The sequence below is a fragment of the Vipera berus genome (genome assembly GCF_964194415.1).
Source record: "Vipera berus genome assembly, chromosome: 2".
Lineage (NCBI taxonomy): Eukaryota > Metazoa > Chordata > Lepidosauria > Squamata > Viperidae > Vipera > Vipera berus.
Window position 1 is genome coordinate 22,395,868 of NC_138203.1, and position 144,179 is coordinate 22,540,046.

At 38.6% G+C, this 144,179-nt stretch overlaps 1 protein-coding gene across 1 annotated transcript; it reads right to left on the reverse strand.

Moving 5' to 3' along the window:
* Nucleotides 1-29,897: 29,897 nt before the first annotated feature.
* FGF10 (fibroblast growth factor 10) lies at nt 29,898-120,215 on the reverse strand (the record flags this gene model as incomplete). The annotated part of the gene is made up of 3 exons (XM_081315480.1): nt 29,898-30,915; nt 37,204-37,307; nt 119,807-120,215. 3 exons carry the CDS (start codon nt 120,213-120,215, stop codon nt 30,697-30,699), a joined length of 732 nt encoding a protein of 243 aa, XP_081171606.1. The 3' UTR covers nt 29,898-30,696.
* Nucleotides 120,216-144,179: the final 23,964 nt, after the last annotated feature.

Here is a 144,179-nt window from a genome sequence, read left to right on the forward strand (position 1 = left end):
AGGTAACACTAAAATGCTGATGATACCCAGTTATATATCTCCATCCCAGGTGAAGTGAGTGATGCAGTGGATACTTTTTCGAGGTGCCTGGAGGCTCTAGGACTCTGGATGGGGACTTCAACTGAATCATAGTAAGACAGAGTGGCTTGGCCTTCTGTGTCCAACTGTTTATTGTCTTTGGTCCTGGATAGGGTTTCACTATTATAAGCAGGATGGGGTTTTTGTTTTTGTAAAATGAAGGTGTTCAATCTCATAAATTCATTATTTCCAAATATCAAGGAAGTCCTTTAGGTATCACTCCAATGGCTCCAATCACAATTTGAATAATGATGGATTCCCCCTCCCTCCATAAATATTCAATTTTGATCTGCAGGTCCCATTATTTCATAATTTTTCCAATTGGTTTTCCTTAGTCCTGGCATCAGCTGATGTAGCAACATCAATTCAGCAGACTTACTTCTTTACAATAACTCTTCTTCAGATCATGTTATGAACAAGATACTTTCTGTTTGGATCTTAAGGTCCCATAAGAGCTTAACCTGCTCATTTCCCAAAACCTTTTCAATTTGATGGTCCCAGTAGTTTTTGCTACATTTAAATTAATACTTAAAATATTATCATTATGAGCTGGACTGTACAGGCACTGATTTAGACCAAGTAAGCTCTTCTTTGCTTAATTGAGGTCAAACTATGCTTGAAAAAAACTGAAGGGGATTTTTCTAAGAATTCCAATTTTCCAAGAATCCTGAATGTTATGCAATGTGTGTGCACTGGTTCTGACTCTATGGAAACAATGGGATACATGAGCATCCAAGAAATGATGTCATTGATAGTGACCTTTCAACATATTTCAAAAAGGTTGATACATGCCACATACATCAGTACACAAACTGAGGGACCCCCATGCCTATTGTTGTGCCAATTAGAATTAAGCCAGTAGCTTGTAGTGCAATTACAAAGGAGTAGGTTCTATTGAATTTGCTGTGGCCTCTGTCTGAGCAAACAAAGTTTGGCTCATGTTTCAAAGGCACAACTGTCCTAAAGTTTCCCATGCTGCTTTAATTCTGATAACAGGGGACAGGGGGTTCATTCTGATTTTGTTTTAATTAAGAAACCTTAAGCACTGGAAAATGATGGGGGAAAAAACAAAAGCGGAAGAAGAGACCATTGCAAACACGCCATTCCTTGGTTGTTCTTTTTTGAATGATCAGTTCTCATAAAAGATTTAGCAATATGTGTAGCAGAAGAAGCTTTTGCTCAAAGTGCAGATGTGATCTGTCCTGAACAGCAAGGTACAGAGAGACACTGGGAACTAAACAGAAGCTCTAAGGGAACTTGATCCCTTGTTCCTGAAGGCCGAGAAGGAAAGCCTAAATACGCATTTCTCATTATCTAATGTAAAAAAACAGGATGAAGACAGATCTATGGCTTCCTAGGGTAGCACCTCCTTAATGTCTGTTTAGAAGTTTATGACTTAGACATGCTAATGTCCCAGCACGTGGAAGCAATGGTGCCATTAAGGATGGAGTTTTTGTCTCAGATCTAGAGCTGTTGGATTTAGACGTAGGCTGAAATTCAAGCTCTTCTCCACATCTCCTCCTTCCCTTACAGGCTGGCTGGAAAAAAGAAGGAAAAAAAACTGCAGCTTTGCTTTAGAGGCATCTTAATTATTTTCTTAAGAAAAAGAAAAAGCACATTTTTTAAAAAAAAATAGTAGGTACAACTAGCTGCTTGCCAATGGAGATTCTTAGTCATCCAAGTCATGGTTGTCCCAAAGGTGCTTTTTTCAAGAGGCAATTAAACTTTCTTTGTTTTTCCTTGAAGACATTTCACTTCTTATCCAAGAAGGTTCTGGATGAGAAGAGAAATGTCTTCAAGGAAAAACAAAGGAAGTCAAATTGCCTCTTGAAAACAGCACATTTGGGACAACTAGCTGCTTCTCATAAACCAGGGGTAGGCAACCTCGGCTCTTTTATGACTCATGGACTTCAACTCCCAAAATTCCTGAGTCAGCTATGCTATGCTGACTCAGGAATTCTGGGAGTTGAAGTCCATGAGTCATAAAAGAGCCGAGGTTGCCTACCCCTGTCATAAACCACGGAGTCAACCATGGCGCAGCCATTTTAATAAGTTTTCCAAGCTACAGCAAAGGAGAGTGGGAAGTTATTATTTGCTGATTCCCCTCTGTTTTTCATTGGATTAATTCTTTAATAGTCACAACTGGAAAGGGAAACTTATCTTCTGCCACATTTTTTGGTTTGCATTTTAGCCCTCCATAAGTCTTATACTATCATTTACTTAGATAGAGAAAAGGAGAGTTAAAATCCATGTTATATTAGTGGAAAATATACACGCGTATTCCTGAGAGGAATTTCACTGAGGTGGTAAGATCAAGTATTGCTTTATCTAAGTAGGAATCATCAACCCAGCATGTGAGGAATTTTTGACTTGGCCAGTCAGGAAAAATGAGCCCAATCCTGAACATTAATCATCTTTCAGAAAAATCATTATTTTTATGTTCACATTTAGCTATCACAATGGTTTGGCCATTTCTCTTTAGCAGTCTTTCTCTTGTTGGAATAACTGACTAATTCAAATCATTAATGAACCTTCTACTTCCCATTTTATCCTGATCAATTCAGAAAATATGATTCATACTGATTGCCTGATTCATTGCTCCTATCAGCCCAACACTTTTCTGATAGTCATGTTGGTACAGTGGTTAAAATGCAGTACTGAAGGCTAACTCTGCCCACAGCCAAGAGTTTGATCCTCACCAGCTCAAGCTTGACTCAGCGTTCCATCCTTCCGAGGTTGGTAAAATGAGGACCCAGATTGTTGGGGGCAATATGCTGACTCTGTAAACTGCTCAGAGAGGGCTGTAAAGCACTGTGAAGCGGTACATAAGTCTAAGTGCTATTGTTATTAAATATATTTTTAATTAAAAATGCTTGAAAGAAAGATGATGATGTGTTAAGCATTCAATTATTTTATGGAGTGCATTCCTTAAAGAAAGCGCGGAAGCCTGAAAAAAGGCTAGTGAAGCCTGAAAAAAGTCTACTAGTGATTAGTAGACAAGTAGTATACTTATAATTATAGAAGATCACGAATACCTCTGCTAAATCACTCACAGACCATACACAGCTACAGTACATGGAGTTTTTGCATTGTTTATTGATGCATATTTGAATGGTGACTAACTCTCTTGTGATTTGGCACTCAGGGACAAAGTAAAACAATATGTTAGTTAACTTTTTATAATTTGTGATAAAGTGTCTAGATAAACAGCGAATAAATTCTTCAAGTGTTCAAGAAACCAGAATTGTTAAATACAATGAGTAGTCTAGCATTATTTATCCTAATCTTTATGGAATGAATAGAATTCTTGGAAGATTGAGAAGATCAGAAAAACTTCTGTATTAAAAGTGGAAACAGCTATTTTTCAACATTTTCCTTCAAAGGAATTTAAGGGAAAACAATCATAATTAATAAGCTTTTAGGTTCTGATTGTTTTATTGATATTCACATTACCTGCTTCCCTTTAGTCTGAACTGTATTTGTGGGTTATTATTAGCACTGACCTGTGATTGAAGTAACCTAATTAAATATTTCCAGCCATTTTATTTGCAATATTTGTTCTCTGAGACTTTCTCATATCATCATATAATATCATATATCACCGTATCATATCATATCTAAAATTTTATAAATAAAGCAGATAGAGATAGATAGATGATAGATAGATAGATAGATAGATAGATAGATAGATAGATAGATAGATAGATAGATAGATAGAGATATTTGAAAACACAACCAAGAAAAAGGTCAGAAAAAGGAATTAAAAAAAATAACAACAGAAAATAGAGATTTATAAGCTATATCCAATTGAATAAGGATCTTTGGAGTAACATTAAATTAATACTATATATAAGGTGATTATATCAATTTGGCATCACAAGGCCATTGTTAAAATCAGATTAATATTCAATAACTAACAAATACAGACAATAGAATAACAATAACTGATCAGAATAAACAATAAACAAGAGTTTGTTATCTAATTTAAAAAGGCAAGCAAAGTCTAGTATTTAAAATCCTTATGTTAAAAGAACCCCAACTTTACATGTGATAAAACTCTATACAGATTATAATCTATAAATTATCTCCACTTTAAATTCAGTTCAGTTAAGACCTGTTTTTGAAATATGAAGTTATTTTTGTCATTGATGTATACTGTCGGTTTGGTCTGCCATTTTCTAGAGAAGGAATTATGTATGATTTCAAATAAGGTACATAAAGTATATTTGCAGCTGTTATCATATACAAAGTCAATTCCACATCCTGCTGTAGGGATACAAAAGTTTTTTCTTAATCACCACACTCAGATATCTGCCTGAGGGGAGGGGAGTTCAAAAAGTCAAAAAGGCAGCTGTAATGTCACATATATGTACAAAGGACAGGATTTTGATCATGTGCTCATGGCTACCATGTTGACATTTGACCTACTCACTTCAACGCATAAATACCAGGGTTGAGAATGGGTTGTTGTTAGAAGCTTAAGCAGCATATTAATTGCAGTTTGGAGTGGTGGTTTATTGAGGGTCCCATAGATCTCTTCAATCAAATAGTTCAGGATAAAGAAAACTGAAGTGGAGTGTGAAGATCTTCAAAAGATTTTTTTTCAGATTAGGTGAATGGTAACAACATAGTGTGTAATTCCTCCCCATACTTAGAGATGTATGTGATGGTGAGACCAAAACTAAAAGGAGAGTGAATGAAGTGAGAGAAGGGACAGATCCAAAATAAGTGAAGCCCATATTGTTTTCAGGAAGTTACTTTTGGGCACACTACAAACGTGTGGACTTCAACTCATTAAATGCTTAGCAATGGAGTTAGATATTTGGAGGATATCAGTGTTGAGAATTGTGGCCCAATTGTGCCCCAATCCTATTTATGGGGGAATAGAATGCCTGACAAAAAATGGGATCTAAGTTACAGGAAAACTTCCTAACAATAAGAACAATATTAAAGCTAATTACCTGGAAAGGTGGAAACCTGAATCTGTTCTAGTAGAGGCTCAATTTACTGCAGATATTTTAATTTGGATTCCTCACTTGACCCAGGAGTTGGATACAATAGCCTCTGGTCCTGGAGGAAATTCTACGCTGAAGTTTGTTTTGCAATTTCTCAAATATTTTCTTTTCCTGGCAATGAGATTTCTGTTTTTATATCTACTTCTCAGCATTACTGAGAATTTCTTTCTATTTTTTTCTGATGTTGTTTTGAACTTTTTTTATGGTCCAAGGTCGCAGAGGATGTTACCTCTGGATTTTTCTTATTTTCTATTACAACCATTTCCATTCTTCTGAGACCTCCCCATTTACCCTTTTGAAGTAGGGGCTTTCATTCCCCCAAAGTCCAGGAATGGCCATGCAGACGGTGGAATTCTGGAGGCTGGCCACTTATCTGGAACGCCTATAGGTCAAAGTCAGCTGGGTTGTGTTCACTTTCTGTAATTATATTTTAGACAAGGAAATTTTCTGATATGGTTAGACCTGGGGCCTCTTGTCAGATGTGGATTATGTCCTTTGGTTGCAGGAAAATTGTAGTGTAACCTTTACATATGATCCATGAGTTCAATACTTTGCACATAAAACATGTAAAATTTCTTTCCTGGATGCCCATGTTTAGATAAAGAAAATTCATGCTTTTGATTTTTGTTAGCAATTGTGCTCTGTCTACCTGACTATTTTCTATCTGTTTATCTACTGTCTACTGTCTACTGTCTGTCTGTCTGTCTGTCTGTCTGTCTGTCTATCTGTCTATCTATCTATCTATCTATCTATCTATCTATCTATCTATCTATCTATCTATCATCTATCTATCATCTATCTATCTATCTATCTATCTATCTATCTATCTATCTATCTATCTATCACCTGTCATCTGTCTATCTATCTATCTATCTATCTATCTATCTATCTATCTATCTATCTATCTATCTATCTATCTATCTATCTATCTATCCATCCATCCATCCATCCATCCATCCATCCATCCATCCATCCATCCATCCATCTATCTATCTATCTATCTATCTATCTATCTATCTATCTATCTATCTATCTATCTATCTATCTATCTATCTATCTATCTATCTATCTATCTATCTATCTTTATATATCATCTGTATCATGCTATAACTATCTTCCCTCTAAATGGTCCCAGCTGACATGTTCTCCAAAGTGATATCTTAACTCTCATTCTTTTTTCCCTTTAATCAGGGGTCTTTAAAAATTAATATCTCCTAATCTTCCCTTTAAATTAATGTGAATTTGCCTTGCCTGACAGGTTTCCAAAGGACTCAGTATGGGTTCCTTCCAGATGTTGGAATGTAACTCATAATCCCAACTATGTTGGCTGGGGATTATGTGAAGTGTAGTCTGCCATTTCTAGTGTGTGTGGAGTTCTGCAAAGCTGCTTTCTGCTGTTATGAAGACTTGACGGAGGGCGGAGGAAAGTTGTATCTCATTCAATTCTACCTAGGTGGCAAGAAATCTGTTATGTATTTTATGCTCAATAAAAAAAAGCAAACCTCACAAGATTTCTATTTATTACACAAGGACTGCCATCTGTCCTCTATTTAATTAGGGCTGCACTAGTTGTATGATGGAGTATTAAATGTGATCTGGCTCAGCTTAAAAAATTCTTTGTATTTACACAAAGCAGAGCAATGTTGCTGAAGAAATGTTAACAACATAGAGAAACTGGGAAGGCCTCAAACAAACAAAGACAACATCAATAATTAAAACCAAATAGTTTGATGCATGTTGCGGAGAGGAGAAGCAGTGTAGATAGCACAGAATTTTGACCCAAACTTTGTGAACTTTAACAAGAATAGCAGGGTATATGGAAGTATTGGAAATGTTAACTCTTAACTCCTTCTCGTCTCATAATTCTGAGTTTTAGCCAACAGGTAAGAAAACAGTGTACCAATTATGCTTCATACACTTTAATGATCTACAGGTTTTCTGATCAAAATCTCTAGTAAACGCTACCCCTAGTTTGTCTTTTTTTTTAACTTTTGAAGTTATAACTTCAGAATTCATGCATTGACTTTGTTTTTTTCTTACTTTTCAGACCTTTATTTTCTCTCAAAGAAAGGAGGAGATAGTTTTTCGGGGTTGGAAAGCAGTGATGAGCAATATGCAGGCAATTAAATGCAGTTAGGCTGAGCTGATCTCTTCTTGGCACTCCTGCCCAAATAGAAATTATAGCTGTTGTTCGTTTGGCTAATGGAGAAAGCCAGAATTAATGATGTGCTGAAAATCTGCTTTACAGTTCCTTAAATATTTCTTTTCCTATGAAAGACACTTCTGTTTTTCTATCTTAGTCTTAGGATATTTAAGATTTTTTTTCTTAAAATCTACCTTGGTGGTGTCTTGATCTTTTTACTTGGAAGTGTTAGAAGCTACAACTGCAAGTGATTTCTGTATTATCACTTTCCTTCACCCTGTAAATTTATTCAGCCCAATCCGAAAAGAGAATGAAAAGAAGTCCTTCACAATTTCTCCCTTTATGGAGACTATATGACTTGTGGAGGAGGTCAGGCTAGATTGCCCTTCAGCTCTCCAGGATGATGTTTTATTTATTACTATTATTTATTAAGAAAATTTTTATGGCTGCCTAACTTATTCTCAGTGATTCTAAGCAAGAATAAAACCCCACTACAAAAACCAATAACCCCTCACTCCCTGGTAACAAAAATCAGATGAGCCACTTGATGGGCTCCATATCACTGTGGGGTCACCAGACCCATTGACAGAACCACATTTATAGGGCCTTGTACTGGGGGCCAATCTTATCTTAGACTGATGATGTTCCACAGGAAGGGAGCCACTACAGAAAAGCCCTTTCTTCTTGGTCCACTAGAATCTAGAATCTAGTGGGACTAGATGGCCCCCTTAGGAAAAGGGACTCATAGCATTCCCTACCTCTCCACTTTGGTTTTTTGGGTAGATATGACTGGGAAAAGATGTTTCAAGCCATGTAGGGCTTTGAAAAATTAACACCTTGAATTGTACACAGAAACAAATTGGCAGCCAATACAGCTTTTGCAAGATGGCTGATACATGTGAAAATCTAGGCTTGCACAAAACCAAGCAGGTTGATACTTTCTGAACCAAATTCTTTATAGATTCCTTTTTGTACAACTGAAGGGGCCATGTGATGGAAATTGAATATTCTGTCTATGTGTATGTGTGTATTCCTAAGAGAATCTAACATGAAAAAAGATGAGTGAATCATGCTTTACAAATGTAGCAGAAAAAAATATTTGTTTGCAGAAATGAATATATAATCCTAGCTAGTTTTGTCATACTGGGGCAGGGGTGGGGGTGGGGTTAATCCAAGATTATGTGGTTTGTGCATATTTTCCAGGGAAGAAAGTCAGCAAGAAGTTACCTTAGATAAGTAATTTGTTGGATACAGAGTCAGAAGAGTAATAAACAAAGAAGGGACACAGAATAAATTTTTACCTCTCTATCCATAGCACACTTCCTTGTGGGATTCTAATGAGAACAGGTAGACCTGTTGTATTTGTATTTCCAAGTTCATACAGTTTGCCACACTCTTTCAAGGACTCTTGATCTTAGGACCTTTGATTAAGATATTAGTAATAGAAACTACCCTTATAATGCTTTTCAGAGTTCAGCTACTTCTAAGGAGTCTTCAGAAATAAAGTAATAAATCCCAAGGATAGGAATTGAATCCAATTTCCTGCTTTTGTAGGAGTGTATTCTTGACAGATAACTCTCTAGCCTTTCTTTAATAGTAAAGGAAACCTACTACCTTTGATAATTAGGGTAGACTCTGTGAGATAGTTCTACTCATGAGTTGTGGGTTATATGTCCAGTAGAAAATCTGTATCTGCTGAATGAGAGACTCAGAGTAATGCAACCAAAGAAAAGCAATGGAACAGTTTTCCTTTTCTTTTAATAGCATGCATGCTATTTCATAAAGCAGTTTCAAAGAGATGCTTTTTATACCTCTTCAAACAAATTGGCTCTTGAAGATCTGCATAGGCATAGCAATTGTTTCCATTATTTGTACCCACCATTCGGGTGTTTTTCACAATATTCAACTGAAATGTATCTTTCTTTAATGGAATCCACAATTCAATGCTTTGGTCTAGAAGGGAATAGACGTTGGACTTTGGGTATGTGAGCAGTGAACAGAGATCACTCTTCTCTTATCTGTCTTGGTGCAGAGTATGGGACCGGACTAAAAATATCTAGAACAGGGGTCTTCAAACTTGGCAACTTTAAGACTTGTGGACTTCAACTCCCAGAATTCTTCAGCCAGCCACTTGCCAAGTTTGAAGACCCCTGATCAAGAATCCATTCCCCAGTCAGCCATGATGCTTACTTTGGCCAATTACTATTCTTCTAACCATTTTATATTAATTTTTTGGTGAGGCAGGAAGAAAACCTTTGAACACTGAATGGAAAGGTAATAAGGAAATGCTCTCATAATTGTTGACAGTGTATTTTATTTTGGAAGTGTAGACTTCGTTAGGATGGCACTCTAGCTTAATAGCAATAGAAGGTCTTGGGTTCACTCTTTCAAGGTATTTTTTTTTCTGAATTCCAGAAGCAACCCATCCCCAACCTCCCCATCCCCAAACACCGCTGTAAGTTCCCTTGAACATAACTGGTTGTGAATTGCATTCATTCCTTTTAAGTTTCTAAAACCATAGCTGCTTAAGTTTCCCAAGCTTTCGGTTCTCTAAGCACTTTTGTACACTTAATTCTGGGAGACTGGAAGGCTCAAGAGATTTGTAATGGGATATAGCACACTTCCTCTCTGAAGTAGCTGCCTTCTATTTGACCCCATGTTGGTAATGATAAAAACTATTATCAATACTGTGTAGCAGTTTTTACATAGGTCTACATGCTTGGTGGTCTCAGTCTTATTCCCTGTAGACAGGTAGCCTTTTTCATATCATATCATCGTATCATATCATATCATATCATATCATATCATATCATATCATATCATATCATATCATATCATATCATATCATATCATATCATATCATATCATATCATATCAATCATATCATATCATATCATATCATATCATATCATATCATATCATATCATAAAATAGACACAACTATTGAATTTGACTAGTAGTCTCAATAGATGTTGACGGCTACATAGGCATAGAACCTAAATTTTCTTCTTTGCCATCCATCCAACAGGTAATAAACTGTCAATCGCTTTATTTTTCGAGAAGCATAATGGAAAAGCTGCTGTCAGTCACTGAAAATCATTCTTTGATGTGAATGATAACTATGTTGTGCTGAAATCTACCTGGAGGTTTCACAAAACAAAACAAAACAAAACAAAACCTTCATCTGTGAAAAAAAGTCTTTTTTGGGGGGGAGAACTTTAATTTTATATTTAAGCCATTTAAGAGTTTCTTTTGAAGTTCGTTTGGTGGTATCTAAGCTTGGTGGATGGTATATTACATTCATCTTGATGATACCTCCTAGTTGCTGTACTTCTCAACTGAAGAAGCCAAAAGGCAAGGATTTGCTATCACACCTTGACTCACATTGCAAAAGAACAAAAAGAACAAGACATCTGATGATTCTACAAATATATAGCAGACTAGGTCATTTTTTAAAAATAGAAGAAATTCTGCAGCCTATTTGGTGAATATAATATGTGAGTAGCAAGAAGAAAGATCAGAACTCTATTAGAATTTTACCAAATTATTTGAGGAACAGATCTTAGAGATTATACTTCCTGAATAATCCATGACAGATGAATGGCCCATGTTTCCTTAAAAATATGTATAAATTAGGTGAAACATCTCTTCTAACATTATTTATCTTTCAAAACAAGTCTTAGCTTGCAGTTCCTCGAGTACTCAAATTCTATGCCACCTGATGGTTCCACTATATATTAGGAAAGACAGACAGATAATTGACAAACAGAAAATTGACTAAAGTTTGACAAGATGGATCAGAAAATACAATCTTCAAATTGACCCAATTGAGTTTGGTGATATTTGTTCAGATTTTTTTTGTCTCTAAATAAGAAACACAGACAGGGAACTTTCCTACTAAAATGAGCACTACAAAAGAAAAAGAAAAAGAACGAAATGTCACAATTGAAATGGAGGTTAATGAAGAGAACTGCAGAAGAATTACCCCCTTCTGAGAAACTATTGCCAAAACTATCATATCTTCCATTTTTGATCAAACATTCTAATGTCAAGGCAAGAGATGTCAAACAAGTCAAAATCAAACCAGTACAAAAAACTGAATAAGTAGACAACAAAAATCACATTTGCTAACTGGAACAGTTAGAAAATAATAAAGTGGTCTTTGTCTTAGTGATTGCGTTTCACCTTGAGCGTCTTTTCAAGATAACTGTCAGATATGAGTCATACTTAATAAGCATGCCAAAGATCTTGTCTCAGTGGAGAAATAAAGCACCGTGAAAGATTTAACATCCTACCTTCTACTGCATGAGCTCTTTCTTACAAACATCTGGTTCTTTTATTATTTCATAGCCTCTTAACCCAGTGCATGATATATTAAAATGTAACATTTTGCCCCTTTTCCTACTTGTGGGATTCAGATTTAACAAGAATCCATTTATAATGTAATACTAAAGACTTAAGTTAAATTCCTTGGAAATAAGTTTATTGAGAGAAAGAATCCTCTAAGTAGTTTGTGGGGAAATAAAACTGCATTTTTATCATCTGGGGAGCAACAGTTTGTATGTGAATGTAGGGTTTCTAACAGTAAATTGGGACAGTATAGTAAGCAATCCATATTTAAATCTTCAAAATCATGTGACAAAGCTATATATTATCATTGGTATTCATTACATTGGGTGGAGAACCAATAGCTAATGTCAGGATTTTGGCCTGCCTCTTGTTTGAAATTAATGAACTCAATAATACAATATGATAGGCATTTAGCCAGCTCATTAAACCCTAACTTTTGGCCAAAGGAAACCACAGAAGGAATCCCATCCACAAGAACCAATGAAGTCTCATTTCACCAAGAATAAATAAGGATGGATAAGATAATGCTCTCAAGATTAGGCTGATTTACTAATCAATCAGGGCCACCAGAAGGCCTGTTCTTGATGAACTCAGTTGACTTTTGAGGAAAAGTCAACCAGTTACTGAAAGATCACATAGTTTGGATGAATGAACCAGTTAAAAAGATAGAGGAACACCTGACTAAATCCAGTTGACTCAGTCTCATATAGTGTGGATTAGAGCTCATCTATTTGTTGTTCTCTATGTTTTATGAATGACAATTTCCAATAGCCTCTTTCAAAATGCTACTAATTGTGGTTTATCAGCAGCTGGAAAACCATGGATTCTCTGGCATAGAACTTATGAGCCCATTTTATTAGCAAATCTTTTATGGATTGCATTTATTGAAGTTATTGCAGTGATCTGGGGCTAGGACCCATTGGAACAGTTCCTGGGCTATACGGACATGCACATACACACATGAACCCAATTACTATCTCTCTGCTTCATTTCTCACATCCAGTTGAACCACATTTATCCTGCTCTTTCTTACAAGCAGCACTAATGTGATCATCAGAGGCAAAGTGAGCTGGTTTATATACTATTTGATATCATCTGTATAGGAAGGAAGCAAGGGCAGATGTCCAAGTAGTGTCCTATTGAACATTTTTCAAGGTTCTCTGTCTGTGCAAAGACTTTCCAGGATATTAAATTGTAGCACTTTTATGGATGGAAGAAAGAGTTCTATTGTCAGGTGGGAAAATGTTCTTTTCATTCCTATGTTTCTTAATGCAGACCATTATTTGGTTGATTCACAGTGAATCTTGGTTCTAAAGGAACCAAGAAATATCTTTCTTTTGCACTGCAGCACATTATTTGTTTCTCATATATAGTTGCTGAATGGCTCTACAATTTAGAATCTTACAGTGTCATAATGTAATTGCACTACTGCATTGTGGAAAGATGGGTATTCGAATAGGTCTATAGATTTAATTGTATATATTCATAATGTTATGTATTTACTTGTTTAATCATACATTATATAGTTCAACGGGGCTGAGGTAAAGCCGCGGCAGCTTTTGACAGCTGTCAAAAGCTGCCGGAGACCAACCACGCAGGCGCAAGCCGGTTGACAGCTCTCGGCTGTCAAAGTCGCCGGCTACCGCGCACGCGCCACCAGTTTGACAGCTCCGAGCTGTCAAACCAGCCCAACACCGATTGGCTAGTACAAACTAAGCGGGAAACCGGCTCAGCCCCGATTGGTTAAACAGTTGACAGCTGTAAGTATAAATAGAAGCGCTGTTCAGTTGTTCTTTGCCTGGTTCAGAATAAAGTTAAGTTCTGTTTAAAACCTGCTGTCCTGCCTGCTCCTTCAAAGCACTGGTGACGAAGGTGGGATCTGCTGTTTCGCGTAGCTGAAGTCACCGTCTAAGGGGAGAAGAGACTTTTTCCCTTAAGACTCGAGCTAAGTCACTAGCTGAAGTCACTGACAGGAAGCACAGCTTCCACTATAACGTGAGCAGCACCCACGACCGGACAGCATGACGAACCACGGCCATATCCGCGAATTCAACACCCGCCACCCAGAATGCTGGGAATCACATTTAGGCCAGGTGGATAGGGTACCTGGTGGTAAAGAAGATAACTGACCACCGGGCCAAAGCAGCAGCACTTCTCTGGCTCAGCGGGCCCGCCGTATATGATGCCGCTGTAGGTCTATTCAGTCCGGAACCCATTGCGACCATATCATACGCAGAACTCACCGAGGGACTGAGCAAACATTTTATGCCAACAAAGTCAGAACTGTTTTGGAGAGTGAACTTCGCCTGGCGCGTACAACTCCCCGACGAACCTGCCAACGACTTCATAACTCGAGTCAGGCACGCTGCACGGCGATGCCGGTTCCCTGACCTGGAGGACCGGATCCATGACCAGATCGTTATCGGGTTGAAGGATGAGCGCCTGCGAAGAAAACTAATTGCCAAACCCACTCTAACGCTGGCAGAAGTAGCCATGGAAGTCATCGCCTACGAAGACAGTCACGGCGACAACCCCCGACCCCCTGATAGCGGACCCAGCGGGTCCGTGCACCAGGAGGACGGTGCCTACAGCGCCCCAGAGGACGATGACGTCTCCTTGGACATCGATGCCGTTCAACGCCGGTTCAAGAGGCTCAAGTCCCAGCGCAACAGCCGAGGGGGTTCCTTCAACAACAACAAGAGCCCCAGCTACCAGCCTAGCAAGGTCAAATGTGCCAGCTGCGGGGGAAACCACCCGAGGGCATCGTGCCGGTTCCGCAGTGCCAAATGCCACGGATGCGGAAAAACAGGTCACCTCAAAGCAGTGTGCCGTAGCCTAAGCCGAGAAAAAACTGGAGGTGACGTCTGCAGGTATGAACCGTCCCTCACCCAGGGAAAAACAAATTTGTAAACCCCTAGTACTAAATGTTAAGGGGAGTACAGGGAAAAATACGATCCACACCATCCTTAAGCCCAAAGTTAAGGTGGACGTCCTAATCCACAGAGTTCCTTGCGAGATGGAGGTTGACTCGGGGTCCTCCGTCTCTCTTATCTCATGGCAAACTTACAAAAACATTTGCAGCCGTAGTCGGCAGCAACCTGTTTTGCGACCCACTAAACTCCGCCTGGCGGATTTTCAAAAAACCCCCATTAAGCTCAAGGGAAAAGCCTCAGTCCCGACGGAATTTAGACAATTTAAGGGACCCCTCACTATATTAATCACACAAGAAAATAGGACCAGCCTGCTGGGGTTAGATTGGTTTGAAGCATTAGGAATAGCACTAACAGGCGTCAATGCCATTCAGCTGTCAAACTTAGACACCGTCTGCCATCAGTTTGCGGACGTTTTTGATGGCTCGTTAGGAAAGTACACAGGACCCCCGGTGTCACTAAAACTGAACCCTAACGTAATGCCCATAAGAATTAAGGCTAGGAGGGTCCCATTTGCTTTAAGAGAAAAAACAGAAAACGAACTTGACAGGCTAGTTAAACTGGGAGTTTTAGAACCAGTCGAAGGGGCCGAATGGGAAACACCTATAGTGACCCCGATCAAGCCCAATGGACAAATTAGACTCTGCGCGGATTATAAAGCCACCCTGAACCGCGCATTAAATGCCCACGCTTACCCGGTTCCGGCTGTCAAAGACATCCTCACAGCCATTAAGTCAGGCACCATTTTCGCTAAATTAGACTTGGCGCAGGCGTACTTACAACTGCCTGTCACCCCTGACACCGCCCTAGCACAGACAATTGTCACGCACAAGGGAGCCTTCAAAATTAACCGCCTACAATTCGGCATATCTGCAGCCCCAGGGATTTTTCAGGAAATCATGGAGAAAACACTCAAGGGAATCCCTGGGGTCTGCCCATATTTTGATGACGTCCTAATTGCAGGGGAATCCGAAAGGGACCTAGCGACCAAACTGACAAAGGTACTCCATAGGTTTAGAGCAGCAGGGCTTAAATTAAGGCGGGACAAATGCTCCATAGGGGTGCCTTCAGCGGAATTCCTAGGCTTCAAAATCGATGCAAAAGTGATACACCCCACTGAGTCTAAAATAAAAGCCATCAAAACAGCCCCAGTTCCAAAAAACAAACAGGAACTGTAAGCCTTCCTGGGGTTAGTTAATTTTTACCACACCTTCTTGCCACATAAGGCTACCATAGCAGAACCCCTCCATAGACTCTTAGACAAGGGCACCCTGTGGTCTTGGTCCCCACAGCACGATTCAAGCTTTAGACTCCTAAAAAACTTACTGTCCAGCAACGCCACCGTAGCACTGTTCAACGAACAGTTACCCCTTTGTTTGGCTTGTGATGCCTCCCCCTACGGCATCGGAGCAGTCCTAAGCCACCTGACAAGGGAAGGAACCCAAACTCCTATAGCGTTCTATTCCAGAACGCTGTCAAAACCTGAGCGCAATTACGCTCAAATCGATAAAGAGGCTTTAGCCATAGTGGCCAGCGTGAAGAAGTTTCACGACTACCTCTATGGGCGCCAATTCACCATCTTTACAGATCACAAGCCCCTGTTAGGGATTTTCACAGTCAATAAACAAACGCCCCAAATTTTGTCTCCCCGCATCCTCAGATGGTCTACCTTCTTGTCAGCCTATTCTTTCACATTAGAACACAAACCAGGGAAAAGCATGGGTCACGCAGACGGGCTTAGCAGGCTTCCCCTACCAGAGATAGACCCGGACCCCGCACCAGCTGGAAAAATACTAGCTATCTCTGAATTACCAGAATGCCCCTTATCAGTCAGGGACATTTCTTCCGCCACAGCTGCAGACAAAATCCTGGGCAGAGTCTTAGGCTACGTGACTTCAGGGTGGCAAACCACACCTCCAGGGCCAGAATTCCAACCCTACTTTCTAAAACAAAAAGAATTATCCTCCCACCAGGGATGCATATTATGGGGCAGCAGGGTAATAATACCTGAAAAACACAGAGCCAAAGTCCTAGCAAGCCTGCACGAGGGTCACCCGGGAACTGTCAAAATGAAAGCTTTAGCCAGAAGCTACGTCTGGTGGCCTGGCCTCGACAAGCAAATAGAAACACATGTGGCTGGGTGTTACCCCTGCCAACTTGTCAGAGCCGCCCAGCCCCAAGCTCCAGTACACAGATGGGAAACAACAAAAACACCCTGGTCCCGCGTCCATTTAGACTTTGCAGGTCCCTTCCAGGGACAAATGTTCCTAATCGTGGTAGACAGTTATTCCAAATGGTTGGAGGTGGCCCCAGTCACAAGCACGACCTCTGCAGCCACAATACAGGTGTTAAGGGGTTTGTTTGCCACACATGGGCTTCCGGATGTATTAGTCTCCGATAATGGCCCCCAATTTACTTCCAACGAATTCCAGAGTTTCACAACGGCGAACTCTATTAGACACACCACCACGGCTCCGTTTCATCCCTCGACGAACGGCTTGGCTGAGGTGATGGTAAAGTCAACCAAAGAGGCACTGCGGAAAATCATCAACGGCAATTGGCACCGCAGACTTGCACAATTTCTGTTAGCACAACACACCACCCCCTGCACGACCACCGGAAAATCCCCAGCCGAACTCCGCTGGGGCAAATGACTTACGACTAGATTAGATCGCTTACACCCAGATAGAACCCCCGCAGACCCAGAACTACCTATCCGGCACAGAACTCTCAATACCGGACAGGCCGTCTGGGCAAGGAACTACGGAGGTGGCAATAAGTGGATACAAGGGGTTATTATAGAACAGACTGGACCCTTGTCATACATCGTCGATACCGGGGACAACAACCACCTCCGTAGACACATCGATCAGCTGCAGCAACGCAGTCCACAAAACGTGGGGGGAAGGGGGAGCAACGAAATGCCAGCAACCCCCCCCGAGCAAATACCGTCACACCAAAGCCCCCCCGAACAAATGCCAGCACAACAAAACCCCGAGCATAATGACTTTTTCCAGCAACACGCATCCAACAAGAGGGACCCGGAAACAGAGGAACCAAACCCCCTGCTCCCCGAGCTGGAATCCAACAAAGACACAACACCAGGGGTTGAGGAACGAGCAGATAAAACACCCCGACGTTCTGGAAGAGCAAGGAAGCCCCCCACCTACCTGAAAGACTTTGAATGGGGAAAACCGCAAAGAAACAGCCGGGGTAACGTCCGACCCAATCAGAGGGAGGGGTAAGGGGTGTTATGTATTTACTTGTTTAATCATACATTATATAGTTCAACGGGGCTGAGGTAAAGCCGCGGCAGCTTTTGACAGCTGTCAAAAGCTGCCGGAGACCAACCACGCAGGCGCAAGCCGGTTGACAGCTCTCGGCTGTCAAAGTCGCCGGCTGCCGTGCACGCGCCACCAGTTTGACAGCTCCGAGCTGTCAAACCGGCCCAACACCGATTGGCTAGTACAAACTAAGCGGGAAACCGGCTCAGCCCCGATTGGTTAAACAGTTGACAGCTGTAAGTATAAATAGAAGCGCTGTTCAGTTGTTCTTTGCCTGGTTCAGAATAAAGTTAAGTTCTGTTTAAAACCTGCTGTCCTGCCTGCTCCTTCAAAGCACATAATGGAAATGCTTACCCATAGCATTGAGAAGAAAAATGCTATTGATCATTTCAATTCCTTTTAAAACTAGCAAATATATTTTCACCTGCAAAAGTTTATAGAAGTGTTTTGATATCAAAAAGTTGTTTAATTATATAGAATTATGCAGTTGTGTAAATATATATGAAAATTGGAGCTTACTCCAAATGGCTGAAAAATTATCCAGGCTTTTTAAATAAGAGAAACTGGAGAAAAAGGCAGAACAGATATAAATGTCCTGCACCCTTCCCCATGTCATCCTATGTTACAGGTGAAAATTGAAATGGAAAGAATTACTATAAAACTGATTCTACAATGGTAAGTATAGGACATACAGAGCTCAGTCATGGACTGATACATACAGACTCAATTATGGACTGATTATTCTAACCTCTGATGAAGAAATGAAGTATTGAAACTTTTGTTTTTCTTCCAAACAGAAGGCTTTGGGGAGAGAAGGCTGCCTGAGTGACTTTAGCTCAGGGGTTTTCAAACTTTTCCAGGACATTTTGTTAAAAAGGGGGGAAAAAATCCACAACCTCTGATCAAAAGGCAAAGTTATATTGATAGAATATGGTTGAACTTTTCCCCTCTTAGTTTCTCATGAAACCCTATCAAATTCTCAGTCTTGAAAACACTGCTTTGAACTGATGGTGTGTCTGTTTTATGATCATAACACAAAACTCTTCAGAAGAGAGCCTACATGCCCGTAACCCTAGTTGATTCAGGTGTAAGAGCTGAATTACATCATGTGCTACACAATTTGATTTGTTCTAGAGCAGGCATGTCAAACTGCCAGCCCACGGGCTGGATGTGTCACACTGAAACCGTGTGATACGCTGAAAGTCGTGATACATCGTGTGATGTCACGTGACATTGTGAGTTTGACATGCCTGTTCTAGAGTTTCTTAACCTGGGCAAGATGTGTGGGCTGCAACTTTTAGTATTTCATGCATGCTGCCAATATGCTGGCTTGGGAATTCTGAGAGTTGAAGTCCACACAACTTAAAATTGTTAAGATTGAGAACACTTTTCTAAGCTACAGGTAGTCCTCGACTTAGCACAATTTGTTTAGTGACTGTTCAAAGTTACAACAGCACTGAAAAAAGTGACTTATGACTATTTTTCACACTTATGACCATTGCAGCATCCTGTGGTCATATGATTTACATTTGAATACTTGATAATTGGTTCATCTTTCTGACAGTTGTATTGTCCCAGGGTCATGTGATGAACTTTTGTGACCTTCTGACAAGCAAAGTCAATGGGAAAGCCAGATTCACTTAACAACGAGGTTATTAATTTAACAACTGCAGTGATTCACATAACAAATGTGGGAAGAAAAGTTGTAAAATGGGGCAAAACTCATTTAACAAATTTCTCACTTAGCAACTTACTTAGCATCAATTGTGATTGTACGTCGAGGACTACCTGTATGGTGAAAAAAGGTGGCCTTATTTATGTCCATCTGCCAGGTCAAGTGTGGAAGAAAGATATAGATGGATACTATTTGTTAGTGCTAATAACACAGCCAGGTATTGTGATGAATTGATTTTTTAAAGTCACAAAAAAGGTAAAGGTAAAGGTTCCCCCGCACATGCGTGCTAGTCGTTTCTGACTCTAGGGGCCGGTGCTCATCTCTGTTTCAAAGCTGAAGAGCCAGTGCTTGTCCGAGGACATCTCCGTGGTCATGTGGCCGGCATGACTAGACGCCAAAGGCACACGGAACGCTGTTACCTTCCCACCGTAGTGGTCCCTATTTTTCTACTTGCATTTTTACATGCTTTCGAACTGCTAGGTTGGCAGAAGCTGGGACGAGTAACAGGTGCTCACTCTGTTATGCGGTACTCGGGATTCAACCCGCCAAACTGCTGACCTTCTGATTGACAAGCTCAGCGTCCTAACCCACTGAGCCACCGCATCCCTCTCAAAGTCACTGCGCATGCCCAAGATGGCGGATGTGCTCGGCTGAGCTCCGTGAGGAGTTCCAGCTATTGTTGCAGCCCTGGGAGCCCTACAGCGGTGTTTTTTGCTCTCCGTGTTAGGGCTAGGACAGATGAACGGATGGCTCCACGTCGCCGTTTTTTTTGCGGCGGCATAGCCCTCCGTACCAGGAAATGGGTCCTGTGTTCCTGTGAGTTCCTGCGACCGTCGAGGCCGGAAGAGCCGCGGCTTGTAAGGCTCCGACCAGCTGATTTTTGGAGCCGATAGAGCCGTGGCTTAAAATTGCTCAGCTTAGGATGGTGGAAGAACTGCAGGAACAGCAGGAATGGAAGAATGGCAGGAACAGCAGGAATGGCAGGAACGGCTGGCAGGGAGGTGAGTCGGAGTGCCGCGGCCATTCTGACCTGGGGACCTACGGCCCAGAGTTGGATTGTTAATGGTCTGTGTTGCTGGCTTTTGGGTGGCACAGGCCATCTTCGTGTTGCCCGCATTCTGTGAAGCCAGTCAGACCAAGTTTGTGGCCTGGCGGAAGATTCGTGGGGATTTTGATTTTAATTCCCCCCCCCACCTGCCCTAAGGTAACCGTGGATGTGTGGTCAGCTGGGCTGAGTGCTGGCCTGTTTAGGCTAACATTGGCCTGCCAACTGCGTTTTGGAGCTATGGTTTTCCATGGCTCCTCTTGGTGTGGCGTGTTGTGCTGGACTCAGGCCTGTTGCATTCTGTTGGCTGGTGTTGGACCCGCTTGTTGCCTGACCCTTTCCTGCTACGGAGAAGGACTTTTTTTGCAGCCGGGACATCTTTTCTATTATGTTATCAGAAGGCTTTTATGCCATTGGACAATTGCTGCTTAGTGCCTTTGTCTTCCGTGACCCCAAAGGACTCAGAAGGACCCGGGAGTTGAGTCACTGTGAGAGGGTGGCTCAGATGTACCACCACTACCCTCCCTGGAGGTGAGAGATCTATGGGGGGTATGCCTTCCCCTGGACGTTCATTCCATTCCGCTTCCCCAATCAGGCCTGTTACGGTCGTGAGAGGACGGTGGCCGACCTGCTTTGGAGATTATCCAGCTCGAGTGAGAGTGGAGCTGGTTTGGCGGACTGGATGTCTATCTACCTTCTGATTTTGGACCATCTTTATCGATCATGGGACTGCCTTTGCTGGACTCACATGGACAATTATGGCTCACCTATCTTACTCTAGCACGGATTTATTCGCTCTCAGGGGTGCCCCCCCTTCCTGGGTGCGACCCGCCTTCTTTTTTACCTCCCCTCTTGATGACGGGCCCAATTGTTGGGACCCTGAGAGATGGTTGGGCAGGGATAGGAGTCTCCGGTATAAATTTAGGAAGAGACCCCTGGTTTGTTTGTTATCTATATATTTTAAAGGGTTAGGGAGGAATGAGAGATCGCGGCCTTGGTTGGAATTTGGGGGGTGTCCACCAACTGCTGTTCAGTCCAGGTTCGGGACAGATCACGGCAGGATGGGGCCTAGGTCGGGCGCTTCTGGAGCTCTGGAGCGGGGTGGGGGATTGCAGATCCCCACGATGTTTGGGAATGGCAGCAGGCAATTCTATGGAGGGCCGTATCGACATCCGGGAGCGCATCCCCGCTATCTCCAAGCGGTGATGCACTCTGACTCTCCGGTTTCGACCCGTGGTTCCTGGAGTGAGGGTAAGCAGTCACCTGAGCTTAGGCTTGTGCATTTTAATGCTAGGTCCGTAGTTAATAAGGCTCCTCTCATCCAAGATTTGGTTGAGGAGGAGCGTGCAGACGTGGCTTGCATTACGGACACCTGGTTGGGCCTAGAGGGTGGTGTCCCTCTGACTGAACTCTGCCCACCAGGTTTCCGGGTGCTCCACTGGCTTCAGGCTCAGGGTAGGGGTGGGGGTATGGCGGTGATTGTGAGGGAGGCCTTATGTCTGCGGGAGGGTACCGTTGTCCAGATACCCGGGTGTGAGTCACTCCTCCTGAGATGTGGCCCTAGGGCTTAGTTGGGCTTGCTGCTGGTGTACCTTTTGCCTAGTCACGTAGCAGCAGACCTGCCTGAACTTCTCGACATCCTCTCAGGGTTGGTGATTGAGTTCCCCAAACTTATGATTTTGGGGGACTTTAATCTACCATCCCTGGGGGGATCATCAGAGTTGGCTCGGGAGTTCATGGCTTCCATGATGGCCATGGACCTGATGCAAGTAATTCAGGCCTGACTCATGGGGAGGTCACACGCTCAATTTTGTTGTTTTATCTGGACAGTGGTTAGATGATCTGGGTGGGGGATTTCCAACTATTATGCCCCTGTCATGGACCGATCATCATCTCCTGCGGCTGGCCTTCCGTTTTGCCACCCCCATCGTTGGGCTACAGAACTGATCAGATGGTTCTGCCCTAGGCGTCTAATGGACCCTGAGCGGTTTCAGGTGGCGCTTGGGTCTCTGCCTGCCGCCTTCACTCACAGCCTGGCCGATGCCTTGGTGGAAGCCTGGGAAAGGGCAGCTACGGAGGCACTTGACTGCGTTGTGCCCATGCGGCCCCTGACCCGGTGCAGATCCCAGTGGGCTCTGTGGTTTTCTGCGGAGCTCCGGGAGATGAAGCGTCGGAGACGGGGCCTAGAGAGCTGTTGGAGATCCAGCCGGTCTGAATCTGACCAATCGTGATTAAGAACCTTCACCAGGTCTTACCTTGCAGTGATGAGGACGGTAAAGTCTAACCACTTCACTGCCCTCATCGCGTCCGCAGATAATCGCCCGGCCGCCCTGTTTAGGGTGACCCGCTCCCTCCTCAATCAGGAGGTGAGGGGGGAGCTCTTGCAGGGTCGTGCTGAGGAGTTTAGCCTACATTTGGTGGACAAAGTCGCTCGGATTCGGGCCGGTCTGGACTCCGACTGGGCAGAGTCTGATGGAGGAGACACGAGCGGTCTTGGTGATGTTATCTGGGAAGAGTTCGACCCTGTGACTCCAGAAGATGTGGACAGGATCATGGGGAGGCTGAGCTCCACCACATGTTTATTGGACCTGTGCCCCTCCTGGCTGGTGTATGCGGCTCGGGAGGGGACACGAGGCTGGCTCCAGGCAGTAATAACTGCTTCTTTGAGGGAGGGTAGCTTTCCTGCCGCCTTGAAGGAGGCGGTGGTGAGGCCCATCCTCAAAAAGCCTGCCCTGGACCTGGCTATTTTGAACAACTATCGTCCGGTCTCCAACCTTTGCTTTCTTGCGAAGTTTGTTGAGAGTGTGGTGGCACATCAGCTCCCTCTGTTCCTGGAGGAAACTGATTACCTGGACCCGTACCAATCATGCTTTAGGCCCGGGTACAGCACGGAGACGGCATTGGTCGCGCTGGTGAATGATCTCTGGCGGGCTCGGGACAGGGGTTGTTCCTCTGTCCTAGTCCTATTAGATCTCTCAGCGGCTTTTGATACCATTGACCATGGTATCTTACTGCGGCCCCTCAGGGGGTTGGGAGTGGGTGGCACTGTTTTGCAGTGGTTCTCTTCCTACCTCCTGGGTCATTTGCAGTTGGTGCTTGCAGGAGGGCAGAGGTCGTCCTCGAGGCCTCTTGTTTGTGGAGTCCCTCAGAGGTTGGTCCTCTCACCTCTCCTGTTCAACATCTATATGAAGCCGCTGGGCGAGATCATGCGTGGTTTTGGAGTGGGGTATCATCAGTATGCTGAATGATACCCAGCTTTTTATCTCTTCCCCAAACCACCCCAGTGATGCCGTCGATGTGATGTCCCATTGCCTGGAGGCGGTCCGTGTCTGGATGGGGAGGAACAGGCTTCGGCTTAATCCCAACAAGATTGAGTGGTTGTATGTACCGGCATCTCGGGAAATTCAGTTCATTCCATCTTTAACTATGGGGGGTGAGGCGTTACCCCCCGTAGATAGGGCTCGTAACTTGGGTATCCTCCTTGACTCACAGCTCAGTTTAGAAGACCACGTAGGAGCTGTGGCCAGGTTCGCCTGGTGCGCCAGTTGTGGCCCTATCTGGACCGGGATGCCCTGCGTATAGTCACTCATGCTCTCGTGACCTCTCGGATAGACTACTGCAATGCTCTCTACATGGGGCTGCCCTTGAGGACCACTCGGAGGCTTCAACTGGTGTAGAATGCGGCCGCGCGAGTTGTGATGGGGGTCTCCCGCTACTCCCATGTAACACCTCTCCTCCGCAAGCTGCATTGGCTTCCAGTTGCCCTCCGGGTGAGATTCAAGGTGCTGGTGATGACCTATAAAGCCCTAAATGGCATGGGTCCGGATTACCTAGAGGAGCACCTGCTGCCGGCGTCAACTTCCCTTCATCCTGTGCGCTCCCACAGAGGAGGCCTCCTCAGGGTGCCGTCAGTCAGGGATTGCCAGCTGGTGGCCCCCAGGGGGAGAGCATTTTCTGTGGGCATGCCAGCCCTTTGGAATCAACTGCCTTTTGAGCTCTGGATGGCTCCCGACCTTCGCTCTTTCCGCCATGATCTGAAGACTTGGTTGTTTGAACAGGCCGGCCTGGACTAAGGGTTTGGGTTTATTTTTAACTATTTATTGTTGGGGCTAAATTAATTTAATTTTACTTTTAACTTTTGTATGTTGTATTTTATCGCCCTGTACACCGCCCTGAGTCCTTTGGGAGAAGGGAGGTATAGAAATTCCATAAATTATTTATTTATTTATTTATTTATTTATTTATTTATTTATTTATTTAATTCAATTTATATACCGCCCTTTTCCTGAAGGACTTAGGGCGGTTTACAGGGCAAAATTTAAAAAATACAATATAAAAATTAAAATAAAATTAAATAGCCCCAAAATTTAAAATTAGAATTTAAAAACCTTAAAACCCCTCAGTCCAGGCCAGCTAACTCAAAAAGCCAGGTTTTTAGGTCTCGGCGAAACGAACGAATGTCGGGGGCGATCCAGAGTTCCACCGGCAATTGATTCCATAGGGCAGGTTATCAAATTTGCCATTTTTCTACAAAATTTCAGTGTAATTTTTTTTTTTTAAAAATCATTTCTCACTTCATATTTTGAGGATAATTGAACAAAGAAATCAGTCTTTATTCTCAGAACTGTAGTTATTTTTTACTTTTATTAATTAAATATACTGTACATGTTCAACCTATTTTTTAAAAAAAAAAACAATAACCACAATAACACACATACGTGCACATCCTTTTTTAAAATTATGATCAGATTGTCTCAGGTTTATGATGGATACAGAAAGATAATTTACATCTACCCAAGAATTCTCTAGCAAAGTCCCTTTAAAATGGATGGGAGTCATATCAGTGCTTGGATTAATTTCAAACAATATTTCACATTGAAAAGTTCCTTGTACATGCACCATTTCTGGTAGAACAATATTACTCCTGAAAAACCCAGCTTCAGCAAAGAACTGCTACAGTGGGCACCAAAGCGCATTACCTCAGCAGGATTTTTAAAGTTTTGTTTTAAAGCTCAATGATCAGTGAAACAGCTGTGAACCTCTGCTGAGAGGTCTTTCAAAAACCTACCTAAGCAGACTCTGAATACATGTAGTCATTCCTTCTCAGTTTTTTTCCTTCAAATTACATTATTTTCAACCTTTTCAATTACTTTACCTGTTTGAAAGGATGACTCTGAATTCAAACTCCCAAGTTCTAAAAAATTGCTTTCATTAATGTACTGTATTTTCAGCACACATAATTCTCATTTCAGAGGCAGAGGTTACATTCTGCACAGTAAAAGCAAATTGAAACCAGGAAAAAAAATGATTATTTTTCCTTCTCTAATAAACATCAAAGACATTTGGAAAGAAAAGTATAGACGTTATTATAAGGAGAGCAACATTTCTAACCTCCCACTTTGTATATCTTTACATCTGTTCACCTTAACTTTTATGTTTTATTAATAAATAGTTTTATATCCAATCTTTTTTTTCCACAAGAAGCTTTTCTACAAAGTTTTGAAGTCCTGTAATTATGAATGTTTACACTTCTTCTTCCCTTCCCCAAGACCCCAAACCAATGCTAATCGTTCTGTGACATGAGAACCTCGTTTACACCGTATTGACTCTTCTGAAGAGTGGTCATCCAATCCTTTCTCTGTCAACCAAACATTTATTTTTTGTTGTGGGTGGTCCATCATGCCTTGTCAGTTGCAATTATCACTTTGAAAACAAAACAACAAAGGTAACACAAGGAAAGCTTTTCCCTAATAGGACAAGCCTTTCATTATGCATCATCTCCAAATCGAACTACGTATTGGTAGTTTTACATATAGCATTTTTGTTCAACCACAAGAAAAATAAAGAGATACTTTAGCTCAGCCTTTCCCAGTCTGGTGCAACTCTCAAGTCTTCTGAGAACTGCATTTCACTCTATCAGGCAAGGAAAGGTGCCTTGTGCCAAATACTGTTTTGCCCACGTGACTTGAAGCAGAAGTCAGTCAGCAACGTCTAGTGAAAAGCAGGGGGAGCTGTGCAAGACAATTATTCCACCATCTCATGTTTATTGGGGGGGCTTGCATGAGGGAACACCCAGGCAAAGCACATGCTGTTTTTAAGGCTAAGCAACTGCAGTCTGAACATTTTGCAAGGCCAAATACATCCGAGGGTAGGTGTTGTGTCTAAATAAGGATGATTGGTATAGGGCAATCTTCCCCCCCACCCCTCCCCCCACACAGTGATCTCTAGTCAGATTTGATTTTGAGATTTCCCAGACACAAACAGGCTGGTGGGATTTGAAATCTATTTTTCCAGAGTGCACTTAGGTTGGCGAAAGCTGGCAAATGGGCTCCACAGAACAATTAAAAAAACCCTTCAAATAATATTGTATAACAGATAAAAGATGAGGTTGAGATGAGAATAATATGATATAATACAGGCGCTATCATGCACATATGCCAGTATCACAGGAATTGTAGTTGGACTGTGTTTTATTATCTTTAGTATATTGTATTATATATTATATTTATTACGGATGAATTTTCCTTGTTCTACAAGTAGTCGACCATTTGTAGACTTAGTGACCATTTGAAGTTCTGATGGATCTAACTGGGGGTACTTATTGGATTTGAAGCTCTGACAGTGGTCTCTTCATCCCAAGTATGTGACCTCACTATGGGCATTTGGCAACCAGGCTGCATTTTTGTCTATTTGCAGTCACATCACTCCATTTTACAACTTTTTTGCATTTACTTCCAGTTTTTGGCAAAACCGTGCCCATAGCAACTGCAGTATTCACTTAACAACCACAGATTTACTTATCGACATCCACAAGAAAGGTAATAAAATCAGGTTGGTCACATTTTACAACCATCATGAGTTACCATCATGATGGGCAGGCAACATTATGGCCATAACTTAAGGACTACCTTTATAAATTTTATACCAATCTAAATTATACTTTGGAATAACTTCTCCATTCTGGAATAACTTTCCCATTGGACAGTTTTAGCTGATTTTCCAGGGAATTGGAGAACGGAAAAGAGCACAGTAAAGATCACCAACATGATCAACATTGTACAGCTATGATTATTTCAAAAAGGACCCTATTTGTAAAGCATCTGTACCAAACTACAATTTCCAAACAGTTTAAACCCATTCTTTTTGTGAGAAAAAAATACTAAAGAAAAAAAAACCTGCAGTATCAATACACTTAGTCCCTTAATGTATTTTGAATATTAATATTAATTAAACAACAAACTACATTTGCTCTTCACTATAGACACTGCAAAGAAGACATAAGCATTTCTTCATTTATTTAGTGGGATACACTGTGAAGAGAGTGCTACATGCTGGTTGGATGTACAGTTTCTACTTAACTTGCTCTAATAAAAATGAATCTTGTTATGGTTATATTGATCCATAGTTCTCTAATGTTAAAGAGAGAGAAAAATAAAACAAACAAACAAAACTCATACAGGTTTTTTCAGACTGAAAGAAGTTGATATTATGTTTAACTGAAGACTGCATTTTTCAGTGTAAGCTATGAAGAAAAAACGCCTCTCCATTAAAATTATGCCCAATATTACACTTTAGAGCCATTGCTTATATTTTGATAGACAAAGAAAGATGTTGCTTGTAGATTGGCTCTTAAGAGTTATATACACACAGAAGAAAAATAGTGGCTGCAATCCTCAAATAATTTATACCAGATCCATTTTCATCAATATAGTTATAGTAGACTATGCTAAAATGGACAGAAATGGCTGTATGATCACCACTGTCCATTTCAGAACTTAAATATTCACCCCAAGATGACAAGGCATTTCTTTCCCTCTGGGGCTCACATTGACAACATATCACATTGTGAAGCCTTTTCTAGATTGTACACCCTCAATACACAGGAGTTGGAACTAGGATTACTAATTTGAATATATAATGCAAAAAAACCAACCCCCCCAGCCTCTAAACATTAAAGTAGGAGTGATGAATTTCTCAGCTTAGGAAGCCATGCTTAATTATTTTTCTCTTAGTGGCCAAGGGATGTAGTGGGTAGGCCAAGATTGAAATGATGTCACAGAAGAGTTGGAGCAAGATTTGGACCTTCCTTTTGTTTTTGAACCCACTTTTATTGGTGGCCCATGGCTGAGAGTTTATGTAGCAGGATTGTGGTGGTAAGTACATTGCAATTGTTTGGTAGTTTTGCCCTAAAAGCTCCAGAAATTGTACAAAAGGAACATGGAGCATAGGAATATGTGATTCATGGATTATCCACCCCTGCATTAAAAATTAACAGCAAATAATGACCAAAGTAAAAAGTGATAATCACTTGTTTTGATCAATATGATCCCGATATTCTTCCATCAGTCTTTTACATTTTGCGTGGAAAGTTTTTCAGCATCATCAATTGAGCTACTACTTCTAAAACTTTTAAAATCAAGGTTCCCAGGAATACAGCTGACAATCAGCACACCTAAGTAAAGGTGAATGCTCATATCCAATTCTCAACCAATTCTTTATCTTCAATTAAGGTATTATTCCCATTTGTAACAGTAAGATTTTAACAGAACCAAGTACAGAGATCTTAAACTGATATGCTCAAGAACATTGAACCGCTACAGAGGAGCAGCATGGATAGCACATGGTTCCAGTCATTACAGGAAAGTGTACATTTTCCTGCAAAGAGATAACAGATTCTGAAAGAAAGACATCTCTTTAAGAGTTTATGGAATATGCTTTTGCATTGGATTTTATAGTATAAATTAAATGCAATTTCTTTTCTCTTCTGCAACTCCTATGTAATATTTGAAACTATCCTGAATTGGCTTTTATTTAGACTGAGGATGCAATTTTCAACACCAAGTATTTCAGGGCTATTTTCTGAAGTAGGCTGCAATCAAAGGAATGGCTTTTTCTTTTTACTTTTTTGGGTTTGGGTGATGTAAAGGAATATCTGCTCAGATGTTATCAGCTGAATAGACTTAATTCAATGTCTTTCTGAAAAGAAGTTGTATTAGTATAGACAGCCTTTCTCATCCTCAGCAAATTTAAGATGTGTGGACTTCAGCTTCCAGAGCTGAATTCTGGGAATTAAAGTCCACACATTTTAAAGTGGCTGAGGTTAAAAAACACTGGTATATATGGCCTATATATGGCCATATATAGTTATGCCTCACTTAAAAAAAGAGAATAATTATGATTCAATTTCAATACCTTTGAGGTCAGGCATTAAATGACATTTGAGTATCCAAATAAATTCTGCCCATTTCAAAACAGCAGCAAAACTCTTCAGATGTATAGGAAGTTTTGGATCTGTGAGGGAAGCAATAATCAAAGATACTGATAAAATACACACAGATCCTGTTGCCATTTCCATTCATTTCTGATCCTGTTGATTTTAAGTGCAAATCTTAAAAAAAATAAGTTTCAAGAGGGGGAAAAAAGGGAAAACACAACTGAACACAATTTACAATCCTATGTTTTTCTTTTGTGTTGTTTATGGAAATTTGGGCAAGGTTTCAAGGTTTGACTTTGTCAGTCTTGCAAAGAATATAGACAGCAGGAAAAGAACCATTATGCAAGAGGAAGCAACTAAGAAAATCCTTCAAACAATCAAAAAAAAAAAAGAAAAGAAAGATATTTAACATCCTATTAAATAAATAACTTAGGGAGAAATACAAAGGCATGGCATTAGCATACAAAGAGATGGGGAAAAATACTATTTATTTTGTTAGAACAATTTTAATATGTTTATATTTCTTAATCCTATTCATCTCTTCCATATGAAACCATTCCAAAATCTTTTCTTTTTTCTGCATATGACCCATGTGCTTTACAGTAAATGCTTAACTGTTCATTGGATCATTAGGCTTGAATGAAGTTCTTTGATTTGAGTTAGTATTCCATAAATAACTTTCCCCAACTTTCCCCATACATTGTCTCATATCCTTTCAGTTCTATCAGCAAGATAACAAATAATAATCATAATTTCCTTGCACTGGAAAAAGCTCTGTTCTCATTTGATCCAGCTTGTGTCTTGATTATAAGATATGACACGCAACTAATTAGAGGTACTCATAATTCAACAGAGTAGAGAACCTTCCCCTTTTCTGTCAAGCAGACATCTGCTCTGTTTTTGCCTTTGCCTTTTGAGAGGAGTACAAAGTCTTTGTGACAAAATCTTTGGTTCAGCTGCTATCAGTAGAAGAGGTCCTTCATCTGTGTGTCAACTACCATGGGAAGAAAATGAGCAGTGGTGTTTTTCCTCCTGGTCCTCTGTCCTTTCCTTGTCCCGCCTTTTCCATTCAAAGCCACAAACATTTGCTTTCCATTATTTTTCCAGGAGAATGAGGCATATGTATTGTATCCATTTTCTTCTATCCTCTCCTTTAGTTTGCAATCGTTGTTAAACTCTTTCTGTATGAAAAGAGGAAAAAAAAAACCACAGCAGACAAAAACACAGACAATATCAGAAGGTGAGGAGTGAAGACCACTAAGTACAATCAATCAATGCTAAGCATATTGATTTGTGCTTAGAGTGTAAGCCTCCCTGAGTCTTCGGAGAAGGGCGGGATATAAATGGGATTTTTTTTAAAAAAAGAAGTGGATAACTTTGGGGTATTTATAGAACAGAACAGAACAGAACAGAACAGAACAGAACAGAACAGAATAGAATAGAACCTTAGATGTCTTCTAATCCAGCCCCTGCTCAAGCAAGAGAACCAGTTTAGAACTGATTTTTATACATAGGGAGGCTATCCTTTCTGTAGGATTGTGTCCCTCCATGCACCATTAAGGCTTGAACCACAGTGTAGATGCAAAAAGCACAGTGAGCTAGAGATGGTCATAAAAGTATCCAAGAAAACATTTATTTTATGGCCTCAACTTGCTTCAGACCAAAAGGTCCATTTTAAAGGTCAAATATCCTGTTTGTCAGAGTGGCTATTGCCCATAAATGGTAAGTTTCTTTTGCCTCTGAAAAGGGATCTTCAGACCCAACTTTCAAAGCTCACAATAAACATTTCTTGGACATTTCCTCTTCTCCCTTGTTTGTATCATTCTTGCTCGATAAACAGATATGACAAATAAGCAGCGCACATGTTAGAATATGATAATTTGCCTAGCCACTTAATTTCAAACATTAGTGTACAGCCTCATTGTGCTGCAGAAACAGCAGCAGCAACAGTATCATCTATCTGTCAAAGAAGATCAAAGTAAAATGGATGCAAACTCATGGCGCATCTGCCTGGAATGTAGAGGCAGCGTTTCATAGATCTAGCTCTTCTAAGTGATGTGTTCAGTATATAGCTTGAATGTTTTGCTTGATTTAGAGCAAGATCAGGCAACCTTAAATATCTGTTGATCACAATGAACATCTCTCTAGATAGGTGGATTAAGACCTGCAGTCGATGAAAATGCAAAATGGATAGCATTCAGAGAGGGAGGGAGAGGGAGAGGGAGAGGGAGAGGGAGAGGGAGAGGGAGAGGGAGAGGGAGAGGGAGAGGGAGAGGGAGAGGGAGAGGGGGAGGGGGAGGGGGAGGGAGGGAGAAGAGAGAGAGAGAGAGAGAGAGAGAGAGAGAGAGAGAGAGAGAGAGAGAGAGAGAGAGAGAGAGAGAGAGAGAGAGAGAGAGAGAGAGAGAGAGATGCAAGGTTAATCCCAAACTCTGCCCCTTGAATAACAAATATGGATATGCTTTTATTTTTGTAATGAGAAACACCACTAATCTCTTTCTCTCTCTTCATGTATTTTATGCTTGCTTTTTAGCATGCACAATAAACATACTAAGCCCTTAAGCCACTTTTAAAAGTAGGCAAGTTAAAACTCTTCAAAAAACAATGAAAAAAGCACAGGTGTGATTGCTCTTCTCTAATCATTTCTCAGTCTGAACCTCACTTTTATCATAGGGTTTGATATCCATTTAGACCCTACATTTATTAAAGTTATACTTTATACTTTTTCAAATAATTGGAAGTTAGGAACAAAAGTGGCTGTTGATTATGGAAGCAATGTTTTGACATATTCTATTAAAAGATGGAAGAACTGAGAAGGAAAAAAGAAGGGTTCTAACGTCATTCAGATAAGTCTGTATTAGCAATTTTCCAAATAAGAGAAATAGTATATAGATTTAGTGAAGTGATTGACTTGTGAGATGACCTAGTGAAGGACATATCAAATACAATGTTTCTCTAAAACAGGGGTGTCAAACTGCCGGCCTGTGGGCCAGACGCGTCACGAGGAAACCGTGCCTATCCCATTGCTGGCATTGAGGATAAAGTTCTGATACATCGAGGGGAAGTCACGTGACTTCGCGCGTTTGATGTGTCTGCTCTAAAGCATTAAGCATTTTAGATTATGTTTAACAATATTATCTGATTTCCTACATTCCAGAATCCATAATCTGATTCACAACTATTTCTTACAGTTATGCATTAATATATGGGGGATGCATATCTGGTCAATTTCAACTAAAATTCCATCCCTTGCAATTCTAATTAAAATTTCCCCTTTATTTCTTATTACTTTTTTAAAAACAAACAAACAAACAAACAAACACAAGTGCTTTCTTTTGATTCATTTGGCATCATGTTTAGTTTAAAGCTTGGCTCTGAAATATATTTCAGAACTTTTGGTAATTGATTCAATTATCTTGGAAGCAAGTTGTACCATGGATTTAGAACAGATTTAATTTTATTTTTCTGAAGTAGTTTTGTTGTTTTTACTATTATTGCTTTCATCTCTAGAAATGGCATTGCTCTATCTCTATCTTCCTTGTCAAGAGAAAAGATGACAAATATCAGAAACACAACTTTGACTGTATTTATCGTGAATACTAGTGCATATACTCCTTTTTTTTTTGAAAAAGCTGTGTTGAAAAATAATTAAAGAAAAAAATTATTGATGCTATTTTGGGTATCTATCAGCTTGCAAAAGCCAGAGTCCTCTATTATATCACTCTGTAACCACTCTAGACAGTCTTAGTAGGAATCTTAACTTTTGCAGAAATCTTTCTGACATAATTATTGATTTTATAAGAATATTATGTAAGCCAAAGCCCTAAGTAGGAAAGTAGTTTACAAACTAAAGCTGTATTTCAGTTCTAGACAATCATAGCAGATGAGATCAGGGTGGATCTAAGCAATCATGATGACCTCTGGAAAAAAACAAATATTTTTAGCAGCATTTCCTTGTTTGGTTGTGGAAAAAGAATAATTAAATCCCTGGTAAGTTTACATGGATACTAGGGGAATGCAGTACCATTTCAACTATGATATTTTTGACTTCTATATTAAGGGGCTTTGACGGTTATGGGACACAGCCTTCCTTCTAGAATTTTGGTCTAGTCAAGTAATCAGATTAATCTATTACATTTATTGTTTCACTTATAAAAGTATTGTCACATTGCTTATCACTCCCAGAAAGACTTGCTCAAGAAGTTTAACTAAGGAACTTACTTTCAAAGAAAAAGCAAACCCATAAAACACTCTCTTTGTGTAGAAATTCTGTAACCGAGTTGCTGAATAAATGAATCACTATTTTTGTGATGGCACATAGGGAGTCTTTTTAAATGGCTCAAAACCATATAGTTACAATACTAAAAGTTATTTTAAATAAATATGAAACATTATTCATCTTTGAACGTAAATTAAAATTAAAGGAAGTAAATTATCTATTTTTTATTTAGAATATATGTGACATAACTACCCCATCCAAATGAAAGTGTTTTTCTTAGAATGTTTAATTTCTACAAATACTGTATATTCAGATTTATCTGTACAGATCCATCTCCTCCATACAAATTAAAATGGCCAAAATCCTATGGACAGTCAAATCTTAAGAAACTTGGTAATCTCACTTATAATATTTTATATGATGGAGTTTTTTTGGGGGGTGAGGTTAAGGAAAGTCAAGATGGTAAGCCTCATCCCCTTTTAATATATATCTCATGCATGCAAAACAATTTCACCATGAAATTTCTCCTGCCATTTTTATTTTTTTGCTCATTTCCCATAATATCTATATATTTTGATATCATATGAGAATTCAGAAATCTTGCAAGACTTCGTGCAATATCACTAGCATTTCTATATTATTGAATGATCTTGAGAGATTTCATTTTTTTTTAAAAAAAGTTTGGAGTTCCTTAGACTCACCAGGTAGATGTTGTTGACTACTGCAGCAACAAATCAATTAAATTAATCATGTGATACTTCCCATCTTTGGGACATTTTTAATTTTTATATCATAGATGAAATAAAATGCAAAAATAAAAGTCATTAGTCTAATCTGCTTTATAAATATATTGCTTCTGCCATAAATTTAGCAAGTAGCTTTAGAAACTTATCTCTTAGCCTTAAATCTGCTGTACCGAGTTTGGCAGATGAGCATAATAATGCAAATTAATTTATAAAGGCTACTAAGGACCATTAATATAATGAGTTATATAAATGCTAAACATAATTTATTGGACCATGTCATTGTGAAAGTTGTACATGTGCAACATCAGTTAAGACATTATTCATATTTGTAAAGTTGCACAAAAATCAGTGACTCTGGTTTTTATTAGAAGATCTAAACTAAATATGAACAAATATTTTATACATTGCATATTAGTCTTTTCCCCCACTCTGGCATTCTCTGGATTTATTGGATTTCAAAGCCTATAAAAATCAGATGATTTGACAAATTTCCCAGAAGAAAAATGTCTGATAAAATTGGAATGAAATGAATTCTGGGGTACTGTGGGTTCCAATGAAATATATTCTACTATAGGTAAAGGTAAAGGTTCCCCCGCACATGCGTGCTAGTCGTTTCCAACTCTAGGGGCCGGTGCTCATCTCCGTTTCAAAGCCGAAGAGCCAGCGTTTGTCCAAGGATGTCTCTGTGGTCATGTGGCTGGCATGACTATACGCCAAAGGCGCACGGAATGCTGTTACCTTCCCACCGTAGTGGTCCCTATTTTTCTACTTGCATTTTTACGTGCTTTTGAACTGCTAGGTTGGCAGAAGCTGGGATGAGTAACAGGCGCTCACTCTGTTACGCGGCACTCGGGATTCAACCCGCCAAACTGCCAACCTTCTGATCAACAAGCTCAGCGTCCTAACCCACTGAGCCACCATGTCCCCCATATTCTACTATAGAAGGGGATATTGATTGTATGATTGATGCAACATTTGGATTTGTAGACAGTTCATATAGCTTACAAATGTCTGTTATCCTGGGAAATGTTTAAAAAGGTAAACAAACAAATCAGATTCCCAGATCTATTATTTTATCCCGATAAAATAATAGATCTGGGAATCTGATTTGTTTGTTTACCTTTTTAAACATTTCCCAGGATAACAGACATTTGTAAGCTATATGAACTGTCTACAAATCCAAATGTTGCATCAATCATATAATCAATATCATTATCAATGTCAGGGTAAGCTTGGTAAAAGGATAAAAAATTATATAGATATAAGCTAAATATGTACTTGAATTTTCTTTTATGGGTTTTAACATTATTTTTATTATTAACCTAGACAACCTGTCATTCATTCTTGTGTCATCTTTTCAGAGATATTTCCTTATCACATTCCTCAATGTCTTCAACAATGACAATGTGCTGCTTTCCCTGGAAAAGTTGTGATACACTCAGAGATGTGGGTCTATGATAACTTGCCATGGACAATTCACCATGGACAATTCACCACTGCTAACTTGCTGTGGGACAATTCACACAGGACAAGAGTTACACTAATATATCAAAAAAATAGTCCAATAGAATCATTGAAGAAAGGATGCCAAAGAAGGGAAAAAATAAAATGTGAATGACAAAAATTAAAATATTTTTCAAATTATTTTAAATAATTAAACTGAATTGTTGAATTGTCCCACAGGGGGTTGTTCTGTGGTGAGTTGGCCATGGCAAATTGGCCGTGGAAAGTTGGCTATGGTGAGTTGTCCCATTCTCCAGAGATGTACCTGTCTTGAAAGTAGCCCATGTTGAACAGCATAGCACAAACATTAGCAGAGAAAATGTTTTATGACATTTTGTATTATGTTATAAACTGTTTTTGATAATTTGTATTCATAAAATGTTTTATAAAATTTGCCAAATTTCCATTTCATGACTCCTGGATTTTGGATACATTCTGTAAGTTAATCTACTTAAGGAACCTTGGTTCAAAAATCATTGCCCTGTTTCAACCAATTAAAGGTTACAGGTTTTAGTAGTATACAGATAGATAACGACATAGCTGCATATCCACATTATTTATAACTTTGAAACGTGCCTGTCAGGGCAGAATTTATTTTTACTGATAGAGTAATGTTAAAATACTGCTATTTGAGGCTATTTAATCCAAGAAAAAATGAAAAACATTTATTGGAGCTATAAACATTAGCTTAATGCTATCCCAGGTAAAAGCAACCTATAAAAAATGTTCCATGTTTCTGAGCTATAGAGGGTTATTCCCAGTCCATGAGGGAAAGGGGTAACAACAGCTTGAAATAATGGAGTATAAGTAATTGAAGAGCATTTTCTTTGGATGTGGAAGGTCTACGTTTCACTCGTGAGCTTCTTACAATCAGTCTGAAGAGCATTGCCTGACAATGGAACTATAGTAACATCATTAGTGGGGTTTGCTCCCTGTTTATATATAACAACTTGCCTTGCAAGTCCTGTAGGTACAGAATTTGAACTCAAGTGAAATATACTTACAGATCCATAGACTTTGCCATTCTTATTCATGGCAAGATAGTAATTGCTGTTAATGGATTTAACAGCCACCACTCCAATTTCCACAGATGTTATTTCCAATATGCCTATAACACAAGAACAGATAGAAAGTCAGACAAGCACAGATCAAGATCTAAGACTTTGGAGCTAACAAAGAAAAGATTGAGGGAAACCAAGATAAACTTTTTTTGTATAATAGGATCAAGAACTACTCAAATTCTTTTAACTTCCAAAACAACCAGGCAATGAGCCCCAGAAACTTTTATGGCATGGATTTGCATGAACATTGTTTTAATTATCATCTTTCCTTTCCTCTCTTTGCCTTTCAAACTCCTTAACTAGTGAAACAGCTCAACTCTTCTTAGCACAGATTTTCAATGAAATTTATCAAAAGAGACATCTAAACCACAATATTGAATTAAATTTATAGCATATGTCAATAGAATAGCAGATTCATTATGATAAGCAGAAACAGTGGCAAGCACTTTATTCCTTATAGGATATTTAGATAAAATTAAATATCTTGGCTGTACTTTATGTTTTTTGCAATTATATTTTAGAATATGGCTGAGCTAAATCTGATGGTTCACATTGTTCACATAAAATTCGATTTCGTTTTCAGTAAAATATGTTTTACCTTTTTTCTTTGAGAAAAGTAATCCATAGAGTTTCCTCTCTGTGGAGTGTGGATGTCTTTGCCTCTTTCTCTATCCCCCACCACATCTCCCCAAACTGGGTAAGCAATATTATGTTTATTTAATGATAATATTAACAACTTAACTTCAAATCTTGGCCAGGTGATATATTTCAAATTGCTTATATTCCATCCCATTTCTTCTAGCATGATAACATACTGCATATTTTAATTTGTCATGTAGTTTATGTAATTTTTGTTTTGTTGTATTAAACAGTCATTGCCTGCAATAAACGTTAAATTGAAAAGGCAGATTGATTCTGCTTCCCTGTCTATGGAATGCCTCATTATAAGCAGATTTCCTGGAAAATTATTGTCCCAGGAGTACATAAAATATATTTGTAGGTTGAGGTTTATACTCAGTATTTCACTGGCACCTGCCATTCATATTTCAAAAAGTAGGTGGACAGAGGTCAAAGAAATGGATTTTCAATTAATTTTAATTGAACATAAATCACATTAATTTTATTTACCGTAGTTAAATGTATTACTCTCTATTCATACTGAAAACTGCAATTCAGTGCTAACTTTTGGAGAGATTCTTGAGGCCCCATCCAAAGTTACTGGGAGCCAAATATAGCTTTGAAACATCAGATTAACTGTCCAATCTAAACACCTATTTACAGATATATCATTTATTTGGCTCATAATGGCTGTGTCAAGCACCGGAGAAATCAGGAGATTCAAGCAGTTCAAATGAGTATAAGGATTTATTGCAAGCTTCGGGTTTCTCCAGAATCTGAACTACTAACAGTCAAGTGATATTAATGGGATTTAAGAAGAAATGCAAGGTAGACTGGACTTAGAGTCTTAGATCCCTTGTGGGCATGCAGGGAATCATGACTGATGATGTATTTGACCCCCTCCCATGGGCTCACCCTCTTCTACAGGCTGTTTGAATTGTTCTGTGTAATAGTTTAATATTCCAAACCAGGGCTTTAGCATTAATTAGGGTTAATCTACACTGGTGATACAAGTAAAAAAAAGGGATTTTGAGGACAGCTGTGTTACAGATTCGGATTGCTCTACCTTGGATTTTGTTTTCTTAAATTTTTTAGTTCTGGTGTCTGGTGTAAGAAGAGAAAGAAAATGGAGAAGAAAGAGATATTAGAAATTAGAAAGACAAGCAGTTGGAGGAAAAATGCCAAAAATGACCATTGCCATTCAAACTCTTCTCTCTCCATCTGTGCACTTTTAATGCATGATGGGAAATGTAGTGATGAAAGAGAATATACAATATGTAATGAGAACATGTGCCTTTCACTTAGTAGCATTTGAGTAAAGTCATACTAAAACAGTTATAATTGATGATTTCTAGAAAAATCCTGAGGTTCAGGGTTGTCTGCATCTAACTGTATAAATCTGGAAATTTGTTGGGGCTATTATTATGTTACAGTATTAATTTTATACAATTCACTCATAGTAATTAGCATAGAAATTAATTCTAATATCACTTACTTCTCCAGTTGCATCCAGTCAGGGCCCAGTAATATATTACCCTAATATTGTAATACAATAAGATGAAAGGAAGTAAACAAAAATCAGAACTGATTTTTGTTTTTAGTAATATTTTGTGTAGTTTTCTTAATGACAACAGATATGGAACGCAGTTCTCTTCTCCAATAATAAATCATCCATTTTGTCAGACATCAGCAATTAATGCAATCCACATGAATGGGGCCAGGCAAAACAATTTTCTTCTCCTTTCTGCCACAAGATTTGTGAATTCTTTACCATGCCTAGCATCTGATTAGCCTACCATATTTAATAGGTTACAATATAAGTAATAAAACACTCATAAATAATGTTTTATTTGCTTCAAAACTTTATGGGTCATCTAATGTGACATTATCATTCCCAGTCAACATTGTGTTCCTTGTTCTCTATACTGTTAGAACCAGCTCTGAGTCTGGGGCAATTTGTTTTTCCTTTTTAAAAATAGGCTCATTAATGATATGGTACAAACTTCTCCTATAACAGTTGCTATACCATCTTCCAATTTGATAACGGCAACAGATGTATCAGGCTCCAGGTTTTTCTATTCCCATAGCTGCCTTTCAGATGGAAAGAACTGTTTATGCACAGGTTATCTTCTGCTGTTCTGTAGTAACTGATACTCAGTGACAGATTGCTAGCTCATTGTGTAGGTCCCATAATCCACATAAAGATCCATTGTTCATGACTTTTTCTTCTTTAAGTCTATTTAAGCTAATGATCATTTCCACATCTGGTGACAGTGAACTCCAGGAAGTAATCATGTGAAATATTTTCTTTTGTCCAATAATTGTTGACCATTAAATTCTTGGAGAAAGGGCAAGATACGGAAGTGAGAACAAAATAAATAGAATCTGCTCTGAGTTTCCTAGTTGGAATCAATCAAAACTATTTTTCCCCCCCAGAAAGAATCTCATGCAAAATCAACTATAAAGCTATTGCTTTCTTCTCCTGGAAACGCCACATTTATGGTGATACTTCAAGGTTCATGGATTGTAGAGTCCATCATATGTTAAATTTCTTACAGACAGTCTGGTGCCATTTGATTTCTGACACATAAGGATTGTAGTAACTGTCATTCCAGCTTTAAAAAAAAAGAGGAAAAATGGTCCTGTCCACCTTAATCTATCTTTGTTTAGCAAGAGGTATAAAATGGCCAGTTTGATGATTTGCATTGAAAACCTCTGTTGTAATCCAAGCAATACAGTTTTCTTTTCATCAAAAGAGTATTTATGTCTCACTGCAGCTTGAACTGGCTCATTTTCCTTTTTATGATCAATACTCTGCTGCTTGTCAGACAGCAATAGGGAACGTAGACAATTATTTCATAAGGATATGTTTGTTTGCTGTGGCCTCTGTAGTAATGCCAGACTGAATTAATTCCTTGTTGCATTAACATTTTCATGGAATTTTATTAGTTTATGTGCCAATTGTCTAATTTTTTTTATCTTATTTTGCTTATAAGGATTGCAACATTTTACAATAAACTGCATTTCTGTTAACTAATAAGCATAATTTTGCAGCACTAGACATCTGTTCAACTTTTGAGCTGGATAACATGTTCAGATATGAAGCTGGCAAGTAGAGCAGTTCAAATGGATCCAGCAACTTATTTTGCTTTGACCCAATATTTAACCAATGTAGAGCTTCCTAATACAGTGTAATTACAGAATAAAATAATGGCTAGTTGGACCATTTAATCAAATGAATCAATTATATTCATATTTAGGTAGTTCTGATCAGAATTTATGACCTTTGTGCCACATAGTGAAAGAATGAAATCTGGATTTTCCTCCCTTATGTTTGTCTAAATTAAGCTAGATTTAATAATAGGGAGAATTTTGATTGCACTTGGATGAATTCTGGATTTTGTGATGTAAAAGATGAATTGGAATTGATTTTCATATCCTCAGGTGGTCTCAACTCCAATTCTGGGGATCTGGTCTCCATTTATTAATTTGTAATCCTGCAAACCTGTTGTCCTGCAAGGGCAGTGGCAAACCCCCCCCAAAAACCCCCAAAACCAAACTATAGAAAAACTGGTGGTAGGTTGTAGTTGTAGTTCAGAGTTGCAAATTATACAAATCCCATTGCTAGACTAAATCTGATTTCTAGATGTACTGGTAAGAAAAGAATAAATCAGGAAAGTTTATTGACACCATGTTTTCTGAGATAATCTACTGTCAATTTTTAACAGACACAAAGCTGGGTGTCACATTAAACATGCATGTTAGTGCATAAACACACACACACACAGACACACACACACGGATGTATATATATATATATATATATATATATATATATATATATATATATATATATATATATATATATATATATATATGTGTGTGTGTATATATCCCACATAATGGCATGCTTTTATTTTGTAAACAAGCACAGTGGGTAGATTGGTGAAAATCTGATGTATTCCTTCCTATCTTGAAAATATTTATCGAAACCAAGAAAAATGCAGGGAATATTTAAAATATGTTCCCTCTCTTCATATGTAATAGCATAATCTAATATTCTACTATCATAATCTATCATCCCGTTTAGTGTAATTTTCCTTATGAATATTTCCAGATGTACAATGGAACAAACAGAGAAATTTGAAAGAATCCTCAACTTGCTTAATTCAAATGATGTGATGTCTGAAATATTTTATGCTGCTTCTAGAAGGCTCTCAACCAGAATGGCATGTGGGAAGACCATGAGTTTAGTTATTTCTGACTTCAAATCTCTTCTCAGTTTTGAGAAGAGTTTTTTGTGTATAAAATAGGTTTTCTCTTTGTACCCTGTTTTTGGGATTTATTATAGTTGTGATAAACAAACAAAATGTTCTGACGAATAGCTAAAAAGTGAAATAGCATATATTTCCATAGTGTGTCAATTTTACAAATGTGGACTAAATATAAACTTTACTGCTTACTCATGAATTTGCTGTTTGTCTTCTTGTTTGACTAAGTATGTAAATCAGCAAAAAGGAAACACTTCATATACGTTTCATAATGAACAAGCATGGTTTCATTAAGATGGTGTTTTCCCTTTATTTTGTGAAGGGACATTTCTATGGATAAAGACTTATAAGAGTGAATCAATTACAAAAAAACCCCAACCCTTTGCTCCTTCAAAGTATTTGTTTCTGAAAAATGTGTTACCAGATGACTGTTAACAGCAAACCCAAAAGTGCTTTTTCAAGGCAACTGGACTTTGTTTTTTTCCTTGAAGACATTTCACTTTCAATCCAAGAAGTTTCTGATGAAATGGTGGAGGTTGGAAGGATTTATATTTCTTGCAGTTATCTGCTTGTTACCATTCTTTCTGAAAAAGCACTTTTGGAACAACCATGACCTGGATGATTGAGAATCTCCATAGATGGTTAACAACAAAGAAAAGAAAGGAAGGAAAACAGCTTTGGTGTTTCTCAGTAGTACATGCACAATTCACCACTTCTGGAGGAAGGTTGTTCCACTGGTTAGTTATTCTAACTGTCAGGAAATTTCTCCTTAGTTCTAGGTTGCTTCTCTCCTTGACTAGTTTCCATCTGTTGCTTCTTGTCCTGCTTTCAGGTGCTTTGGAGAATAGCTTGACTCCCTCTTCTTTGTGGCAGCCCCTGAGATATTGGAACACTGCTATCATGTCACCCCTCACCCTTCTCTTCATTAAACTACACATACCCAATTCCAGCAACCGTTCCCTATATGTTTTAGCCTCCAGTCCCCCAATCATCTTTGTTGCTCTTCTCTGTACTCTTTCTAGCTTGTACTGTCTTGAAATACACATTTGCAGTCCTCATATTGTTTTCAGGCAAATATACTATTTTTCATCCTTTTTTAACATCAGAAAATGGCAACAATTATGGCTAATTCTACTTGCCTACATCCACTATAAAAGCAGTTTTCTCAATAATGGAACCATTTCCAACTCTATGTTAGTTAGAAACATTTTAAATATCAATATGAGATATCTCCTATAGACATTGCAAATGCTTGCTTTATAGATCTATCACTCAGGACAATACTTTCCAGAACAACCAAATATGCTAGCTAAAATCAACTGTCCCTTTGGAATTAAAACAAATTCTTTTTATCCAAAATGACAAGAAAACTGAAGAATGGTTGCCTTATGTTCTCTGTGATTTTTTACATTGTTTCCACACTTCTTTATATTCTTATTAAACAAGGTGAGAGAAACAAAAGACACTTACAGAAAATCACAGGCTATGGTAGAAGTCTAGTTAATTCTTATTAAGACAAATGACTAGTTAGATAATACTAGTTCTAAGGTTCAGCCACTTAGTACTCTTGATTGTAACACTATTCATCATCCTCCAGTCTCTAAATTTATCCTTAAAAGAAAAAAAAATTAAACACTTGGAATGGACACAAGATTATTGAGTTTTGTGCGTTTCACTAAATGTGCCTGGAATCTCACTGACTGACAGATACAAATGCCCAAATATCATATTAAATGCATATGAATAAACCTGGGGAATGGGAAGGAATGCTTTGCTTTGAATATTCACAGGTTGTTGACTTCTGATGAAGATCTGCAAGAGAGCTAGCTGTAGGCTTCAGATTTCCAAAAGTGCCCACGGAAAACCATAACCAGAATACTCTGTATGCACATTCTCAGCCTCTGTGATCCAACAAATGTTCAACTTCATACAATATTGGCTGTCTCTACATGGTGTGCACAATCCGTATAATATTCCTAACTGGCCATTAATTTAAGTCTAATCTTTAAGCATCAAATAATCTACCTTTGAAGTGGAATATATATATTTTTCAACATGTCTAAAGTCTACATAGTGTAGCATATTGTGCTTTTGTGCATTGAAATTGGAAACTTCTGCTTGCTTATGGAACCCAGCCATAACACATATGGATTTCCAAACAATTTCTCCCAAACTGATGCTCAGGGGAATGGGCCCTGTATCAGTAGTTTTCGTTTCTTGAAATCTCTTGATCATCTTCCTTGGCTTCCCCTACTTGGAATGTGTGAATCAGTGTAAATCTGATTCTTTTTACTTTTTGGCTTGAAGGATAATTTTTGCTTTAGAAGGAATATGTCCAGATTTTGACATATGTTTTCTGGTTTGTTTAGGGACAAAGATTTAAAAAAAATCTTTGAAAATAAATGAGATGGTCAGACCCTTGAGGTTTTTTTGTAACAAAAAGACCATATAGTATTTTCTAAGCACATAAGCTAACTTGAGCTGAGTTATATGCCAAAAACTTTCGTTGTAGAGTTCACATCTCACAATTTTATACAAAAGTTGTATTAAGATGAAGACAAATTTGCAGGTTCAGAAGGGATAGAATTTATGTGAGTTGCACCTGAGCTCCCTTGGCTGGGCTGCTGTGTTGGAGGAACAAGCTTTGGTAGACCAATCTGTGTTACCCTACAGTCATGTGCACTTGGATTAAAAAAGGAGTAAAAGCAGCATGGAGTTGGGGAGAAACTTTGTTATAAACAGGGACTCCATGAACGCCTGAATCTGCTTTAAGAAAACAGAATATGGTCTCAACTGAAGCCTAGTTATCAGGAGTGTGTGTGTGTGTGTGTGGTAAAAGTTTCCAGCAACAGGAAAAGCCCACAAGCTCTGCGGAGCTTTATACTTTTTTAACTTCAAACACAGATGACAGGATGGCAATTCTCAATTCTGGAACTGATTCTAGAGCAGTGCAAAGCACACATCTGGAAATGGCGTTATTCTCACCTGTTTGCCCATTTGAGTTTGCAAGGATGCTTGTCATTCTTCTGAAGATTTAGATTGAAGCCTGGAGGTGATACTCTTTGGAAAATATTGCATTTTTTCAGCTATCTCATTTATTGACTAAGGCTGAAAATTCAGATCTCTTTTAATTGTCAATGGCTTTGCTGTAGTATCTTTAAAATAAACTTAAATTTTCAGAATGAGGCAAGAGAAATAGGAGACATAATCAAACATAACTGGAGAATATATTCTTTTTTGTAGTAACCCCCCCCCCCCCCCCGAGAAGGATGTATTAAGGTTTAAAATGAAATGAGCAATGTATGAATTCTTCACAGTTGCTCTCATGGGTGGGTTCTTTGAATATATGAGTGAATATTTTCTAAGGGATTAGTTCATCCCAACTGGAATGACAGTTACAGGAAGAGATCTGAATGTTGTCTTTAGTTGGAACATTGTGACAGGTTGAAAAGGACTTATTTTTGAACCAATTTTCCATTCTGTGTGGATTTTTTTTTACTTTGCCTTGCTTTGTTTTCCTTTACTCAGCAGCAAAAATATTACTGTGGTGTAACCAACGAAGTCTGCTTTTGTTAAAAATAATAGTATATGCCAGTGACATCACCTGAAGAATTATATTCATCGCATGAATATAAGGACACATCTGTATTGCAAACACAAATCACTTTGAAGCCCGTTTCAAACTGATTGACGTTTCCTTATAAAACATCTGGAAATTACAGTTTGCTTATGATACTATGAATTGTCTGTTAAAGTCCTCTAACTCCCACAGAACTAGTTTCTCTGGTTTAGTCACCCTTTTTAGTTTTTTTTGCCACCAGTCTAGTCAAGAATATGAGAAAGTGCCACCTAGTGTACAACATTGTATATGCTCAAACCAGTAATGTCTTAATGTGCTTTTATTTCAATTCTTCTGAGTCAAGTGGCCACATCAATTGTACTAAAAAGCAAGATACAGCAATGCTGGCCTAATTCTGTCTAACTTCTACTATCTTTGGTTTAGTATTTGTAAAATAATGTAGCACTGCCCTTGGAAAGAGGGAAGAGAGCAATGAACCATTAAGGAAAGAGAAAATAGTAATTCAAGTCCTGAGGAAGTAGAACACATGGGGGAAAAACCCTCAAAATAATCCTATCTTCATTTTGCTTGGTATAAAATATGGCATATTGAAACTTGGAAAATTTTCAAGATTTTACCCTACAACAATAGGGTGCCCTACAACAATAAAGCACATTCCTGGAATTCTATTTCTTGATGTTACCTAACTCAAAGGGCTGATAGTAGTAAAACACAGACCAGAAGAGAAAAATGTCTAAAATTTTAGTCAGCTACTTCCAGTCAGAATCAATAAGTGTTAGGTAAAGGTAAAGGTTCCCCTGCACATGCGTGCTAGTCGTTTCCGACTCTAGGGGCCGGTGCTCATCTCCATTTCAAAGCCGAAGAGCCAGCGCTTATCCGAGGACGTCTCCGTGGTCATGTGGCCGGCATGACTAGATGCCAAAGGTGCACGGAACGCTGTTACCTTCCCACCGTAGTGGTCCCTATTTTTCTACTTGCATTTTTACGTGCTTTCGAACTGCTAGGTTGGCAGAAGCTGGGACAAGTAACAGGCGCTCACTCTGCTACGCGGCACTTGGGATTCGACCCACCAAACTGCTGACCTTCTGATCGACAAGCTCAGCATCCTAACCCACTGAGCCACCGTGTCCCTATCAATATGTGTTAGACATACTAATAATCTGATTGGGACTACTTGTGTTTCAGCTGCAACAGCTACTGGTGTTTCAGTTATCCCTTATCCCTTGGCTAAGCACAATTCAGCAGATTTGACATAGGTTTATGTATGTAGTAAAGACACCTCCCATCTCTATCCATCCATGGCTACTCCTAATCTTTCTAACTCTGACTTGTTTTTCTCCCTTCTCATCTTAATCCTGAAAGAATTGTAAACATAAGCAAGCTTAGCCAACCATTTATATTTTGTTCATTATACTGCACATAAATTCCTGAAATGCTCCTTATAAGTCATTCATTTGGTGGTTAATGTAGCTAAATAGTAATTCAGTTAAGAGTCTGACCAGAAACTTTCTTTTCCTCCCTTCTTTCAAAGCAACTGGGTGACAAGCACCACTGATAAAGCAGCTGTTGTATTAAGTCAAAAGACAGGCAAAGATTTGAGAAGATACAGGTTTCCCTGTAGCAGAGCTACTTCAGGGAGGCCTTGTTATCAGCTGTCTTAGATCACTACATAAAGTAGTTCGTCAAAACTCCTGTTATCTCTCCAGATGGTCACCTACTAGTTAAATATTTTAAGAACTCTGAAACATTGAGAATGGAGGCCATTTAGTTGGTTAAACTTGCATTAACAATGCTTTGACTGTTTCTCACTAAAATATTGGATGCTGCAAAAATCATTCTACACCTCTGGATGATCATTAAGACTTCTGCGGGATGGGACCACCTCTGTCATTTGTGGATTGCTGTAGCTAGAAAAATACCAGAATGTATACTCTCTCCCCAATTTTAATGCCTTACAAAGGCTAACAAAAGTACTTAAAAAACTCTGCTACCAAAACAATTATCAAAATTGCTATCTGTCACCAAAATGATGAATATCAGATTCTGGAAATCTTTAATCAGTTCTGGCTACTGTTATCATATGCTGCTTGTCTAACTAAGCATGTGAAGACACGGTAGGAAACTTTGAAATTTTCTATGATGATAACTTTGATAATAAGGTATAGAAATGATTGGAGTGAAATACTCCATATAGCCATGCAAATATATTTTGCATTATTGGTTACTGTATAATTGCAAACAATGCTGGGAAATGTTCTAAATCTAAATAGGGATGTGCAAAAATGAAGAATATCCTACATAAATTTAATAGATAAATAAGAAGCTTTCTCTAACTCCACAGCATGAGAGAAGGTACAATGACAAAACTGTACCTTCATAAAAATATCATTTGATTTTCAGCTCTGTTGTGTTATCTGTACCTTGGTACCCTGATGGCAACTTTGAATGGTTCATTTTTGACTTCCCTATGTAACACATTCAAAGCAACTCAACACTAGCTCTCCTGTGTACCTATGTAAATTCAGTTCAAAGTCCTCTTGTGGATGACAATAGCTCCTTAAAACGATCACTTGACTATGAGCCAGCAATGTGCAGCAGCAGCAGCCAAAAAAGCTAATACAAACCTTGGTTGCATAAACAGAGGCATAGAATCAAGATCACACGAAGTTTTAGTACTGCTTTATAAAGCCCTAGTATTCCACATCTAGAATTTTGGTCACCATACTACAAAAAAGATGTTGAGACCTTGGAAAAAGTTCAGAGAAGAGCAACTAAGATGATCAAAGGCCTGGAGACTAAAACATATGAAGAATGGCTGCAGGACTTGGATTTGGCTACTGTCTAAAGCAGACATGTCAAACACAAGGTCCGGGGGCCAGATCCGGCCCGCGAAGTGGTTTCATGTGGCCCCCGAAGCCATCCTGGAAACAGTGAGGGAACAGTCCCTACTGCCTTGGCCCTGGCCCAGAGACCCTCCTTCTGCCAGAGGCCCCCAGATCTGTCCCACTCCTGCCCAGGCCCCCATAGGCACCCTTGATGCCAATGATGTAGAGCTGGCCATGCCCACCCAGTAGGCCATACGCACTCTAGCCATGCCCACCCAGTAGGCCACGCCATACCCACCCGGCCCCCTGAGGGTAACCACAATGCTGATGTGGCCCTCAATGAAATTGAGTTTGACACCCCTGGTCTAAAGAAAAGAAGAAATAGACATGATAGCAGTATTCCAGTATTTGAGAGGCTGCCACAAAGAAGAGGCAACTTATTTTCCAAAGAACAAGATGGCAAGACAAGAAACAATGGTTGGAAACTGTTCAAAGAGAGAAGCAACCTGGAATTAAGGAGAAACTTCCAAACACTGAGGACAATTAACCAGTGGAAGAGCTTGCCTTCAGAAATCATGGAGGCTACATCACTGGAGGTTTTAAGAAGAGACTGGACTGAGATGGTATAGGTTCTCCTGCTTGAGTAGGGGGCTGGACTAGAAGACCTCCAAAGTCCTTTCCAGATTCTATTCTATTCTATTCTATTCTATTCTATTCTATTCTATTCTATTCTATTCTATTCTATTCTATTCTATTCTATTCTATTCTATTCTATTCTATTATGTAAAAAAAACTTTGCCATAAAACAATAAAAGGCAATTAATACATAAATATCACAGAAACAAATACACCAGATAAAGCTCATTATTTCAGCAAATAGCAGGAACGTAAAATGAAATTGAGAAGAAAGATAGAGAAAAATTGGGATGCACACCAAGGATCCCAAAGGCCCTCTCCCTTTTAGCCTTCTAGCTCCCTTTGCTTGATGGAGATATCTGAAACTGGCAGTCTAAAGATGACTAATGAGTTCAGGCAGACATAACACAGAAGAGGTATTCTCATGTTTTGATTATGCCTGTTATTTCTGTTCCCTCTGTTAAATGTACACTTTTCCCATATAGTCACAGATTTTTGGCACAGATCCCAAGAATTTAACACTGCCTAATTATTGCCTATTAAAGTCTGATACTTTTCTGACCTCTAGGCTGAAATGAAAATGCATCTACAATAATGAACAACCACAAAACAATTATTATTGTTAATGTAAATTTAACATGGGGATGTTTGAGCTAGTCAGCCATTTTCTTTTATTTCTTTTATTGCTTTAGATTAGGCCATGGCAAATTCATTTTGTAGATTTCAATCAGCTCTTCAAGGTAGACCAGCAAAGAAAACTAAAATCATGTAGGCGAATAGTACTTTTATTGTAAAGTTATAGTAACAGACTCTTGCAAGTCTGAATGCATTACTCCTTTGTCTTCATGAGAACTATGGGTTGTTTCCCCCCCCTCAGGTTACATTTCTGCCTTGGATTCAGGTTTATTTTACCTAAGCACTGTCTTAGCAGTGGCTCTTCCTCTTGTCTTCCTTTTCCAATTTCTAGTATGATGTGATGCATTGGATAATCCTAAAGCATCATTACCACATGATGTGATGTTGCACAATCACATCAATTAAAATTCTGCTTCAAACCAAGAGAAAATGAATGGATCAGCCCAGCTCAGATTCCTTACATCTCACAAAATTACGTTTGTTCATTGTAACTGACCTTCAAAAAAGAAAAGGCCCACGGAAATGGATTTTCCCCCCTATAATCTAGCTCAAAATATAAATGATCTCAGCACTGAACAGTATGGAGGTCACCTTTCTTTGACATCCATCAGGCTCTTTCCATAACCATTGCCTTTCTAAACATTGTTTAAATTAAAATATCACATGTATCATGCTAGGAAGCACAGTGCCAATCTCTCACATTACTGTTATTTCCAAGAATGCTTCTGTGCTCAGTGGGCATCCATGAGGGCCAAAAAATAGTCTTGATTTTTATCTACTTCTGCATAAAAATAAAAGGCAAAGTTAATCTTTGTCTGGATGATTATAGACCTACTGGAGACTGTCACCAGGAAGTAAGCATGAAAGCAAATTCTATGATGGCGCCCACAAAAATTATTTCTAAATTCCTATTGTATTCACCAATTCCAAAAGTTTGCCTACCCGAAGATAGTTTAAATGCCAACATTTGCCTGCCTCTGCACACCCTAAAACATATTTCAGGAATGATTTATTTTTTAACGCAGTAGTCATGGAGATCTTTAAGAATGATATTTTCTTTTAAAAGTTGGCAGTTGCCAATCTTAGTAACTGCCAACACAGTCAGTCTTTATAAAACATCTGCCAAATGGCAGGATCCCTTCATGTGTTTGTCCTTTGAGGTATAAGGTCATTGAAATTGATGGTAGTAGTAGCTGCAAATCTATAGGAGGGCAGCCGGGGTCATATCCAGGTATTTCTTGAAAGAAACTAAAATGACTATAATTCAGAATTCCACAGATCATGGCAAACCATCTGGGTTTGCAAGCCCTGTTTATGCAAAGAAGGAAAAGTTCTGGAATTGAGAAGATACAAGTACAACACATTTTTCCAAATTCATTTACTTTTGGCAGGAAAATGACTATGAGGTCTCCATAAACCAAGCAGGACCAACAACTAATTCTTAGGTTTCTTTTTTCCCCCACTGCCCAACATGTGGCTTATGTTACCAGTCATACAAGCTCCAGGAACCTTTCATCTGAAGCCATGCAAAGGTGAAAGCTTGTCAGACTCATTCTTTAATTAAGCCTGACTTAAAATTTACCTAAGTAAGACCAACGTAGATAGAAAGTCAGGTTCTGTTAGGCGTGCCACCTTTCACTTTTCCACACATCTGGGAAATATTCAGTTCAAGATCATAACCTTGAGGTTTGGCATTAACTGCCTAGAGAGAACAAAACACTAAGATATCGCCAACAACTTGCCTTTGACTGTGAAAATTGGAAGCATATTCCGGATGTAAACACCGGTGTGCCATTAATATTGCTGGTAATCATTAAAGGCTGTGATTTTTATTATAGGAGAATAAAGCAGAGTTGACATTCTTAGTTCATGTCTGGTTAAAGCAAGGTTTATTCTAAGGTCTATGCATGCATACAAAAGGGTGGGGACTGAAATATTACATTTTCAAATGGCAGGAGAATGCAACTGCTGGCATTTGGAAAACAAGGTCATTAAAAATGCAATCCTAAATATGAGAAAAGTGAAATGATATAAAAAAATGAGTGTTTACAGGAGAAAAAAAACCCAGAATGGATACAATGAAGTACAATGAAATGGAAAGCATTTTACTAGATCCTCATATTTAAAATTATATTATGGGATTAACAGGTTGCTCCAGTCACAATGGACTCTGAGCTGTGTACAATCCCCTCTTCACAGCAAAAACCACACAAATCAGATCAAAGCAGAACACATAAAATGGTGCAATGGTGCAACAGAACTCCAGCACATGTTGGTCCCTTGTGTTCAGCTCCAAAAATATGTCCTCTCCTCCTTATAGCTGTCTATGGGAAATTATCTCTCGATGCTGTAAAAGCTTTCTGGATGACAAATACCAATAATAAATGGCAGAGAGAAGCAGAACAAAGGCTGGACATGTCATAGAATACAGACCAATGCCTCTTTGAAGATCTGACGTTAGGTAGCCCAGCTGAAGAGTAAATCAGATCATAACATCTCACTTATATATGAAACAACAGCAATTCATTTTAGAGGGATCACCAAAACAGCCTCATGTTGGCAGGTCAAACATTTATTTATTGAAAGATGACTATCAATCAGCAACTTTCTAACTGAAAAAGTTCACAAGTTGGGTGGAAATACTGAAAAGTCTTTGCTAGAAACCCTTGCAGTTTCCTTAGCAAATTTTAAAAGAATGGTTTGCCTTTGTCTTCTTTTAAAAGTTAAAAGAGAATGACTGGTCCACAGTCACCCTGTTGGCTTCATGCCTCACGCAGGACTTTAATTTGTGATCTAGGTGTCTAGTCTAGAACCTTTAATCATCACAATCCTAAACACATGACCATTCATTTAAAGATGGTTCAAAGTTCTGATGGCCTTGGAAAAAAATAATTTATGATCTGTCCTCATACTTAAGACCAGACATGTCAAACTCATGATGTCACATGACATCGCGTGACGTATCGGGACTGTTTTGCCATTGCCGGCAATGGGGTGGGTGTGGCTTCCGTGTGATGCATCCGGCCCATGGGCTGGCAGGTTGACACCCCTGCTTGACCAGTGCATCATTCCCATGGTCACATGATGGCAATTTGCAACCAGCTTGTATTTATGACCAGTTGCAGCATTCTGTGGTGATTGCAATTTGGTGACTTTTCCAGCCAGTTTCCAACCAAAAAAAAACACCATTAACTGGGGAAGCTGTATTTGATTAACAATCATGTGATTCACGTAGAAACACATGATGATGCACTTTAAGATTGCCCCAACTTGTGACAGAAATTGCAGGCCTAATTCTGGTTATAAGTCGAAGTATCCAACATGTATACCAATCTGGATCTCATTTCTTTGCTTCAGAAAGTTCTGCTCTTTTTTCTCAGTGAAAAAGATTTTATGAAAAGAGGTTATCCTGTAGGTACATGAATACTCAGTCAAAAGGCTAACTCTGCACTGGAGGAAGGTTTTGCCTACTGGGCAAGGACCCTCCTGTTTTCAGGTCAGCTAGGAGATACAATTTATAGTTCTCACAAATATTCATGGTACCTAACACTCTTCTGAGATATTGTGAGAAATTAAAAAGATGTTTCGTAGTCCTGAAGAGCTGGGCTAATTGATTAGCTGTCGCTCCCCAAAAATGCCACATGCTAGCCAGTGGTGGGATTCAAATATGTGAACAAATGGTTCTCTGTGTCGATGCCGCTTCTAGAAGTCCATTCTGGGCCTGGGCAACAAAAAAATTAGCTACAAGTTCTACTGAACTGGTATGAACTGGCTGAATCCTGCCACTGATGCTAGCACCATGCTGCTATGCCATTTAAAAGCTACCAAGTTTGTGGTAGTTTGTATTGGGCTTGTAAATGAACAGGAAATCAATGCCTCAGTTGGAACAAGAGTCAAACATTCCCAAGAATATGGTACAGAGGGTGGGTTTAACTCAGATCAGAGGTCCACATAATGGCTGACACATGGTTATAATCTATGTGGCCATGAAACAGATTCGTTTTATAAGACTGGATGGTCTTAGGAATCCTGGTCTTGAAAATGGACTGATTTGGAATGGAGAATCTTTATTTTTGATTTTTAATTGAATCCACCAGCTCTGTCTTCACCCCAAGAACACAAGGATTTTGGACTATTTTCCACATAAAAATATTTATTTGGCAACATCTTTCTTCTCCATTAAGAGAGAGCAATCTAGGCCCCATTGTGGAAAATGAGAGATATTTGGAAGCTGCAATTTAAAAAGCAGTTATTTATGAACTGCTTGTGTATAGAACTGTGGCCAAGAAACAGAGCGGTATTACATTTTATGGATGAGCATTTCTGAAATAGAAGATTTTTCTGCCTCCTCATCCTCCCACAAACAAATACTTTTATTAGAATGGCAACTGGCTTTACCAGAACAGACAACGTAACATCAGAAGAAAAAGAAAAGACAAAGGGACTTTTGACTTGTAACTTTTGACATGTAACGTTTACATAATTTACAAAATAATTTGAAGCCTCAAAAGATCACAAAGTATAAGGAATATTTCAACCACTTTTAAAGTTATTTTAATTTGATCTTAGAGGTTTGAGAACTCAATTCTGGTGGTAACAGTTACCCTAGCATTTGTGATTGCCATTCTGCTGACCTCTAGACTACACAATTTAGAAAAAAAAGGCTTTAACTCAAGTAGAAATAGAAATTGTAGTGTAGAAAATTGTGACCAGGTGAGGTGTTCTGGATATTAAAGAATGAGGTAAATATACTTAAAGCAGAGTTTCTCAACCCTGACAACTTTAAGAGACACTCTCAATATTCCCCAGTCAGCATAAAACATGGCTTTAAAGAAACAAATAAATAGTCGACCTACCAATTCAAAGTTCCTTTTTTAACTTTAAATTTTTCTAAGCTGCCTTTATTATTTTTATAAAGAACTCAAGACAGAAAATATATCTAATATTTATTCCTCCTCCTATTTTCTCCACAAGAACCCTGTGAAGTGAGTCAGGCTGAGAGAGCGAGAGTAACTTGTCCAAAATCACCCAGCTGGCTTGCATGCCTAAAGGTAGGATTAGAACTCACAGCTCCTGTTGCTAGCCTGAGGTCTTAACCACTAGACTGAACTGGCTTTTTCCCCCAACTTACTTTTTTAAATAGTTACTTGGGTCAAGGAATTCTAGTTTCAAATAGGGTTTCATAAAAGTCATGCCAACTTCTAGAAGCAGAACACCTTAGATAATCACTTTCACTCTCTAAATTAAATCTCCTAAACCTTCATGCCTGCACAGCTAGCTGCAAAATCTCAAGCATGAAATGTTATTTGTTTGTGGTGGGGAGGATTATTTTACGCATGGCTCAGAAAAGTCACCATATCAAAAAGGGAAAAGAGCATCAAAACCAGGAGTACCAGGATTGTGGTGCTCCGGTAAAATAGCTTCTGTCTATCAGGCACAATTCTAGTTACAATTCTTATTTCTTCTGAAATAAACTGAGCCGTAGCCCATTGCATAAAGTTTATTTCTATTTTCCCAGTTCTTTTGTTTTGCTCTGGAATATGTGCAAGAAGGCCAAGACAGAAGACACTCGCACCTACAGGATAGTTCTACCAGAACATGCTGCTTCAACATAGTCTCACTAAGCACTGAATACATGGCATGACTTGAACTGCCAGATCCAGTGATTAGTCTTTGCCCAAATTCTCTGTTATCTTCATGCTGTATAAGTCATCCTCCTCCTGCTATGAGAAGGTAGGAAAAGGAAATATGTTTCAGGTTGACAAGCGCATCTGCACAAAGTGTTTAGTTTCTTAAATCTTTGATGTACTTAGCATTTCAGGAAAGCACTTTCTCTTGTCTTTCTCTGTCACTGAGGTAGAAGTTCAAAGAAGTATGAGGAGGCTAGTTGTAACCAACACTTCCTTATTGCTTTGAACTATTGCAATAGAAAGTGTCTGAAATACCTTCACATCAAAGCCAAAGCAGCCTAGTATATTACTTTTAGCAGGGTAATGATTAGACTGTTTTGTTTCATCTAGCACTCATTCCTCCATCCCTCAGGGTGGGATGAGATGGATAATTATAAAAGTCTGATGTGCACATCTATGAGGATGTCTACATCAATAATATATGTCCTTCTCCACCTAACTTTTGAATATGGGAAGAGGTTTTAAGACATTATAGCTGATATTATAAGAACAAAGGAAATGCAATTAAGGTTCTATGGCTTCTACAGATTTAAAATATTAGGGGAGGAAAAAAACCCTAGACACTATCATTATCAAAACAGTAGCATGTCTCTAGTGTTCAGGATTGATCAGAGATTGAGCTATAAAGTCCCAGTACTAATATAAAAAACTGATGTAAAAAACTGCTTGAACTATGAAGGAAACCACAGTCAGATTTTCATCGTTACAATTAACTCTAATTCTAGGCAATGTTCTTTGTTTCAATGAGAGTGGGCCCTTTTACAATAAGGCAGCAGTATTAATTTACAGAATGGATTTAAGGATTACTGATATAATGTCATATTTATGAGCAATTTTATTACTTGAAAGATCTAGAAAGTTTTATTTCACACCACACAATCATTTACCACTTGGTTCCAAATATTTCAAATGTACTGTCTTTATACATGCTGCCAAGAAGAAATTACAATGAAGATAAAAATAAAGCCACTAGATTTACATGGTATGATCCATAGAATTTATCACTTTTTACAAGCAAGAATGTAATAGAAAATAATCTATTAAGTTTTCTGAAAATAATATAATTTTCTCTACCAAACCCTAGGTTGAAGAAATCCATTATGTTATATCAAAAGGACATGATTTAAACCAGTATTTTAGTAGCTCTAAAATACTGTTAATGAATATATAGTACATGGCCCATGCAAAATGGAGGAAGAAGGATAATGTTACTTAATGTTATTATTGGAAGAATGAGACAAGGTGAAGGACTAGAAACTAAGTATTTGGGAATACATTTGGAATACATATTAGAGAGCCAAATAAGCTACATCTAAATGTTTCAGAAAGTTAATCCAAGAAGGGGATATAGTCATTAATGGAAGCACTGAGGGGAATGGTTTATTTATTTCCTCCTTCAACTTGTATGGCTGTCCAAGTCATGCTGACTCCAGACAGCTTACAAACAAAAACAATCATAACAAACAATGCATATCATGTCAAATAAAACAAACAGATGAACTCTTTCAACATGCTGGCCCAACACTCAAGAGTAGAGTCAAGCCTTCAGAGTCTTTTTGAAGACCAGTAGGATTGAGGTCATCTGATTTTTTGTTTTTTTTGGGGGGGACAAGCAATTCCACACCACCATTACAGAAACAAAAAAGGCTTATTTGCAAATGCTATTGCCCTCAACTTACAACGGTTCATTTAGTGAATGACACTGAAAAATGACTTATGACCATTTTTGACAGTTACAACCTTTGCAGAAACCCCATGATCATGTGATCAAAATTCAGATGCTTGGCAACTGGTTCATACTTATGACTGTTGTTGCGTCCCAAGGTCATGTGATCATCTTTTACAACCTTTTGACAAGCAAAGTCAATGGGGAAGCCAGATTAACTTAACAATTGAGTTACTAATTTATCAACTGTAGTGATTCACTTAACTGTGGCAAGAAAGATTGTAAAATGGGGCAAAACTCACTTAAATAAATGTCTCACTTAGCCAAAGAAATTTTGGGCTCAGTTTTGGTTATAAGTTGATGACTACTTGTAGTTGTTTCTATTGAATGCAATTATAAACTGAAACACATGGGAAAAGTAGTAGTAAAATCCAGAGAAGGTCCAACTGATATTTTTTTGTCTAAATGGAATCACATCCATGCACACACAATACTCCTATACTTTAGAAAGGTTGTTCTAAGCCAGGGGTTAGAGATAGGCATAGCTGGCTGAGGAATTCTGGGAACTGAAGTCCACAAGTGTTAAAGATGTCAAGGTTGCAGAACCCTGCTGTTAGCCCTGCTTAAAAGAAAAAAAAGTAAAATCTCCGAAGAGGAAAGAGGTTCAGCTGCTGCTTCCTTTTCTAAGCCCCAGCAATGGCAAAGTGGCTTGGAAGACTAAATATAAGCCAGAAGCTCAACTCAGCTCCAGTCATAACAAATCTTCCCACTTGCAATGAATAATTTTAGCTCCCAAGGGAAGGTTTCAGCAAAGTAACCACGACCAAAAATAAATAAATATTTTTTTTTAAAAAAAATCTCAGCTCCAAGTCCTGTACCTAGCCATAAGCCTTGGGTTGGATTAATTCAACAATATTTGATTTGCAACTCTGCAAGCAAATTATAAATAGCTGACTGCAGGCCAAGGAATCAGCTCTAAAGCAAGGGCTGTGATCACAAGTATGCCACACACCATAAGCCTAATGATTGCCCGCTGACAGATTAAAGTGCCCGTACTCTCAAGTGCTTTGGAGATTTTGACACCTTCTTTATCTTTCAGGGTTATGTGGCCTGCCAGGTACTACATCAACTCCAAAGGGTAACTCAGATGCAATGGACTTCTGGTGTCAAGAGACAAAATGAAGAAATGTATGATAATATGAGTCACAGTGCTTGTAGCTGCATTGCAAAGTACAGTTGTGCAGGTTATGAAGGACAATTTCTTCCTCAGCAAAGAGAGCCAGACAAAATAGCTTCTACAGTGTCACCCAATTCAGTAGGGATCCAGAAGATGGGGTTTGTTTTTTCCCCAGAAGATGTGTCTTCTTGACATCTAATGGCTTAATCTATTTCTAAACATTTTTTTAAAATTCCATTTATATCCTGCCCTTCTCCGAAGACTCAGGGCGGCTTACAAGCTTAGCAGTAGCCTTCATTCTATGTATATGCCTGCTTATTAGGGCTTTCACACACACCCCAGCGGCATTATTACAAAGTCAGCTTAATTGCCCCCAACAATCTGGGTCCTCATTTTACCTACCTCGGAAGGATGGAAGGCTGAGTCAACCTTGAGCCTGGTGGGACTCGAACCTGCACTAATTGCAGGCAGCTGGTGTTACTTAAGGAGGCATTAGCCCACTGCTCCACCAAGTCTCATCTTCATCATGCATTGAACTAGGTTCAGCTACAAGACCACCAAGATCCTTTCCATTTCTGTTGCTCTATATTCTGTATGCATATAAATCAGAGATCTGAAAGCTAAATTTAAAGAATGCATGATTTTTTTTAAAAAAAGAAATCCATGCATACTCTAATACCCGTAATGCATTTGCTTTTTTCAGTTTGTAATTCTCTATTCTTAAGAATTGATTTTTATCTACTTCCACAACAATTTGTGAGTACTTTTTAAAATGTTGTTTGTGTACCTATATATAAATGTGTATATATGCCTTTATAATTTTATCCTAATAGATACATTTTTGTAAGTGTTTTGGCTTAATGTTTGTACTTTACAATCCATACATGTTTTGACTACAAAACTGCATCACAAGATTTGGAGCAAAGTTCAAAGGATATCCAAGTTTCGCTTCATGCTTTGGTCTGAAATGGAAAAATTAGGAAAGTTCACACTGAAATGTAAACCAAATTTCTCATCTCTTTTGATTGAGCTTATTTGAACTCATAACCCCTCAATCAACTACTGAAATCTAAAAATGGTGTAAGAAGTTATTATAGTGCTATAACTGCTGATTATATGCAGGTCTCCGATTAGTCTCTGTCCCAAATAATTACAAGTTAGAGGAGTCAGAAAGCAACCCTGCTTATTAAAGCGTACAATATTATTTGAAAAGGATTAGTAATTGATCACCATAAAATGATGATACGTTTGTCTTCAAATTAATGGGAGAATAGATATTCAGTACTTTTCAATTACTAAGTTGCCAGGTAGGTACTGAATATTGTTGATAGGTTGCCAACTATCAAAGGAAGTGCAATTTCTAATATAAGCAAATCTAATTCTATTCCTAAAGAACAGGAGCAGACAACACTGTACTTTCCAGATGTTTTATTTTATGTAACAAGTCCCATAATCCCTTGTCACTGGCCAATTTGAATAGAAGAGCAGTGTATAAATTGAATAAATAAGTAAATAAGTAATGCCTGAACATTTGCAAACAATATGTTGCCTACCCCATTACACATGAAAAACAATAAAGTTCTTGTGTTTGCATTAAAATAGACATAGGTACCATAGTTCTGGTACAGTAAAGGTTTTGCTCATGTACAGACGAAAAGGAGATGATTACATATATAGTAAAAGAAAAAAAAAGTTAAATATGCTTCTCTAAAAAAACCATTCAGACTACTGTGTTGATGTAATATGTTGAAATAATTCGGCTTCCCTCAACAGTTGGCACATGGTTAAATAAAGCATGCTGTATGGTGTTTTCATGAACACCAAGAATATTCAGTTATGTTACCAGGAAAGATCATTTTCATTGTTTCTTATTTTCTGAAGACCAGCAGACACATTTTTTAGTCATTCAAGTTTGGGTAATTTTAAATGTGATTAATAGTTTTATTCTGGCTTTACATTGTCTTAGTGCTTTGATTAGTTTTATTGATGACTGCTGTTAAGTAAGCAATTTTGTGATGATATCACCTACATATAATATATAATTCTACACACACACACACACACACACACACAAACACACACACACAAGTTTATGCTTCAGCATTCTTCAGCTGAGTTACAGAAATGGAAATTATACCAGAGATTTTTCCCCCCCAAAACCATAAATTGATGTTATATCAGAATATCATCTTTCTTGGGTTTGAAAGCATGAATCAACAAAGAATCCCCACTATTTTTGGCAGATTTACAATTGAGACCTACGAGTTGTAGCATTTATCTTCATGGAATTAGTTTAAATAATGGAAAAATTGGCACCCAGATAGAGAGCCAAACTGGTCCAGTGTTAAGGAACAAGGCTAGAAGTTAGGAAGATGTGAGTTCTAGCCCTGTTTTAGGAAAGAAAGTGACTTTGGACTAATCATTGTCTCAGCCCACAATGCCTGGCTCAAGCAACAAGCTGGTCAGTTAATTCCAATTGCAACCAAATGGATCAATACTTGGTTGATCTAAATAAAAGTAGGCTCTGCACTTGCAAGAAAACACTAGGTAAAGGTAAAGGTTCCCCCGCACACGCGTGCTAGTCGTTTCCAAATCTAGGGGCCGGTGCTCATCTCTGTTTCAAAGCCGAAGAGCCAGCGCTTGTCCGAGGATGTCTCCATGGTCATGTGGCCGGCATGACTAGACGCCAAAGGCGCATGGAACGCTGTTACCTTCCCACCGTAGTGGCCCTTATTTTTCTACTTGCATTTTTACGTGCTTTCGAACTGCTAGGTGGGCAGAAGCTGGGACGAGTAACAGGCGCTCACTCTGCTACGCGGCACTTGGGATTCGACCCGCCAAACTGCCGACCTTCGGATCAACAAGCTCAGCGTCCTAACCTACTGAGCCACTGCGTCCCTACAAGAAAACACTAGGAAGGAAAAAAAAAGTCCCAGATAATCTACTCCATTCTATCATCTTCAGACACAATTCAGTACAGACTGAAAAAGAATTAAAAACTGTGGATGAAGGGGTTAAAGAAGGGTCATTTCAGTGACCTGACCTTAAATTATCAGTAAAACCTTAATAGCTAACACGATCCAAGAGGGCTTTTGTTGAGATAAAGATGTGCTCAAAGAAACAAACCTTCTGAATTGTCAGTGGCAAGTTCAGGGCCATGAGACAAAATGCTCAGTGTTTTGAATCTAAGAGTTACATTTTATAGGCCTTTATTATTTGTGACCCAGTAAACCAGGATGTATAAAACACAACATTTGGACCCAATACAGCCCCTAACTCCATTTCTGTAGCCTTCAGTGAACTCCCAGATTATTCTACTAGATTTTGGTGTTCAACACATCTGTTTTTGGCAACACCGTGGCATAATGGTTTTTCCCAATATTTTTTTAATGAAATAATATCCTAAAATTAAACAAAAGCTATTTTGCACCCTATCACTCTTGAATTCTGCAAAAACAAAACAAGGCAAAAACAAATAACTGGGCCAAATATTTTAAAAGTTATTCCACATCTCTTGTAGTCCTCACTGGCCCCACTATATATTTTTTAAACAAAGCGAGATCCGTGACTGCAAACAAGGATTCCTACACCTGCACTAAAAAACCATGAGATTGTTTTTTCTGCCTACAAAAGGCATGAATGACCATGAGCATGGCCCCTTGATCTAGGAAAAGGTACAGTTGACACACAATACAAAATTGTGCAAAGGATCTTCTAGCTATGCTTGCCACCTGCTCCTTGAGCAGGATTCATGAGTCCAGGAGGGCCTCCATTTTTTTCACAGAGTCTGTTAGGAGCAGTGCAATCCAATTCAGCACCAGATATGATACAGTCCTAGAATCAGTGGGCTCCAAAATCCAGTGTCATTTAGTCTTGTGCCATCTCCCCTGAGGTCAGAGTTGCCACAACTTGGCTGGCCTTTCAGAAAGCATTTAAAACTTGGTTTTGCCATCTAGCCAGGCGTGCTGACAGCATTGGTGAGCCTGTTTCATAGTTGATTTGAATGTGAGATGTTGAATGTTCTTGGCAAGTACTGTGAGTTATTGATGCAGTTTTTCAAAATGTTATTTGTATGTTTATCATGTCATTATGTGATTAGTCATATATTATTATTATTATAATTATTAAATTATTTGAGTAACTCATTAACAGAAAATGAAAAATAAAAATATGCAAGAATAAAGTGAAATTTCAGTCATCGCTTTACAGTGTTTCTGCATTATTAAGGTTTTATTAATAATTTTATAGTTCAAAGATATGAGGATTCCAGTCAGAGAACCGTGAAAAATAATGACTTCTTTTTACTTGAAAATCCCTGCCCACTGCTAAAAATGTGATTTTTATTTTGGCACATTCCTATGTGGGAACAACAGCTTATCAACAATTGTGTCATTCATTCATTCATTTGTTCATTCATTAGTTCGTTTGTTCATTCATTAATTCTATAAAAATGAAATCAGCACACTTAGCAATGACTGATTTAACTAATACAAATTCTACATCCCATGAAATTTTCCAATTAAATTTTTATGAGAACTCACCATGTACGGTAATAAGTGTACATATTTTGTCATCAAATTTTGCATATTTCTGCACTAATGTTGTCATCTGCTCTCGCCCTCCACACACCCACCTGCTAAGAGGCAAAAGAAACTAAAACTTTTCTTAACCTATATGGTTGGATGATCATCCATGACTCACATGCTATTTTCAACTTGATGGGTCGCATCCTGGACAAACTTAGCAGGATCAAAAAGCCAAAACAGCCTCATCCTAAGTGAATCCACGAATAAGTGAATACATAAAAATCAGCCTGTAACAATTAAAGACAGCTGCAGATGCTTTCGTGGATAAAAGGAATATACTTGAGAGGGAAAGTTGTTTGGTTATTGCTCTGGTGAGTGTGTGTGTGTGTGTGTGTGTGTGTGAGAGAGAGAGAGAGAGAGAGAGAGAGAGAGAGAGAGAGAGAGAGAGAGAGAGAGAGAGAGAGAGAGAGAGAGAGAGAGAGAGAGAGAGAGAGAGAGCTGCAGGCAAAAGTAAGATAAAACCAACTGTAAGTTGTTTTTTTTTTAAAAAGGGCTGAATTTTATAGATTCCTACATTCCTAGTTCTCAAATGCAAAACTGTGGCTTTTCCAAATCTAGGAAGTTGTATTTCCCTTATGCTAAGCTAGCAGTTCCCTTTTTCACCAAAGGATTGCCAATTTATGTACCTTTTCCTGAATATATGTACTCTGCTTTAATAAAATGAATTAGTGTTGTAATTCTGAGTATCTTTTAAGTTACTGCCTGAGACACATATTAATTCTTTACTCTGGAAATCAATTAGTTTGGTTGATTCTGAAGAATACAAGGCACACCAGAATATGTGCAAGTAATTTTCTTCAATGCCTCACCCCTTATACTTTGAGGTTGATGTGAAATATACTATTATTGTTTTGTTTTTTTAAAGTAACATGGTACATTCACATGTTACCTTTATGTGCCTCTGTCTCCCCCCCTTTTTTAAAAAAAACATTGCCATTATCACTGAGCAAACTGTTCAGACAAGGGTTCACAGCATTTTTTTTTGCTTCAGTTGTAAAAGCGAATGAATACCATACCATGGCATTCAGTTAAGCCAATTTTCCACTTAGCCAAATAGACTGATTAAAGTTGCACTACTCTGTCCCATACTAAACCTCTATTAAAGGTTTATTGCTTCCTGTGGTCCTGCAACATTAATTAATTTATGTTTTGAAAACTTTTATAAATGTAAAGTGTAAATGCTTAATATAATTAGCCTGATGAGTGGCTATGCCTTGCCAGAAAATCATACATTCTTAAAAGCTTATTAGATAAGTGTTACATGATGTTTAAATATCAATATATTTAAATGTGACATTCAGATGGGGTGAAAGGCTGTCTTAAAAGATGTTAAGTACTGCATTATAATAAAAATTTCTTGCACAGACAAATGTGATTCTTTGATTTTTGTTTCACTTTTATTACATGCTTAGATTTCTAATTCATATATTTTAAAGGAGAAAAATAATGATACCTTGTTTTACAAAAACTATACTTTATATATCTCATGTAAATATATTTTATTGTGGCTAAAAGTACTGACCTACCAACAGATTCAAAGAAAGAAGTAAGGAAGATACCTAGTGGTGGGATTCAGGTATGTGAACAACCGGTTCTCTGTGTGGATGCCGCTTCTGGAAATCCATTCTGGGCCTGGGCAACAAAAAATTAGCTACCGGTTCTGCTGGACTGATGCAAACCAGCTGAATCCCACCCCTGGAGATACCATAACTAAGTGGGATACACCCACAAATAAATAGTTTGCGTCCTTAGTAGACTGCAGAAAACAATATTTTTTCCCAGCCCAAGGTTATCTCCAAAACCCTCTTTGCTAAGAACATTTAGGAATAACAGAATCAAGTCCTCAAAATCATATTGTCATTTTATAGTCTTCTTAAGGTGACTCTGTTCCTCAAACTCCTTATCTAAAGGCATCATTAGCTGTATTATAGTTATGTTAGTTATGCCACAAAGAAGAGGGAGTCAAGCTATTCTCCAAAGCACCTCAAAGCAGGACAGGAAGCAACGGATGGAAACTAATCAAGGAAAGAAGCAACCTAGAACTAAGGAGAAATTTCCTGACAGTTAGAACAATTAATCAGGGGAACAACCTGCCTCCAGAAGTTGTGAATGCTCCAGTTTTTAAGAAGAGATTGGACAACCATTTGTCTGAAATGGTATAGGTTCTCCTGCTTGAGCAGGGGTTGGACTAGATGAATTGCAAGGTCCCTTCCAATTTTTATTAAATAATAATAATAATAATAATAAAATAATAATAATAATAATAATAATAATAATAATAATAATAATAATAATAATAATAATAATAATAATAATAATAAATAAAAATCATCGCATAGTCAGCCAGATGTTCAGACTGGATTTGGCATTTTTGTCTACCTATCGATAGGTACTTGGGATAGCCAGATGTGGATGTTTGATGGTATTATAGATATCGTCGTCGCAGGATGGAAGCAGTTCCTAGTAAGGCCACCTTTTGCAGTTGACTAATGGTGAATTTATCAATGCCAATGGTGTTCAAGTGGTGCTCCAGTTGTTTTGGGATTTCACCGAAGATGCCTATTACTATTGGTACTACCCTTGCTTGCATTTGCCACAGTCTTTCTATTTCTATTTGTAGGTCTTTGTATTTTGTTATTTTCTCCAGTTCTTTCTCATCTATTCTGCTGTCTCCAGGCACTGGCATGTCCACTATCGAGACTTTTTTGTCTTTCTTTTCGACAATTGTTAAGTCTGGGGTGTTATGTGGTAGGTGCTTGTCTGTTTGAATTCTGAAGTCCCAGAGCAGTTTAACTTTATCATTTTCTATGTCTTTCTCTATTTTATGATCCTACTAGTTCTTGCTTACAGGCAAATGATATTTTTTGCAGATCTTTCAATGCACCATTGTTACTACTTTGTCATGCCACTGCTTGTAGTCAGTCTGTGCAATCTTCTTGCAGCAGCTTACCAGGTAGTCCACTGTTTCTTCAGCTTCTTTGCATACTGTAGGTGGCACGTACTGTCTGTTGCTGTCTTCTCAATTTTGACTTTGTATGCATTTGTCCTTAAGGCTTGGTCTTGTGCAGCCAGAATTAGTCCCTCGGTCTCTTTCTTCAACTTTCCTGCTCTTAGCCATTGCCAGGTCTTGTTATTATCTGCTTTCCCAGCTGTTTTTTAATGCACTGGCCATGTAGTGCTTTGTCTTCCCATGCCTTCATTCTGTTATTCATTTGGTCTTTCTTGTAGGCCAGTTTGTTCTCTCCAGTAGTCAGTAAGTCTTCCTGATATATTAATTTCAGTGCATCTTCATCATTGTCCTTCAGATATTCTTCCAAGGCCATTTTTTTTCTTCAACCATCTGATGTACTTGCAACATTCCACGTCCACCTATTTGCCTTGATAGACAGAGTCTGACAATGTCACTGTGTGGATGATGGGCATGATTCATTGTCACCATTTTTTTGGTCTTTTTATCCATTGCTTTTAGTTCTGCTTGAGTCCAGTCCACTATTCCAGCTGTGTATCTAATGATTGGAATTGCCCAGGTGTTTATTGCCTTCACGGTATTTCCTCCACTGAGTTTGGACTTTAAGATCTTCTTCACTCTCTTGATGTATTCACCTCTAATCTTTTTCTTGACTTCATTAGACTTGATGTTGTCAGCTTGAAGGATACCCAAGTATTTGTAGTAATCTTCCTCATCCAGACTCTTAATGTTATTTTTGTGGGGCATCTTGATTCCTTCAGTTTTCACTAGTTTTCCTGGTTTGAGAGTAAGTGTGGCACATTTGTCCAAGCCAAACTCCATTGCAATATCTTGGCTATATACTGTATACAGACAGTGTTGAGCAGAAATTCTATTTCAGATGATGTTTTCCATACAGCTTCAGATCATCTATTATTATAAAGCTTTTATTCATAAAACATGAAACTCAGTCAACTGAATACTCAAATTGACTGGCACTAATGGCTGACACGGGTTGCTGCCAGCATCCTAGGTATCAACCAGGTATCTCCTTAAAATGTAAGATGTTCCAAGTAGCGCAGTTTTTTGTAGCTTTGCTGGAGTTATTGCAGGAAGCTGCAATTTCTTGATGTATTTTGCAAAGTTTTTGTACATAGTTCCCAGTGCCCTGATGACAATGGGTATCACTGTTACACGTTGCATCCATAATCACGCAGTTTCGATGGCCAGGTTGTGGTATTTCATAATTTTTCCAGTTCTTTTTCTTCGACTCTGGCATCTCCTGGTACAGCGATATCAATCAACTGTACGCTTCGGTTCTCTATGACTGCGATATCTGGCGTGTTGTGTTCCAAATGGCGATCTGTCTGTATTCAGAAGTTCCACAAGATCTTCACCCTCCCATTCTCAACAACTTTTTCCACCCTATGTTCCCATGACTTTTCAGACACAGGCAAGTTGTATTTTTTTACACAATGCCCAGTGGATTAGTTTAGCAACTTGGTCATGTCTAGCTTTGTAATCAGTTTGCGCGATTTTTCTGCACTCACATATTAAATGTGATACAGTTTCAACTTTGTCATTGCAAAGTCGGCAATTTGGATTGTCAGTAGATTTTTGTATCTTCGCTTTCATGGCATTAGTTTGTAGTGCTTGTTCTTGAGCAGCCAGTATTAAGCCTTCTGTTTCTTTCTTGATGGTTCCCATCTTAAGCCATGCCCATGTCAACTTTTTATCACATTTTCCTTTTATGTTTTTCAAATGCTGTCCATGCAAAGCTTTGGTTTTCCATCTATTTAATCTGTCATCCAGCCGTTTTTCCATATATTCTGCCTTTGTTTTTGTTATTTTTATATGCTCTCTGTTTTCACAGCCTGCAGCAATTTTTCTGTACTTTGATTTACATAGTCATTCAAACTTCATTTTTCTTCTTCTACAGTTTGGTGGATTTGCAGTAGCCCTCTGCCCCCTATTCTTCTTGGCAGGTCAATGTCACTTCGTGGATGTAGAACGTGGTGCATATTCAAGAGTTTTCGTGTTTTTCAGTCTAGGTGTTCCAATTCAGCCAAAGTCCAGTTGATAATTCCAGCTGGGTAGCGTATCACTGGGACTGCCCATGTATTAATAGCTTTAATTATATTTCCAGCATTCAGCTTTGATTTTAGTATTTTGCGGACTCTCCTGATGTATTCCTTTTGTGTTGACTCTTTGACTTTTACACTCAAGATGTTATCTGCTTCCAATATGCCTAGGTATTTGTAACCATCATCCTTTGCTAGTGCTTTCATAATACTTCCATTTCCCAGTTCTACTCCTATTTTCCCCATTTTTCCTCGCTGCATGGATAAAATAGCACATTTTCCAAGTCCAAAGTCCATTCTGATGTCGCTGATGAACTGTGTTGAGTATTGATTCAAGTTTAGTGTGGTTTTTCACATACAATTTTAAGTCATCCATGTATAGTAGATGGTTTATCTTGCCATGCTGGCTTGAGATGTGGTATCCCAATTTTGTGTTTTGTAATATTATTGTCAATGGAATTAATGCAATGTTGAATAGTAATGGTGAAAGTGAGTCCCCTTGGAAGATTCCTCGTCTGATGTTGATTTCACCAATGTCCTCCCCATTTGCTGTTATAACTGTTTTCCATTTTTGCATATTTGCTTTCAAAAATGTACAGATGTTTTTGCTGATTCCAAAGTTTTCCAAACACGCATTAATCCAACTGTGGGGTAATGAATCAAATGTTTTCTTATAATCAATCCACACATTTAAATTTGTTTTTCGTCGTTTTGCATTTTTAAGTACCATTTTGTCAATGAGCAACTGATCTTTTGTTCCTCTTGATTTTTTTATAATTTCCTTTTTGTTCTGAGGGATACAAATTGTTTTCCATCAGATGATTGAATACTGAATTTGCCAGTATTCTTGTAAAACGTTTGAACGTTGTTGGCAGACAAGTAATTGGGCGGTAGTTTCTTGGTTCTATGCTCTTTTCAGGGTCTTTCATTATCAAGTATGTTCGACCAGCTGTTAACCGTTCTTCACTTGTGGCATCTTCATCATCATTATCATTATCATCATCATCATCATTATTATTATTATTATTATTATTATTATTATTATTATTATTATTATTATTATTACAGTATAAAGTGGATATCTGGCAACAAGATATTTACATCTTAAGACAGTCCCTGGAAATACAGGTAGTTGACTTACAACCATTCATTTAGTGACCATTCAAAGTTACAATGTCACTGAGAAAAGTCAGTTATGACTGTATTTTCACACTTACAACTGTTGCACCATCTGCATGGTCACGTTCAAAATTCAGGCACTTGGCAACTGTCATATTTATGACAGTTGCAGTGTCTGGGGTCATGTGATCACCATTTGTAACCTCCCCAATTGGCTTTTGACAAGCAATGTTAATGGGGGAAACTGGTCATTAGATTTGGCATAAACTGAAATTTCAGAGCAAGCTAGGTAATTTGCTCTGAAAAGTTTTCAAGGCATTTTGAATGGCATAAAAAATATTTCTGACAAAATGTCTCAGGCAGCGGGAAAGTGACCTAAGATTTTAAAAAAGACTTTTATACAATTCATTAGACAATAAAGCACATGAAATCTTCAACAAATCCAACAAAGGCAATATTTAGTATTTAAATATTTAGTAATATTTAAGTAATATATAGTAATATTTAAGAAAATATTTAAGAAAACAGTGAGTTTATCTAAACTCACCAAAATGCTTAGATTGATGCCTAAGCATTTTTGATGATTCTGCAAACATGGAGCAAAAGGATAAATATGATGTTCACTTGATACAAATAGTTTTTTATAAGATGCAAAACAACTAAAATTCAGGTCTGAGTTTATAATAGATAAACAATGGATGTTCCATTGCTTTATCTTAGTTATGTTATACAATAGTATCCATTCGAAAGACACTAATCCATGGGTATCAAACTCACGATATCACGTGACGTGTCACGACGTATCACATTTTCCCCCTCATTGCCAGCAATGGGGTGGGTGCGGTTTTAGCATGGCACATCCGGCCCGTGGGCTGGCAGTTTGACACCCCTGCTCTAATCCAATAATTAGCTCACTTTTTATCTGCTGTTAAGAAGGCCACTTTCAGATACTACTTGGGTCTAATCTGGATTTCATTACCTTTCATGATGCATCAAGCTTTGTCATATCACATCTTTATAGCTATTCTTCATATTCTCTCATAGATTGTCATTAAGATAAAATTCCTTAATAATACTAGTTATTAGAAACACTAGTTCTCTGGCAACAGAAAAAGTCATACCCTATTCTGACCCTAAGATATATTATATACAGGTAATCCTCAATGTATGACTGTAATCAAGACTGGCAGTTACAATTGTAAGTCATGATGGTTGTAAAGCAGGTCACTATTTGATTGGACATGTTTTTGTGACCTTTTTTTGCAGTGGTTGTTAAGGGAATTGTTTAGCATGGGAGTTTTTTGCTGGTTTCCAAAATAATAATAATAATAATAATAATAATAATAATAATAATAATAATAATAATAATAATAATAATAATAATAATATAATAATAATAATAATAATAATAATAATAATAATAATAATAATAATAATAATAATAATAATAATAATAATAATAATAATAATATGCTGATTTCCATAAATCATGGTCAAGTGAATGTTGAATGCTGCAAGTGGCTGTAAAAGCAGCCCAAAATGTGGTCATGGGGATGCAGCTATCAGAACAAGGTTGTAAATATTTTTTGGGGGGAACACTTCATCATAACTTTGAATATACCATACAGTCTCAAAGATGTACTGCTGAAAGAGATCAGGCCGAAGCAAAAGCCACTCTACTGTCTAATTAACTGCCAGATTTGGTAAAAGGTCTGCCATTCAGGGGCTGAATTATATCATAGTTAAATTCTCTTCCAACTAAACTCACTACCTTGGTTGGATCTCCATATTTCATATCAATTCACAGGAAACTCTTTGTGCAAACATTGTGTATTTTTCAGTTTGAATATGTTGAACTCTGGTCCATGTTGGAGATGCATAGTGAATCAGAGGACAAAAACAGTCTTCATAATACAACTTTTATAATTGGAAAACTCGATATGCACACAACAAATGCACATTATAAATTACTATAATGTGCCACTTGAGGACTGCATGCAGATGTACACATGCATCTTGAACCTAGGAAACTAAGAAATAATATTTTGGAATTCTTTCTCCTGATAGAGTATGCAAAGCGGCTCAAGCTCCCCCACATACCCTGATTGTAAGGCATCAGAATTTGAATAGCATAATTGTAGTATTCAGAACTTTCCTCATTTAATAAAAAAGGTGAAATACAAATATAACAAAAATGTAATCTCAAATTACATTGTAAAATGAGATTCACTCTCCTCACTTCCAGTTGGGCTGAAGCTGCCATCCCCTTTTGAGACTGAATATTGGCATTATTTGTGAAGAGGCAGAGGGAGAAAGAAAAGTGTTTATATGTGCCATCCAGTTTCAGCCAGTAGAATTTAAAACAATACTAAGACTTTTATTTTTAAAATGGGAAAGGGCATTAACTAATTGGGGGAGGTTATCAGTGCTAAGAGTTATTATGTTGTTTTGTTAGTAAAATAATTTCTTAAAATGACCTTCGAAGTGCTTTTCATTTCATCAGTAGCCAAGACTGTTTGCTACTTTGACATTAAACCATTTCTACAAATAGTAGAAGATATAAACTGAACTTTACATGCCAAAATTAAAGATTAATCATTTGATTAGCTGAATTGCCCATCTCTCGTCTTACACATCACATTAAAATGTTGTATACAGTACATGATTTTTGGTGGAGATTTCAGTACAAGGACCAAGTAGCACAGCACAGCACAGCACAGCACAGCACAGCACAGCACATCCATGTTAGTTTTTGAATGCAGAATTAATATATAAACAAATATAAAACAATCACTAATCAGTCACAAGATTTGTACCTTCCTTTTAAATAACATACTTCTAGCATTTGTTGTACTTTCTAATTATATTTTGACATTGGGAGGTGTTGCATAGTCTTTTTAATATACTGTAATTATCACTGCCAGCTTTATTTTTAGTTTTTAACATACATATGTACTTGTATTAACAAAAGTTTTAAAAAAACATGTTCCTTTGCATGCCCTATTACTTAAAATGCCACTTTTTAAAGCATTAAGGCAGTACAATTGTATTCCAGGCTAAAAATTTAGCACTTCTGGGAAGATCCTAGAAAAGATAACCAAGCAACAGATCTACAAACATCTAGAATCAAGCATAGCTATTGGAAGAAGCCAACATGGGTTTGTCAAAAACAGATCATGCCAAACAAATCTTATTGCATTCTTTGACAAAGTGAATAAATCAGTGGACCCAGGAGATGTGTAGACATAATATATTAGGACTTTGGTAAGGCACTTGACAAAGTAGATTAGAACCTACTTCTTGGTAAGATAGAACAATGTGGGATACATAGCATCATCACCAGATAGATTAATAACTGACTGAAAAACATGCTACATCTACATGGAGAGAAAAAAGCAGTGGATACCCCAAGTCTCTATTTAGCCCCAGTACTCTTCAATATCTTCATAAATGATTTCTTTAAATTTAGATCATAAATTTTCAGAGGACACCAAGCTAGGAGGAATAGTTAACACTTTAGAAGATAGGCGCAATATCCAGAATTTAATTTAATTTAATTTATTAATATTTCTATACCGCCCTTCTCCCGAAGGACTCAGGGCGGTGTACAGGGCAAGAATAAAACACAGAAATTTACAAAAGATAAAAGGTAATTAAATACATGCCCAATTAAAAGGAAGGATCTAGATAGATTTGGGTCCTATCCTAAATTATAATAATACAGTTGGAAGGGACTTTGGAGGTCATCTATTCCAACCCCCTGTTCAGGCAGGAAACCCTATACCATTTCAGACAAATGGCTGTCCAGTCTCTTCTTAAAAACTTCCAGTGTTGGAGCATTCACTGCTTCTGGAGGCAGGTTGTTCCACTGGTTAATTGTTCTGTCAGGAAGTTTCTCCTTAGTTCTAGGTTGCTTCTCTCCTTGACTAGTTTCCATCCGTTGCTTCTTGTCCTGCTTTCAGGTGCTTTGGAGAATAGCTTTTCTCCCTCTTCTTTGTGGCAGCCCCTGAGATATTGGAACACTGCTATCCTGTCCCCCCTCGTCCTTGTCTACATTAAACTAGACAAACCCAATTCCAGCAACCGTTTCTTATATGTTTTAGCCTCCAACTAAATCCAATTCAGTTGTGAGAAAAGTAAGATTTATACTCATGCAAGAAAAAACTAATGCACAGGTATAGAATAGGTGGTGCCTGGCTCAAAAGCAGTAACTGTGAGAGGGATCTAGGAGTTCTAGTGGTCAATTGCTTAAGTATGAGCCAGCTGTGTGCTACAGCTGCCAAAGAAGCCAATGCTCCATTAACAGAGGAATAGTATCAAGATCATACTGTGTGAAGTTTAGTACCCCATATACTTCTTTAATAAGACTACACTTAGAATCTTGTATCCATTTTTGGTCACTGTGATATAAAATAGGTATTGACACTCTGGAAAGTCTCAAAATTTCACTTTTTTTCCACACAAAGTCCAGAAGTGGTTTCCAAGCACCTGTGGGTTTTTTTTCTTTAATCAAAGCAGTCAGTTTAGCCATCTCTGCTAACTCCATCAACATTTGCAGCCATTCATCAACTGTGGGAATTAAAGTGTCCTTCCCTTTTTGTGCATAAAATAATCTTGCTGCCATCAATATATATAACATCAAAGTTCCAAAAAAATTTCCAAGTCTTTTTCCATTAAACACAAAAGAAAAAATTCTGGTTTTATCTCTATATTCACTCTGAGAATCTTCTGTAGTAGGATGTGAATCCTATTCCAATATTTCTTTGCTTTGTCACTTGTCCACCATAAGTGATAAATGGTCCCATCTTTACTTTTGCATTTCCAATATTCATTTGAAATACCTTTATACATTTTTGACAACTTGTCTGGTGTTAAATATCAACAATACACCATCTTATAGAAGTTTTCTTTTAAATTATAATTTAGTGTAAATTTCAAACTTTTTGTCCACATATTCTCCCATTGTTCAAGTATTACATTATATCCAAAGTTCCTTGTCCACTGAATCATGCAATGCTTTACATATTCATTTACCATATTCAAATTCAATAACAGTTTATAAACCTTAGCAATAATATGTTCATCACTACGACAGGTAGTCCTTAATTTACAACCGTTTGTTTTAGTAAATGTTTTGTTTTAGTAAATGATGGGTAATCTTTTGTTAACTGCCCTCTGAGCAAAAAAATGGAAGAGTAAGAATAAGAATTTTGTACAAGAGCCAAGGTAGCCTTTATATTGTTTAGTACAGAGTCCAGAGCATCAGATATTTTGAGGTCTATGAAAAGTGGGCTATAAAATTACTTGGCTTTACAGAAACAAAGGACCATGAAATCTCACAGGAAAGCAGACACTTCTCTGTACTATATTACACAAATAATGTTTTTCTTCCCCCCCCCACAGAATCTATGTGAGTCTATGCTTTAAGAACCATTAGTGAAAAGACTAGGTTGAATCAGTGGCTGACTTGGATGCAGGCCTACATAAGAAGAACATTAGATTCATGCTGGATTAGACCAAGTGTTTTTCATCCTATTTCCTCTGATGGCTGGAAGAGATTTTTGGAATGTGTAATCTTAACACATCTGAGGACACTAATTTTTGGCAAGATCTATAAGGCATAGATCTGGTAAATGAGGGAGCATACAATGAATATAATGAACCTCTATAATAGGTAAGTGCCAAAGGCGGGAGAGTAAGATTTTATTAATTCAATGGCAGGGCAACTTCCCAACCATATTGCAGACTAGAGAAAAACAGCTAATTCCTTACAGTATAATAATGGTCACTAGGTTGTTTCTACAGCTTTCTGAGAGTGTCAGCTGAAGCAGATAGCCCTGGAAACCTTCAGACATAATTAACTTCTGTAGCCTGTTTATGCAGTGCACCTATAATCCACCGTTATATTCTACAGAAGAGTGTAATGGCTCTTCCAATTCAAGATTGCAACATTTCATGGATTAGTCAATGATTAAAGCCAGACACAAAGATGGAATTATGTCCATGTGGTGTACATTATCTGTATACATTGCTTGTAATGGTGAACACTCTACTCATGACATATTTTAAAAGCCAGTTTGCTGAGAATATTCCCTGTTGATATATCTGTCAGGAAAAGTGATGAACAGATAAAATTGCACAGACTGGCCCCAGGAAATATTATATTAGAAAGATCTGTCACAATAGGAAAACACATCTATCAACTTTACTTCTATAATAGAAGTTTAGGTGGCTATAGATAGAAGATGAAATGCCAGTGCAGTTTTTCTGCTGACAAATCTGTTTCCCTCAGCAGAACCAGACTGAGTGAAAGGTAATTCTCCCTCCCTTTGTAAACTCTTTCCCCCTTGTGCCTTCAAAACATGTTCTGGATTTTGGGAGGCCTTCAGGATCAGATTTTGTAAGTGAGGGAAAAAAGTCAATTTGCAGTTTCACCTTAATTGCTCGGGGAGTGGCCTGATTCCTTTTGCTTTAGAGCAGACATTTCAAACTCACAACCTCCTGTGATGCCACACAACGTATCAGAGCTTTTCCCCCATTGCTGGCAATGGGGTGGGTGCGGTTTCCTGGTGACATGTCCGGCCTGTGGGCCAGCAGTTTGACACCCCTGCTTTAGAGACTGCAAGAATTGCATAACATGGTAACACAAAGATGTAGTTTTGCTATGATGTATTATTGGTTTATTTATATACCATAATTTCAGCTTTAATCCAAATTAGATTATGTGTCATATATTTCAAATTATCCATAAAGTGTTATAATGGAAACAAGATACTAAGCAAGGGAATATTATATATCTTTCATATATATCCATTTGTAAAAGTGCAATTCTTCCCCTAGTGTTGGTAACTCAATATAATATATATCAAAAGATATAAATATGTAATTTATATTTTAATTGAATTGAATAGAGATTGCTAATTGAATACATTCCAGATATTGGTTAATACCAGCGTTTTTATACTTTATCTAGAGACAAGATGGTCTTTTAGGAATTGAAAGATAGACCCAGTGTCATTAAATAAAATGAGTAATTGCCTCAGCAGCTATAGGGGTTAATTATGGCAGCAAAGTTTCTTAGTCACTCCTCATTATCTTCTTAGATGTAATCATTGGTTTTCAAACTAATAAATATTCAGGAGATTGTTAAATAAACAATTGGTTGTGAACTTCTCCATTATTAATAAATTGCTGGGTCACAGAAGACTGTTAGAAAGAAAATCAGAAAGTATACAATGCTTTTAAGTTCAATTGCTGGAATTCGTGTAATCCTGTCTCTTTCATCCCAATAAATCTTTCTAATGAGAACTCTGAGTGTTATGTTTGGAAAAAAAATAACTTTTGGTAGTTGTCAAAGAGCCTGCTTTCTTCTAGAGACAAAACTTTGCTTATCCCAAATTATTTGCCTTTGGGCATAAAGTTTCTGTTAAGCAAACAGAAGAGGGGGGAATTATCTTTATTTTGGATTGTCAGTAAAATAGGTCAAGTGGTATATTTGCAAATTAAACATGCCATGTTAATAGTGGTCATTTTGTCAGGGCATTGTAATGGTATGTGGAAATGAGCTTGGGAGACAGGAGGAAGAGCTGCAAACTAGACAATGGTTAGAGTCCCCAGAAGGAATGGGGGCATGGCAGACTGCAGTGTTCATAAAAGGTGAAGGAGGCAGAGATGTACTTTCAGTCATGCAAGATTCTGTTAATGTAACTTTACAATAAAGTTAGAACTAGTACATCTGGGTGAACCTCTTGTCTAGACCACCTTGCAAGCTGGCAGGCATCAAGCTGAAATGGATGCTCAGAGACGCGTGTGATTTAAATGATCAAATTATGACGTGCTTAGAATATTCTGTATTGCCTGTTAGAATCTTTTAATTAATTTTTATTATGGCTAGAAACCTTAAAAACCCAGGTATCTCCGGATAAAAGGACTGAATTCCCTGAAGATTTTGGAATTTTGATATAAGATCTCACAAGAGGTTGTGAACAATTAGTTTTCTCAGGACTCTGATGGATGCCACATTGCTGAATTGAACATGTGCAAATATTTGATGTGTACAGGCACGTGAACAGGTGTTTGATGTTCCTAGATAGTGGTCATTAAGCAAATCACCAAGGCTGTTAAGTGAATCTGTGATCATTAAGCAAATCCATTGCTTGCTATAGGCAGTTTACTGATAACTAGAAGTAAATGCTGGTTTTCAGCAAAAACATTGTGACCATGGATGCCACAAACAGCTGTAAACGCAGCCCAATTGCCGAATGTCCAGGCCTGTGGGGTTGATCTGGCCATCAGAACTGTGGAACTGGTTCATAAGTACTCTTTGGGGGTGGGGGGTCTGTCATAACTCAGAACTGTCTCCAAGTGACTGGTCATACGTCAAGTGCTATCTTTATTAATCAGCTGGTGATAAATCCATTTTGGTCACCATCTATTAGCTTGGAAATGCACTTTCCTTGCAAATGGGGAATTTGGACTTTTAAGAAGAATTCAGAATGTACAGTATTTCCTTTAGTCAATGTAATTGCTTTATTAAGTTATCTGCATCTTCATTGACATAGAATAGATTACCCTGAAATTTATAGTACAAGTGGTCCTTGACTTACAAGAGTTCCTTTAATGACTGTTTAAAGTTACAACAGCATTGAAAAAGTGACTTATGATTGTTTTTAACATGACCGTTGCAGCATCCCCATGGTCACATGATCAAAATTCAGACACTTGGCAACTGACTCATATTGATGATGGTTGCAGTGTCCCAGGGTCAGGTTTTGCAACCTTCTGACAAGCAAAGTCAATGTGGAACCCAGATTCACTTAATAAGTGTGTTACTAACTGAATAACTGCAGTGATTTACTTAACAACTGTGGCAAGAAAATGGGGCAAAATTCACTTAACAAATGTTTCACTTAGCAACATAAATTTTGGGCTCAATTGTGGTCATAAGTTGAGGAACCCCTGTAGTGTACAAATTCTTAAGTCACTTACAAATGAGTAATATTTGGGGAGGTTTTGCATCTTGAATGCTATGACAGATTTTTTTTTCTTCCATTCTTGGAGAGAGTTCCTGCAGTTTTCTTAGCAAGATCTTTTTCAGAAGTGCCATTACCTCTTTCCTAGGGGTGAGAGTGGATGGAACTAGAACTCAAATTCTTCAGGTTTCTAGCCTAATGCTTTAACCATTACCATGGACTCTTCTGATAGCATAGATATTAGATTAGATTAGATTAGATTAGATTAGATTAATTATGGATAGATAGATAGATAGATAGATAGATAGATAGATAGATAGATAGATAGATAGATAGATAGATAGATAGATGTAACGTTAAATAATAAAGTATATGAAGAAATCTGAAGACTGACAATAACTGAGGCAATTGCCTGAGTTGGGAATCTATAGAAATTGAATAAATAAACAAACATGGAATCGTGCATAATCAGTATCTTTTAGAATTCTTTTTAAATGGCCTTTTAAAAAATGAATTTTGTTTTTATTTTTAAATTTTTGTGGACTTCTTTTAAAGCACTATGTGATTTTACTGATGATTGAAGATTACTTTTATTGTTCCCTTGTAAATTGCTCTGGGCTTCATTGGAAGGAATAATGATAATAATGAAGCAAACTGTATAGATGGACTATTCATACAGAAATCAAAACATTCTGAAGAGCCAACTAAATTATCTTGCAGCATACTTACATACCATATAAATTTCTTTTTACTATTTGTCATCCCCCCCTTTTCTTTAATGGACACAAAGCTAAAGAAACATGGTTGCAATACTTGGACTTTGAATGGAAACAGAATCATATTTCTAAACTCAGGGTTGCCCCCCCCCCTCGGGAGCATCTTACAGACTGTCTGGGAAGGAAAAGAGATAAAAGAGATAATTTTATAAACTCATCACTTTTGTAATTATTATAGAATATATACAGATGAATAATGCTTGGTGATGTTTCATTCAATCGGTCTTTTCCTGCCATAGATTCTGCACAGTACTTATGCTGTCTGGCTCATTTGGAAAGAGGTCATATACATACATTTCTCTCCCCCATCATCATCACTGTGGGATGTGCTAAAACTATTCTTCCCATCATACTGATATCCTGAACATATAGAATTGACTGTCAAAGCGATTACCCTAACAGATGGAAACAATGAAGCTAAAGGAATGGAAGAGCTAAATTCTTCAATAGGAACCTTAATGTGTGTCCTGCTTCTCATGCATAACTTAAAAACTTCATCTAGATATTACAACATGTCTATTATGTAACAGCGTTCACCCACCAGACCAGGCCAAAATATAAATCCAGCCATGTTTTTTGGCTTTAAGTGTGGTGTGAAATTAGCCATTTATACAATAAGAATGGTATGCGATGGAAATAAAGCATGTACAAGAATAAATGGAATGCTTACAATAGTTTCAACACTGAACAGGAAGTAAGACAAACATGTGTGGAGTTCTCTTGGTTGTTTAATGTATTTATGGATAAAGGCATATGGAATGCTTGTCGTATTGTTAGAGAAAGGTGGACTAGGGACCTTAATGTAGGAAGACTTTGTATGGAGATCACAGAATCCTACAGTTGAAAGAGACATTGGAGGTCTTTTTGTTCAATTCCCCGCTGTGGATAGGAATACTCAGATTAACCCAGACATATGAGACTATGTTTCTAATTGAGAATGAAATGAACCTTTATCATATTTTCTATGGAAGTACATTGGCTCATCTTAACCACATGTGTTCTATAATATAAAGTGAGATACTGTAAGAAGATGGAACATCCTAGAAGCTTTTCGAAGGACCTGGATTAGACAGATGTTATTATTTGATGGTGTTAAAGGTATTGTTGCAGGACATAAGCTGTTCCAAGTAAAGTTGCCTTTTACAATTGACGTGGTGATTTTGTCAATGTTGATGGCATTCAAGTGGTGCTTGAGATGTTCCAGAATTGCACCCAAGGTACCTATTACAGTAATTAGTATTATTATTTACAGATGGCTAGATCTGTAAGGGCTATCAGCAGTTCATGGATAAATTACATAAGAAGCAATAGAAGAAAATGTATAAAACTAAAAGGTCCACAAACTAATGAAAAATAGAGACTAAAATTAAATTAACCAAATGAAAGTATAACAAAAGCAAGGCCCAAATGCCTTCTGACAGCAGTATTTTGACCAGCTTCTGGAAAGCAGTTAGAATAGGAGCCAACTACTGAAAGACCATGCCAAAGAACTGGCATAGAATAGGAGCCAACTACTGAAAGACCATGCCAAAGAACTGGCATAGAATAGGAGCCAACTACTGAAAGACCATGCCAAAGAACTGGCATAGAATAGGAGCCAACTACTGAAAGACCATGCCAAAGAACTGGCATATCTATTGAAAATCAACCGTTTCACTTAAGAAGGGCACCGCTAATCATTTTTCCTGAATAGATCAAAGTGGCCTGGCTGATTCCCATGAAAATAAGTAGTTTTGGAAGAATTTCTTTCTTTCTAATAATTATTCCTATCTAGATGCCTTATATAATTCCATGCATTATCCATGCATTCTCATATTTATGCATCTAAAGTACCCCAGAACATTTGTAAAATCATGCAGTACAACTATGAGACAATCATTATGATCTGAAAGCCCCATGAGGTGCTTTTAAATCAGGATTTTACTTCTCATGCAGTTCCCCTGCCTGTCAATAGTATTTGGTCCACCAATAGTATTTTGGTCTGACTTTAATCGTATAAATATAAATCCATTGAGAGAAGAACAGGTAGAGCATTCCTTTTGATCAGCATCACCAGAAATTTTCCATGCAGAGATTCATTACCTCCTCTCCCAGTATTATTTTATCTGTAAAACTGCAGTGGCTTATTCATAAATGCTAGTGGGTATTTCAGAAATGATCAGACTTTATATCAGAATGAAGAAAATCATTTACCAAGATTTTTCCAGCTTCAAAAAATATTACCCAAACTGCAAAAATGCACACTCTTCATCTCTTACCTTTTGGCTTTTGTCACTCTACTTTCTATAATTTCTCCACCTTGTCTAGGTTATTTAAGTCTGTGACAGTGCTATATTTCCAATTGCCTAAAAACATGGAAATGGAGATGAGAAAAATATGGGGAAAAGTAATCTTACAAATTAATAAGAAGCCCTTTGGGCTCCTCTTCCTCCTCCTCCTCTTCCTCTAATTGAGTAGAAAGCAAAGAAAGGATTTTTTTAAACTTGGAGTTGGCATGCACGCTGCCAGATATTTTATTTATTTAATTATTTGATTTATATACCGACCTTTCCCGAAGGACTCAGGGCGGTTTACAGGGTATTTAAAACAAGAAATACAGAAGTTAAAAACAATTTTAAAAATTACATCAATCCCTGAAAAAAGTAAAAACCCCAATTAAATTAAAATTAAAATTCTCAGCCTGGGCCAGAGAGCTCAAAGAGCCAGGACTTCAGGTCCCGGCGGAATGAACGGAGGTCGGGGGCAGTCCTGAGCTCCACGGGGAGCTGGTTCCAGAGGGCAGGCGCACCCACTGAGAAGGACCTCCCCCTGGGTGTTATCCGCCGGCAATCTTTTACCGGCGGCACCCTGAGAAGACCCTCCCTGTGGGAGCGCACTGGACGAAGGAAACTTGATGCTGGCAGCAGGTGTTCCCTCAGATATCCCGGACCCAAGCCATTTAGGGCTTTATAGGTCATCACCAGCACCTTGAATCTCACCCGGAGGGCAACCGGGAGCCAATGCAGCTCGTGGAGGAGAGGTGTTACATGGGAGTATCGGGAAACCCCCATCACAACTTGCGCGGCTGCATTCTGCACCAGCTGAAGCCTCCGAGTGGTCCTGAAGGGCAGCCCCATGTAGAGAGCATTACAGTAGTCTAAACGGGAGGTCACGAGCGCATGAGTGACTGTGCGTAGGGCATCTTGGTCCAGGTAGGGTCGCAACTGACACACTAGGTGAACCTGGGCAAAAGCCCCCCTGGTCACGGCTCCTATATGGTCTTCAAAATTGAGCCAGGAGTCAAGGAGGATGCCCAAGTTGCGAGCCCTATCAATGGGGGGTAACACCTCACCCCCCATCGTTAAAGGCGGAATGGTCTGGTTAACCTGAGATGCCGATATGCACAGCCACTCAGTCTTGGCAGGATTGAGACAAAGCCTGTTTCTCCCCATCCAGACCTGGACCGCCTCCAGGCAATGGGACATCACGGCGAGGGCATCGCTGGGTTGGTTCGGGGTGGAAAGAAAAAGTTGGGTATCATCAGCGTACTGATGATACCCCACCCCGAAACCACAAATGATCTCACCCAGCAGCTTCATGTAGATGTTGAACAGGAGGGGCGAGAGAACCAAAACCTGAGGAACTCCACAAACGAGAGGCCTGGGGTGGACCTCTGCCCTCCCATCAACAATGACTGCGAGCGGCCCAGGAGATAGGAGGAGAACCACCGTAAAATGGTGCCTCCCACTCCCAACCCCCTGAGATGCCACAGTAGGATACCATGGTAGATGGTATCAAAAGCCGCTGAGAGATCTAATAGGACTAGGACAGAGGAACAACCCCTGTCCCAAGCCCGCCAGAGATCATTCACCAGTGTGACCAATGCCGTCTCCGTGCTGTGTCCGGGCCTGAAACCCGATTGGTATGGGTCCAGATAATCAGTTTCCTCCAGGAACAGAGGAAGCTGATGCACCACCACACTCTCAACAACCTTCGCCAAAAAGCGAAGGTTGGAGACTGGACGATAATTATTTAAAACAGCCAGGTCCAGGACAGGCTTTTTGAGGAGGGGTCTCACCACTGCCTCCTTCAAGGCAGTGGGGAAGACACCCTCCTTCAAAGAAGCAGTTATTACTGCCTGGAACCAGCCTCGTGTCTCCTCCTGGGCTGCATAAACCAGCCAGGAGGGGCACGGATCCAACAAACAGGTGGTGGAGCTCAGCCTCCCCATGATCCTGTCCACATCATCAGGGGAAACAGGATCAAACTCAGTCCAAATAACATGCTCAAGACCGTCCGATTCCTCCGCCCTGTCAGAGTCCAGACCGGCCCGGATCTGAGCGATTTTGTCTGTCAGATGGTGACTAAACTCCTCGGCCCGTCCCTGTAAGGGATTCTCCCTCACCTCCTGGTTAAGAAGGGAGCGAGTTACCCTAAACAGGGTGGCCGGGCGATTATCTGTGGACATGATGAGGGCAGCGAAGTAATTAGACTTCGCCATCCTCATCGCCGCAAGATAAGACCTTATAAAGGTTCTTAGCTGCAATCGGTCAGAATCGGATCGGCTGGACCTCCAACCGCTCTCTAGACCCCGTCTCCGACGCTTCATCTCCTGGAGCTCTGCAGAAAACCATGGAGCCCAGCGGGATCTGCGCTGGGTCAGAGGTCGCAAGGGTACAACACAGTCAAGTGCCCTTTCCCAGGCATCCACCAAGGCATCGACTGGGCTGTGGGTGAGGGCGATGGATATAGAACCAAGCGCCATCTGGAACCATTCCGGGTCCATTAGGCGCCTGGGGCAGAACCACCTGGTCGGTTCCACAGCCCAGCGGTGGGGGGTGGCATAATGGAAGACCAGCCGCAGGAGATGATGATCTGACCATGACAGGGGAACAATGGTTGGTGAACCCCCTCCTAGATCATTGACCATTCCTATGTATTTTTGGCAAATATACAGTGAATTCTGAATAACAATCTACTCCAAAACAGTGGATTCAAATTCCCTTTTATACTTTATCCCATGTAGTGCTGAAATAGCTTTTCCCAATTTGCTGCCTTCAGATTCAAATTACTATCCATATCAATATGCATGACCAACAGCTATGCTATTATCCAAAGAGTCTGGAAGGAATCAGATCTGGGAAGGACTCTTTTACAGTCTAGCTTCCCTTCCTGTAGCTAGCGATTTTACTTTTATATTGTAATATGCCATGCTCTCCCAATTTCTGTCAAATTGGCAAAATTTATCATTATTCTTCCCCCCCTTCCGATAAAAGTATGTGGGGTAGATACAAAACTCACAGCATGAACACTTTAATTCTTATGGTTTGCCAAGTTCAAAGTACAAAGGAAAAAAAAAAGATCAAGAATTTGGCTTGCAAGTTTAAAATCAAGGGCCAAGCCCACCCTCTCAGTTCAAAGCTGGAATACTACTTTGGATTTGTTAACCTGAGTATGCCACACAACACAGTTTTTTTTTCTAGCCCTGGGGTCCAATTTATACCTGTTTTATCCATTACTGGAGAAAAACAGGAAATGCCGAAAAGAATCATCAAACTACTTACTACAGCATTGGTACTAGTGTCAGTGTAATAGCCTAAGGAACTGTAATTCAGTGTCCATAACCAAATAAGTAGAAAGCTATGGAATGTCTGTATACATGGAAAATCCCCCCCAACCCTTTATTTTGGAGTCATTTTTGAGTCTCGGCATGCAAAGATTAATTCTTTCCAAATGTTTGATTTTAAAGTAACCCGAGCAATTGTATCTTGGAAAGTGCAGTATGTAATGAATGTGCCTCCCTTACTCATGAAACACCCGCACAAAATCTGCTGCTCTGAGATATCATGGTTGCTAATTTAAAGAGCTTTTAAAGAGCTCTGATCTCCAGCCTCAGAGTCAATTACTGATAGACATTGTTCATTCTAATAGTTGGTTTTTATAGAGAGATTTCTAATCCAACAAATTCTGGACTTTTATTCAATAAAAATCTAAGGAAATTTATCCAGTTTAATGTGAGAACAAATGAGGTGGCACTTTATAAAGTGGCTGAGATTTTTTAAAGGATTTAACCACTTTGCAAACTAAAGTAAGTGCAAATCCCCAAGATCATTTTTAATAGGATATACACATAATAAACATAATAATAAACATAATGATGATGATGATGATGATGATGATGATGATGACGACGACAACAAGTGCCTCTGGTGCAATCCCAAAGCAACTGGAGCACTACTTGAACATAATTGGCATTGACAAATTCACCATCAGTCAATTGCAAAAGGCAGCCTCACTGGGAACAGCTTCCATCCTGCGATGATATCTGTAACACCATCAAACATCCAGATCGGCTTATCCCAGGTCCTTGATAAGGACTCGATAAGTAGACAAAAATGCTAAACCCAGTCTGACTGTACGATGATTAATAATAATAATTTGTGTTTCTGTCCATCCCTCATAGAATTTGCTAGAAGTGAAATCCAGTATTCAGTATTCAGATTTGTTCCCAATTATAAACAGGAAGAACTATTCCTTGTGGCTTCTTCAGAGTCTGCAGTTGATCAACATAGGAAGCAGTATACAAAAAGTCCTTGGTTATGACTGCAATTGAGTCTGTAACATTTGATCTAGCCAAATACATTGGGACTAAAATACCCAGAACATGAACCTCACCAACATCTGTCTCACTACCTACTTTTCCTGTGATGAACAAACATACAAACAAATCAGAGGATCACCATCACCCATGGAATCACCACTCTCAGGACTCATAGGCAAGGCTATAATGTAGCATCTAGAAATTATAGCACTCTCACGTATACAAGCAAAAGTATGGATCCAGTAGGTAGATGACACCATCATAATAAAAAAGAACTAGACAAGACACATGAAACAATTAACAACATCTTTAAAGTAATAAAATTCATAAGTGGAAAAAGAAAAGAACAAACTTGGAATTCAGACACATCAGCCATGAATGGATGTATAGAGATGAACTACATTTACATACGATTTAAAAGAGGAAATAAAAAAAACTGAGAAGAAAACAATAAGATCAGAATAGGTCCTCTCCAACAACCAACATTCAGATTAATACCAAACAATCAAGCAGAAAACAATACCTACTCAAGGACTTACCAAGAGAAAATCACACCCCCACTGGCAGGGTAAGCTAATGTATATAAACAGCGAGCAAACCCCACACTCACTAGCAGTGATCATGTAACTTCCTTGGCTAATGAAATGTCTGCAAGCAAACATCAAAGTTAGGGAGTTAATTTTGAATATTGATTTGCCTATAAAGGTTGAATGTAAAAGTAATTAAGATATATATAAGCTAAAAATCTATTGATAAATGTAATAAATATGTTTTACTTAGCTGTTATAATAAAAACTACTAGCTTAAATATGAGATAGTAGACATCAAGAGAAAAAGAGGAAGTATTTAATGTTGAAATAAGAGAAATTTTGATTACTAAAGTTAAGGCATTTGGAAATTAATAGAAAATAAGAATGTTATACTGTATTATTAATTAGTTGATGTAAGATGGTGAGAAATAGAATATATTCAAAGTTAGGGAGTACCAAGAACAATTCAAACTTGAACTACATACATTTTTTTTATTGGAACTAACATAATCACTCTGGAGATATTATGGATTCCAAAGAATTTTGAAGTGATTTTTATTTTAGCTGCAAAATAGATACTGACAACTTAAGGGCAGGTATTGCCTGATGCTGTCATCAGCTAGCTATTTACCTTTCAAAAGTATCATCTAGTGATAAAGGGCTGACACATACAGTACTTGAAAACCAGATTTGCAGATGCTCTGTGAATCTGCATTTAGCTCCACAATACAACTTTAGCAAAGGTTTCTGTGGGTTTGTAAACATGCATCTCATTCAAACAATACTGAGTATTTGAGTGGTAAGGATTATTTTTTTCTTGCCCTGAAGACTGATCCTAAAAGACTCTCCATCTACCCCATGTAATTACTTCCAGTTGTGTGACTTGATATAGTACAAAAATTTATGAAGGCTGCAGATATGGCATATAGTGGTGTGGTGCTGGTGATAGAATTAAAGTGCTGCAAGTTTGTACTAAAGTTACAATGTTTTTACCACTATGAGAGATTAATAATCATATCAGTTGTTCACCTCAGGATAACTATTTTATTGCTATGTTCTGGGAAGTATTTGGATAGAAGGATTTAGGTATGAGGATGGCATCGGGCCATCTCTGTTTGTAAGCTTAATGGGCAATGGCTTTATTTTATATTCTGTAAAACCTGTCAGTCAAATTACTTATATAATTTTTGTCACTTATTTTTTTTCTTGCTGCTAAGTTGTTATTTGGGGTTGACTTAATGGAAGCTGAATCAAATACAAGGGCAAAAGGTTAGGAATACATCTGGTCTATCCATTTAACATTTAGACTGATCAATTTTACACTGTGCAGACAATCATTCTGAGGGAAAGAAGAGAACAATAACGGAGTGAAATGGAAAAAAAATCATAAATGTATATATTTTCCCCTGCTGCAATAACTGCAAATTATTCTTCTTCTTTTTTTTTTACATCTGTGACATCTGAGAGACCACAGACACAAAAACATCACAGTTCTTGTTTAAGGGCTAAAGCCAAAAAAGGAGGTGAAGAAAAAAGGCTGGGCTTGTTAAGGCTGACACGGTTTTGAGGCTTCACCCAAACGGGCATGGCTTTTATTACAGCTAAATGAATTAGGCTGCTTCCTTGACAGAGAAGATGTTAACAAGCCACCAAAGGCCCGCTGTGGGATTCTGACACTTTTAGTGGCTTCTGACATACGATTTGTGAGCAGCAACTCTTTTTCTTAGCACACCACAGAAAACAAATTATCATTTGTACATAGAAAGTGAAGGATTTCCACCCCCACCCCCCCACCAAACACCTTCTCTTATTTCCCCACAAGATAAACTGATATAGAGAAAGACTATTTGCTGGAGTAGGAAGGGCCTTACCAAGTCAAATTTAGGATTCTTTTAGATATTCTTTATGTCTTTCAAATATTAGTATCACCTCACATAATACACAAAATATATATTAGTACCAGCTCACATCATGAATGGTGTAATTTTACCAAGATGGAGGAAAACCTGGTGTCACACAAGTCTGTCAATGTTCCTCTTGTCCTAGAAGGCATTTGATTTAGTGTCATTTAGGGAGTTACCTTCTATGTCTGCTTAAAGCTTTACTAGTTTTATACCAGACCATATTTACAAAAGTGACGTGGAAACAATAAGCATGGGATTAAATACACTCTACAAGGCTAGTACCTAAATAGCTTTTTTTTCTGAGGGTGGGAAATGTTTGTCAGGTTTGAAACTGTTCCTGACCAGGCTTGAAATCCAGTGAAATGTTGGAGTCAGGCCCTGCCCTTGAGAGAGTGAGCTGTCTGCCTCCCACTACACAGGCTGACTAAAAATTATTTTTCCCCCACCTTTCTCCTTTACTTAAGCAAATTGGGTCTCAGCTCTAATCACCCTAGCCATCCGGCACAACTATGGGCCAGTATCCAGTTTGCTTAAGATATTGGATGAGGAGCAGAGAGACTCACTCATTCACAGGCATGGAAGTTCATTGAGTGACTTTAAGCTAGCTATTTTCTTTCAGTCTACACAATTCAAATAATAGTTGTTATGGGAAAAATAGAAAAAGAAACACTCTATACACTGCAATGACTTCCTGAAAGGTGGTATATAAATTAATAAGTGACAAAATCCAATCCATTTGAAGGATATCAAAGGCTGCTAAACGATAAGCAACAAATGAGAACAGCAAAAAAAAAACCTTCTAGATGCATGAATGTTGCCTTGCTTTTATCATTTTAGAGCTACCTGTTTAGACTGAAGTATGAGCAGAAATTTCACATCCCAGGGTTTTGCATACTCATGCAAATTGCCCTTGTGGGAAATGAATGGCTGCGGAGGGGAAAAATCCCATTTGTTTTAAATTGTGTAAACTGGATGTCAGAAGTAAAACAAAATGGCATCATAGAGAGGCACTAGGCCAATTATAGCATTAGATGTAACTTAGTAGGATATAACAAATCGTCTTCTCGAGCTCCATAACTCTCCCCAATAATCCTCCCAGAAAAAGAGAGAAGAGTTTATTCATGCATCAAGTCACATTTAGTTCATTAGTCTGATCAGCCCTCCACATCCCTTAATCGTCTACAGACTGTAGTTAATAGCAAGTGCGGTAAACAGCCAAGACCCTTAAGCACATCTGATGAATTCTGTTGCGCAACTGGAGCTGTACAAAATAATATTTGTTGGGGGAACAGGGAAAAGCACTTCCCCTAAAGCTGAAATGATACTGCATCCCTTTGTGAATTATATGTGCTATCATTGCCGTGACTTACTCGTCATGTTAAAATAAACAATGGAGAGAGTAATCAATCCAGACAGGAAAAATCGGGGAGGGGGAAGTTCAACCCTGCTTGATGACACCTCCATGTGACCTCAAATTATGTGAGTGTGCTTGCTATACAGAACAGACACAAAGAACCTATGGCTTTCCAGATGCTATTGAACTTCAATATACATCAGCCCACCACAGCAAGGGATAATGGTGGTTGGAATCACACAACTTCACTAGTGCCATAGTTTACGTAGACTCTCTCTCTCTCTCTCTCTCTCTCTCTCTCTCTCTCTCTCTCTCTCTCTCTCTCTCTCTCTCTCTCTCTCTCCTCCCTCCCTCCCTCCCTCCCTCCCTCCCTCCCTATCTATCTATCTATCTATCTATCTATCTATCTATCTATCTATCTATCTATCTATCTATCTAATTTATTAGTTATCCATCTTACTTTAAGATAGTGGCAATTAACATATACTTTAAAAAAAATCTGTGATAGGGGAAATTTTTTAATTTTATTTCCTCCTCTCTATTTCCTTTTCTTTTCTGACAAGTTGTATGAAAATGGCATAAACAACAATTCATTAAACCTATACTGTTTGCAGCCTCAGCCTCATAAATTCTAGGCAGATCACAACAACCAAACCAAGAAATTACAATAAATCCATAAAAAGTGTCACAAAATTGTCCCTTGCCAAGAAAATCATAAAATCTCAGAATGGCAGAGGTATTGAAGAAGAAAAAAACCATAGAGATTTGATATTTTTGCAAAATTTCAAGCCCAACACCACAACCACAGCAGTACCTTTAACACCATCAAACTACATCTGCCTATACCAGGTCCCTGGGAAGGATTCAATAAGTGGTTAAAAATGCCAAATCCAGTCTAAACATCTGGTTGTGTGATGAAATGTAATAATAATATTTTGACTTCCTCATTGTCATGTACTGTAGAATTGCACATCATGATGTCCATATCTGAAAAAACTGCTAACCTATTCTTTAATATATTTTTCTTCTGCAAGTTAGACTGGAAACTTGAAAAAACATATCAGAAAAAGCAATGCAAAACATTTGCATGTAAAAAACTAGATGGATCTATCTGTGGATCTACCAAGAGTTGAGCTTAACCAATTCTTAGATAGGGTAAATGGTAAATATGGCTTGAAATATGGCTTATATAGGGAAAAGAGAAGGAGAAGGGCATATTTTTAAAGCAAGGATGCAATTTTTATAAACTGCAGTCTCCACAAACCATTTTAAACTGCTCCTTGTGAAGAAAACTACTGAATACAGGAACAATCTAGCATTATCAAACAATATTATAATCCACCAACTATGGCTGGAGAACTCAAATTATTCACCATGACAACAAAGAGCTGTCAATCATAAATTATGCTTTCCTTCATCTCTCTCCTTTTCCCACTGTATTTTTCTAACATTATTATGAAAAGGTATCATTTTGAAAATCTAAAGGTAAAGGTAAAGGTTCCCCCGCACATGCATGCTAGTCGTTTCCAATTCTAGGGGCCGGTGCTCATCTCTGTTTCAAAGCCGAAGAGCCAGTGCTTGTCCGAGGACGTCTCCGTGGTCATGTGGCCGGCATGACTAGATGCCAAAGGCGCATGGAACGCTGTTACCTTCCCACCGTAGTGGTCCCTATTTTTCTACTTGCATTTTTACGTGCTTTTGAACTGCTAGGTTGGCAGAAGCTGGGATGAGTAACAGGTGCTCACTCTGCTACGCGGCACTCAGGATTTGACCCGCCAAACTGCCGATCTTCTGATCGACAAGCTCAGTGTCCTAACCCACTGAGCCACTGCTTCCCTTTGAAAATCTAAATCAGTAACTAAATTTCAGCATGCCTCAAATTTAGCATTGGACTTCTCAGACAGACTCCTTCACAATGGATAACCCTCATAAAGGCCTGAACTGGGTTCATTCAGAACTGATGCCACACCACAGTATTACAATCTTATGATTATAAGATTGAGCAAGACAGATAGTGAATACTGCTAACCGAAAGAATATTACAAATTGCAGGAATGAAAGACAATGAAAGCTGTATATGATGACTAAATAAAAGTGGCAGAGTTGGATGTCTGTTGTGTTTTTTCTCACTTTAAAGTATGCTTAAATGTGATATTTCTTTCATTGGGGGGAAAAATCTGACTTCTACTAAGTCTTTATCGAAGACCTAACTGAATAACAAATCACAAATCTCTAAAGATAAAAGTATGATAGAAGAAGTTAGAACATACCTTCAAGCTCCTGAGATCTTTCCTTCTGGACAACAAGTAAACATATCTTCTTATATTACACTGTACTTAGAATGTTATACCTTTCTTATAAGATCAAACATCTCTCCAAATGTTACGTAAGTCAAATTGGCGCATGTGGCATTAATGAAGAGAATATTTTCAGTTGTCTTCTACTTCTTTTGCAAAAAATTTTTAACTACAGTTCCCTTTATGAACCTTTCACCATTGCAAAACACTTCCTGCTCCATAAGCTGAATCAGCTGTAGACTCTGTCCACAAATATGTATGTGGCAGAAGCGAGAAGCAAAGCCAGCATGGTAAATTTTGTGCAAAATCTGGATGATACTCTCTGTGCTGTTCGGTGTGTGGTCTGAGGCATGAAGCCATATTTTTTTATTTGATTTTTTTGCTGGTTGAAATAGATTTTGCATATTCCCGTTTAGTCTGCAGACTAACCAAAGTCATGGAGAAGTGACTAAATAGGAGAAGAAAAAAGAGAGCAGTATAATTTTAATAGTAGTGTCCGTTAATCCCTTCCCCATTTTTGAATGTCTTTATCAACAGGTTTTCATCAACATGCAGACGTTCATGGAATAACCCAGCATCTTGAGAGTTGGAGAGAACCAAGCTGATAAATATATAACACGGAATACATAAAAATGTGACTTTGTTTTATTTCTGCATGAAAAAGTGGATCTATGTAATGCATAACAAAAATAGATAAAGAGAGCCAAAAATTATGCTTAGTCCATCAACTTGCATTGTGGTCTGCTGGGAATGTCATGAATATCTGTCACTTTTTTTTCCTAGAAAGGAATCTCTATTGATGTCTGTATTGTAAGGATCAAAATCTGAACTTTTTGGAAAGAACAGAGTAAGTGAGAGACAATCGGAAAAATATGTTTAACTCCCTTCAGAATGGATAAAAGTTTGGTAAACAATTATTATTCCTTCATATTTCAATAGATGGCAGCATTTCAAAGAAAGGGATGCTTCCTTTAGAGCAGACATGTCAAACTCAAGATCCGCAGGCCAGATCCAGGCCACCATATGTTTAGATCTGGCCTGTAAGCAGACTAGGAGGAGGAGGTGATTGAGTAGTTACTTCCTTGCTTCTTTGGGTGTCTTGTCAGTGGCAGAATGCTAGCAGAGGGTGGGCAGTGGAGCCTCTCCAACACAGGGAGCTGTACGGCAGAGGTAGCCACAGGGGCAGGCCGGCATGGTTCTATGACAACTCACAGTAGCCAGGTGGGCATGGATGGGTAGGTGTGGCCAGGTAGGTGCAGCTGGCCTGGCCTCACTGACTCAGGATGGCTGGGTTGGTACAGAACAAGTCATACCAGCTAATTTGAGATGGGGACAGCAGCCAAGCGCATGCACACACACACACACACACACACACACACACACACACACACACACACTGCATTTTAAGTTTGGGGACTTTTATCTACAGAGGAAGGAAAAGTCTTTCTCCCCAAGTCTAGGCATGATTGGCAGCTTGCCAACTCAGATGTGGATAAAAGTCTCCAGACTTGGAAAGGTGTGCGCGTCCAGATATGCGCACAGCATGCCAAAGGACATGTTCTTTTCTCAATCCCAGACATCTGAGCATTGGTGTTTCCCTGGCTGGTGCCCCCTCCTGGCAAAGCAGGAGTTGGAGGGTGATGCTGCTGTGCATGGAAGTATAGAGTCAAACTTTTGCCTTGAAAGGGAATCCTTTTGAGAAGGATGCTGGCTTGTTGGGGCAGCCATCCCTCAAGCAGCTGCCCGCCACCCCACCTTCTTCAGAGATATTTGTAATTCAAGCAAGAACTGTGGCATGCTGCACACACGCTGGAGACTTTTGTCCACATGTATAGTGTTGTACCACTACCGACAGAAATTGGGGCATTTTGAAACTGCCTGTACTGTTTGTAAGCATGTTCATTGAGACGTTGTTTAATCTCATAGTAGTCCTTACTGCATTGGCAAGCCGTTTAGCCATTGTTTAATCTTATTGTAGTCCCTACTACAATGGCACGTCTGTAAAGGTCACTTAATGTCATTCTAGCCACCTTGAATTTATAAGCATTATTATTTATTATTATTTTGCTATTATTTTATTATGGTTGTTGGGAGTGATTCATAAGTCTTGACTGTTGTCAAGCTTATTAAGGGGAATTATAGCCTGATCTTAGGAGGGAGGGGTGTTATGTATTGGGCTTGTGGTAAGTTTCCACGTGCGTTGCTGGAGAGCTAACGGTTCTCCAGCAACCCAGACAGGGCGTCTCCGGTCCTGCAATTGGTCAGCCCCAGGTGGCAAACGAGGGTTCAAACCTATTGGTTGCTACTTTAGGGCTAGGCTATATATTGTGGCCAGGTGCGGCCCAAGCTCAAGTACAGTTTCGGCAAGAATAAAAGAATGAGTTTCTGTGTACTCAGCCTTGTGTCTTCATTCCTGCTCACCAGAGCCCACGACTTAACAGGAACTCTGCTTTCTCTCTGGATAAAAGTCCCTAAACGTGGAATGTGTGTGTGTGTGTGTGTGTGTGTGTGTGTGTGTGTGTTTGTGTGCTTGGCTGCCAGCAGTTTGGGAAGGTGAGGAGCTTGTGGGGAACTGAGTTGTCCCCACTCAAGTTAGCCCATGCCAACCCAGCTATCCTGAATCATCAGAGCTGGGCCAGCTGCACCTACCCCACCACTCCTACCCAGCCACACCCACCTGGCCATACTGAGTCAGCAACACTGAGTGAGTGGCTCGATGTGGCCAGCTCAATGCCGCTTTCTCGGTGCAGCTGACTTAGTATGGGCGTGGGCTGGGTAGGTTTGGCTGGTTTAAAGCTCTAAAGCGTTGTTTCTCATCCTTGGCAGCTTTAAGATATGTAGACTTCAGCTCCCAGAATTCCCCAGCCAGCAAGACTGCCTGAGGAATTCTGGGAGCAGAAGTCCACACATCTTAAACTTGCCCAGGATGAGAAAGATTACCTTAAAGCCATGAGAAGGCTGACTGCTTATTCAGCTCAAACCATTACTTGATGCAGCAATATTTTAGAGCTGGCTAATGGAAGATCATGTGGATTTGTAAATTATAGGATCTCCCATAATATAATGGAGATGACTGCATGGAGACAATTGAAAAATAAGCATTTGTTGGTTTGGTCCATGCAAAATGGTCTTTTGCTCCCTTGCTATGTTTTATTGGATTAATTTACCTAAAATACTCTTATTATAGTGAGCAGTCTGTGGAATGACCAAAGTCAGTAGTAAACAAATATGGTACTATTTCTGGTTGCTTATTTAGCTTTCCCATCATTATTTTTGCTTTACTTTGAACATTTTCTATGGTCACAGAATGAACAATCCTGGTATATCTCTGTTTGGCACATAATTGATCTTCCAAAAAGTTCTATGACATTTGGTTCTTAAATTAATGAGGTTCTTTGGTTTTTTTCAAGGCTATTTCAAGCAAATGATTCCATTTTTATTTGGTTTCTAACTTAGATTTATTAATGAACCTTATTTAACCTTACTACAGGGCCTCTGTGCTGAGTGAAATTTCCCAACTATATTTTATTGTATTCCTTAAGGTAATTATCCAATCAAGATTACATCTCCACCCTTCACTCTGAGAGGTCTCTCGTTTTTCCATTCCTCTCTGCTGAACAATATTTAGTGCGTTCCTGGGATATTTTGCAGCAAAACCAAATTGCAGGACTAAGGGAAAAATTAAAACCAGATCTATTATTTCTCTTATTAATAACATGGGTCAACGTGATGTAGTATCTTATATTTCAGACTGGAATTGATGACATGTAGTTCAAATATTCAGTAAGACAATTACTATATTTAAGTTTAATTTAACTTACAGGTTTACAGTATTGCAACAGCAAAATTGGCACAAAGATTCTTAGTGATTTGAGTTCCTTGTAGAATAGGAAGGATAGAATTGTATATTATACTCTAAAAAATGCCGAGTGATAAAATGTTGGACAGGAGGAAGGAGAAAAATAAGCAAACAAAGGAGACATTGCATGATAACAAAAGGAGTTAGGAATTCGCCATTGTTCTGCCAGTATGGTATAGTTGGAATTTGGGCAAGATCTGATTCAGACTAGGTTCAAATCACGACTTTGCCATTAAATTTACTTTCAATGCTGAAGGGGGAAATTATTATGGTCCTTGCCTGGAGGGAAAATGGTTTCTAAATGAGCAAGCAAGCAAACGAACCAACAAATAAATAGCTGGTATTTATTTGGGCACACAAAAAAAAGAAAAAAGCAGTTTTTTAGCAAAAAATAAAATAACATAATGAAATCAATAAAATAGTAAAATAAAATAATAAAATAAAGATTTGGAAAAGGCACGAGAAAGTTTGTGGCAGCATGGGGAGATTTATTGGGATGACCATAGGCAGCTTCTACTGTGATGCAACGCCCCATAATTTTTATAGTTGCAAAGGGTACTAAATATGAAATGGCCCTGCCTCAAAACATAACAGGTAGCCAGGATCATAATCATAATCATAAGAGTAAAGTTGGAAGGGACCTTGGAGGTCTAGCCCAACCCCCTGCTCAGGTAGGAAACCCTATACCATTTCAGACAAATGGCTGTCCAGTCTCTTCTTAAAAACTTCCTGTGTTGGAGCATTCACAGCTTCTGGGGGCAGGTTGTTCCACTGGTTAATTGTTCTGTCCTAAGTTCTAGGTTGCTTCTCTCCTTGATTAGTTTCCATCCATTGCTTCTTGTTTTGCCTTCGGGCACTTTGGAGAATAGCTTAAGTCCCTCTTCTTTGTGGCAGCCCCTGAGATATTGGAACACTGCTATCATGTCACCCCTAGTCCTTCTCTTCATTAAACTAGACATACCCAATTCCAGCAGCCGTTCTTTATATGTTTTAGCGTTCAGTCCCCTAATCATCTTTGTTGCTCTTCTCTGTAATCTTTCCAGAGTCTCAACATCTTTTTTACATCATGGTGACCAAAACTGTATGCAGTATTCCAAGTGTGGCCTTGGAATATCTATTACCTTTGTTACCAAAACTCTGATTGCAATTTTGCCATAGTGTACCATTCTGGAAAATAAACTTCTAATTCAGAAAATATCTAAGAAGCCTAAATGTAAATAATCAGAGCTTCTAAGATTGTCTCATTGGTCAGTGATTGCATGATGTGACTCTTCGCCCTGGAACTCAAACAAGATTTTCTGTAAATAAATATTTAGGATTGAGGCAGCATTTCACAATCATTAAAATGATGCTTCCCAAAAGGTAAACAAAGGCAGACTTGAACTGCATTATTTCAGGCATGGATCAAGAATGGCAACTTACATGTCTATCACATACACTACTCTATCGTAAATTCAGAGGTTTATGACTTTGTACTTATATTGGTTTCCTTAAGCTTTAAGCAAACCAGTATTCTCTCCCTCTCTCCCTCCCATATCAGCACTAAAGGAATATTATAATTGAATAATATAATTTAGACTGTATATAAACTACTTGAATCATTCAAATGATTGAACACCTACATTATTTATAAATACTTATAAATAAATATTCTGATATCCCTGAACATATTTCACTAAAGATAACAATTCTGGCAAATCACACTTGATTTCTAACTATTTTATAGATATTTGAACAGTACAGAAGTGGTTTGTCATTACCTTCTGATCTTTTTTTAAACTTCTTAATATAATATATAGAATTAGGATTTCCTGGTGATCTATCATCAAAACATTAGACATCCTCAACCCTTCTTTGTTTTTCTAATATCAGACACGTTTGGCTTAGGGTTTCCACCTATCTAGGTTCAATGTAGAAACACAGTCATCCACTTCAGATTTGTGTACTTGAATTCTTTGTTATGAATATTGTAGAAGCAGAATAGAAAAACTGTTGATGCCTTTGAATTTGACTGAACATGGAACAACTCAAGCCAGTGTACTCACTTGAGACACAAATGACCAAACTCATATCACCATATATTGTACATATTATATGAAAACCCAGCTCTCTGGAGAAATGCTGGTTGATGAAGAAAAGAGACAAGGACAACCAGCAACAAGATGGATAGATTCATTTATACTGGTGATAGGTGCACTATTGGGAGACTTGAAAGGACACACTGGGAACAGGTTTTTGTTGAGAAAAATCTATCAATGTGGCCATTAAGAGTCAACATCAACTTGATAGCACATAAATCAATCAGTTCCAAATTAAGCAAAAGATTGGACTATGTGACTTTCAAAATCATTTCAGTCTATAATCCTACAATTATTCTATATATTTATAACAAAAATAATGAAGCTCATCATCAAACACTAATAATGAAACTCATCATGTTTACAATACCAGAGTAGTACTAATTTTCTTACACAAAAACATTATTAGCAAAGAACATCAAGGCAGTTTGTTGACAACAAAAGCACATCTATTTCAAGGCAACATTGTTTCAAGTTAATTTTTCATCCTGAGTTTTGATAACTATCTGATTGCTGTGTGATCCTATACTAATGGGACTTGATTTGAATGGAATATTTTCCCCAAGAATATAACTGAGCAGCTTTATCCAATCCACTGCCCTTTAAATGTGAGAATTCTAGGAGTCGTATAAATAAAGGTAAAGATTCCCCCGCACATGCGTGCTAGTCGTTTCCAACTCTAGGGGCCGGCGCTCATCTCCGTTTCAAAGCCAAAGAGCCAGCGCTTGTCCAAGGACGTCTCCGTGGTCATGTGGCCAGCATGACTAGACGCCAAAGGAGCATGGAACGCTGTTACCTTCCCACCGTAGTGGTCCCTATTTTTCTTCCTGCATTTTTACGTGCTTTCAAACTGCTAGGTTGGCAGAAGCTGGGACGAGTAACAGGCACTCACTCTGCTACGCGGCACTCGGGATTCGACCCACCAAACTGCCAACCTTCTGATCGACAAGCTCAGTGTCTTAACCCACTGAGCCACCGCGTGCGTCCCTGTTGTATAAATAGAGGGCACCAAATTGGAGAAAGCTGTTTTATGGGATTTTATTTGAAAGGAACTGATTTAGCATTTGGGTAATAGAATGAGACCTGTTCATATAAATACTTTAGCTACAAATTCATATAAATACAGTACATTAATTTATATAAATGAATCAGCACTTTTCTAGAATGCCATCAGATCATTTTACATGATATCAAGAATCATACATTATTTCCTCAGTTTTTTACACCTTGAGAATATTCCATCCCATCTCACTATAGTTAAAGTTATATCAACTCTAAAGCTAAGTACATTTAATGCCAAAGAATTTCCCTTTAAATCAGGACAAGACATCCATTTTAACCTAAGGTTTAATGTTAGAGTCTAACAAAATGGTGTGGGCATAGATAGAAGTACAGAAAATAAAATAAAAAATAATGGGAAAGGAAAGGTTTACAACTTCAAAATTATACTGCAATTGCCTTCCTTTCTCAGGCTCAAATTTTCTATGTAGAACTATGGTAAATTTCCCTATTGTTGATAGGGTGAGGTCCAATTACCTACTAGCTACATATACTGTAAGAATATAATAGATTGCTGGATCAAGGTATATTTTAATCCAGCATTTTGTTTCCTCACAGTTGTCAACCAGAGGCCTCTAGGGTGCTTGTAACATGGAGACAGAGGCCTACTCATCTTCTGGATACTTTTCCTCCAACTAGCATTGAATGCATATTGTTAAATCCAGCCAGGAGGAATCTTGAAAACACTTAACAGATCTAAACTGATCCCTAGTGTTTAGTCAATGGACTTTTCTTACTGTCTAGTGAAATTCCTTAAAGTCATGTGTTTGTGCCTAAAGGGGAGGTTCCAAATTATAACTAAACAAAGAATTGAGGTAAGCAAAACTACAGTGAAAATTTGCATTTTTCTGACAACACAGTTGCAACATTGTCTCTTAAAGCATAAAGAGAAGTCAATACTTGTTGCAAGACAGATAACCATTACACAAATCTTATTATTATTTGTTTCTTTCATAATATGTATGTATGAACCTTTACTTGTGAAAAAGTCATTTTTAAAGAGAGGAATTTAATTAGTTTGGACATGGTACAGAATGTACCATTGAAATATGGGGGGGGGGGGTTGGAGGTTAAAAGTAGAGAGAAGGGAAGGAAAAAATAGAATGGGACTATTGGAATGGCATTGATTTTAAATTATTCAGACAGTTAGTTACCAGGAGCTATGTCCATAGAACAGTTCTTCAGAGAAATCTGACAAAGATATGAGAATGTTATAATCCTAATTCAAATTTTGAGATACATATTTGCAATGGGGAGGGAGAAGAAGTAGGGGAAATCTTTCTGCAAGACCCACACTCCCCAACCTGGAATTCTTTAGACATGTTGTGAATGATCTCCCAGAATTTCCCAGTCAACATAGATCTTTTACCCATTCTACTACTTTTTCTGGGAAAAGGACCTTGGGAAACATTGAGGGGTCTTTAGTGCTGTCTGAGCTTGTTGTTTTCTTACAACATTTCATTACCCAAACTGGGTAACATCATCAGGGCAGAAACATTTGCTGAAGAACAAAAAGTGTCAAAAGAAGCTACTCTAAACTGCTTTATCCTAATATCTGCAACCTCCAGATTGGCTATGCTGTACCACACATGTATTATATTTAATTAGATCACACTTTTCTCAATTAATACAAATTCTAGATTTGTACAATGTGTTCCTCTATATTAAGCTAACAGTAGGGATGGGATTTGCACAACATGCTGAATCATAAAACAGATAATCACATTTTAGTGTAATGAATAGTGAGAAACCAGACACAATTTCAACATATAGCTTTAGGAATCTGTTTGTCTCAGATAAGAGAGGTTCAACATGTGGTTTTGGGTTAAGCTTTTTAAAAACAATGCAAAACCTATGATCAAAAATCATACTAGGCTGGAAAAGAGTTATTTTTTATGCTGTAAATTCTTACTTTACCAAGTCTGTTTGAGGTTTTTGGGTCTGGATAGGATTAGGATTAATACAAAACAAGTAATTAACTCCACCCTGGTACTGCAATTCAATTAAATAAATTTTAATGAGCCACTATTTGGGCTTTAGTATGTCAATAGATTCAATTACTAAATATGTGCATTGATAAAAGATTTATTGAGAAAGAAGCCTATTTTAATTGTTACTTTTTTCAATGTGATTCCTTCCAGATGAATTGGACTGAAATTCCAGCAGGCCATGTTTCCCAATAGAGCTCGTAGGCACCCAGTCAAGAAAACCTGTTCTTTATTTTCAGATAATGCACCCAATGTTTAAATGAAGTTTTTCCTCCTATTTTGGCACCTATTTTGGTGTACCCACATATTCATACTTGTAAATAGTCAGAAACATTTAAGTCAATTAAAAACCCATTTGATCAATTGTATCACTCACTGTTTAATTATTTAAATCCTATTATTAAGTTTAAGGGACTAACTCTCCTCCCCAAACCAAACCTGACCTCTGAGAATAATGAGTACTCTGGGGAAGTTTATTTATTTCATTGTTGGATTTACTGGCAATTCCAAACCAAATATATATTAGGATTACTTCTGGTAAAGTGCATTTTTTGACTGGTCACACCATGGTCAGATAGGTTACCAAAGATTAGGTGATTCCCTAGTTTATACTATGCTAAATATATTAATATTTAAGTCTTACCTAAAGATTGTGTATTGTCTACAGTACCCAAGTTACAAATTATCTAAAATATCTTGAATATCAATCTTGTCTTGGATTTAAGTTGTTGTAAAATGAGGTTGTATAGTACATTTCCCATAATAAACAATCTAAAGAAACATTTGAGGCTGTACGATGCCCAGTTTTCAAGCAATCCCAACCAGGCAATGGTAGAATTTCATTAGCTAGTTCCAGAACTGGATAGGACTATGTCAAACATAGTTACTTTGGCATCTTACAGGCTTCTGTGCTTGGCAGGATAAACTGTAATTTTCTCTTTCAACTTGCCTTTTTTTTTTAAAAAAAGCAACACAATTCAAAATAAACACAAAGAACTAGATGTAACCTTCTGATATTAATGAAAAGATATAGTATTTCATCTCAGTGTTTCAAATATATGAGTTTAATTACTGAAAGTCTCAAGCAAATTTTTAACTTGTTGAATTATTTATTTATTTATTTTGTTTCCTTTTTTTTCTTTCCTTAATTAAAGTCCAGTAAAATGGCTCCCTCTTCATTTGGAGTCACTTACAGTTTACAGTGTAAAACACGTTCTGGTTTTCCTTATTTTCAAATATTATGAATTACACAGTTCTTTATGCATTGTAATTTAAATATACACTTAACACTATATACATTTAATATACATTTAACACGAACAAAAATATGAATGAGTCAAGCTAGTACTGAAAAGGTGTCTTAATGCATACACATTTGAATCCAAGAATTATCTCTAGCTATTTTGCAGAGACCAAATGCACATTCCCTAATGGACATTGACTAATATTATTTATTTATTTATTTATTTATTTATTTATTTATTTATTTATTTATTTATTTGTTTATTTATTTATTTATTTATTTATTCCATGAACTGTCATGTAGAAAACAGCAATAATAAGTTGTGATCAAGAATATGCCAATTAGACATGAAATCCAGCTGAATGACTTGGGTTAGTCACTCTATCTCACAGAGTGGTCGTGGTGGGGAAAATAGAAGAAGGAAGGAATATTAGATATTTTTGCTACCTTGAGTTACTTATAAAAAATAATAAAGGTTATTATTTTATAAAAAAATAATAAACCCCAGAAACACAGAAAGCATTTTAGGGAACAATAAAATAGGGGTTCTTGCCTGTGATGCTATGTGTAGACATAGGATAAATTCTACAGACAGATCTGTTTGATTAATATTTCCCACTAGGAAATATTGACTGCTTCATTTTCGGAATGTATACATACATTCCATACAATCTTTTAAATGCCACTTCTCCCAGGAATCAATTTTTCCTTATTGCATTAATGATAGTTGTTTGGGATGCTTGTAATTTTTATGTACCAATAGGTACAATTTGTTCCAAAGCACTAGTTGTACTTGTAGAATACTACTAGAAAGAATTTGTGGATTTACTCATCTAAACAGGAAAAATTAAGCAATATACTTTTCCATCAGCATTGGGAAATTGGGCACATTCATAAACTGCAGAGATAGCCCAGCATCTATTACCTCTTTGTGAGAAGCAATCTCATGCAAAGCAGTGAAGATTGAGAAATAGTAAAGAGAAGAAACCAAAGGTAGAAGATAAGAGAAAAGGAAGGGAAATTTAATTAAATCTAGTTTACATCAACACCCTTCCATGTATCTCTCCATACTGTTCTATTTTTGTAAACTATCCTTGCTTTTATCTCATCTACACAGTTTTTCATACAGTGTTCTTTGTCATTTCATAGCATATGCCCCTACTTGTTGAAATGTGTCTTTAAATTTGAAATGCTAATAGGAGACCATGCCTAGTGTAAAATTGGGCCTTGGTTGTATTTTTGGCATGCTGGCCAAAAATGTGTCTGAACTGCCAGGCTTCTCCTTGGTATCAGCAGCAAATACTACACAGGATTTGGAGAGGACTGAGGCTGGTAACTTCTGGTAATTACTCCTCTTTTGTATTTTTTTAAATTTTGCAGCCGCTGACCATCATTGTCAAAATTTGTTGTTATGATTTCCATGTAGTTTATAGAACAAAACTTCTACAGTTGTGGGAAATTAAAGATTCCCCACATACCCTCTACAAAAACTCTTAAAAAGTCAGTAATCGTTGGCCACCACCACGTATATGAAGCACTCTGCCACTTAGCTTCAACAGTTTATTCTTAGCCCTAAAATGTTAAGCATAGTCCACAGCTATTGGAAATACCAATGGAACTAATGGAACAGGGGAAGAAAGAAACACCCACAATTCTTACTTTTCCACGTGCTAATTTACTGGTTTCTGTTCAAAATCAATTTCTGCTTATCACAGAAATTAAACTAAAATAAACACTGTAGCAACTAGACTTATCAATTGTAGTGTTACTGTCACCAAAAACATCTACTAGCAACTCTTATTTCGCCCATAATTATGTCTCCTCATGATCAAAATCCAGTGAATATTGCACTGTACTGGGCTCCTGAGCAAAACTTCCTTTTTGAAAAATTGCTCCTCAATAGTGCTTCATAATATTGGAAGAAGGAAGAATTACTGACTATAGAAGAGTGGACTTTAAAAGTTTCTAACTTGGCGGAAATGGAAAAGATTTCAGCGTATTTGAAAGACCAATCGCAACAGAGATACATTGTGGAATGGAGGAGATGGATTGAATATATTCAAAATAAATATGGGACTAAAAAGTTTCATTTAGCATTTGAATAAGTAGTGGATCTATATGATGTATAACTAGTTAGTAGTTATTTTATTAATATTTTGACAATGGAGAGTTAAAGTGCGACAGAATTTAATGTTTTATTGTTGTTAGCATATTTTAGATTATGCTTGTTTGTATTTTTATACCCTGTATTCAGCTCTGGGAAGTCGGGGAGGGGGGAGGGTAGGGTAGGGAGGGGTTGGGGAGAGGGGAGGGGGAGGAGGGGTTTTTTTGTATTCAAAAATGTATTGTAAAACTTTTCAATAAAAAAAAATAGTGCTTCATACCCAAAAAGAACTTCAGTGCTATCCAGCCACTATGAGAAAGAGAAAGATGCTCTGACTTTATTCTATTTCTGTGCAATAGGTTAATAACAGTTAAAATGCAGTGGCTTCTCACAAGAATTAGAATTGCAAAATTAGTAGCTATCATGGAGTGGTGTTGGAATCTACTTGTGTAAAATCCATATACTATGGATGTAGTATTATTTATCCTTTTAGTATCTCTTATTTCTCCCTAATACTAGTTGTATACTTTTAGTATATTATTATCTCAGTTGTTTTGCAAGTATGCTGAGTGTTTCTGTATTGGAGACAAATTCCTTTATTTATTGGGCAAATAAAGCTATTCTATTCTATTCTATTCTATTCTATTCTATTCTATTCTATTCTATTCTATTCTATTCTATTCTATTCTATTCTATTCTATTCTATTCTATTCTATTCTATTCTATTCCTTACACCAAGTGAAGAGTCTGTTTTGTTAGAATTAAAAAGCATAAATTAGAGATGCTGTAATAATGTACATCCTGCATTATGGATGAATTATATAGCTACAGTACATATCTATATGTATCTATGTCATCTACATATCCACTAGACTTGTGTAAGGCAGTTATACTTTGCCATGAGAAGACCCATCATTCCATAAAAGTGATACAACTTGCCTTGTCTAGGTTCTCTGTACTGAACTCAGGCCTTTGCTAGCAGTTCCAACCGCTGGTAGAAGCTCCTATGCATTGTGAGAAGCATTTTAGTCAAGGCCTGAAATGAAGCAATGCGGCCACTTTGCTTTACAAGGCAGTATGTGCTGCTTTAGGAAGCAGCTTCAAAGGAATGATTTGCGTGAAACAGTGTCAAAGCAAAACACCAAAGTTTGGTAAAAATCTTAAAATCTAGACTCTTCAGCTGGCAAATATAACCTGGTCACAGCATTAAGCAGGCTTAGCAGCTCTCATGAGAATGCCTGAGAGAAAATATAAAAGCACCTTCCACACTTCCACCACTAAAGGTGGCTTATCAGCCATGACCAGAACAGTTCATGGCTGATAAGATCATTTTTCCATGAATTATTCCCAGTTTATTTCCTCTTTTGCAACATAAGCATGACAAAATGGTATTGGGAAAATCCTATCTATCTGCCACTTAGATCTCTTTTGCAAATATGTCGCATTTTTACATCAGCACACACAAATATTGTCAGTACATAATAAAAACGGTCCACTATCAGCCAGTGAATTTACCATATTTCAATTCTCATTGGAATAATTTGATCTATTTCCATGTGTTCACATGTGCTAGAAATGTGTACATGTGACCTGTAAAATCAGCAGCAGCTAAATATGTCCAATGAGTTCTCAAAAACCTAGTAAGAACTATGCACTAAAATTTTAACATAAGTTATGCTAAAATATAGGTAGTCCTTGACCTACAACCACAATTGAGCCAAAACTTTATGTCACAAAGCAAGATAGTTATTAAGTGAGTTTTGCCCCATTTTATGACCTGTCTTGCCATGGCTAAGTGAATCACTCTTGATTAGTTAGTAACACAATTGTAAAGTGAATCTAGCTTCCCCAATGGCTTGATAGACAGAAGGTTGCAAAAGATGATCATAGGATCCTGATACAGTGCAACTATCATAAATGTGAGCCAGTTGCTTAGCTTTTGAATGTTGGTTTTAAGGGTGAAAACTGGTCATAAGCCACTTTTTCTCAACTGTGCCATTGTAACTTCAAATGTCACTAAACAAATGGTTGTAAAGTCAAGGACTACATGTATGCCATTGGTAGAAGCAATAGTTTACGTGATTTCCAGCTAGGGCATGCAACTGCAATAATCTGCCCATATTTAAGCAGTTTTAGAATTAGGTCATTTTATAAAGTGCTGCTTCTCCTGGTTATGGTCTAGATAGTAGTTGATGAGTACAAAATAAAACCTGACAAATGAACAGTTCAACTCAATGCATTATTTACTCAGGTGTATCTCAGATTAATTTCGGGGGATCTACTCTCACGTTAATGGGCATATGATTGGAACAAAGTCATGCAAAGGGCATTTGTATGATCTCATGAAATGGAGTAATAGGATGGGATAGGATGGACAATCATGCTGAAGAATGGAAGGAGAAATGACAGAAGAGGAAAGATCTGAAATGTCTAATTGACTAGACAGGAGACTGCTATTTTCCACTAATATAAGCTTGCAAAGCAAACATAGTTGTTGAATGCATTCAGCCTTGGCCTGAATCCAAGGCTCTGAGACACGTACATATCAGGCTTAGAGGTGTAAAATTTCTGGAAATCTGCCATGTATTGGGGTCAATTAAATAGAACCTTTTTCTTCTGTTGCGGACACCACTGGAGAATAAAATGCAGACATTATGGGAATCCCCATTTTATATACAGTACAATACACACTTATCAAATTATATTTCATTTAAAAAGCTAAGACCAAGTTCCTAATCCATTTAAAAGAAGGGGGGACTATTTATGTCTGGAGGCTGCATTCCCTTGAGGGCACTTGGTTGGTAATGAAAAGGATAGAAAAAAGTGGTTTGTTCTCTCTCTCTCTCTCTCTCTCTCTCTCTCTCTCTCTCTCTCTCTCTCTCTCTCTCTCTCTCTCTCTCTCTCTCTCTCTCTCTCTCCCTCCCTCTCTCTCTCTCTCTCTCTCTCTCTCTCTCTCTCCCTCCCTCCCTCCCTCCCTCCCCCTCTCCCTCTCCCTCTCCCTCTCCTTTTTTCTCTATCTCTTCTCTCATTCATCTCTCTTTCTCACGTTGCCAATTGGCTCTCGGATGAAGGAAGTCAAAAAAGCAAAATGATAGTTGCAGCATTGTTATCCGAGTGCTAGCTCTTGGTACATATTGTTTATTTTGAAGCGCTTACAAAAAAGGGGAAGGTCCTGAATCACAGTATGGTTGCCGTCTTGCCTATTTTGAACATTGATCCACCCCTTGGGAATGCTACTGAATAATGCTACATGTACACTGTTTTTTGTTGGTTGGACAAATTGCTCTTGCTAAAAATCTGAACTACAGTTGGATATGAACAATATTTCAAAATTATTCACTGGTTTATGGGCAAGAAATTGGGTGGAAAATTTCACTGAATTTCTCTAGGGAAAGAAAACATTTTCACCGTTACTAGACAGCATGACCCCCTTGGTGCTCACAATAGTGCCACTACTAGAAAAAAGCCAGAGAAGAAATTTCCTTCGGATTTTAATAGAAGTGTGAGAAGGAAGGAAGTCTACGAGAGAAATGTTTATGTAATGAAAGTGTAGACATTCTCAGCTGGATATCTACGCTACAATGAAATAAATGCAAGAATGCCACATCGTAAGAATCTATCTAAAGTTCTCCACTCTTTTGAAAGGAAATTATTTCTCACCAAAAGAAATGAAAACTTGTAGAAAGAAATTGCAAGAGCAGTTGTCCACCTGGCACTCATCTGAAATGATTGCTACAGGGTTTTTGAAATTAAGCTGAGGGTTAATTAATCAATCACTTGACCTTCCCAATAAAATTTACCTTTCATCCATGTATTGCTTGCACTATATGCTAGTATGAACAAATGCCCATTTAAAAAATTATATCAAGGTGTCAGTTAAAGTGTTATATTTTCAAGTCCTGTGGGCATTTTAAGACTTTTTTACTTCCCTCTCCATAGACACACTCTGGAATAACTAGTCACATATAAACATTCTTTTAAAGCTCCTTCAATTAGAGCAGAGTCTGATGGTTACATGAGACACTAAAGGGAAATTAAAAATAGTTTACTGCAATGCAGCCAATTTTTTATCAGTAAACTTTTTCATCTTGATCAGAGGTCCTAGGATTTTTTTTAAAATCTACTAGGTTCTAGGACTTGAATATGTTTGAAAACCCCTGAAATACATAATCCTTGACTTACATTATGTAATGCAAATTTGGGGCCTTGGCAACTTTCATGTATTTATGATGGTTGCAATGTCCTGGGGTCATGTGATTGCTATCTGCAACCTTCCACCAAGGAAAATCAGTGGAGGAAGTTGGATTCATTTAACAACCATGTGATTCACTTAACAACCATGGCAAAAAAGGTTGTAAACTTGAGTGCAACTCATCACATCACTTAGTGACAGAAATTCTGGTCTCATCTGTGATCATAAATTGAGGATTATCTGTAGAACCTCAATGATATTGTGACTAAAGCTATACTTCTGTAACTACAGGGACGGAGACTTTGATGGTCACTTCTATAGCATTACATAAAATACCTCTGTTCATCTAATTTAGTAAGAAATTGTAATATTTTAGTGTTACTATGAAAAGATACACTATAAATGATCTAAGATGTTCATTCTAACAGACCTAAATCCATCACTTTGTGGCACTTGTGAAGAGTTTTGAAAAAGCCAGAGAAAATTCTTTGGCTGGATAAGCAATCCTTCAAAAAAATAAATAAATTCTTAAAGTAGAATCAACCTAATTTTACTTTCTCTGTACAGCCTTCTCTTCCTCTCTCCATTTCATCTTTTTCCATTTTGGATTCTGGAAAAATAAAATCCTCCCCCTCTTTCCTAATTTGGAATGTTTCCAGACCTTCACTTCTCCATCCAGATAAGAAGCAGAAATCTGTGGGTACAGGACACAAAAGGAGAACATCAGAAATCAACTACATAAGGGGAATTCTTTGCAAGCATTTGTTGGATGAATGGGTCATGACCTACAAATGCATGAGGGAGACCATTATTTGTGGCTGTTAACTCTCTTCAATATAGGTTTTCTTGAAATGCTACCTGAATGTACATCGTATTTCCTCTCTGTCTAATTCAATCAACTTGTGCACATAAAGCTGTTATTGCACCAGAGTCTTTACATACAGCTATGCCTCTATTCATTTGTTATAAGACCATGAATGACAAAGATAACTTCTGAATGATGACCAAATAAAGAAAAGGCAATGCTTTCTTTCTGACACCATGTCTCTTAGCAGGCAGTAACAGAATTTGCAGCATATGTCCGGAGCAGCAAAAGGCAATGTCCAGTTGTCCACCTTACAAGGGAAACTATTCTGTATCTTCAGTGATTTATAGCTACAATTAGAACAGAATGTTCAAAGAAAGAATGCTGGTGACCCAACTGAAAATCAAAAAATGTCCATAAAAGCATTCTTTAAATATGTGACACATGTCACATTATAAATGTTCACACATTTCCTCAATCACATCTCAGTAAAAATCAGGACCATGTGGAATTAACTAAGCAATCCAATCACAGGAGAAGGATTTGATTTATGAGAAATTGTATCTTCCACCCACCTATTCTTCAAATTCCATGTAATATAGAATAGAGTTCTTCAAAAAAAGACTTGGGGTAGACTTAAATAGAAATGAAATGCACAAATAATTGTAGAATAACTACAAATATACTTGCTCTGGTAACAACCATTCTGACCTTATCAGAATAAAAAAAATTGGTCATACAAGGTTAGCTGTAACTTTGAATAGAGAATAGAAAGGTGGACAATATTTTTGCCACTAAATAGGAATCAAATTACTGAGAGTTGAGATCTATGCATCAAATTTTGGGGTAAACAGTACAGAACGTGATCCTATCTAGGCATGCTGAAGTGTGGAGATTAATACTAAGTATATACTGAGACTGTAGAATCATTTATGTTTCTCACCATGTCTTCATTATTTTGGGTAATTTAGTTATTTTGGGTAATATTTTTGTATACAGCTTATCACAAAAAACTGCAGCTTTCAGCATTTGACACAAATGCTGTATCAATAAAAACAATGTAAAAATGCAGCAAAGAATAGATAGGAGACCAACAAAGATATCAACAGACTGTATCAAATGACACCTTTAACAAATGCAGTATTGATTGAAGCATTTATTTGAACTCCATGAAATCTAACCCAATGTTAATTCTCATATTTCTAGGTAGCAGCTGAGAGCAATTCATTAAATTGATTGCTTCAAAGGTATTACTACTTATAGACAGTCCCCCAGCAAATAAACGTGAGGAATACCCAAAGGTTATTTTACATTACTGGTATAAAATATTTATTTGTAAGCTTAAAGAGCATATTAGGGCAGGCTCATACATGTATGGACCCTACATTTCTCAATCATCAATATTTACAGCTAATCAGGTGACTTAAAGCTAAAAAGAAACTTTTGTATTTGAAGTTCAATAAAGGGCATGGATGTTTTAATAATAGCAATAGCCCTTAGACTTATATCCCGCTTCACAGTGCTTTACCACCCTCTCTAAGTGGTTTACAGAGTCATCATATTTTTCCCAACAATCTGGGTCCTCATTTTACTGACCTCAGAAGGATGGAAGGCTGAGTCAACCTTGAGCCCATCAGGATTGAACTCCTGGCAATGGGCAGACTTAGCCTAAAATACAGTATTCTAACCATTGAACCACATAGTTGAACTGGTTCATGAACTATTGAGTTATGAAGATCATTATTAGGTTTAAGTAATCAATATGCTTGAGATAGCAACCTTCTTTGGATAGTCAAATAGCGTAGTCCTGGTCAAATTTGTATTTTGCAAAAAGCAGCCACAAAATTGGAAAGAGACCATAGGATTCAACCTTAAGTTAAACCATGCAAAGGGACAACTTTTAAATAGCATTTCTACATCTATTCAACTTCTACCACAGGACAAAGTTCCACATCATTGAAAGGCACTAACTTTTGAAAAAATGTATGAAAAAATGCTGTTTTTCTCTAGGCCAAGCATATATTTTGGAATTCCTTCCATCAAAGATGAATTTCTAAGGGGTCATAAGCTTAAATCTGTTGAAATACTGTAGGACAACTGAGCTTCTTTGGCTGTTGTGTCATATTCTTCTTAGGCTGTCAAGGTAATTTTTGCCAAATGTTTTCATAGCCATCTTTAGCAGATGGCTATAAAGAATCTATCCTATGGGAATGTAATAAAAAATAACAGGAGTGTCATGTAAATAGTAGAGAGTGCAATCCTTTCTGCATTCATAAATCCCAAATATCCACAAGCAAAAGTTGCTGATTATAAATCCAGAAACAATCTAGACTTAAACAAGAAAGCATTTGGTATAACAAAAAGCTTACAGCTTCAATACAGAGGAAACTAAATTTTAAGATCTATTTCTAAGTTGATGGATAGTATCCAGATTTAGTTTTAACAGACACTTATAGACGCCAGTGACTCTTTCACCATTGGTAATCTATTCCCTTAATTTCAGTGGATGTTCCTTAAATAAGAATTAGCCATTATCCAAACCATCAGGTTGCCTTTAAATATGATTAAACATGACTGAATATAAATCATTTAATCTGAAGGCGTACTGTAATAATAAGGTACTGTTTTGAAGAGATGTTGAGTTAAACAGTGCTTTTATTGCTCTTGGGTTACATTTAAAGTTATCCATCGGACAGTATTAACTTAGCCAACTCTAAGTGATATACTTTTGGGTCATTGAAATGTATAATACTGGCAGTGAACCCAAGGAATAGAACATTAACTCTGGTATAGAAAACTCAATTGGGCTTCTTACATCAGTGTTTTAAGCAAGCAAATTAACAGATCAATTTGTAATTCAATTCTTTAAATCCCCAAGAACCAGTATCTAATACAATCAATCAAAATCAGCCTTGCTAATTACTGTTTCTTAAAGATGATGCAATAAGGCAATGTTTCTCAACCTTGACAGCTTGAAGCTGTGTGGACTTCAATTCCCAGAATTCAAGCCACAGCTTCAAGCCACCAAGGTTGTAAAATACTGCAATAGGGAAAGCAAAGAATCAAGAGAAAATGTCTCACAACCAGATTCTATGATGGCAATAAACAGACACATCTTAGCTGTAAAGCATTATTTGATGGATTTCAACCCAGACACTGGAGATTCTATGAAATTTTATTGGTTTTTTCATAGCAGTGATCTCAGCTGTGTTAAAAAAGTTATTAAAAATTTCCAGTGAAATCAGCAAGAATTTGCTTGAAATATATCTTTATTGCTGATTTTCCTAAATTGTGCAGGAACAGGGAAGTATCTGTTTGAAGCAGTAGTAAAGGTAAAATGTAAAACAACATGCTATAAAATATCATACTAACTTATGATTCCTTGAATTAATCAAATTGTCTGGGTTTTTTCAACACACTGAATCATCACTACATTGGCTGGTTTCACTCCTTGTGCTATGCTACAAACTAACCAACCACATTTCAGCTCAGAGGATATTATCCAAATTCTTTGGAAATGCATGTGTCATGGTAAAACAGGAAGAGGCACTTCAACAAAGAAGTTGAAGAAGAAAGAATGGTATTCTGGGGGGGAAAACGGAAAAGTTTTGAACTATAACCATCATACCTCTGGCTAATAAGTTGCTTTCAGATGTGAAGAATTTAAGCTCACAAATTTGAACTCAATTTAAACAAATTAAAATATAAATTAAATATGACTAAATTAAATCTATCTATCTACCTATCTATCTATCTATCTATCTATCTATCTATCTATCTATCATCTACTGATGATGCAGAAAACATCAGGAAGGAATGATTTGAATCACTAAAGTACGAAGCAAACATTTGGCTTATATGCCACAGAAAAAGAGAGGACAAGAAAAAGATTAGGCACTTCACTCTTTATGCTTCTCTGTTCCAGATTGCTCTCCCCCCAATATGGTAGCTGTTAAGAATCAGAATAGAGCTGGCAGGGACCTTGGAAGTCTTTTAGTCCAGCCCTCTGCTCAAGCAGGAGATCATATACTACGGGTGTCAAACTCGATCACGTCACATGACATATCGTGACATATTGCAACATTTTCTGCCTTTGTGGAGCTGGGGTGGGTGTAGTCTACACGATGCATCTGGGCCACAGCCGGCCAGTTGGACACCCCTGTTGTATAGGATTTCAGACAAGTGACTGTCCAGTCTCTTCTTAAAAACCTCCAGTGATGAAGCACCCACAACTGACAGCAAGCTGTTCCACTGGTTAATTGTCCTCACTGTTGGAAGTTTCTCCTTAATTCCAGGTTGCTTTTCTCCCTGATTAGTTTCCATCCATTGTTTCTTGCATTCTGGTGCTTTGGAAAATAAATTGACCCCTTTCTCTTTGTAGCAACCTCTCAAACACTGGAATATTACTATCATGTCCCCCCTAGTCCTTCTTTTCTTTAGCCTAGTCAAACACAAATCTTGCAATCGTTCTTCTTTTCGTGTACATATATTCTATATTAATCTCTTTTCTTGACCATTTTTGTTAGTCAAAAATTGCAGTCTTTAATAATTGTGTTGAGACCAAGCTGGTCATTAACTTACAATAGCAGTTAGAAGGGGCTACAGGGGCAAAGGATGTTGCAAAGAGAGGGCTACTAAGCCCTCACCTGAAAGATCAGGATATAATCCCAATGGATCTCTATAAATTGATTTGAAAATACAGCCAGTAAGTTTATTTCAGAATAAGAATGAGTAGAAACATACTGAAAACTTCCCAGAATCTGAATATCTATGTTCCTTCTTCTTCTTCTCCTCCTCCTCCTCCTTCTCCCTCTCCTTCTCCTTCTAGGCAATCTTTAGTAGCTGTAGTGCTTACTCTCAACTATTTACTTTGCATATGTTAGCAGTTTTCAAGATAGAGCCTTACAGCTGCTTTATTCCCTAGAAATTCATTTCTCAAGAGCAGTTTCCCAGGAAGACTTCTGCAGCTGCACCACTGAGGTAAGAAGGAGAGCCAAGCGGTCAAGTTTCAGGATAAAGCTTCAGCAGTAAAGAAAATAAAACAAAACTCAAGTCATCCTACACATTTTAAGTGACAGATATACTCCAGCAATGCTAAATTATGCAAGCTGTCCCAGACTTTTGACAGAACCACCATAATTCATCCCACTTTCCCATTATCCTAAAGGTAGGAAAAAGGCTGATGTAAGCTTTGTGTAATCAAGTTGGGAAACATCTGCCAAAGTAAACCTTTATTAGGGGCTTCATATAAAGTATTTATACGTTAAACCTGTTTTGAAAATGAATCTTGTTGAAGCTGGGTTATATTTCCCATCAATCCTAAGTCTTTTATTCTCTTTCTCTGTTAGGCGTAAACTAGTCTTTCTCCCTCTTGTATCATGTTGGCTGGAAGTAATGAAAACTGTACCATTAAAGGAGATTATTTGTAGCTCAGGGTTGAAATGAATACCTTCAAGATATGTTGGACCACAGTTCTCACTGAGGGTACTCTCTGAGCTTGCTTGTTTTCTTGCAGATGTTTCATTACCAAACTAGGTAACATTATCAGTGCTCGTCCTGATCATCCTGATGCTAGCCCTGAACACTAACCCTGATGATGTTACCTAATTTGAATAATGAAACATCTGCAAGAAAACAACCAAACTCAGAGAGCACCCTCAGTGAGAACTGTGGTCCATTAACACAGTTGTCATAAGCCTGAGTGGTAGAAGCCTAATGGAACTGGGCCAATTTCTTTTGAGACACTAAAGAGAAACAATATGTCTACTAATCTGGCATTGAGTATTCCCTCTTCCCAACTTCAATTGTATTAGCATTTATATAGTCATTGCCTTTAAAGCTAACAATCTCTTAACCTACAGGGCTTAGAACTCTATGAAGTGTCCAGACCAGGGGGGTCTTCAAACTTGGCAACTTTAAGACTTATGGACTTCAACTCCCAGAATTCCTCATTCAGCATGGCTGGCTGAGGAATTCTGGGAATTGAAGTCCACAAGTCTTAAAGTTGCCAAATTTGAAGACCCCTGGTCCAGACTAATATAATCATTGATACAAAGTCACCCAGTGAGTTCAGTAGTTGAATAGGGACTTGAAGTGATTCAAATTGCACATCTTAATCACCACACACTGCGCCTCTGACAACCTGTTTTTTAGCCATTGTGCCTGTTGTTCCTGAGATTGATTAATCAACAGGGAAACATAATTTAAACATACACTAGACAATATGGATCCTTGCCATCAAAATTAACTTGCTTCTGGATAAATATGCCCAAGTTCATTAATCCGTAGCACTAGCTCAATATATTTACCTGCCTAGAGCAAGAACATAGAAGTAACTTTTTAATTCAAAATGTCTTGAGCAAGCAACTAAAAAGGGGTTTTTCTGTAACAATGTTCAGTATTTGCCTACAGGTGGTTCTTTGGCCTATGAATATTTGTTTAGCAACTGAAGCTAGTCACAGCACCCCTGTGGTCACATGATTGCAGTCTTAGTGCCTGGCATCTAGTTTGCACTTACAACCAGTTGAAGCGCTCTGCGATCACGTAATTGCCATTTGCAACCTTCCCTGATGACTTTCCCAGAAAGTCAATGCAGAAGCTGGCAGGGAAGGTTGCAAGTTGCTATGGTAAATCTCTCCTGGTTCCTTAATGCTCATCCTGCAGTAGCCAATCATGCACCCTCACCAAGCCTTGCTGTGCCTCCCTTGTCCTCTCAGACCATGCCATGTCTCTTGCATACCTCCTTGCACCCTTGAACACCTTTCAAGATCTATATAGTTACACTTTATGACTGAATGGCTTAGTGACAGAAAATTGGGACTACCAGAAAATTGCCATCATAAGTTGAGGCTTAGTAACATCAATTCAACTTTAAAGCTTACATGACACAAAGAAAGGTTATACTGTACTTCAGTTTTGTGCTTTTCATAAGCATAACACCTGCAAGAAAAGATGGCTACATGAATAAAGATAATTAAAATTTGATTATCTGTTTTGTGTGTGAGAGCAAAACATGTGCAGGACTGAGCACAAACCCAAAGTCAACTGCATGAATTTTGTAACTCCATCAGTCATAAGAATATTCCAGGATGCTAAACAGCCATTGATATGACAATGATAAGAACATACAATAAAAACCAACCTCCCCACTAAAATAACCTCTCAGTTTTGTAAAATAATACTTCCCAATACATAAAAAGTCATTTTTACTGGGTTTGAACCTCAGTCTATGTCAATACTTGGTGACAAGACAAGGCTTTCTGGAAGACTCAAAGAGCGGGCACCTGTTGGATCCCAGGGGAAGGGTGCTCCACAGGGTAGGGACTACTACTGAGAAGGTCTGCTTCCAAGGTCCCACTCGATGACAACATTTGATATGAGGCACTATCCTACTCAACCTGGCAGAGTGGGCAGAATTTCTGATGAATTGCAGAGTTTTAAAACTGATAACCTATAGTTTGTAGTTTCAGGATGAAACTACAAGACAGCCCCATGGAGTACCCATTGCACTAATCCAACTGATTGTTATTATTGTTACTTTGGTTGATTTGCTTTTGCTATGATAATGATGATGATGATGAATCATGAAGTATCTTTCCCTTTATTTGAGGGAATATTTTGATTATTTTTTCCACTGTCTGTGTACACTTTATTCCTATGAAATTGTAAGCTTCATTGTGTTCTTGGAGACAATTGGGCTCCAGATCCAAATGGCAAGTTGTGGTGTGGGGAGCCAGTTTGCAAAGTGCTAAGTTAGGATTGGAGACAACAGGGTACAGTCTTCTACCCTCAGTCACAAATATTTGGCAGGTTGACTTTGGTCATCTCTCTCAGCACAGCCCATAAAATGAAGAAAGAATAACAAATAAACCCCCTGGAGTTCTTGGAGGAAAGGCAGGTTTATAAACACCACTAATAATTATTATAGTTCCTGAAGTAAATAGTAAGACTGCCTCCCCACAGTATATGTGTCCAAATTAACTGCATACTTCTCCAATGATAATGCAAGTTGGATCAATGAGTACCTCTCACCTTAATTTATTTCATTGACAAATGTGTAGTTAATCCCACATTTCCACAAATGTACTGTTTAAGGCAGCTGCCTCATTCTGTCTACCCAAAGGGTTGATCTGGAAACCATTAATTCATTGTATCTTATTAGATTGAGGCCAAGCTGTCATATCTTTGGAATCTTAAAGAAGTGATAAGTTTTCTGTCTTGAACTCTGATATACTTTTGCAAAAAAAATTTCAAGATGGCCTTTAAGTTAAGGAACAGATAATTTTCTGATTAAGTGGACATATACGGACATCTTAAGAGCATTTGTGGACATTCTTACAAAAACCCATCCACCAGAAGACAAACAGACAAGGTTGCTGTGTGCTATCTCCCCAGGACTGTCTAATGACCAGTTTCTTTCAGTATTCTGGGCAGGAAAGAGTATTTCCAAACAAATCTTAGGCTATACCATTTTAAAAAAAATTCTAAGAAAGCATACAGATCTATTCTGGAGTCTGGTATACTATATTCTTGGAAACAAAGATGCAGTATGCCATATTCCTGTTTAATCACTTTAAACTAACACCTAACTAACACCTTTATTGAAAAGCTTTCATCATCTGCAGCTCACTTAGACTGATGTGGGATTTAAACTGAGGTGAGAAGTAGTGGAAGCTTACACTTGCATTATACTCATGCAAGTGACATGTAAGACAGGTTCCAAGTGTCTTACCAAATAACAAGTGTATTGTGTTAACAACCTTTTGCATATGCTTTTAATAAAATTAAAAGGTGCTACCTAACACTGGAGACTGAATAGTGGCATCTAAGAGACCTGAGCCAGCATGCCTGGCGCAGGAAACGTTTGAAGGCCATACAATTTTGTCCTCTAATAAAGGAAACATCCCAATAGTGTCAACCACAGGGCAACGGTGCTAGCTTTTTCAGACTGTGCTGCCTAAGATAGTTGTCTGAAGCTGCCAACATTAAAGCCAGCCCTGCCATGCCCTGCTGATGTCCCCAGTTTACCTCACTGAGTTACTGGAAGGATAAAAGAAAAGGAAAACCCCAAGGTTGTCATCTGGAAATTCTTGACAAAAGGCAGGCTCTGGGTAGGAATAAGTAGAAATCCAAGGCATCAGAAGGGGAAACACCAGCTGCTCTTCCCAACATCCAGAGGCAATAAAGAAGCTTATTCAAATATTTTTTCTAGTAGAGGCTATCTTTCCCAACATGCTATTTATTTATTTAATTTCAGCAGCATGGAGTCACTTAAAAGTAGAACGAAACAGGCTGTGATTTACAACAGTTGCTTCTGCTGAGATTGTGCAGACAAGTGGAGGGACGTTTCTCCAGGGCCAAGACAGGTCTACTTAACTTTAAATCTGAATAGATTTTAATAAGAGGAGGGGTGTGTGAGGTCCCTTACAGTGTCAGATGTTTAAAGGGCTTCTCTCAGCCTTGCAGCCTGAGACCCTTAGTCAGGGACAAGGGGCAGCGGAGAAAACCTGACCAAATGCACAAAACTCCATGGCAGATGCCTCCAAGCCACCCAAACAATGTCCCAGGCAAAACCCAGGCAAAAACTCATGTCAAATGCCTCCAAGCATACCCTTTAAAAAAATTAAACACTCCAGGAAAAGAAAAGAAAAAAAAAAGATCTGCGCTGTCCAGCCAGTTAACGATAAAAGGACCATTTAAACCTGCCGTTTAAACAACAACAACAACAACAACAAACCCGCCAAGAACAACCACCTTCCATTCTTCTTCAAGAGGTTATTCTAAATCGAAAACTGGCCAGTTAACTGTCCCAAAAGATTCGGTTATTCGAAGAACAGCGCCGCAGCGCCCAACCGCCAGCTTCTCTGCACGTTTAACCTACTGAAGATCAGGCAACCTTCCTTCTGCTTGATGATTTGTGGAAGGAAAGGCGGTCAATTTTTCACGCGAAGAGGGCAATCCACAGCTTTGAAGCTGGCATTCCCGTCTGTTCCCGGGCTCGGGGAACCACTAGGCAGGAGCGCACTCCGGCGGGCAGGTACCAGATGGGGCAACGAGGAAGGGTTTTTTGTTTTTTTTTGGTCTCTCTCTCTCTCTCTTTCTGCCACACTCCCCACCTTACGCTCCCGCTAAGAGGGAGGAACGGAGCGATGATAGTGGCGATTAATTAAAACCTGACGCCTTCCAGGTCGTGTAATAGATTGCGCATCCCAGCAACCCTAGGCAGCAAGCGAGCTGATCAAAACTGTCCAGGAAAGTAGCAAACTGCAAGTGGACGGAGATGGGCAACGAAGAGCCAGATGCGATCTAGGCTACGCCAGGTTTAGTCAAATTTAACTTGGAGTATAATCTGTCGGCTCCCTTCCGTTCAGCAACCCAATTTACTTCCCCCACCATCAAGTCCCAGCCCGTTAATCCACCCAGACGATTCAAGAAAATCCGAGATCTAAGGGCGTCAGCCCGAAAGTGATGAGAAAAAGTCTAGATCTGAGGAAAAATAAGCAAGGAGAGGTGGGGGGGGGGAAAGAGGGTGGGGGGAACCCAGCATCGTTATCAGGACCAACGACCGTTATTCGGACCAACCGAGATGCGCCAGACTTCAGTTTGCCCATAATCAATCAGACAAAATAAAACTGAATATACCCGAGGAAGACGCACAAGGTGTAGAGCTTCTGAGCATGTGCAAAGGGCCTGCCACACACACCCCTTCTACCTCAAGCGGCTAGTTCAGGTGCCTCGAGGGCGTGGAGGGAGGGGGGGGGAAGCAGGGTCCTGCCGCCTTCGACCAGAGAGAAAGCTCCGAGTCCCTCGGAGTAGACTTCAGGCAGAGGTTCACCGCCCTGTCCCCGCGAACGACTCGAAGTTGTCACCTTAATAACTGCATTTAACTAAGAAGGGGGGGGGGTACGAGGTGCCTCAGACCGGGCGGTCGAAGAAGACCACCTGAGGGTCAAAGCAGAGAGCAAAGCACTTACTGTAGGGGCAATTGTCCTTCTTGGTGCCGCTCACGTTCCCGTTCTTCTCAATCCGGAGGAAGAACTTGTTGAAGCAGTAGAGTTTCCTCCAGCGCACGTCTCCTCGGAGGTGATCGTAGCTCCGCACGTGTCTCCCCGCGCTGGCTGCCGAAGAGGCCGAAGAGAAGGAGGAGGAAGAGGAGGAAAAGGAAGGGGAGTAAGAAGAGGGGGACGAGGCGTTGGTGGCCTTGAGAAGCAGCATACCGCGCCCGTGTTCATGGCTGGAGGCGGTCAGCGAAGACATCAGGCAGAGCAGCAGCAAGAAGCCGCAGCCGCCGCGCCCGGAGGAGGAGGAAGGCGAGGCGGAGGAAGAGGAGGAAGGCAGGTGGGCAGAGGCGGAGGCACCCTGTATCAGTCTCCATCTGCACATTGTACTGAAGCTCTGGGCGCTGGGAGAGGCCTCATGGAAAGAAACATGCTGGGAGGGCGAGCTCCCGGCCGAGGCGAGCGGACAGCTGGTGGGGAGCCCTCTCGCTCAGAGCCTCCGGCGCGCTGATCTGGCCTGAAGGGAGGGCGCCGACATCCATGCCTCAGGGGGCCAGCTCTCCGAAAAACGGCGGCCTTCCCCCTCCCCTCTGCCTCGGGGGGGGGGGTGCGCCTGACGTCTGCCCTGCGGAGACTTGGCCCTTCTCCGCCTCGAGGGGGAGGCGGGGGGCGGCTGGCGGTTCCGCCGCTCGCCGCGCAGGGAAGGCGGCTCGGGTTGCCTTACGGTCCCTCTCGGCGAAGCGGAGACCCACCGACTGGATAGCAAGTTGGCGGGTGGGGGGGCGGGGGTGGGGGTTAGGGAGCGGGAGAGACGGGAGAGACGGGAGCCCAAGGAAAACCACGCGCGCCCCGCCAGGCGGAGGCCACGATCCGGACGCCGAGCCCACGCGCCACGGCCGGGGCTAACGGGGCTGGGTCCTCGGGGGTCTCCGCACCATCTTCCCAAGGAGGCAGGCGAAGCTCTGAAAGAGAGAGAGAGAGAGAGAGAGAGATGACAGGCGAGTCAGCAACCGGAGGCAAAGAATGGCTCTCTAATCGAATCGATTAAAAATCCAAATAAAACGGGTTAGCAAATCCGGGGTGGGTGGGAGTGGGGGTGGAGAAGTTCCCCTGTTCACACACACACACACACACACACACACACACACCCCGCAACCTCCCTCCCCCGGCTGGCTTCTGCACCTTCTGCACCCCAGCGATCTTCGCTCAAGCGCCGGTCTTCTTAGTGAAAACTAAGCGGGATAGGCATCGCCTTTCTTTGCCGGTTTTTCTTTTTTTCGATACACTTTTTTCTTCCCTCCCTCTCTGGAATCCTCCCGAGAGCGAGATGCAATCTGTACACGCCGCGCTCTATTTCTCTAAGGAAATAGGGACGATCGAACCAGGCTTCAGACGTGTCTGCTCGCCTTTCTCTCCTTGGGTTGCCGGCAGGTTGGAGGCTGTATCTTAAAGATTACAAAGCTGAGAGGTGAGACGTGCCTCTGGTGGTCAAGTTTTATTTGCGGGGGGAGGGGGGGGTCAAGCGGCGGTGCTGGGACATCTGAAACCCTTTCGCAAGTTGCAGAGAGCAACTGGGGGGGGGGGGAAGAGACCCACACAGAGAAAAACGACTCCCCAAGATCTGCCTCTCTCTCTCTCTCTCTCTCTCTCTCTCTCTCTCTCTCTCTCTCTCTCTCTCTCTCTCTCTCTCTCTCTCTCTCTCTCTCTCTCTCTCTCTCCCCCTTCCTTCCTTCTTTGTAGGAGCCACCGCAGCCGCCGCCTTCTGCTAATTGCTCCTCAAACCGTTCTGGCCACCAGCAGGGCTGGGAGACTCATGCCTTCCTAATTTCCCTGTCTTCCAGGCTCAGCCAATCCCCTCTAGGGAGCCCTCCTCCTTTTTTTTTTTAAAGTTGTTTTCTAGAGAAGGATTTTTATTTTCATTTTTTTGGCAGGCAGCAGTTGAGAGCCACCTGGTGCATGTTGCCCGCTGACTCCCCCTCCTGCTTTCTCCCTTTAAAGAAAAGAACGGGTGTGTGTGTGTGTGTGTGTGTGTGTGTTAAGAACAGAGAAAGAACAATATAGTGCAGGACCAGGGTGGGGGTGTGTGTGTGTCCGTGGTCTAGCTAAGAATCAAGGTAGCTGGACAGGAGAAAATGTGGCTAGAAAAAAAAGAAAGAAGGGGAGGGAGGCAGCTCACTTTGCTTCCAAGGAGTTCTTTTGCCTGCCCTGGCCTCCCTTTTCCCCTTGGCTTTAATTAATCACGATTTCTGGCTTCTGTTGCTGAAATTAAAAGCAAAACACAGAGGAGGGAAAAAAAATCACACTTTTTCTTTTGAGCTTTCGGGATTTATCACACATCCCCCCCCCCAACTCTGCAGAATAAGGTCCCTGCGATGGCCAAATTTCTAATTGCTAACATGGCTCAACTTACTGAATCTCGCCTATGACTTCAAAAGAAAGAGGGGGGGGGAGAGTTAGGAGAAGGCAAAGCTTTGGCCCATAAAAATCTGGGTTTTTTTTCTTCTCTTTTTTTATTAATGTGGTTTCCTTTACCAGAAAGGGACACATTTTTGTTTTGATTTTTCTTCCTTCATTCTGCCTTTTGCTTTTGGCTTATTGTTGTTCTTGGTTTGCACATCTAACATCCATTGTTTGTTTGAAGGGTGGGTAGTGATTTATTTTCCATGGAAGGTGGTGCTGTTATTCACCCTTCCTAGCAAGTTTGTCATGTTCCTCATGACAGATATACTATGTTTTTCCTGTGATGGCTCCTACTTCTGCCAGCATTTTTAATACTCTTCCAGAATTGGAGCCTGCCAGATTTGTATCCCTACCACTTGGTTAAAAGAAAAGACTAGAGACAGTGAAGCTGTCCTTTTCCAATGATGATTAAATTACCTTGCAGTAGGCAATTAGGGCCTTTTAACACAGTAACCTTTCTGAGCAACAGTGTTTTCCTGCTATGTCCCCTTCATCTCATCTCCATTCCACAATAAAAACTAGCTTAAGCCAATTGTAGTATTTTCCCTTTATTCTGATACCATTTAAGCCCAGCCTCAAGGTATGTAAAATCTCTTGAATTTGTCATCCATTACTTCTGAAGGAAGCCAGGTGCCTACAGAGACTTGAAACAGGTAGAGGAGGCAGGATAGGAAATGGGAATGAGAACAATGCATTTTATGCAATATAGTTTTCTCCAGTTTAAGGATGGGTGCAATCACTCTAAATCAGCGGTGGGAAAAGGCCCTTGGTTGCAGCAGCAGGCCATAAAAATGTGGGTTGGCATTCATCAGCCTAAAATAAATATTGCAAAATGTAAAATGTGGACTTCTTTTTCATGTTCTATGGAAATGCTACAGAGGAAAAAAAAATAGCTTGTAAATAAAACAAAATTAAAAAACACACAGCACAATTGGATTCTATCATATATAAACAGAGGACTTCTTGGAATAAAGTGCAAGTTAAAGAAAATGCTGATCAATGGAATGCAATGGAAAAACAGCCAGGGCATAATACTGTCTGCATTTGGAATCAATCTTTCCTTGACTAGCAGAACATACACACAGAACAAATAGTTCTCAGATTGGATTGATTCATTAGCTTGGGCTTTTGAGTATATTGGTAATGCAGTAGAAAATTTGAAATGATTTTCTCCAATTACAATATGGACTTGATTACTGAACACTCATTTCTAAAATTTATGGACTTCAATTCAAGAGGAAACATTTATACATCCCTCAGAATGAAGAAGAAGAAAAAAAAAGAAGACTGCTTTGGAATCTATGTCCTTTATTACATTGTTTATGCTCCTTTGAAATAGTTGGTCTTCATATTTGAAGCATGTGCTGCATCCTTCGTAAAGTACCAAGGTTGCATCTGATTTGAAGGATTTTTTTGACATACAGAAAGTGCATTTGTTGTATAGGCACATGTGTTAATGTAGCATCATTTGTTATATATATGCAATTTATGTACGTGTTCATTTATCAACAACATCAGCTTTATGTCACCTTAAAGACCATTTCTATGTCTGATGAAGTTTAAGTTACATATCTAACAATTCTCTGCTATTTGATCTAATTTAAATGTCACCTGGTCGACATGACTTGAGCATCAGTCAGTAGCTTTTGCCTGTCCTTTCTCCTTCTCTCTTCTGACCATGGGATCAATAAATAGTTCTGTGCCATCAGCTGTCTAGTAAAGGTATTATTAGCGTGGAATTGGAAATAGGCCATTAATTTTATAAATGGATTTTAACTGTTAATCTGTATTAATTTATTTAATTAATTTATTACGGGCACTGTTTAATTACTTTTTAATAATTTTTAATTTTTGTATCTTGTTTTTATGTATTGCCCTGTTCACCGCCCTGAGTCCTTCGGGAGAAGGGCGGTATACAAATTAAATAAATAAATAGGGCAGTTATTTGTGAGTCACCAGTCATTTCACTCAGTGGCACAAAATATCTACTTCCAGCAGTAGTTGCCTTTTCTCAATGTGGTGCACTTCTCCAAAAATACTGGAATTGCAATCCCCAAAATTCCCAGGCAGAATGGAGAAGCATTAGGTTGGGGGGTTGGGGACTTACAATATGCTTTCACCACATTTTAGTCATCCAAGACAAAGATGTTTTGGGATAGATAACCTAACTAGATGAAGTTCTTTATTGCAGTGTTCATCCATTCCATTAAGATACTTAGATCTGGCAATGGAAGAGCATGTAGGAACTGTGGATGCAGTATTTCCAAAGTTCTTCAGAAACAATAATGCTTTTGGTGCAAAAAGCTCCAGGTTCTTCATTGCCTCCAGGCTGGCCTGGAAAAAAAATCTGCTTAAAAACTTGAAAAGTTGCTCCAACAATGATAACAATAGCCTAGGTAGATCCAAAGTCTCATTCATGAGACAACATCTTAAAGATATTTTGTTGCATGTAATTTACTGCAAATAAGTAAATCTGCCTGTGGCCTTCATTTAAATAACAAAATATATAAGTGGAAAACATTATAAATAGACAGGTCCATCTATTCCTGGCACTTAATTTGCAAGCATTACATTTTATTTGAGTTCTTTCTCTGAACCCCTGTAGCATTCCTGACTAAGCAAAGTGCGGTCACACATTGCTTTATATACTGTCTTTAAATGTGCATTTGCATGGGGAGAGATAGATATAATATTTTTCTTTTAAAAAGGAGCAACTGATTTTATTTTTCACGTAAAAGAATGTAAGCAGAACCAATCAATCAGTCTGAACTGTTGTCACAAACAAAACATTTTCCTTTAAAATAAGGTAAATGTTGTCCTATAAAATTCAGTTCGAGCAGGTGAAGAAACATTCATAGACCTCTTTCTTCCCTCGACTGAGTGATGACAAGATGGGCACTTACAAAACAGAGGCCCAATGAAAAGCTGACGTAGCTTTTTAGATTCTATCTCATTCCTTTTTTCTGCTCTCTCTATAGTCTTTTCTTTTAAAACACAGTTGAATCCCTAAGTACCGTACTATTTCGTATTGTTAGGTTCCCTCTTAGGGTAGTTTGAAAAAGCCTGAGAAAAGTTCCAGAGGAAAGATGCACTATTTAACGGAATTCAATCTGTCCCAATAGATCTGAATCACTAACATAAATGTATGAATGTAGATTATATCTCTATAATGAGGCCTGAATCATTCTCAGTTACTTCAAAGGACTGAAATTCAACCTTCCTTTTTAGCAGCAACAATCAGACCTTAATGGGTTCCTTTATTAATTGTTCCCCTGCTAGATTTGAAAGAAACCTATCTTCAGACTCAGGCCTAGGCTACAAGAATACATCTACACTGTGTGTCTTTCTCTGTCCCTTTCTCCTTATCCAAGACGGCTGAAAATCTGCATGTCGTGCATTTTACCAACATTTAAAAGGCTTGCTTATTGCAACGAGCTAATAATATAATCTCAAAAAAGAAGAAATGGCTATTTTAGATAATCAACTTTTCTATTATTTGACAGCAAAATGAATCTTATCTAATAAGCCATTCCCATCATAACAGCTATATTTGCAAATACCTGAAGTGTCTGTCTCTGTCTGTGTGTGTGTGTGTATGTGTGTTTGCGTGTGTGGGGGGGTGTTAAGTATGTGCATGGGTGAATGATAATCCTCACATTTTTACAGTAGTTATTTCACTGAGAGTATCATCTTCGTACTTCCAATGAAGTTTGAGGTTCAGTGAGTTTATATCCATATCATAGAATTTTAGCAATTGGAAACACATTGACCATCGTATTCAATATTGTATCTATTGACTGTTACCATTTCCAAAATTTCAAATAAGATATAAGACCTTTATATCTATCAGATGTTAAAGCATAAATCTTTTAAGCACAGTGTATTGTATTACTGAGCTGCCATTCTCAATCAATCAGAATAGAACTGGAATCGGCCTTGGAGGTCTTCTAGTCCAACCCCCTATACCATTTCGGACAGATGGCTGTCCAGTGTTTTCTTAAAAACCTCCAGTGATGAAGCAACTACAATTTCTGAAGGCAAGTTGTTTCACTAGTTAAATGTCCTCATTGTTAGGAAGTTTCTCCAGGTTGCTTCTCTCTTTGATTAGTTTTCATCCTTTGTTTCTTGTCTTGCCTTCTGGTGCCGTGGAAAATAAGTTGACTCCCTCTTTTCTGCTCTAAATTATTACCTCCTCTTTCCTCCTCAAAAGCATTGTAACCCATTCTGATTTGAAAGTGGCACTTTTGGCACTTTTATGACTACTTTGGATTCATTTGTGCTTAATAACTTTGTTTGGACATCGTCTGAACTATTTATGTTTATGTCTATTTTACAAATAAGGGACGCGGTGGCTCAGTGGGTTAGGACGCTGAGCTTGTCGATCTGAAGGTCGGCAGTTTGGCGGGTCGAATCCAGAGTGCCGCGTAACAGAGTGAGCACCTGTTACTCGTCCCAGCTTCTGCCAACCTAGCAGTTTGAAAGCACGTAAAAATGCAAGTAGAAAAATAGGGACCACTACGGTGGGAAGGTAACAGCGTTCCGTGCGCCTTTGGCGTCTAGTCATGCCGGCCACATGATCACGGAGACGTCCTTGGACAAGCGCTGGCTCTTCGGCTTTGAAACGGAGATGAGCACCGGCCCCTAGAGTTGGAAACGACTAGCACGCATGTGGGGGGGAACCTTTACCTTTACCTTACTATTTTACAATTGTCATTTTTATGTGTGCTACAAGCATACTGTAGTTCTTATCTAGACTTAATGGAGTATAAATATCAGAAGGTAAATTGTTATAATATAATATTTATAATATAATTTCAAGTATAATACAGTGCTAGGGCCGTATAATATATTCCAATACAATGCAATATAATTCAATTCAGTGTTCCATACAGTGTATGGTATAGGATGTACTGAAGCTATATTGGCAAGAGAAAAGTAACAAAGGACAGTTGCTTATTTAGCAATTGCTTTGTTCAACATTCTTCCTTCACTTCACCTGACTTGAAGCCATGTCTGGATTAGGTAGTGCTCCTCCCAAAGCCCATGTTATTATAAATCATAATCATGCTACCTTGAATCGTCATGGAGTAATAGTACCTGGAAACTGCTAAGAGGTATCTGGTTGCTGATTTGAAAGAAAGCTATGAAATCGAGGATCTTGATTTCTCAGAAACTGTTGGTGGGCAGTTGGCCATCAGGGTAGGTCCTTGTTTTCTGGATGGCTGAACCATCTGTAATTTGGAGAAGGCTGAGATATGTATAAAAGCCAGTGCTCACCTCCCAGCACGGATATCTTTATTCTTTGTAGCCATGTGAAGCTTAATTATCCACCACTGCTGTAGGCCATATGGCTTGGGATGGACCATAATTTTAGAAGTTTGCTCTGGCTATAATCTAATTAAATTGTGGGAAATGTCGGGTTGAATCAAAACCTCCAAATACTGAAATGAGTCAGGATTTAGAGTTATTAGCAAATTGCTTAGGCTCATGCAAACATCAGAGCGCATGAGCAAAGCTTAATAATACGGTATCTTCTTTCTAGCATTATTTCAAATTCATCCAGCATGTTAAAGATTTAACAAAACCTTCTGAAGTGTAGGCTTTCCATCTTGGAAATCTTTGATAAATTGGCCACACAGACCCCAGCCTCATGGAAAGATCTGAAATCTAGGTCTTTCCTGAATGTGCCATTAGGTTTCATGTGCATCTTGCCCCACTGCAAACTACACAATTGTGCATCCTTATGTTGCCTTTGCATTCTAAAAAGTGACAAAACAACCCCCCCTAACCAAACCAATTACTTTTTGAATAAGACCCCACACATTAGAAAACCACAAGGGGCTCTTTTTTTAGGGTCTGCAAAATAGAATTGCCAGCAGGCTGTTACAGTCAAGTCAGCCTGTCAAGGACACAAGGCCCTTTCCCCTTTCGTGAATGTTTAGGATACTGCCTACAAAAGTGGGCTCATTCTCACCACTTTCCCGAAATGGGGTCAAACATATCATATTGAAATTGGTTGGGCTCAGGAAAAAGATAATAAAGGAAATATCTCTGTTTCCTTATCTTGCCTAGAACATGTACACTCCTCTGCTTTGCTCTTTATTTTTTTGCACACCATCACTTTTATTTTGGGTTTACAAAAGGTATTTGACCCCCTCGTGTTATTGGAATATCATGTATTTTACTAGGCTCCTAGATTTGCCTTGTGCTTGTTTCCCAGAAGCCAGAAAGTTGGTTCCTGAAAAAAAGAGACTAATAAGCCAACAAGGACTTATTGCTTGATTCTGAATATCCTCTTAGGATCCAGGTGGGAATAGAGGAGGTTATCATTTGACAAGTAAAGAGTTGGAGAAGTCCTCTCTCTGTGTGTCAATCTGTCTCTCTCTCCATTTACATGTATATGTATGTGAGCTTTATACATTGCTCAAAGTTACTACCCCAAAATTGTGCCCCTGCGTTATCCCCAATGAAGGAGAAACAGCTTCTTAATCTACTCAAGGGAAGGATACTCAAGAGCAAAAAAGGTCCAGTGGAACTCATCAAAAGGAGAAATATAAATTATATTCATTTTCCTCATTCCCAATTTTCTATTTCACCACATGACAATGCCAAGCAATGTATCCAATTTTATAATTTATATTCTATTTTACAACTCCAATAGGGTCTCAAAACAGCTCATAAAATATTGTCATAATAATATGACAACTAATCTCCATTAGTTGGAGAAGCTAAAAAATCATATCAACTCACATTAGGATTCATGTCAAACTTATATTTACAGTATGTCTAAAGAGTAGTAAGACTCATATGGGAGAAGATTATGAAAACATTATGAATGATAGTACATCCTATTCTGCACAATTACAATGTTTAAGTATAAAATTTAGTGCTAAGAATAAAATTAAGAATTTTGAGTTTACCCACCAGGATTGCTTGGATTCTTCAAGTAAATCAGATGTATAGCTCTAACATGGAGGGGAGATCTGATAATGGATGATCCCTTCTACTTTCTGACTAGCCAGTGTGGATGCTGTTTTTTAAGATTAGCATCCCAGTCCCTGAAAACTTCTCCAAACCTTCATCCAGGGGAAAGCAGAATGGAGTTAAGATTACAATTTATTTGCAAAAGGAAAAAAAGGTGGAGATTCATAGCTGGAAGTTTTGGAATGTTCCAGTATCAAACTACTACAAGCAACTATTTGGATTATTATTCACTTAATGTATTTATGTCAACACAATTAAGGTATTAAATTAAGACTAGGAAGACCCAGATTTGGTTTTGGCCATGAAAACTTATTGATGTGAAGAAAAAAAACTGAAGAGAGAAGCTGAATATTCCACATGGAAGTTCAAAGGAAATTTTGGTTGTAACTCATATTTGATTGGTTGCTTAATTATATGCCAACAAGTCATTGTCAATTCTTAGTGACCACAGAAATAGATTTTCTGTGCCAACGCCAATTTGTCCCTCATCTGGTTCTTCTGTTCTTGCAGCAGTATATCCGTCATTGGTGTAATTAAGTCTATCCATATCCTGCTGGTTTTTGCCTCTTTCCCCCTCCCCCTTTCCCAGCATCAGAGTATTTTCCACAGAGTTAGTTTGAAGTGGAATAATTCAAGCCTGATCATTTTTGCCTCAGGTGTGAACTCGGGATTGATTTGTCTGGTGTTAATTTTCTTGACTATGTATGGGATTCTTAGGAGTTTTCTCTATAGAGCTGTAGATACGTGTGTTTATATATTGTACAAGAGTTTCATACGTTGTTAGTTTGACATATGAAATTAATACACTTTGACACATAATTCATGTAATACATATGTTTTAAACAGTGGCATGTTAAACTTCTGTCTTATTTTCACAATTATCATTCAGTTTGGTGGAAGATATTATGGCCTGCTCCCACAAGAAACGTCCTTGAAATTCAGACATTTTCATGAAATTATTTAAAAATGGCTGAGGGGTCTTTGGGAGCTGCCTAAAACCAAAAGTGATACTTTCAAAAGTTGATTCTCATTGAGTTGACTTTAGCAAGATTTATTCAGAAGTATAAAGTGGACATATGGGAATTCCAACAACTAAACCACTCCCCATTTGGAACCAATTTGCCCCAATTGATAGGGCAGGTACTTCTTTATTTTCTTTCAGGCAGCTTTCCCATGAACTAGTAAGGAGATGGTTCTTTTTATTGATCCCAAAGAAGCTTGCAAGTGTTTGTTTACAAAATGGTCTGCAGCATCTTTACCCATTTGGAACCAACCACTATAGAAGATTCAAACAGAGTCGTGGAGGTTTATCAAAATTTCCTTTTTCAACCCCACTCTTGAACATTTCTTTCAAATTTCTTTATGGTGCTTTGGAATTTATTTATGGAGAGGACAATGGACACTATAGCTAATTTTCTTTACTATTATAAGAAGACTGCAGATCACTAAACAGAGGACTGTATAACTGTCCTGCAGGTCCATAGCATAATATAAGAACTTTGCAGTGCACTTGTGAAAAATTCCCCAGGGTTTTTAAATTCTTTTTGAAAGATGTTGCAAAAACCAAATTGTTTTTCCCCCCAGTGAATTAAATGAAAAACAGTAGGAAAAATATAGGAAATGGTACAAATAATGTAGGGAAAATGTTCTTTGCGGCATCAGTTCTGAATCCTGTCACTTATTCAATAATGTATCCAGCAGTTGGCAGCCTTTCTGGCTTCTTCAAGAAAATTTCATGAATTCTACTCGCAATTTTTTTTTTAAAGAGGCTCCAGAGCAGTAATGTAAGTGAAAAAGGAGGAACACTCTCAAGCCACATGAAACAATGATGGGAATCAAAACAATAACAGGAATAAAAATCACCACCAAGTGAGATCCAAAAGAAAATCAAAAATACCATGAGAAAAAGAGAGAAATACAGACACTTTTTTTAAAAAAAATATGGGAAGAACATTTTTAGTATTTGTCGGAAAGATTTTGGCACATTATTACTTTTAAAGGAGATTCACTATTTTACTGTAATTATCTAGAAATAATTATAGACAGTCCTCGACTTACAACCATCCATTTAGTGACCATTCAAAATTATAACAGCACTGAAAAAAGTTTCTTATGACTGGTCCTCACTCTTACAACTGTCGCAGCATCCCCCAGGGTCACATGATCAAAATACGGGCATTTGGCAACGGGATGTCCTCGTTGCATATCAGGGTCACATGATTGCCATTTGCAACCATCCCAATTGGCTTCCAATAAGCAAAGTCAATGGGGAAAGCCACACTTGCTTAACGACCGGGTGATTCACTTAACGACTGCAGTGACTCACTTAACAACTGCAACAAAAAAGGTTGTACAATCGGGTTTGATTCACTTATCAATGGAAATTCTGGCAAAAATTGTGGTGATAAGTCCATAGGTCTGTACAGGATTACCTGTTCAGTTATTCACCTTGCCATGATCAAGAAACAAAACAGAGAAGATCTAATTTACTGTTTAAGATCCACGTGACTACACAAGAAATGTAGTTGCTGCTGCATCATGTGTTCCTCTAGGTATTATGAGTGGGGGGGGGGGAGACCAATGCTTGTAAAGTGCTCTAGTGGGGTTCTCACTTACACTGCATATGTCAGCCTTGGCTGAGTTTGATCAGGATTTGGAAACAATGTGCATGCTTTAGGCCAGAAAAGCTATGAGACAGTCACACTGTTGAGAGAGAGAATCTTACCCATGTTTGAAGGTGAAGGATAGGGCTGCAGCTCAGTGATTGAATCTATGTTTTTCAAACAGAAAATCTCTGGTTAAATCATTGGTTGCTCCACATTGGGACAGGAAAGTGTTCAGCATGAAGCCCTAGAAAGCAGCTAAATAGAACAATGTGTCATTAGGTGAATTTGCTGTAACACAGCTTCCTATGCTACTTGCGACAGATCAAGTGGTCAACATTGTGATAAAGCTGCTTCAAGTTAAAAATCCAATAAGTTCAAAAAATTATGTATATGTTTTAATCATGGCATTTGACAGGAACCTATAGAAAAGGTGTGCCATACTGGAGAATGTCATTTGCTTTTATTACAGTCACATGCTATATGGCGGCTTCTGCTACCAGAACAATTCTTGAAAAGGCCCAGGGGCAGCTTGATTTACTAAGTCAAACACAGGTAATCCTTGACGTACCACACTTCATTTATTTGACGTTACAATGGCACTGAAATAAGTGATTTATGACCGTTTATCACACTTACAACCATTGCAACATCCAGATGGTCACATGATCAAAATTAAAGATGCTTGGCAATTGAACTTATGTCATCTGCAGTGTCTTTTGTGACTTTCTGACAAGCAAAGTCAGTAGGGGAAGCCAGATTCGCTTAACAACCATGTTACTAATTTAACAACTGCAATGATTCGCTTAACAACTGTGGCTAAAAAGGTCATAAAATGGGGCAAAATTCTCTTAACAACTGTCTCACTTAGCAACAGGAATTTGGAGCTCAATTGTGGTCGTAGGTCAAGGACTACCTGGAGTAATGCTAAGAGAAGTATTAAATTTCCAGTTCTAGAAGATACATCATTATGGTGTTTTTTTTTTGCTTTTATAACAAAAAATAAAAAATCTTGGCATATTTCCTAAATTGGGAAGATTGGGAACCTGCCAACGTAACACCAGGTTTTCTGGCTCACAAATTGTGAAAAGTGTCATCAAAGATAAAACTATCAAAAACACATAAGGCGAAGGCCTGGCAGCTTCTGCAAAATAAGTCTTGTCTCGTCAAAAGCAAGTGGTTCGGAATCATTCAGAAAGCACTGATTACCTGGATTTTCAAAAAATTTCTAAGCAAATCTTAGAATGTTTCTTATTAAAGAGCTTGATACCCAGAGACTGTTCCCAGGTAATTTTTACCACTCTGTTCTTCTGGGTGACTTTTCCACTTCCCAGTCCAGTGAACAGATACAAAAGAGAACAGCAACACTCAGGGTTAGGCTACTCTGCTATTAGTAGAATACTCAGAGAGGTTCCATGTCCTAAGATATAACTTATTAGTAAGTTCTTGTGAAATAATAACTAGCATCCTACCCTACAAAGCATACAATCTCAAACTACATATTTATTTCCAAGTAAGCTACTTAGATTCACATATGAAAGGCCTTAGAAGTCTTCTTAGAAAATAAACAAATTATCATATTAGAGGCTATAGGTAGCTGTTATAAAAAAAAAATAACCAGGACCTTGAATTGCACCTGGAAGCAAACTGGCAGCCAGTGCAACTTGTGCAGTAGGCATGACACATAGGCATCTTATGACATGTGTCACTGCCCATGCTGCCACATTCTGGACCAGCTGTGAACTTCAAGGGCAGGTCCATGTAGAACAATAATTCATGAAGCAAACAGAGCATGAGTGAATAACTGGAGGGTCTCTCAATCTAGGAACAGATACAACTTGTTCCTTCTGGCCACAGTAACCATCTATTTCTCAAACAGGAGTTGTGAGTCCAAGATGATCTTCAGATTGCGTATTGGTCTTGAATAGGGAAGTACAACCCCATCCAAGACTAAAGATGGAAAGTCCCTAGATGTGGATTGAATGTCCAAATATCCATAGCTATTTAGTTTTATCAGGATTGAACTTAGGAGTAAGGAGTGAGTTGTCTAGAGCAGTTGACAATACTTAGGTTAAAACAACAACAAAAAATAATCTGTTGTTCAGAAAATGGATTTTACATTCATATTATAGTAGAGACTCAAAGGGACGTGGTGGCTCAGTGGGTTAGGACGCTGAGTTTGTCGATCAGAAGGTTGGCAGTTTGGCGGGTCGAATCCCGAGTGCCACGTAACAGAGTGAGCGCCTGTTACTCGTCCCAGCTTCTGCCAACCTAGCAGTTCGAAAGCACGTAAAAATGCAAGTAGAAAAATAGGGACCACTGCGGTGGGAAGGTAACAGCGTTCCGTGCACCTTTGGCGTCTAGTCATGCTGGCCACATGACCACGGAGACGTCCTCGGACAAGCGCTGGCTCTTCGGCTTTGAAACGGAGATGAGCACCGGCCCCTAGAGTTGGAAACGACTAGCACACATGTGCGGGGGAACCTTTACCTTTTATAGTAGAGACTACAATTTTATGTAAACATATATAAAAGAGTACCCTGGTTGTTATGAACAAGGAAAAGATCCAAATGTTATGTAACATTTTTCCTGAGATCAGAGTGAGTCCTCCTTACTCAGGGGGATGACCCTGGGCTAGGTGGTCATCTGACCTGATAGTAGCAGCAGCTTCCTGACCTCATCTAGTGGAATGTTCTTTTTCTCCTTTGAACAGATTCAGGAAATGCCACCCTTCTAATTTCATATCACAAACTGATTTTGACATTTCCTTCCATTTGAAAAAAGCAGTGTGCCATAATGGCACAAAGGCAACTGTTTCTGAGAAAACGAAAGCTGATGTCAAGACCTCTTAATCTCAAAAGATTAGTCTGACAGTTTTTTGGATCGTGGCCAGCATTAGATAGCACTGGCCTCTGTAACAGATAATGTCTTCCTGATCACAGGGGAAAACAGGGCCCTCCTGACCTCTATGGTCTTGTTATGCACAACACCTTTGTATTTAGTTTGCCAAAATACCCTGGCCAGGAAGACAATATACTCCACCTACATTTATTTCTCCTTTTGATATTGTTTTTGAGTGGGCAGGTATTGGCTTCAGGTCCTTATTCAAATTTCACTGGAAAATAAGATTGATAATAGTCTTGTGCTATTAATTAATTAATTATATAGCTATAGCAATTGCACTTAGACTTATACACTACTTCACAGTGCTTTTACAGCCTTCTCTAAGTGGTTTACAGAGTCAGCATATTGCCCCCAACAATCTGGAGCCCTCATTTTACCAACCTCGGAGGGATGGAAGGCTGAGTCAACCTTGAGCCATGAGAATCAAACTGCTGAACTGCAGGCAGCTTGCAGTCAGCAGAAGTAACCTGCAGTACTGCATTCTAACCACTGCACCACCACAGCTCATATAATCAATTATATTAAGATATTATATAATTAATTATATAATATAATAATTAATATAAATTGTTGTTTGTTGTTAGTTGCGAAGCCATGTCCGACTCATCACGACCCCATGAACAACGTTCCTCCAGGCCTTCCTGTCCTCTACCATCTTCTGGAATCCATTTTGGCTCACACCTACTGCTTCAGTGACTCCATCCAGCCACCTCATTCTCTGTCGTCCCCTTATTCTATTGCCCTCAATTTTTCCCAGCATTAGGCTCTTCTCCAGTTAGTCCTTCCTTCTCATTAGGTGGCCAAAGTATTTGAATTTCAACTTCATGATCTGGACTTCTAAAGAGCAGTCAGGGTTGATCTCCTCTAGGACTGACCAGTTTGATCGCCTTGCAGTCCAAGGGACTCGCAGGAGTCTTCTCCAGCACCAGAGTTCAAAGGCCTCAATTCTTTGGCGCTCAGCCTTTCTTACGGTCCACCTTTCACAGCCATACATTGCAACTGGGAGGACCATAGCCTTGACTATATGCACTTTTGTTGACAGGGTGATGTCTCTGCTTTTTAGTGTGCTGTCTAGATTTGCCATGGCTTTCCTCCCCAGGAGCAAGCGTCTTTTAATTTCTTGGCTGCAGTCCCCTTCCACGGTGATCTTGGGGCCCAGGAAAATAAAATTTGTCATTACCTCCATTTCTTCCCCATCTATTTGCCAGGAATTGAGAGGGCTGGATGCCATGATCTTGGTTTTCTTAATGTTCTTAATGTTTCTTAATAAATATAATTAATCATGAGCTAATATCTGATTGTACATTATCAAAAGCCTTCTGCAGTGAAACTCTACTCTTTGCCCTCCCCCCCACTTTAATATTTCTCAGGGTGCTTAAGAATATCTTTTGATTTTTTTATTGGTGGTGTTTTTAAGCTTTCTTTATTATTGAAGGTGGTGGAGGGGGTAGGGTTACTTTCTATTATGTACATAATACTATTAAATAATTATAATTGCATAATTCTTTACATGATTCTGAAGCCTCCTGATCAACCATTCCCCATCTGAAAAAGTTCACTGGGAGGAATTCCTTCCATGCCCATCTTCGTTGGAGAACAAATGATTTGACTTGCATCATCATATCATGTCATCAATGCCATGTCTATGAATGTGCGTCAGACTTCAGGTTCATAAAGGTAGGACTTGTGTCATGATGTCATTATGAGCATTTTGTCATTTTGATATAACGGACAGCCCTGGCCCACTCATGATGTCTCCCTTTCAGACTGAATAGAAGTGTGGGAAGCCATAGAAGCAGTAGACTAGATGATCCAGTGAAAAACAAAGCACCTGCTCTAAGATCTGTTCAAGAATATCACATTGCATGCAGGCGAAGTTCTCTCAGTACACTTTCCCTTTGAAATGAAGTATAAAAGTATATTCCCTTTCATCTTTTTGAATGAAATTGAGTAGAAAGGAAGGAAGCAGAATTTTTCTACATGGCTCTAATCATAATTCTGTACACCTAATGTACAAAGGGAATTATTATCAACAGCCCTCTGTATCCTGTTAGGTTGATTCCATGGGTTGTGAGTACCACAAACCAACAATTCTTCCTTCCTTCTTAAAAAATGATATAATGGGATTTCTGCTGGATTCTGTTGCAATTTTCACATGGAGATTCATCAGGGTCCCATTATTTGGTGTCCCAAAATTTAATTACCTATATGAAGTTGCTGGGATGATTTCTTTACCAAGTGTTACTGTTAAGTCCGGAAAGACGAGCGGAGACAGCGAGGTAGAACAAGAGAACGTTTATTGAATGCACATTGGGTCAACTGGCTAGCAGCCGTTGAACCCTACCTTATATACTATGTTCTATTCAAACATAACCAATCCCCGGCTCAGAATCTCCCGCCGGGAAGTAACAGCCAATGATTGCACTAGGTTTTCCCGCCGAAGGGAAACCACTCCCATAACTATGGACACAACAGTTACCATTTGGAGACAGATACAGCCTAGTAAACCTACATGTAATACCAATGAAACAGAAAACAGGGAACAAGTGGTTCTCCAAGAGCTCTTTTTTATTCTTCTTTATAATGTTTTATAGTGAACAAAAGATTGTGTGGAAACTCAAAATACTTTTTAAAAAAAGAGCGCGATGATCTCTTAAGAGATTGGTTTTACTACCTTGAATTAAAAATATTGATCCACGTGATCATTTCAAACACATATTTTTCCATGAGATGTCCGGGCATTTAATCTACTGTACCAAAAAGAAGTATGTGGAAACCAATAACTAGATTGATACATACAATTTTAAATAGTTAGCAGAGTAATAGAATTGGAAGGGACCTAGGAGTTCTTCTAGTCCAGACATGTCAAAAACAAGGCCTGGGGGCCAGATCCGGCCCACGAAGTGGTTTCTTGTGGCCCGTGAAGCCATCCTGGAAAAAGTGAGGGAACGGCCCCCACTGCCTTGGCCCTGGCCCAGAGACCCTCCTTCTGCCAGAGACCCTCAGATCTGTCCCACTCCTGCCCAGGCCCCCATAGGCACCCTTGATGCGAACGATGTAGAGTTGGCCATGCCCACCCAGCAGGCCATAAACACTCTAGCCACGCCCACCCAGTAGGCCACGACCATCCAGGCCATAGCCACCCGGCCCCCTGATGGCAACTGCAATGCTGATGCGGCCCTCAATGAAATTGAGTTTGACACCCCTGTTCTAGTCCAACCCTCTGCTCATGCAGGAAACCCTATATCATTGCAGACAAATGGTTGTCCAATCTCTTCTTAAAAACCTCCAGTATTGGAGCACCCACAACTTCTGGAGGCAAGTGGTTCCACTAATTAGTTCTAGGTTGCTTCTCTCCTTGATTATTTCCCTTCCATTGCTTCTTATTCTGCTTTTAGGTGCTTTGGAGAATAAGTTGCCACATAGCTTCTTTGTGGCAGTCACTTAGATATTGCAACACTGTTATCAGTGTTGTATCCAGTTATATCCTTTGCTTACAAACAGACTAGTTGACCCAGTCTAGATCAGGAAACATAGTGGTGCTTGACTTGGTTAATTCTTTGACAGAGGGCATTGGAAATCCTAGGGGTATAGAATTCCAAATGCCTTGGGAAAAGGCAAGGACAAACCACTTCTGTATTAGAGTCTAGCCAAGAAAATTACAGTGACATAGTCAGTAAGCATCAAGCTTACCTCAAAGCATATCTTTATCTTGCATATTAACAGCTATGTATTTGTGCCATTTAAATGTCTTTCCCACACTGATTAAGGAAAAATAGTGAGAAGCATTATAGCTTGTAAATATATTTTCACTGCAACAAAAACTAAAACTAAAATCTACTCTCTATTGATTTTTTTAATGATATAGTGAGAAAGAGGTTGGAAAGAGCAAAGCAGTCTTGGCAGGCTCATGCTATCCAAAAGAACTGTTACTTGTCAGTTTATGGCATAGCAAATGAAAATTGGGCAACATGAACCAATCCAAGGAAGAGAAATTTGGAGAAAATGTGCAGAACAGCCATAGTCTGCAGCTGTTGGCAGGAGGATGTGATTCTTTTAATTCATTTAAAACGTCTGAATTCTGAACAGAATTGGAGTATGGAGAAATGAGATCTGGTTATTGGGATAACTTTTTCTTTTAATTTATGATTAAAGGAACTATATGCATCACTAGAAGGGGAGGTGGTAAAAGTTGACACAATGTAGCTTTCACTGGGGATTTGTTAATTAGTACAGATAGATGGAAAGTTAGGAAGAAGTGATATAGAGAATATAAAGTGTGTCATCAACTCAAGGAACATGAATTTGGGCAAACTCTGGAGGACAGTGGAGGATGGGGGGAACTGGCATGCTGTGGTTTATGGGTTGCAAAGAATTGGACACTACTTAGCGAATGAACAGCAAGAAAATATAAATAAAAATACAGTACATCTCATTATAACAGAAAATTTTTAACTATTCATTCATCTCATTCATCTGTTCACTTTGTTGTCTAGGTATAAGTCAGCATCTCTAGTCACCACAATGTAAAAAAGATGTCGAGACTCTAGAAAGAGTGCAGAGCATAGCAACAAACATGATTAGGGGACTGGAGGCTTAAACATATAAAGAACATATCCTGGAATTGGATATGTCTAGTTTAATGAGAGACGCGGTGGCTCAGTGGGTTAGGACGCTGAGCTTGTCGATCAGAAGGTCGGCAGTTTGGCGGGCCGAATCCCGAGTGCCGCGTAGCAGAGTGAGCGCCTGCTACTCGTCCTAGCTTCTGCCAACCTAGCAGTTCGAAAGCACGTAAAAATGCAAGTAGAAAAATAGGGACCACTATGGTGGGAAGGTAACAGCGTTCCGTGCACCTTTGGCATCTAGTCATGCCGGCCACATGACCATGGAGACATCGTTGGATGAGCGCTGGCTCTTCGGCTTTGAAATGGAGATGAGCACTGGCCCCTAGAGTTTGAAACGACTAGCACGCATGTGCGGGGGAACCTTTACCTTTACCTTAGTTTAATGAAGAGAAGGATGAGAGGTGACATGATAGCAGTGTTCCAATATCTCAGGGGGAATCAAGCTATTCTTGATTCTGAAGGCAGGACAAGAAGCAATGGATGAAAATTAATCAAGGAGAAAAGCAGCCTAGAAAGAAGGATAAATTTCCTGACAGTTAGAACAATTAATCAGTGGAACAACTTCTCCAGAAGTCGTGAATATTCCAACACTGGAAATTTTTAAGAAGAGATTGGATAACCATTTGTCTGAAATGGTACAGGGCTTCTTGCCTAAGCAGGGGGTTGGACTAGAAGCCCTCCAAGGTCCCTTTCAACTCTGTTATTCAGTTATTCTTGTTGTTCTTTCTGCCTTTCTGATGTCTAAAGATAAATTGCATAAGAGACTAATCATCTCTTTAAGTATCATTTCTTTCTGATAGCCCTAGGAAATGGAAGAATGTGCTGCACATCTGTTTGTTCATGCAAAGCCAACAGTTTTCTTCATTAAGTATAGTAGCTCCTGGTTGCAAGAGCTGCAAAGCAAAGCTTCACTTTCATTAGTTTAAAGAATTCTATTTCCATTAATTTTCCATGTTTGGGATGTGTCTGGCTAATCTATAAACAGTTCCTTATATTTTCTCAGTCATCCCAATCTACTGTCATGTTAATTGACATTTCATGCTGCTGAATAAAAACAAACAAAAAAAAATGGCTTGACATTTTATCCTACCAATATGTCCACTTTATTACAGGATTTTGCGATGTTTTGTTTATTTAATTGGGTTGTGGAGGTTTTAAATGTATCTTTAGTGTGAATTTTATCTTGGTAAAACATTTTGGGATTAGTGTGATTAAAAATAAATAATGTTTTTTGCTTTTACTAATTATATACAAAAAAAGTTTACGAAAAACAAATAATCAGTTAAGACTAAGGTTAGAATCTTGCCTCAAATTCTGGGCAACTGCTTAGAACTATCAGATTTACATTATGGACTTTCAGTTTTTTTCAGCCTGCAGAAATATCTAGGTTAAAAAAGACATCAACCCTGGGGCTCTTATGAAGAGTGAAAGCTGTCATGACAGCAAGCTGGCAATAAAATAAAACTTGCATTTGTTATAATTTATTTAGGCAAATATAGATATAGTATATATCTTTCAGTTTCTAATGTTGAGAAAACTAGGTTAACCAAACAAATTGATGTTCAGTGCTTGGAAACTACTTTTCCTATAAAAAAATGTTATGGATGCTCTTGGATACATCTGAATTCATTTTGGGGGATTTTGCCCTGAGTTATTGTGGAACCCTCGGGTTCTGCAAAACCAAGTTTGAACAACCCTGATATAGATGTCTGCTTCAAAACACTATAACTTCTTCCTGTTTTCCAGTGGCTGGCTGTATTTTTGAACCATACCTCTGGTAAATCTAAGCCCTAGATCTAATGGACCAATAATAGGATTCAGTGTAAGTTAGTTTCCTAGATTCTTAAATATTCCCACCCTGATGACTTCCATAATATCTGGATTTCAGCATTAAAAACAGACTTGGAAAATGTTAAGCTCCAAAATTGCAGACTCCATACTTGCTACTTTTTCCCGCAACAGGAAATAGATGTCATCTACCTGGCATTAGAAGGTACTTCCTCAAATGAAGAATGCTCTGTCTTCCTGCTTCTGTAGTAAAGGGGTTTTCAGCTATGAAGACAAGGAAACATCTTTTGTTTATTCAGTGGCATGAAGGTCTTGCTATTATTTTTTTGTGAGAGAAAAAAAAAACTTCTTCCATTACAGCTACAGTGGAAACACTGAACACTACACTTATCACTATTAGAGTTCCAAAAAATTTCAAAGCTGTGCGGGTGTAGAGTGAAATTTCCCAGTCAGGCATCCAGTTAGTCAGCATATATTTCTGTTACTGTGCCCTCAAGGGGACAAGTAAAAGTAGTGTGGTGATGCTATTTACATTTCTGAATTCTGACAGTTGATTTTGATTATAAAAGAAATAGGAGATGCCTCAATGCATTGTCAGTTTTGGAGCCCAAAGCCTAAAAATTGCTTTTGAAAGATATTCTTTCCCACAAAGGAAAGAAGCCAGAACAAAAATATGCTAATTACCCATTCCTATGATGTATTATGTAAAGCTAACAGCATTGAGTACAAGGACTGAAGGACTGATATTTAACCAGAAGTTGCTTTTCTTAGCAGCAAAATTTGTACTGTGTCATAAAACTAACACTTGGAAAACTGGCAAAATCATATTGCAATGGAAGAAGGTTATTGTCCTTCTGTCTATGCATTAATTATCATTATGTGACACATTATGTAGATTGGATGAGTCCAGATGTTCTCATCTTTTTTTCTGTTCTTAATAAACCAACATATTCCATAACATCAGAATCAGTCTAGAACAAATTTCATTCTTATCCAGAGAAGCAACATTTTCTTAAACAAAGATTGTCAGTCTTTGTACTATAGCAACGTAGTTGTTACATAACTCATATATTAGTTTTGGCATCATACTATAACATATCTCTATGGTCCTATTATAGTATGATGCCAAATGTTAGCATTAGATAAACATCTACCAAATCTCCTGTTGGTGATTCAGTTTGTTGGCTTTGATGATGTGAAGATTGATGATTAAATGCTTTTTAAAGCTCCATTTTCCTCAAGAAGTCAAGGATGTCATGTGTAATGTTCTATCATTACAATTACAATGTACTAGTTAGGCTGAACATAGAAACAAGCATTGGTGTAGAAAACTGCAAAAAGTAGTCTTGAACTTCATCTAAGTCTGAAGAATTCAAGCAAAGAAGGTATCTTATGAAATTATTCATTATTCTATCCACAATCCCATTAGACACAAGTGAGAAACCTGTAGCTATCCAAATGTTGCTGAACTGCAACTTCCAGATGTCTTGGTCCACATGTCCAATGGTGAATGCCATCCCCTTCTGTTATAGAGCTTTGATCCCATTCTCTCTTTTTAAATGAAATTGTCAAGAGCTCTTGTGATCCGTGGATAGTTATTCCATGTAAGAACCCACCCACAAAATTTACTTATTTATCACCTCTCATGATTTGAAATTTTCTGCTCCAGTGGAGGTAATCTTCAGAAATGATAACTTCCTGAGTTCTGATATGTTAGTTTAACAGTTCCTGATCTTGCTTTTCAATCCTGACATCTAGTTTCTTGGTTCTTGGTTAGGTTTTTAAACTTTTATTAATTTAGCTTAGAATTCCCAAAATCTGGATCCTGATTTACTTCAGAATGAAACTGACCATTTTGTGAGTTCATGTCACTTATGTAATGAGAGTAAGTAACGACTTAAGTAACGAGAGTCTCTGACAAAGCAGAGAAAGAAAACTTATGCTCAACCCAACCTGCTGATATGAGAACAATTCTAGCAATAGTCATGCTTTTATGGGACTCCCTGATTCACTGAGCCCAGCAAAGATACCATCAGTTGTTTTTTTTTAATTATTCATTGCAACAGTCTTACAACATCCAAGAATCAATTTCCTCTTTAAAGGTAAATGGTCAGCCCTATTTTATGCCTCCCCTTAAAAAAACACCCTGCTATTGTATTGTGTTTCAGGGTCTCTGACTTAAAAACAACTCCACCAGAGACAGCTGTCAATGTGACGGTATCCTCCTCACTCTGTGGTTACGTGTTTCAAATCAAAAGTATTTGTTTTCCACAATTGATATAAAAGCAGTCACATGGCTTTTGGCAAATGGGCAGACTTCCAATCCTGTATGCTGTGTTCACAAGATATTTGTTGGATTGGGGTTTGTTGTTGTTTTTTATACTCTTAAGATTACGTTTCTGTCAGAAGGCTGTGTTTGGAGGTCTATTTCTCAAGAAAGGGAATGAAATTAGATTTGTAATGGAGTTACCCTAATATGAATCGGAACCATGTACCCCAAGCAAAAACACTCTTCTGCCTTATGGGCCTATCTCCATGACTATGGGACAATGCATAACAGAATACTGGATGGAGTCATCATTATATGAACTTCCTCCTGCCATGTAAAATCCACCCTTATGTCAGGACCTTTTCTTGTATATTCAATACTACTACTATTACAGTCAAGTTGGGAGTGCTGAAGTGCTTCCGGGTTAAGAGGATTAACCAGGGATCACCTTTCCTGGTGAATGCCCAGTTGAGGGGCTCCTTTCATGTCCCCATTAAGCTGCCCACTGAAGCGGTAGCCATCTTGTCAATGCTGCTAACATTAGATGTTCTTGCTTTGACAACAGATGGAAATGCAGCCATTTTCTCTATTGCTTTTAGAATTAGTTGCTGCTGGGAGGAGGAATAGGGATGAGAGTCCAGCTAGTCATAACAATAATAACTTAATCGTGGGAACTCAAGGACACTGGGCCCAGAGTTGATAGAGTTTTGGTGGGC